Source organism: Haliotis cracherodii, unplaced genomic scaffold (assembly GCF_022045235.1).
Source record: "Haliotis cracherodii isolate W230 unplaced genomic scaffold, xgHalCrac1.p SCAF_13, whole genome shotgun sequence".
NCBI lineage: Eukaryota > Metazoa > Mollusca > Gastropoda > Lepetellida > Haliotidae > Haliotis > Haliotis cracherodii.
The window spans coordinates 7,021,831-7,166,009 of NW_027266268.1; the positions used below are offsets into that span (position 1 = coordinate 7,021,831).

A 144,179-nucleotide genomic window follows, 5' to 3' on the forward strand; every position below is an offset into this window, starting at 1 on the left:
CCGTTAGTAGCCTTTTACGACAAGCATAGTCGCCTACTACGTCAAGCTACCCCGGATCTTCACGGGTCCCATATTGGATTTAGTGATGATAACTTTGCGTAGTGGATCTTATCATAATCAAATGAAATTATTAAAAACGATTTTGTGAATTCTGGAGACGGATACAAACCATCATGAACTCTTAATGAAAAATCTGAGGTAACGTGTTTTTGATAACTCCCAATAATAAACGACGCAGTTCATGGCCGCATTTACTGTCGGGAACAAGTTTCCTCAGCATACTTCGGAGAACTGAGACGAATGTTGATAGATTAGCAAATAAAACAATAAAATTCCAAACCAATAAGCCAAATAAACCGACATGACCATCCATAAAGCCACACGGGGGTAAAGAAATAACGATGGCAAGCTTGTAGCGACAGTACATCAGTGTCAGCGACAGAATATGTCAGCAAAATGTAGTAGATTGAGTGTCTGTCCGGGAAGACGAAGGTCGGAAGATCGATCCCCGGCCGAGTCATACCAAAACACGTTAAGAAATGACATTTGTTGTTACTCTGTCTGGCGCTTGACATGAAGGGGCTAAAACAAGGACTGGTCGGCTCGGAATAAGTATTCTGTGTCTGAGTGGGGTATCGCATGGTAACGCGCTCGCACGCACACATGTGCATTTAGATATATGCGTGCAATTGTCTTTATAGTCGCCTCTTACGGCAAGCATGGGAAGCATGAGAAATGATGTATTCGAGCAGACGGTTCTCACGTTCATAAACATTACTTAACCACATAACACCTCACCACACCTTACTTCGTCCGGTGTAATGGCTTCAATGTAATAAAATATATTCAATGTTATCGAATCATGCCCAACTATGTATACTTTGACCAGATTCAAGGGGAACAACACCCACTTCCTCAGTCAAAGAATTATATTTATGGGTATAAAAAATAAATAAATATTTTTCACATAATACACAACTGCTGATGCATTAGTCCTGCGCCATGAGTGTGGAATATATATATTTTCTCAAAGCCTAAGCAAGTCTAAATCAAACTAAACGTAGTCTTGTTTCCTTGATAGGCTTCATATCTTTGAAAATACAATTTAGACAATTCCGCTCAAATTTGAAAACATTTCAAACATGTTGGGGGTCACGTGGTTGAAAATCCACTTCTTACCTGTCTTCACTGAACCAAACTATTTTTACACAGAATTACCCAGCCACAGATGTTTAAAAACTGTTGCCGGAATGGGTGATGGTTAAATAGACATGATCAACAGTTCTTTCAATTCCATTAAAACCAAAATCAGCATACTTTCTTTGGCCCCTCAATTTACTTAAATTGATATATGTGAGTTTATAGCATCTTCCGTAGTAAATCGGAACCAACTATAGTTACTGATCTGTGTTAATAAAATTGATTATAACAGAGAACAACCAACTATAGTTACTGATCTGTGTTAATAAAAGTGATTATAACAGAAAACAACCAACTATAGTTACTGATCTGTGTTAATAAAAGTGTTTATAACAGAGAACAACCAACTATAGTTACTGATCTGTGTTAATAAAAGTGATTGAAACAGAACAACCAACTATAGTTACTGATCTGTGTTAATAAAAGTGATTATAACAGAGAACAACCAACTATAGTTACTGATATGTGTTAATAAAAGTGATTGTAACAGAGAACAACTAACTATTGTTACTTATCTGTGTTAATCAAAGTGATTGTAACAGAGAACAACCAACTATAGTTATTTATCTGTGTTAATAAAAGTGATTGTAAAAGAGAACAACCAACTATAATTACTGATCTGTTTTAATAAAAGTGATTGTAACAGAGAACAACCAACTATAGTTACTGATCTGTGTTAATAAAAGTGATTATAAGAGAGAACAACCAACTATAGTTACTGATCTGTGTTAATAAAAGTGATTATAACAGAGAACAACCAACTATTGTTACTTATCTGTGTTAATCAAAGTGATTATAACAGATCAACCAACTATAGTTACTGATCTGTGTTAATAAAAGTGATTATAACAGAGAACAACCAACTATAGTTATTTATCTGTGTTAATCAAAGTGATTATAACAGAAAACAACCAACTATAGTTACTGATCTGTGTTAATAAAAGTGTTTATAACAGAGAACAACCAACTATAGTTACTGATCTGTGTTAATAAAAGTGATTGTAACAGAACAACAAACTATAGTTATTGATCTGTGTTAATAAAAGTGATTGTAACAGAGAACAATTAACTATGGTTACTGATCTGTGTTAATAAAAGTGATTGTAAAAGAGAACAACCAACTATAGTTACTGATCTGTGTTAATAAAAGTGATTGTAACAGAGAACAACCAACTATAGTTACTGATCTGTGTTAATAAAAGTGATTGTAACAGAGAACAACCAACTATAGTTACTGATCTGTGTTAATAAAAGTGATTATAACACAGAACAACCAACTATAGTTACTTATCTGTGTTCATAAAAGTGATTGTAACAGAGAACAACCAACTATAGTTACTGATCTGTGTTAATAAAAGTGATTATAACAGAGAACAACCAACTATAGTTACTGATCTGTATTAATAAAAGTGATTTTAACAGAGAACAACCAACTATAGTTACTGATCTGTGTTAATAAAATTGATTATAACAGAGAACAACCAACTATAGTTACTGATCTGTGTTAATAAAAGTGATTTTAACAGAGAACAACCAACTATAGTTACTGATCTGTGTTAATAAAAGTGATTATAACAGAGAACAACCAACTATAGTTACTGATCTGTGTTTATAAAAGTGATTATAACAGAGAACAACCAACTATAGTTACTGATCTGTGTTAATAAAATTGATTATAACAGAGAACAACCAACTATAGTTACTGATCTGTGTTAATAAAAGTGATTATAACAGAGAACAACCAACTATAGTTACTGATCTGTGTTAATAAAAGTGATTATAACAGAGAACAACCAACTATAGTTACTGATCTGTGTTAATAAAAGTGATTATAACAGAGAACAACCAACTATAGTTACTGATCTGTGTTAATAAAAGTGATTATAACAGAGAACAACCAACTATAGTTACTGATCTGTGTTAATAAAAGTGATTAAAACAGAGAACAACCAACTATAGTTACTGATCTGTGTTAATTAAAGTGATTATAACAGATCAACCAACTATAGTTACTGATCTGTGTTAATAAAAGTGATTATTACAGATCAACCAACTATAGTTACTGATCTGTGTTAATAAAAGTGATTAAAACAGATCAACCAACTATTGTTACTTATCTGTGTTAATCAAAGTGATTATAACAGATCAACCAACTATAGTTACTGATCTGTGTTAATAAAAGTGACAAAACCCTTTCCATATTTAATAAAGTATGGTACGATTCCGACTATGTTATGTGCATGTGCTTATGAATCACTATCAAATAGGTGTTCAGGTGTTCGCGAAACGGTGAACCGATGGCAACCGTCACAAACACACGCAAAGGGAAGTCAGTTGTTCACCTGAAAAACACGAGAATGTATGGTACAAGTCAAAATAAAGAATTGCATCGGACATCATTTATGTCACCGGTGAGTCAAATTTGGAAATGTCCTCCTCGTATTGAAAGCTTTAATGAGGCCTTGAATGTTGTAACCTTGATCAAACAACTTCTGTAAATGAGTCGTATGGCGCTCTTTGAAATCTTGGTAGAAAGAGCATACTCGATTGTATCAGAATGTTTAAAGAGTCGTAGAAGTAAAACCGCTTAGTGTAACGGCACCGTGTTCTATCAAATTGTCGGGTTTTCCTTAATCTATTTAGCTGACCTTGTTTTGCTGTACAAACACACTCATAACCAGGCTTCTACATCCAATTTGTTGTTTAAACAAACTCTTGGCTTCTGATTGGAATCCCCGAGGGCAGAATTTTTGTTTGGTTTGTTGTTTAACGCCGCACTCAGCAATATTCCAGCTATATGACGGCGGTCTGTAAATAATCGGGTCTGGACCAGACAATCCAGTGATTGACATCATGAGCATCGATCCACGCCATTGGAATACGATGACATGCATCAACCAAGTCAGCGAGCTTGACCATCCGATCCCGTTAGTCGCCTCTTACGACAAGAATAGTCGCCTTTTACGGCAAGCATAGGTTGGTGAAGACCTATTCTACGTATATAACATGGATTACAGAGTGCTGTCGTGGACATAGACCACAAAGCTGCGGGAACAATGTCCACTTTGAGTGCGTCAGAAAGTTGGGTTTTACGCCGCTTTTAGCACTATTCCAACAGTATCATGCTGAGGGACATTAGACATGGACTTCACACATTGTACCCACGTGGGGAATTGAACCCGGTTCTTCGACGGTACGGGCGAACACTTTAACCACTTGGCTACCCCACCGCCTTTACACTGTCTTAATATTGCAGTTATATCAGAACGTCCGCTTGATGCTGTGGTGAAACCCAATAGTATGTAGGAAGGCAGCAGTAAAGTCTTTTGTAACCAATTTTGGTAACAGTTCCACAAAGCTTTACTTGCCTGACCACCCGATCATGTTAGTCGCCTCTTACGACAAGCACAGTCGCCTTTTACGGCAAGCATGGGTTGCTGAAAACCAAACTGCCTTATCAGGCGCTATATATCCCTGGTATGTATAAGAAGACATTGTATTACAGCTGTAACGGTGCTGTCGTTTTACCCTCTATAGCATTCGATTGAAAGATATTGTGTTATTGTGTTATGACAACCAAGGACATCGTAGATGGTATTAGTGAAAATTTGATAATCAGCACATGTCTCCGAGACGCCAATACCAGTGATTTGAAAGAGCAAACATACTAGATTGATATATGTATAAGAGTGACTGCATATTGCTTGTGTCATCAACCCGCACACTGCAGGTGCGCCATGCAGGTGCGAGCAGGTGTGGCTCGTAGTTGGATGAAGGTGTGCTGGAGCATTAAACCACTTTGACATCCCCATTTCAAAGGATAGTCTTGGACGATAGGTTAAAATATATACTCAAAAAAACTTAGAGAACATCCGATTCTTTCATATTATACTCTTCCAAAAAAGCCAGGTAGGAAAATACATTTATACGAGGAACCGTACAAGGTATTGAGCCAAAATGTTGTGGAGAGAACACTTGGTGATTGCAGTCATCTCAGTTATCGGTACATAGAAAAAATCCAAGGTGAAGGTCAGCTACCATCAATAACGCGTATGTCCTCCGTTGGAATCGATAGCGGCCTGACATCTCCTGCCCATGGAAGAGAAGAGCATGCGAATCACATCCTAGGGAATGGTAGCCCACTCTGCCTGCAACGCAAAAGCCAACTGCTGCAACGTTCGGGGTTGTGGTTGACGTCGGCGTAGCCCTCTATCCAAAACATACCGCAGGTGCTCTATCGGGTTGAAATCTGGGGATTTGGACGGCCAGGGGAGAACATCAACGTTGTTGTTGTGTAGACAGGCTCTTGTGATCCGTGCTTATGCGGCTGAGCGTTGTCCTGCTGGAATACACCGTTGCCGCTGGCTTCAATTTTGAGGACGTGTGGTAGTAGAATTTCGTTGATGTATTGTTGAGCCGTAAGGTTGCCCTGGATATGGACCAAACCTGTCCTGCCATGATGAGAGATACCCGCCCACATCATAACGTTACCCCCACCAAAACTGTCCACTTCCTGTACGCAGTCTCCGGCGTAACATTCTCCCCGACGTCTGTATACCCGTGCTCTTCCATCCCCTTGACGGAGGAGAAATCTTGATTTGTCGCTGAACCAGACATCTCTCAATCGCAGTTGAGGCTATAAGCTGTCAAACAGCAATGCAGTCGTTGTTGACGATGTTGTCGACTCAATATGCGCGAGGTAGTGTACAACTGGCATTAATTAACATTCAGTATAAATGTCCAATTTTTTTGTTATGCATTCAGTCCTGTTTGAAGATATTTTTTTCTGAAAGGCTATTGCCATGCCTGAATGTAGGTTAGACTCCCATCTGACGTGATACCGCGCCTGAATGTGGGTTAAAAACCTTCTGCTGTACCTATCTTCCCGAGGCAAGTGAGTTAACTGACTTTTAAAAGTCCAGTTTCCACCCTTGCTGGTATTATGGAGTAATATTTGCTGGAGTAACGAGTCTTTGCATAGTCCAATCAAAATCGCGCAACGAATCAACTTCGTAAACTGTCATGCAGATTTCGACCGATTGCAGGATTTGCAAAACATGTGCACCTCCAACTGTTGTCAACAGATATTTTCCAAATCATTTCATGTTTTTAATCAAGATTTGATGCACTTCACGATTAACTATCTTGCCTCGGGAAGATGTGCTGTACCTAAAGCAGGGTTAAAAAACGGTCTGACGTGATGCTGTGCCTGAATGTCGGTTAAAGACAGTTCCGGTGTGCTGCGCAGCGCCGCTTCAGTGAGCTGACATTTAACCTGCTTTTTGTGTCACAGGAGTAAATGTCTTGAAGCAGTAACTGAAAATTATATGATTGATCGGTGGTAGATAATTACCACTTTAGTGATATACCCTTAAGCTTGCATTGCTTATAATCGGTGACACGTAGTGTCGATACTTATCAATCAAAGCTAACCCACCGAACATGAAGCATCAATCTTTGTGACATCACCCGAAATATGACTGGCTTAAAAACAACAACAAATTTCCCAGGCGTGTATGATCTGCCTCTGATTTTTTAATGCCAATGAAACTTTAAGAAATACATTTGTATTTACTTTCTCTTTCCTACATTGTTGAATTTGATAGACAATGATTCATCTCTTTGTGATAAAGAACGCTGGCATTCTATCGCACGTATAGTTTATCAGCTCAGGAAGATTTACTTTGAATGTTCACAAGAAAACTCTTTATATTTTACGAGTGCTTTAGACGCTATGTTGGGTATTTCACAACCCCTGTTTTCCCGTTTGAGTACAAAGAGGATGAAATGCTATTTTAACTGTGGATATGAATGATGAAAAAACATTTTTTGTACAATATGTTCGAAATATTAAGATATCCAATACCGTGGTTCATTACAGTTATATGGAAGCGACTCGTCAATTGAAAGAAAATGAAACTCGTCAATTAAAAATACCTGTAGCATACCCCTACAACCTCCATGTGTCGTACATCCATGAAGCATACCTGTAGCATGCCTCTGTAACATCCATGTACCATACCCCTGTAATAGCTATGTATCATACCTCTGTACCGTCCATGTATCATACATGTATCACTCCCCTGAAACATCGATATAACATCCATGTATCATACCTCTGTACCGTCCATGTATCATACATGTATCACTCCCCTGAAACATCGATATAACATCCATGTATCATACCTCTGTACCGTCCATGTATCATACATGTATCACTCCCCTGAAACATCGATATAACATCCATATATCATACCTCTGTAACATCCATGTATCATACCCCTGTAACATTCACGTATCATACCTGTACCATAACTCTGTGACTCCATGCCATGAAGCATACGTCTGTAACATCCATGTATCATATATGTAGCATATTCCTGTAACATCCATGACATGAAGCATACTTCTGTAACATCCATGTGCCATACATTTGGCATACTTCTGTAAAATCCATGTATCATACCCCTGTAACATTCATGTATCATACCTGTACCATAACTCTGTGACTCCATACCTGTAACATACCTGTGTAACATCTATGTAGCATACTTCTGTAACATCCATGCCTTGTAGCATACTTCTGTAACATCCATGTATCATATATGTAGCATACTTCTGTAACATCAATGTAGCATACTTCTGTAACATCCATGTATCATATATGTAGCATACTTCTGTAACATCCATGTAGCATACTTCTGTAACATCCATGTAGCATATATGTAGCATACTTCTGTAACATCCATGTAGCATATATGTAGCATACTTCCGTAACATCCATGTAGCATATATGTAGCATACTTCTGTAACATCCATGTATCATACTTCTGTAACATCCATGTAGCATACTTCTGTAACATCCATGTAGCATACTTCTGTAACATCCATGTAGCATACTTCTGTAACGTCCATGCACCATGCTTCTGTAACATCCATGTAGCATATATGTAGTATACTTCTGTGACATCCATGTAGCATACTTCTGTAACATCCATATATCATATATGCAGCATACCTCTGTAACATCCATGTAGCATACTTCCTTCTGTAACATCAATGAAGCATACTTCTGTAACATCCATGCACCATGCTTCTGTAACATCCATGTAGCATACTTCTGTAACATCCACGTATCATATATGTAGCATACTTCTGTAACATCAATGTAGCATATATGTAGCATACTTCTGTAACATCCATGTAGCATACTTCTGTAACATCCATGTAGCATATATGTAGTATACTTCTGTGACATCCATGTAGCATACTTCTGTAACATCCATATATCATATATGCAGCATACCTCTGTAACATCCATGTAGCATACTTCCTTCTGTAACATCAATGAAGCATACTTCTGTAACATCCATGCACCATGCTTCTGTAACATCCATGTAGCATACTTCTGTAACATCCACGTATCATATATGTAGCATACTTCTGTAACATCAATGTAGCATACTTCTGTAACATTCATGTATCATATATGTAGCATACTTCTGTAACATCCATGTATCATATATGTAGCATACGTCTGTAACATCCATGTAGCATACTTCTGTAACATCCATGCAGCATACTTCTGAAACATCCATGCAGCATACTTCTGTAACATCCATGTAGCATACTTCTGTAACGTCCATGCACCATGCTTCTGTAACATCCATGTATCATATATGTAGCATACTTCTGTAACATCCATGTAGCATACTTCTGTCACATCCATGTAGCATACTTCTGTAACGTTCATGCACCATGCTTCTGTAACATCCATGTATCATATATGTAGCATACTCCTGTATCATCCATGTAGCATACTTCTGTAACATCAATGTAGCATACTTCTGTAACATCCATGTATCATATATGTAGCATACTTCTGTAACATCCATGTAGCATATATGTAGTATACTTCTGTAACATCTATGTTGCATACTTCTGTAACGTCCATGCACCATGCTTCTGTAACATCCATGTATCATATATGTAGCATACTTCTGTAACGTCCATGTAGCATACTTCTGTAACGTCCATGTAGCATACTTCTGTAACATCCATGTAGCATATATGTAGCATACTTCTGTAACATCCATGTAGCATACTTCTGTAACATCCATGTAGCATACTTCTGTAACATCCATGCACCATGCTTCTGTAACATCCATGTATCATATATATAGCATACTTCTGTAACACCCATGTAGCATACTTCTGTAACATCCATGTAGTATACTTCTGTAACATCCATGCACCATGCTTCTGTAACATCCACGTATCATATATGTAGTATACCTCTGTAACATCTATGTAGCATACTTCTGTAACATCCATGTAGCATACTTCTGTAACATCTGTGTATCATACATGTATCATATTTCTGTAACATCCATGTAGCATACCCTTATAACACCAATGTATCAGATGTGTTTGATATGCCTCGAAAATCCAGGGATTGTCATGCCTTCAACAATTGTGGTGTAAGCTAGCAGAACTTTGTCGTTCTTTTAATCTTCACGTCTTTAATGGCAGGCTCTTTAATGATCAGAGAGGAGAGTTCAGTTGTGTAACACACAATGGAGCAAGTGTTGTTGATTTTATGTTAGCTTCATCATCCCTGTTTGCCCATGTAACTGACTTTGGTATTGGTACAAGAGATAATTCATGCCACTTTCCATTATATTGCAGTCTTAATCTACATTTTAACTGTTTATATGAACCTGATTGTAAATTGCCACAAAATGATCTTCCGCGAGATGTCAGTACTGAGCCATGTAAATGGTATAAGTATGTCTGGAGTAGAGACTCTGGTAACACTTCCTTTGATAATTTTAAAGCTGTTTTTTTTATATTAAATCTGCACTATGTGATATGATTCATACAAATGTAGAGAGTGCCCTAGTTCATATAGTTAATATTATTCAATGTGCTGCTAACCATACCAAAAAAGCTTTATACACAATTCCGCAAACCATTAAAATTATGTCAGCCACCATGGTGGGACCAATATCTTGAAAACTTGAAACATGATAAGTTTGCTGCTCTCAGAGCCCATAGAGACCACAATGCTGATCTAGACCGCTTTAGACCTTTCAGACGCTTGTTTAAGAAAAGTTTCAATTCCAAAAAACAGCAATATCTACAAACTCAGAGGGACAAATTAGTCGCAGCTAGATCTGACCCAAGTATTTTCTGGAAAATCATTAAAGAAAACAAATTTGGTAACACAATTTCTGAAAATATTTCCTGCCAGCAATGGTTTGACCATTTTAGATCACTTTTATCCACTGACAATAGCATCCAGTATCCACTCTATGATGATTCTGCCCCCTCTGCCTTCGATAGTTTAAACCATCCCATCTCTGAACAAGAAGTATTATCCCACATAAAAAATCTACCTAACAACAAATCCCCAGGTCCAGATGGCATACCAAATGAATTTATTAAATCCTGCAGTAACCTTCTTGCACCTATTCTCACCAAGAATTTTAATCAAATATTCTCTACTGATTCCTTCCCATCTTCATGGGATAAGAGTATAATCTGTCCATTACATAAATCTGGTGATTTACAGACAACTACAGAGGAATATCTCTTATAGATACTTTATGCAAGGTTTTTACATCTACCCTAAACAGCAGGTAGACACCAATAACATCCTCAGTGAAGCTCAGGCTGGTTTTAGAACTGACTATTCTACTATTGACCATATGTTTACATTACAAGCTATTACAACAAAATATTCTGGCAAAAAGAAGGGAAGATTTTACTGCCTCATTATTAATTTTTCGAAAGCTTCCGACACTGTAAAACATGATGTTCTGTTAGATTCAATGAAGAAAGTAGGTATATCGGGTCCCATTTATAATGTCCTAGTTTCCATGTACAGTGGTTTATCAGCCTGTGTAAGATCAACCAAAGGTTTATCTCAAGTGTTTCCATGTAATGTAGGTACTCGCCAAGGTTGTGTCTTAAGCCCACAAATGTTGTTAATTTTTTAAAATAATTTGCCCACAGTATTTGAGGAATTAGGTGGTAAAGGTATTCATATTACTCCTGATATAGATAATTTATGTGCTCTTCTTTTTGCTGATGATGTTTCTGCTCTCTCAGATAGTTGTGCCCAGCTTCAAAAGAAAATTAATGCTTTGGAAATATTTTGTAATAAAACAGGCATGCAAATTAACTTAAAACACCCCAAAGTAATTGTAATTAGGCAAGGTTATGAAAAGTGATTTTATCATGGTGAACCTATTGAAACTGTTTCAAGCTATAGATATCTTGGCTTAATGTTTACACCTCAGCTTGTATGGAGTAAGGCACAAACTGCTCTAGCATCCCAAGCCACCAAAGCAATTTTAGCCATTAACTCTTTTCAAAGGAAAATTGGCAGTATCACTTGTACTGATCTGTTTGAGGTTTTTGACTCTATGGTCACCCCCATCTTAACCTATGGCTCTGAAATTTGGGGTACCTGCTGTTGTAAAAAAATCGAATCTGTCCAAATCGCCTATTGTAAGCATTATTTAAAAGTAAACAAATCAACCTGCTCAAATATGGTTTAAGGGGAATGTGGGAGGTTTCCTTTACAACTCACTTACATGACTAAAGTAATTAAATATTGGTGCAGGCTCTTACATCTTCAACCCCACAGATTACCTTCCCAATGCTATTTAATGCTTAAATCTTTAGATGATGTTGGGCTGGTAACTTGGGCGACTAAAGATAATTTACAGCAATTCTGGAGTGCTTCTGTAAACTCTTCTCCAAAATGTGATCTTTATAAGCATTTTAAATCCCTGTTAAATGTTGAAAGGTACTTGTCATGTCCACTCCTTACCCATTTAAGAATTGTTTTTACTAAATTCAGATGTTCAAATTTTAAAATAGCTTTCGAAACTGGCAGATATAGTAAAACAGACCGTTCACTCTGATTCTGTAACTATTTTAGTAGTAAGGGAGTTAATGTCATTGAGGATGAATTCTATGTTCTCTTTAATTGTAATTTATATTCTGCCCTAAGACAAAATATCTTGTTAATCTTCCTATGCCTACTCATTACAGTAATTCTCATGTAATAAATATTCTTAGTAGTTATAATGAGCAAACATTATTTCTAGTTTGTAAATTCTTATATTATGCTCACAAAATAATTGATGATAAATTCGGTGTCCTGTAAATGTCATGCTCACATGTCTGTATTTTGGGCCATTGGCCTTTTACTGAATAAACATGTCTGTCTGTCTGTCTGTCTGTCTGTCTGTCTGTCCAATGTATCATACCTCTGTAATATCCATGCATCGTTCATGTGGCATACTCATGGGACATCAATGTTTCATAACTGTATCATACTGAATCAATTTACCATACCTGTGGCGTACTTCTGTAACATCCATGCATCATACCTGTAGGATATCTATGTAAGATCTTCGTATCATGCCTGTAGGATATCTATGTAAGATCCATGTAGCATACATGTGGCATACCCCTGCAATATCCATGTATCATACCTGTAGCATACCTCTGTAATATCCATGTATCATACCTGTAGCATACCTCTGTAATATCCATGTATCATACCTATAGCGTACCTCTGTAATATCCATGTATCATACCTGTAGCATACCTCTGTAATATCCATGTATCATACCTGTAGCCTACGTGTGTAACAAACATGTATCATACCTGTAGCATGCCCCTGCAATATCTATGTATCATACCTGTAGCATACCTCTGTAATATCCATGTATCATACCTGTAGCCTACGTGTGTAACAAACATGTATCATACATGTAGCATACCTCTGTAATATCCATGCATCGTTCATGTAGCATACCTTTGTAGGATCCATGCATCATACTTCTGTAACATACCTAGTAAGAATCATGCAACAGACCTGTAGCATACCTCTGTAGCATCCATGCATCATCCCTATAGCATACCCTTGTAATATCCATGTATCTTACCTGTAGGATATCTATGTAGGATCCATGTATCATACCTGTAGACTACATCTGTAATATACATGTAGGATACTTGTGTGACATCCATGTATCATACCTTATCATACTGCTGTAACATCCATGTGACATACTTCTGCACACATGTAGCATACCTGTAGCAAACCTCAGTAATATCCATGTATCATACCTTATCATACTGCTGTAACATCCATGTGACATACTTCTGTTACACATGTAGCATACCTGTAGCATACATCTGTAATATACATGTAGGATACTTGTGTGACATCCATGTATCATACCTTATCATACTGCTGTAACATCCATGTGACATACTTCTGTTACACATGTAGCATACCTGTAGCATACCTCAGTAACATCTATGTAGCATACTTATGTAACATATATGTAGCATCCATGTAGCATACGTCTGTAACATCTATGTAGCATACTTCTGTAACATCTATGTAGCATACATGTAGCATACTTCTGTAACATCTATGTAGCATACTTCTGTAACATCTATGTATCATATATGTAGCATACTTCTTTAAGACCTCTGTAGCATACTTCTGTAACATCTATGTAGCATACATGTAGCATTCCTCTGTAACAACTTAGTATCATACCTGTAGCATACGTGTACACACGAGCACTGAACACAATGCTGGACGGTGAGAGTGAGTGTGACATCACACTCATGTAACATCCATGTACCATACATGTATCATACCTCTGTAACACACATGTATCCTACCTCTGTAACATCCATTCATCGTACCTGTAGCGTACTTCTGTAACACACATGTATCATACCTCTGTAACATCCATGCATCGTACCTGTAGCGTACTTCTGTGACACACATGTATCCTACCTCTGTAACATCCATGCATCGTACCTGTAGCGTACTTCTGTGACACACATGTATCCTACCTCTGTAACATCCATGCATCGTACCTGTAGCGTACTTCTGTGACACACATGTATCATACCTCTGTAACACCAATGCATCGTACCTGTAGCGTACTTCTGTGACACACATGTATCATACCTCTGTAACACCAATGCATCGTACCTGTAGCATACTTCTGTAACACACATGTATCCTACCTCTGTAACACTAATGCATCGTACCTGTAGCATACTTCTGTAACACACATGTATTGTCCCTGTAGCATACGTGTACACACCAGCACTGAACATAATGCTAGACGGTGAGAGTGAGTAGACCCACTCCAAGAAGATTCAGGCACTGTCTTTTAATTAACAAAGACAGTCACGCAAGCTTTGCGTGCAATTATTTATTCAGAGAAAATTATCTGCTTGATCCGATGATTCGATTTTTTAAATATACAGTCCATCATAGCATTTTCCCCATTGCCCTGTGGGAATTCTGTGTTACAGTTGGTCCCCAGCAACCTATGTTTGTCGTAAGAACTGACTTAAGATCGTGTGGTCCACAGGAATAGTGCCACGTCAGAATGTTGCCGAAACGTCTGTGTGGGCTCGGGGCACAGGGCGAGCTTCATACTCTTCAACAGTGAATTCTTGTTTTATCCGGCAATATAGTCTGTGGTGCTTTTGTACCTCCCCTGCCAGATGAACCTTCAGGTTTGGTACTGCAAGGATGATATACTGAGGGGCAAAAGAAAGTATACGAAATTATTTTTTTATTGAATTGAAAGAACTGTTGTTAAATTTGAGTCTCTTTAACCATCACTCATTCCTGCGACAGTTTTAAAAGGCAGGGAGTCCATATCTTTGTATAGTCTCCCTGTAAAAAGTAATCTGTGACTGAGAAATTTTATGTAAAAACTCAAGAAGTGGGCAAAGTGGGTAAATTAATTCGCAACCACAGGCTCCCTACCATTTTTTAAATGTTGTAAATGTGTGCCGAAAGAAAAATAAAAGAAGTGTATTGAATTTCAAAGATAAGATGTCTAAGATACCGGGAAAAATTCTCTAAAATAAAATAAATCATAATTTTAAAAATTAAACCCGTATTCTTTGAGTGTTGACTAAGTGCCAGTACAGATATTATCAATTAAGGAAGGATTGACTGCGTAATGTTTTCGGTTCATTGAGGTATGAATCGAAAAGCCGATGTGCAAACTGTTTGAATCCGTGTAGCCGATTCTTACGAAAGTTGTAGGAGAATTTCGTTGATGTATCGTTGATCCGTAAGATAGCCATGGATATGGACCAAACCTGTCCTGTCATGATGAGAGATAGCCGCCCACATCATAACGCTACCCCGCCAAACTTGTCCGCTTCCTGTACGCAGTTTCCGGCGTAACGTTCTCCCCGGCGTATGTAGACCCGTGCTCTTCCATCCCCTCGACGGAGGAGAAATCTTGATTCGTCGCTGAACCAGACGTCTCTCCATCGTAGTTGAGGCCATACCCTGTGTTGACTACACCAATGCAGTCGTTGTTGACGATGTTGTCGACTCAGTATGACGCGTCGAACAAGACGTCTGGCTCGTAGACCTGCTGTTCTTAAACGGTTTCGTACGGTCTGGTCGGACATTCTGAGCAGTCCGGGTACTTGGGATGCGGCTCATGTGGCTGTGGTCGTCCTTTCACGTAGGTGTCGCAGTCGGACTTCGCGATCTTGGGCGGGGGTGGTTACTCTTGGTCGTCCCGACCTTGGCCGATCACGTGTTGACCCATGCTGTTGTAATCGATGCCATAGCCTTGTGATGGTGCTGGGCGCTACATTGAAAACTCTGGCTACAGCTGATCGGGATTCCCCTGCCTGCAAACGGCCTAGGACGTTGTTTCTTTTCACTTCTGTTCATCTTGGCATGTTGTTGAACTGTCACTGTTCGATTGACGCAGATGCCAGGCAATCAAAAGCCCTGCACCTTAATACCGTTCATAGTGCTGCTGCACGTACAGTGCGTCCAGCTCCGAGGCCCTTTTGTTAATGCACTGGGTGCGTTTTTCCGAATCGTACGTGTTTCCCGACTAATGATTTGCATGTCCTGGTTGTGATAATTTTGATCCGGGAAATTTGTCACTGATACTATAACACATTGAACCACTTCATTTTGCACCTCTTGGTCAGCTTATTTTGCTTTTATGGCCAAAAATATCCGTATTGCGTTTCATTTTATGAAGAGTATATGATTGAATTATCGTATTCATTTCATTTGTCTATTAAGCAAAACACTCAGAGTAGTGACATGTGATCACTTTATGATACAGAGGTTGACAGACAAATCGAGTCCACATACTGGTGGGCTGGATCACCCTGGGATCTAACCAATCAAAAGTGAAACAGACTATAGCTTTGAATTCACCGGACCGTTAGTTTTAACAAAGCATTGCGATGGCAGCCACGTGGTGCTGACGCAATGTGATTTTTACTCAGTGCCCTGAATGTCAAAGTGAAGAAATTCAGTCTAGAACGTGTAAACGGCGGGAGTAACTATATGAATCTCTTAGGTCACCGAACTGAAAGGGGAGAAGGCTATTCAACTGAAAGGGAATATAGCGCCATGAAGATGAGAATTAGGGTTTACTAGTACAGTTACTCAGACTTACTCAGACTCCGAGTTCTTTGGTATGAAATGCCTTGGCTCTTGACTAATTAGGGTACCATGCCGTTGCGTCCACGGTTTTATATGAAGGCACCTCTTCGTGGTGGTGCTATCAACTGGCTTGCAAGAGTCAGGCCAAACCCTTGCTCGATTTAAAGGACGTAAATTACAATACCAGAAAATGATGAGCGTAAACATTAAAAATGTCAATAAGAATGCATGGCGCCTTGATTCCAGGATCCCAGCAACCGTTGCCGCTTTGTCCTCCGTCGGAGGGGCAGTAGGGAAGAGTAGGGGCGCAACTGTAGGCAGGGGGAGGAAAAGGAATGAAATTTCCACTGTTTTAATCTAGTCATGGATAGCTCACCTGAACCCTCAATGGGCGACAAAGAGATCCGTACCCGTGGATCTACATGAGCGCCGAGGTACTTGCCTGATGTACCGGGGTCGATCCATGGTATTGCGCCTTCTTCAAGTATTCCATGAGTACATTTGTTTCCCGTCATTGGGTGTAACATGAAACAATATGACTTAAGCACGTTCAGCCATAGTCCATAATCACGAAAAAATGCATCCACCAGACTTAGGTCGGTTTGACGTCCTCCCATACCATCGCTTGCAAGACCCATATCATCAGCGTACCATATTGATTCGATATGACCTCCAACCCTGTCGAGTCGGTATCTAGTTCCTCTAGCATCGAGGAGACCAAATAAAGGATCTTTTGAAAGAATAAACATTAAAGGAGAAAGGCGATCTCCCAGCTTACCGCCTCTTGAATCTGAATCAGGGATGTGAGACCTCCTGGCGCAGTAAACCGTGCACTTGGACCAGGGTAGGGATCTTATACAATATTCAGAAGATGAGGATGAGCCCTATGTCTAACTAGTCTGTTCCTAAGGTGCGAATGCGACATCATGTTCAACGCTTTAGACAGAGCAAGAAGGGCTACAGCCAGGGCTCTACTTTTCCTCTTCGCATGTTCCATCAACAGTTGGATATTCCCTGCGCAGACATCTTAGTGAACCCACGCTGTCTCGGATGTAGTGTGAAACAAAATTTGAAACTTCATTTTGACTCTGTTGACTTAGAAATTGTAAATAGTTTTGTCTATCTTGGTATTTTATTCCATCGAAACCGTCGTTTTGTATGTGCATTTAAAAAGCTCGCTGATAGAGCTACAAAAGCCATGTTTTGTTTATTAAAAAGGGCACAGAATTTAAAGGACCTGTTGATTGTCTTCTCAAAGCCTTTGATGTTCTAATCTTGCATATTGTAACCTGTAGTTGTGAAACTTGAGGATACGAAAATCATTCCGAGTACATTTGAAATTCATTAAACTTGCCTTCAATCTAACACTCAACAACAGATTATATGCTGCATGGTGAATTTGGGAGATTTGCAATAAGTTTAATCATATATAAGAAAATTATTTCGTTTTGGCACAAATATATAAGTAATAATCGACCTGTTATAATATGTTCAACCCTAATATTGAAATACATAAATTCTATAAATAATACTAATAACATTAGAAAGAACTGGATGGAATCCATTAAGAGGTTATTAAACAGGTGTGGTCTTTCTGTAGTTTTTAATCAACCGGATTCTGTAAGTCACGGCTGGTTGGCCTCAAGAATTAAAAACATTTTAAAAGATCAATTTATTAAAAAATGGAATATCGATTTAACTAGAAGCTCCAAAGCTTGCAACTATAGAATTTACAAAACTCATTTCAAATTTGAAAAATATCATTATTATTCTCTTATCACCAGAAATCTTTACTCAAATTTTAAAGCCATTGTCGACGAGTTCCATTGCCTCTTTAGGTGTGAATATTTTGACCAGCGAAGAAAACATTAATTGATAACAGGTATCTCAACTGTACAAACATCATTTCCTTTAAGCATTTAATGTCAAATATGAGAACTTACAATCTTAAAAAACTATCTAAATTTGTAAAAATAATACTCTCTGTACTAAAGTAATCTACTGTTGCCATTTGATCACATTGTATTTTTGTATATATGTATGTTATCATGTTGCTCATATACCACCGGCTGGTGGTTTGAGTTAATAAAGAAATTGAAATTGAAACTGACTGCTTGAAAATGGCATTCGAGAAACCGGTTGAGTAAATTATATAGCTCATCTTTGGACTTTTGTATTTCATATATATACTCACACGCAAAAGAAACGCAAGTGGTTTTAAGCAAATAGGTAACAGACACGGAACCATGAATTGATACGAGTTTTAGCATGTAGTGAAGCCTGATGGTGCTATCACTATTTTGGGTTGCATTTTGGAAGCCCCGAGTAAAAACGCAACATAAAAAACGAATCGCCAAAACGCACCATTTCAATGAATATGTGGACATCATGCACCAATTTCTCGCGAAATCGAAAATTCACGAACTGTCACGAACTGTAGTGGGTATAAAACTGCGGCCGATTCTTGGACCTACCACTCCTTGGTCAAAAATGCGACGCCTAACTCAAATTCAGAGAAACCAGGCTATCGGACGTTTGGAAGCTGGAGAGATGTTGCCCGTCATTTCAACGTTAACATAACCACAATTTACCGTCTCCTGCATCGATACAATGCTACACAGACCACAGATGACCTTCCTCGGAGCGGTCGTCCTAGGGTCACCACAACTCGACAAGATCGGCAGATTACCCGTCAACACCAGCGACATCCGTTCCTAACTGCAAGCGAAAGTGCTCAATAGACCATAGGAACACATAATCGACACATTAGCCGGGACACTGTGATCCGACGTCTCCGTTCCAACAACATCAGATGTCGCCGACCAGCACGTCGTCCTGTTCTCCAATCACGGCATCGACAAGCACGACTTCAGTGGGCACAGGGTCATCACAATTGGCGTCATCGTGAGTGGAGGCGTGTCATCTTCTCTGATGAAAGTCGCTTTTGTGTCTCCCATGCAGCCGGAAGAGTCAGAATTTGGCGGCGTCGAGGTGATCGTTTCGCTGACAGAAACGTTGTGGAAAGGGATCCATGGGGTGGACCTACCGTCATGATATGGACAGGGATTGGACTTAATGCGAGACTTGGACCCGTGTGCTTTCTGAATGTTGGTCAAGGTCGGGGACACGGCGTCACTGCTCAGCGGTATATCGGTATATATATGTAATACTATTATAATCTTGTAACCCATGCCGGGTCGGCTCATTACAATGGCTGTCTGCCTGTGTTTTATTATATAATACCCCTAGAATGCAATTCATCATGATTCGATTGTATATAATCACTGGTTTCTTTTCTGGCAACTTTACGTAGTGGCGGTTTATAGAAGACATACTATGTAGGCTTCAATTTATCTTATAGCTTTCAATGGTGACAGGCATATTCATCACAATTTATGTATTTATTGACAATTGTACTTTTACGTTCATCACACTTAACAGTAGACGGTACCATCATCCTTTTAGAATACTTTGAAAACACGACAGGTAAGACATGCTGGTGTCGGCTCTTAATACATGTATATAGATAGACATTACATGAGGTTATCTTTTAGTCTTAATTAAATAGATAAACTAAATATAAAATGTTTGTTCCATAAATCACTTAAACAAAAACTTCGCATAAAATTATTTTTTTAATAGACCATATTAATAGTTATATATCTTATGCTATATTTTCGTGAAAGAGTCAGGTAACCAAATCACAACTTATCAATTACATACACACAATCTCATTAAAATCAGACCTTAGTTCTCGCTACCGCTAAACAAAGATCTTAGGACATCCCAGTAGAGGTCACGTCAGAACGACCTTTCATCCGACCAATCAGAGCGTCGCTTACCAGATCATGAAAGTGACAGTTGGAATGTGATTTCTAATCATACATCCTCAAAAAATTTAACACGGGGTGTTCCGAACGATAGTTACGGGTTTAACGACTGAATCCATACAATCTAGACCATTTATTAGCCATTCCAGAATGTTCTTTTTTCAGGTTTCAAATTTTTAATCGAGAATTTGTCAAAAATGTTTCGAAGCCTTGTCGCCAATTTGAAAATAATGCCGTAAAGCACGAGAAAGCTGCCTTCTGATTGGTCATTCCATTGGTCGGTCAAAGTTTGAGCAAGGTCGGTCTGAAGTGACCCGTAATGGGATGTCCTCAGATCTTTGTTTAGCGGTTGTGAGAACTAAGATCTGATTTTAATGAGATTGATACACCCAAATCGTAAGAGTATTCACTCAAAGACAACAGCGGGTTTGTCATTCACCTGTCAGAAAATCTAAAGTTAAGTAAAAAGGGTCGGCTGGCCCTGTCTACATCTTCCCGAGGCAAGTGAGTTGACTGACTACGAATGTCCAGTTTCCAGTCTGTTAACTCTCTTTCACTGCCAGACCCGTGAATATCCGTGGTAGAATAGGTCTTCAGCAACCCATGCTTGTCGTAAAAGGTGACTATGCTTGTCGTAAGAGGCGACTAACGGGATCGGGTGGTCAGGCTCGCTGACTTGGTTGATACATGTCATCGTATCCCAATTGCGTGGATCGATGCTCATGAGGTCAATTACTGGATTGTCTGGTCCAGATTCGATTATTTACAGACCGTCATCATAGAGCTGGAATAATGCTGAGCGCGGCGTTAAACAACAAACATGGAAACAAACAAATCTTGCTCTGCCGACAATGAGAGAACCTTCTTTTAAATCGAAATGACATAAAAGGTCATCAAATATGAACCAATCCGAGATATAGGACACTTTGGGGTCAACTGTTGACCCCTAACGGTGAACGGTGTGACACCTCTAATCTGATGGCGAAATGAGAATAATCGCTGAATTTCTTACAAATAGCCGTCTGGTTAGTGACGCGCATGTATGGATTAACACAATTACACACCTCTGCCTGTCGGCAAAATGAGGAAGAACCGATGAAATATTTCGCCATTCAAACCAGAAAACTTCGAATTAGCACCAGTTTACAAATTTCCTTTCATTCGACAAACACAGGTGGACGTACCTTACAAAACCCCTATTCATTTATGCTTGTAATCCCTACAAACAAGCCTAACACAATGGTATTGGTTAATCTCCTTACATAATCATTCTTCCGTGATAACAGTAGCTCACTGAGAACCAGGAAACAGAACAAACGAACTAATTAATCGCTAAATCCCCAGTGAGTAATCATTCAGTGTATCAGCTCAGCATGCCGGGTAGAGTTTCTACTGACTTAACTCTTGTTATTGCTTATCTAGAAGTTTTGGAACATAATCAGGCCTCTCCGATTTGAAGGTAAGAGGCGAGGGGTGAGCTGTGTACTGGACCATTTAGCTGTTGTAAGCTGTACACGTTTTGGGAGGATACCCTACAAAGGGCTCAGACTTTTATCCTTATTGAGAATCTCATTGGCACACTTGATATTTATTTTCATTTGAACATAATCATGTTTATGTGCAATTGAAAATAAATATCAAGAATATAAGAATGTTGCTGAGTGTGGCTATATATGAGTTTGAACAGCTGATTGTAAAATGTGTGTGATGTCATTAGCGACTTATTATCGACATACGCTGACGTAGCTTTGTAAACGCGAAGCAACATACCTCCTGGTTGAATACATAGTTCAATACAGAGTGCGTGTTTTCGTGCTTTCGCATTTACTGAAACATTCTAAGCGAACTTTTGCCAATTTTCACAAAACACACATGAAGTTATGCCACGAATGCTGACTCAGTGAAATGTCGAAATAACGATATTTACGACGTCCCAGCTTTAGAAGACACGATGTTTGCATTGCTTTGTGAATCATATCGCAGACCAGATACTTTCCCGAAAGTGGGAAGTACATGTTGATTTTCTATTTCACTTCAAAGTTAAGGTTGTACAAAGGGACATTGAGGTCCTTCCGATATTCAGGCGTAAACTCTCTTCTCACGTAATAATAATGATGATGATGATGATAATTATGACTGTTGCATATTTAGCCGGACCCCCCACCCCATACATGTAACATGTTTTCACGACCCCTCACCCCCACCCCTATAATAAATTACCAGTAAAATTTATAGAACTAGATTCGTGATGTGCGACTATTCGTATATCCGATCTCGTTATATCGAGAGAATTTTGAAATGGGGAATATGAAGGAAGAAGGAATTGTACTATGCACAATAAACGAAACTATCATAAATTATATCACAGGCGAATATGCTTGTCGTAAGAGACGACAAACGGGGTAGGGTGGTAAGACTGCCTGACTTAGTTGATGCATGTCATCGTATCCCAATTGCGTGGACCGATGCTCATGATGTCAATCAGTGGATTATCTAGTACAGACTCGATTATTTACAGACCGCCGACATATAGCTGGAATATTGCTGTAGTGCGGCGTTAAACAACAAACAAACAATCCATCAAACAATTAATCACATTTACAATTATACCTACTGATTAAATTTCGAAGTATCTAAATAAAAGAAGTTTATTCCTGCATGATGTACATGTGTACAGCTATGTTTACATTAAAATAGTACAAGCTAGTCCCAATCATTAAATCCAATCACCTCCTCCTTTAAATCATTAAGCAAGGCAGAACACGCTGAAGTCACAGCTCAACCTTCTTGATTAAAACTTAATATTCGCTCTCTTGACCCGCCACCGAAAGGTGGCGCTTCAATCACATTAGCAATTCATTGGCTACCGCCCCACTGGCGAACACAATAATCACATGACAACAAATCAAACTGTAACCATGGAGACAGGTGATGACGGATCCTATTAAGCGTTACATGACTGTACGGGCATTTTACAGCATCAAGGCCTTGTGCGCTCGTGACGGAGAAGTAAGTTACATATATTTGTAGTGATTGGTCATGTGTTCGTGTATGCCAAGAGATCTGTGTGAAAAGTTGTTACCTTGTCGGGTGGTTGGAATGTGTACTTTGCATGTATTCAACTGAGGTTACAACATCAGTGTAAACCGTTTGGCATTTGAGCAGTTTTAAGTGATGGTTGGAGTGTTTCGTGTAGCCTCGATACGGATACTAGGACAAGTACAACATTTCCTTCCGTGGCGATGACTGTTAACGCAAGTAAGTATGTGTGTTAGTGCACCCCTGAATCGATGAGATAATGTCAAGTAGTGTATAAGCATCCTTGTCGTCCGTGTTAGTGCTGAGTAAATATCTAGTAGTGAATATGTATAAGCATCCATGTCGTCCGTGTTAGTGCTGAGTAAATATCTAGTAGTGAATATGTATAAGCATCCATGTCGTCCGAGTTAGTGCTGAGTAAATATCTAGTAGTGAATATGTATAAGCATCCATGTCGTCCGTGTTAGTGCTGAGTAAATATCTAGTAGTGAATATGTATAAGCATCCATGTCGTCCGTGTTAGTGCTGATTAAATATCTAGTAGTGAATATGTATAAGCATCCATGTCGTCCGTGTTAGTGCTGAGTAAATATCTAGTAGTGAATATGTATAAGCATCCATGTTGTCCATGTTAGTGCTGAGTACATATCTAGCATTGAATATGTATGTTAGTCTTTGGTAAAAACATTCGTCGCACCCGTGTTAGTGCTGAGAAAATATCTAGTTGTGAATATCTTTGTACGTCTTTCGCATAAACAGTCATGACATCCGTGTTAGTGCTGAGTAAATATCTTGTAGTTTCGAGAACACACGTGTGATTATGTGACCAACTGATGGTTTGCAGTATGATGAGTACATTTCAGCCAGTAGTAGTGGAAATTCCTATAATTAACAACTGGGATGAAATGGTGTTCGTGTAGGAAAATGGTCATGACATCCGTAAATCTCTCTTGAAGGTTCCTGAAATTGTGGGACATTTTAGGAAACCTATTTTTCCCCAAGAATGGTTCTTAAATTTAAGGCCCTCGCCTTGTCTGCAAATTTCAAATTTAAGAACATGCGATTTTTTTCTGATTTACTGGAGTCTTGTTTCTGTTTTGGCCATAAACAGACGTCCGCGCTACTTACTTACTTACTTATACTGGAGATTTAACGTGCGCTTTCCGACTGCAAGCGTATGTCGCACACGGGCCCGGCAGGCCATTTAATGTGTTTCCAAAAAGGGGAAAAATGAGTTTGTGCAACCCAGGATGGGGGCTTTAGGGGTTGCTTATATAGTAATTTTGAAATTTTGAGATTTGGAAAGAATGCCAAGAGTGGGTGGGGGACGAACTAGGGGAGCTGTGTGTGTTGGGTGGATGTTAGATAAGGTAGTTTTGGTTTTAATATTTTATTTGGGATTTAAATGCGACTAATTAGTCCTGTCCGCGCTAGAGCTGAGTAAAGTTCTTATAGTCTGGTGAACATATAGCATGAGCTCACTGTGCCCTCACCTATTGTTTATATGGTGACATAATGAGGTATTAGCTATGGACTGTGCAGGTGGCGGCACGTCCTTGTTTCGCCTACACTGTTAGTAAGCCAATTTCACACTCTATTGCACACACGTCACACTACCTCCAACCTTCGCAAACAATGTCATTTAACTTAAGCAAATGTCCATAGGTGAATCCCCGATATCTAAGAAACTTTAATCGTTCAGGGTCGTTGAATGATGTCCCGATATGAAGTGATGACAGCGTTAGAAGTGATGATTGTCGCTGGACAATCCTTATGTTCTTAAATCTATTACCGTCGTATTCAAGTCCACCTTGGGAGTAAGCAACAAACTAAGCATTACGTTGTGCATAAGCCATTTGCTATAACGATGGCAATATGTTGTTGTTGTTGTTGTTGCTTTAATTGTGTTTGAGAGGTCGCCTTCTGCCTTAGCAACTGACCTGTCCCTCTTTGGGACTTATGTGTGTGAGCAGGGTACAAATATCTTTTGCGGGTTTTGGTATTCATAGAATTTCTGTTTTTGTATTGATATGATTTCTATTTTCGTATATTGACATTATTTCAATTTTGTCTTTGGCTGCTCTGTTTGTATACGTTCGAGTGTCCATCTGGGTTTATTAAACCGCTGATAACATAATTGTTTTAAATACTATCATCCAGAGATTTGCATCTATGTCGGGCAGACATTTGTAGCTTTTATCGATTTTTCGAAGGCATTCGACTCGGATCTCTTGAAAAAGAGTGTAAGAGAGTTGGGTTTAACACCGCTTTTAACAGTATTCCAGTTATATCACGGCGTGTCAGGTTTATGTGGGAGGAAAGCCCGAAGTGATGCAGGTCTCAGACGTTTACCACTTTGGTGAAACCCACGAGCACGGGTATGGTGCTGACAAACCTAGAAACATAATTGGGGCGAACTGGGATTCGAACCCACAATCATAGCTTTATGGCGTGGCCTAGGGACGCAACTGTGCACAGCTAATTGCGGCGCCTTAGACGATTGAAAAAGAGAGGGATCAGTAATAGGATGAGTAGCTTGCTAAAAGCTATTTATGATGGTGTCAACGCATGCGAATGTAATTTAGGCGTCAGACAGGGACGTGGCTTAAGTCCTTTTATGTTTCAGTTCTTTGTCAATGAATTTGTACAATAAGTAGAACAGGAAGGTTTGACCGGAGTACAAATACACATATTTCTTCTGCTATTTGCTGATGATTTAATCCTTGCTTTCACAACGGAATAAGGATCATTACACTAAAATAAAAGAGTTGTTATAAATAAATTATGTCTACTTTGTCATCCGTTAACTACCTACCTACCTGAACACACATCTCGTGTCTCTCAAGTCCGTCTTTCACTAACGATTCTGGTTCAACGGGTAGCCACCTACAAGTGTTGTTGTTGTTTAACTCCGCACAATATTCGAGCTACATGTAGGCGGTCTGTAAATAATGGAATCTGGACCAGACAATCCAGTGACTGACGTCATGAGCCCCGATCTACGCAATAGTCTAGAGTCTATATCTACCCTCCCTATCTCTCTCTCTTTCTCTCTCTCTCCCTCTTTCTTTCTCTCACTCTCTCTTTCTTTCTCTCTCTCCCGCTCTCTCTCTCTCTCTCTTTCTCTCTCTCTCTGTTTATAAAACATCTGGTAATATGATATGCTAATGACAGTAACCCTAGATGGTCTACGAAAAAGTTTAACTAGATTTTAGGAACACTAGTACTGCAATACATAGAAACTCACAGTAAATGTAGGCAGTATCCTCGTACTGTTCAACACGAGGGCATGTCTCTCTCCAGAGGTCGGAATCTGACACAGTATATATTTCTGTACAGTGTTGAGTTACATAAGGTAATCTAGACGATTTGTAATCCATGCGTAACAGCGGCCAATTGTGTCATTGTCCAGAACAGAAATTCATTACTTAATATTATGACATATATAGCAGTCAGTCGATTACCTCCTGGGTCGTGTCGGTAAGCACATTCATTAGTCCCATGTCAAGGGCGATGCCATTGTCTCTCCGTCTGTCCATTGTCCATTATATATATAGATATATGTAACTACAATACTGAATAGATCCCAACGCAGTATTCTCAGTAAATTACGCTGTGGCACTTTGCCTTTAGAAATAGAACTTGGTAGATTTACTAGCCCTACACCACTGCAAAATAGGACATGTAGGTTTTGTAATACTGATTGTGTGGAGGATGAAGTTCACTTTTTGATCTGTTGTAGTTTTTACTCAGATTTAAGGTACGACTTGTGGCTGGAAATAATTAGATCAGAACCATTGTTTATTACTCTATCTCCTGTTCACCAGGCCGTGTTCCTTTTACAAAGCAAGAAGTTTATAAAACCCCTAGCCGCCCCAGTAAGGCAAATGTACTTGCGACGTAGGAGTAGCCTTAGCAGGTAATATTTGCCTTATATATCCATAATATTAGTATCATATTACAGATTGTACTGCCATTATGGCTTTGTATGTATCGTCTTTATTTTTTTCATTTTATTATGTACTGTATTGTGCTGTGTGTCTCATAGGCCTGTTGGTCGGATGTTGTATATTTTATCAAAGTTTTTAATTTTGTCCTCTATTGTTGCACATCATTAATATATAATATGTGCGCAATAATAAACTATTTTTCTTCTTCTTCTTCTATATATAGACAACACAATTAATAAGATTTTTGCTGATGGTCTTATTGTACTTGTTCATGGATGTTACTGCATCATATCCATGTTGATGTCGTATCTTATTAATTTTGTTGTCCTTACATGTACATATATATGCTCTCAGCCTCATGGCATTCATTCACCCGATGAAGGTGTAAGCATATACTCCTCATAAAAGCAATTGAGATCCATATATTTTCTTCCTTGCAAAACATTCCAATACGAACATAGAAGTCTTATCTTGACAACGGTATAAGGACCTATGCAGAAACGTCGCTTTCCACAATATTAAAGAAGTTGTTATCCATGAATTGTGTCTACTTTGTCATCCATCAACTTCTAAGTAACTCATGAATACCCCACTCAGACACAGTAGACTGACTCCGAGCCGAACAGTCCATGTTTTGAAGAATGTTGAAATATTTTACCCTTCGTGGTGTTTAGTAGGCATATTGAGAAGTTGTAGCTTTGGAAAAGTTTAAATGCCCTAAGGATATGGAAGTGTTCAATCACTCTCAAAATACACGTCGCCTCATGTAACGGGTATAGCCTGTATTCATATCATCTACTGGTCACCAATCCTCTCATTCTATTTCGGTTAATCCTCACATTGCTGGCCGCTTCACATAACATGTGACCCTGTGTTGTGTACGGTTGGTGGACTCTTGGCCCCGAGTAATAGGAAGCCAGGTCAAGGGAAGGCAGGACTGTAAGCCTTATTATTGGAGTGCTTTCACTTTGCCGGCAGGTATTGTTCTCATATGTAATTCACGAGACCGAGATAATCCCGGGAGATACCACAATGCCTATGTAACAGGAGCTTAGTATAACCTACGGTAATAACCATGTCATTGTTGTTACAAGCATGGATGGCGTGTCAAGGCAACATGAAAAAGCCCCAAAGCGATTTTTCAAACAAGAGCTTACTATTTTACTGCAAATTGTGTGTATGTCGGCTACTTCCGGTAGGGCAGGACATGCTTACCCTTTTCGCGACCACCTGTTGCCACAACTGTTTTTCAGTGGCCCATTCATATAATTTCTATTGCTAATTTGCCCTTCAGGCCAAGTGCAAACTGTTTCGGCAGAAAATCTAGGCTGGTTTTTCTCTTGCATTGACAATGTATATGGTTTAAACCTATTTTTATTTCAACTGAAAATTGGTATCGGCAAACAAGACAGCCTTTATTTGAATACCTCTCTCTACATAGAAATCACATAGAAATGAGGTAATAAAGATGGTCAAGGCGTTTACAAAATATTTACATAAAATACCTTGGTGGTCAGTTATCGAGCATGATCAGCAGAGTCAGAGTTTGATAGTCAGAGTAATGCTTTTTTTGTAGTATAAAGTACTACACAATGTACATAAGGTACATATATATTATATTGAGAGTTTGGTGTATTATTTAATTTTAAATCTACCCGAATTTGTGATGAAAGTATGGACAGATAGGGACATTTCTTGATTTGTTTCAGATCATAGGCCTTTACGTCCGTATAGTACTGTATTAATATCATATCTTTTTATACAATATAACAAGTTGCTTCTAATTTGATCATAATTGCAACAAACAAAGAAGCAGTGTAGCGGGTCTGTAGTGGTGACCACAGGAACAACCAGGGCTGTCAGTTATGAATTTGTCGAATTTATGTCCGTTTAGGTTCCTACATCCGAGTCTGAGACGGCAGTGGATAATTTGACATAATTTGGTTCCAAAATCTGTGTTAAAGAAATGTTTGTTATTGTTATTGCATGATAATACATTTGGAAAAGATTTAACATCTTCAGATAGATTAATCCATAATTTTGTGGAGTTAGGTATAAAGGATTTTGCGTTGTGTTCAGTCTTACATTCTATTTATTTGGAGGTCTGAGGAGTTTCTGCGGATGTATCACTGCGAGTGTTAACTTAGTCTGAAATAAGGTTGCAAAGATAAGCTGGTGCTAAATTGTTTGACATTTTGTAGAATAAAGTTAAAGATTGACCTTTGCGCCTCAGTGGCAAAGGTTTCAGATTTGTTTCCGTATACAATTTTATATATCGTGGCGTATGCCCCGTGTCGGACCACGTATGGTTCCACGAGCATCCAGATTTAATATTTCCAGTGTCAGTTCTTGATCTTTAGTAGAGTAATTCCAAAATATACTACAATAATCGAATATTGGTAAGATGAATGATTTATACATAATTTCGAGACTCTTCATGGAGAAACTGTGTTTTGAATTTCTAAAACAGTTTATCATCGGACTGACCTTTAATACAATACTGTCTATATGAGAATGCCAGTGAGTATCACGCTGGAGAACTACGCCTAAATGTTTATGCATATCAACTTCTTTAACAATGATTCCACCCATTTGGAGATTTGGTTTTTACTAATGGTACCGTCTTGCGGGAGAATGAAATACTTTCGGTTTTGTCAGGGTTAAACTTCACTTGCCACGCTTTAGCCCAGTTGGAGATTTCGATCAGATCATTGTTTAATGTTGAGGCTACTGTGCTTGGGTTTTCAACAATGATATACAAAGCGGTATAACGGTATCAATACTGAGCTCTATGTCATTGTTAAAAGATTCGTCAATTTATTTCTAGTGTGAATGTCGTGTATCAGTCCTGAGGATAGTACCAATCAGCACATTTTGACTTTTACATGTCGTCTTTACCCACACCGCCTCAAGCCCGGGTAGTTCTAAGTCATACATTCGTCGTGCATCCAGTGTGTCCTTTACGTAGTTTTCTACACCACCTCCCCGTTGCTCTATCTTTCCTGGAAGGAGTAGACCCGTGAAGATCCGGGGTAGAATAGGTCCTCAGCAACCCATGCTTGCCATAAATGGTGGCTTTGCTTGTCGTAAGAGGCGACTAACTGTCGGTTGGTCAGGCTCGCTGACTTGGTTGATGTCGTTTCCCAATTGCGTGGATCGATGCTCATGTCGTCAATCACTGGATTGTCTGGCCCAGACTCGATTATTTACAGACCACCGACATATATAGCTGGAATATTGCTGAGTGCGGCGTTAAACAACAAACAAACAAACTAAAAGGAGTATGGAAACCCAGCAATTCATGATCATGATTCATGATCTAATATATTAGAATGCAGCCAGGTTTCTGTGATACAAATTATATCATTATCATGAAATTTAATATCGATTATATCAGTTTTGTCTTTCAAACTAAAAACATTTAAATGAACTATTTTTGGCAATTTATCTGCACCAGGCCTTGAGTTTGGTTGCACATCCCCACAGCATAGAATAATTGGTGTTATCATTAGTGAAATCTGCATGTACAGTACAGTAATATACAATTGTGAGATATTTAATCAAGCTTGTGTTTAATATTATGAAGAATATTTCCTAGGAACCCCCCACAGCTTGCCTATATTGTACTGAATTAACCGGCATCGTCAAACATTATCGGATATTATTTTATAACAGGCTTCCTGTGGGCTGGCTTACAATGGTAAATTATTGAGTATATACTTCCGGAACTGTATATGATTGATAAACTGACCCCCATGTAACCAAACTGATAACAAGAGACGGAAGATCTGCCTATTGCAGCGTAATAAAGAGAGAACAATACTGTCGGCAATATGCAACTTGGAAGAATAAAAGACATCGAAATGAAGGAACTCTATGAAGTCTAATCAAAGGAAAAATACACAACGGAGGAAGGGCAAGTTACGCAAGCTTTGATCATTGATTAAATAACTCATAAATAATACAACATGAAGGAGTGAATGAATGGGTGGGCGAATAAGTGAATGATCAGCCAATCAGTAGTACCCCATGGAGATTACATAACTGAATCATTCACGCGGAAAGCATGTGCACTGATGTGCCACTGCCCCGTAAGAACTCATTGTGGGTCAGATTTGCAAATACTCAGGTTATGGATACCAGCTGCTATCCAGATGAATTGTGGTGAGTCTATTGATAAGCTAAAAGTCTTTATGTAATTGTGAACAATATATTTAAAAATAACCAATTGCTAATTTTGATGTGTTTCTAGAAACACCTTAGACGACATATCGGACATAAGTCATACGGTGTTAGACCATATCTCTCTTGTGTGAGGGGGCACGGGTGACCCGGTCGTCTTAGGCGCCGCAATTAGCTGTGCAGAGTTGCGTCCCTTGGGCACGCCAGAAACCTATGAGTGTTGGTTCGAATCCCGGTTCGCCCCAATTATGTTTCTAGGGTTGTCAGCTCCATACCCGTGCTCGTGGGTTTCACCGAAGTGATCACTTCGGGCTTTCCTCCCACATTAAGCTGACACGCCGTGATATAACTGGAATACCGTTAAAAGTGGCGTTAAACCCAACTCATTCACTCACTCATCATATTAGAGTCACCACTTGATGGTCTATAAATTCCAGATAAACAAACATGTCACCTTAAGTGGAGTCTGTGTATGAATCATATTAGAGTCACCACTTGATGGTCTATGAATTCCAGATAAAACAAAACATGTCACTACCTATTGGTAAACTAAACATCTGACTGTTTCAATGAAATCTGTAAATGGATCATATATGAGGTCGCCACGTGTTGGTCTATGAATTCCAGATAAACAAACATGTCACTGCTTTGAATTAGATATGTACATGAATTATATTGAGGTCACCACCCGTTGGTAAATACATCCAAATAAACTAAGCTTGTCACAGTTTCAAATGAAATCTGTAAATAGATCATATTTGAAGTCACCACTAGTTGGTCTGTGAATTCCAGATAAACAAACATGTCACTGCTTTGAATACAATATGAACGTCACGTGTATTGTAATCACCTCCTATGGGTTGATAAGTTCCAAATAAACTAAGCATGTCACTGTTATAAATGAGATTTGTAAATGAATCATATTTAAGTAACCACTAGTGGATTCCAGATAAACAAAAGTGTCACTGCTTTCAGTGGAATCTGTGTTAAGAATTGAACATCTTTTTGGATGGGTTCATTGAAGTGTGAACCATTTCACTGGTTGAACTGTGTTAACGAGCTAAACTCCAAATATCAGATCACGTGACAACCCATTCATCCGATCAGCATGAAAGAAACAGTGTAAACTTTAAGGTATGAAATTATTATGAATTATATTAAGGTCATCACTTGTTGGTTCGCTCGTCAAGCCGAAGACCCGGGTTCGATTCCCGACATGGGTACAATGTGTGAAGCCCATTTCTGGTGTCCCCCGCCGTGATATTGCTGGAATATTGCTAACAGCGGCGTAAAACCATATTCACTCACTTACTCGTCACTTGTTGGTATATGAATCCAGGTAAAGATGTCACTGGCCTGAATGAAATAAGAACTGTACATTAATTATATTGGGGTCACCACCTGTTGGTAAACATAGACATGTCACTGTTTCAGATGGAATATGTAAACATTAAAGTCACCACTAGTTAGTCTACGAAATCCAGATAAAGAAGCGTGTCACTGTTATTGTGTGGAATCTGCATATGAATCATCATGTCAAAATCAACACTTGTTGGTGTGTGAATTTCAGTTACGCACACATATCACACTTTAAATATGCATATAAAGTTTATTGTGTGTTTGTTGTTTAACGCCACTCACAGCAATATTCCAGCTATATGACGGCGGTCTGCAAGCAATCGAGTATGGACCAGACAATCCAGTGATTGATATCATGAGCATCGATTCACGCAATTAGGATACAATGACACGTATCAACCAAGTCAACGAGCCTGACAAGCGACAAGCACAGTCGACTTTTACGGCAAGCACGGATGTCTGGCAATGAAAGTAAATGATTTATGTGGCAAGAACGTTTAAGAGCATGACAGAAGGAACCGATTTTGGAGGCGTACTAATTAGCGTTTTATGGACATGCTTATCGAGCCAGGCTTGTGAAACAAATCCTCCAAACAGCAAATCTTCCTTGTCATGCCATGGCCAGTGCTCAGTCCTGACCTTTTGCCCATTGAACCCGCCATTGGCGTCATTGGCAGACGTGAACGTAACCGTCAAAGTCCACGCAACACTAAATGAACTCGGTGTTGCTCTCAATGATGAGTGGAACAGCATGAGTTAAGCTGACATTGGTCGACTCACACCAGGCATACGTACATGTCTGGCCAACAGATGTGATTTTACCCGATATTAGTGACGTTGCCTGCAAACTGATATTGCGAATTTAAACCTAGACCTATTTAACGACCTCGTGCGCCACCATCACATCACACCAACCATTAGAACCCATTAGATCTGATCGCCTACTTCCCAACAGATATGATCATATAATTACTATTTGCCAATATTAATAGATCAGAAGATATGCCTTGATGATTCGACTATCCCGTACTCTTTTTTTCGGCATATTATATAAGCAACAAAAATGGAATTTCCCTGATCTGTTTTAGGGAGTAGTTTTTTTTAACCATGCACAGTGTTTGTACTTTCTGTAACAGTTACTATCTGTTCCATATCTGAAAAGCTGTCACGGCAAATAAGCTTTCCTATCTTCTCTACCAATTTCCAAACATTAATAGCATCACTTGGATTATATAGATAGCGGCAGCATTCAGACACCGATACTATCATACATTACGAATAAATTGAAAATAACCCCGATGTCATTCAAAACGATCGACATGTGTACCTATATTACAATAGGTTATTCTAACTGTATTATTTTAAATTAATGAATTTCACTCCAAACATATTATTGGGGAAAAATCGTTCATTTCTTATTTTTTATAACCTCGAAAAGAGAACTTTTCCAACGATTGCTATTAATTGTATCAATATAAACCGTCAGTGCTGTGGCTTCACAGAGTTGTGTTTGTGACAGGTACAGTAGACTACGGTTATAACGAACTCAAAGGGACCACTAATTTTAGTTCGCAATTACCGTAGTTCGTTATAAACATATATACAGCATATATACAACAAATGTCTGGGACCTAAAATAAGTTCGTTATATCAGTCAGTTTGTTATAAGCCTGTTCGTTATAAACGTAGTTTACTGTAAGTGGGTCGGGTTTAATGCCGATTTGAACAAAATTTCAAATGCTGCTTAACTGAGGGGGAAATGTTGCAAATATTAGATGCTCGGCCTTCTAGGGAATCTCACGATCTTGGGTAGAGTGCTGCCAAACACAGTTTCATAATTGGGATTCCTAACAAGCCCAACTCTGTAAGTGAGAAATCATGCAATCTCATTAAAATCAGATCTTAGTTCTCGCTACCGCTAAACAAAACTCTGAGGACATCCAACTAGGGGTCACGTCTGAACGACCTTTCATCCGACCAATCAGATCGGGGCTTACCAGATCATGAAAGTGACAGTCGGAATGTGATTTCTAATCATGCAACCTCGAACACTTTAACACGGGGTATTCCGTACGATAGTTACGGGCTTAACGACTGAATCCATACCATCTTGACCGTCAATTAGCCATTCCAGAATGTTCTTTTGTTCAGGTTTCAATTTTTTTATCGAGAACTTGTCAAAATATTTTTCGAAGCGTAGTCGCCAATTTGAAATTAATGCCGTAAAGCACGAGAAAGCTGCCTTCTGACTGGCTAATGTCGACTTCTTGTCAGTCATTCCATTGGTCGGTCAAAGTTTGAGAAAGGTCGGTCTGACGTGACCCGTAATGGTATGTCCTCAGATCTTTGTTTTGCGGTAGCGAGAACTAAGATCTGATTTTAATGAGATTGGAAATCAAGAGTGAGTGGGTGAGTGAGTTGGGTTTAACGCAGCTTTTAACAGTATTCCAGTTATATCACGGCGTGTCAGCTTAATGTGGGAGGAAAGCCCGAAGCGATGCAGGTCTCTGACGTTTACCACTTCGGTGAAACCCACGAGCACGGGTATGGTGCTGACAAACCTAGAAACATAATCGGGGCGAACCGGGATTCGAACCGGGATTCGAGCCCACAATCATAGATTTCTGGCGTGCCAAAGGGACGCAACTCTGCACAGCGAATCGCGGCGCCTTAGACGACTGAGTCACCCGTGCCCCCGGAAATCACGAGACTCGGTTTGATTCCAGAAGTAGAATCATCTCGCCACTTCGGACCTAAACCATGTTATGGTTGATAATTGCTCTATGATTTTGCATAATGACCTATAGTTGAGTCAGTTAAAATGCTCGTTCAGAATGGCCAGTGAATTTCGGGAACAACTGTGGAGACAATAGCGTGACGTCATGATAATGGTTTAAAGACAGCAAATTGCGGCACTTTAGTCTCCAGGGCTTTCCGTGCCCCTGCCTACGTTATAGCCGATTGTAACTTATTAATAACCAATACTTATCCTGGTACGTTTTTTTCCCTAGAGATGACGTTCCGGATACCAATGAGTTGGAAGTTCAGCAATCGCCATCTCCTCCCCATCACCGCCCTCAACCTTTGCGTCCTCATCACCATCTTCTTCATCTTTGACGTCATCCCCGTCTCCAGAAGAAAACACCGTGAGATCAGAAAGACCGCGCCCTACCCACAAACATCTTCCAGCCCCTTGGTCGAGGACCACGACACCTCTAAATGTAGCGATGCCTGTCCTGTTCCGTCTGTACCCCCATGTCCGAGGGACGCCGTCAACCCCTTGTATGTGTTTTACGGTCACCAGGAACTACTTTCCTCACCGGAAGTGTTTACACCGAGGCGTACTGTCATTACGCCGCTTAACTACCTTTTCTCCATAAAAAGCAACGTCTGTCCTGATAAAAGTAGTCCTCTGTTGTTGATTATGGTTCTTTCTGTGCATGACCATATAAGGGAAAGAAATAGCGTACGAAACACTTGGGGGAGCGTCGCCCGTGATAAACCATGGCCTAAGAGAAAGTTATTCGGCGAAGCAAAATTGGTGTTTCTTCTGGGGACTCATGCGAATGAGAAATTAAATGAGAAAGTTCGCGCAGAAGCGGAAGTGCACGGCGACATTGTAATGGCGAACTTCACAGAATCGTACTACAATTTGACGTTGAAGGTACTGACTGGGTACAAATGGATGAAGATGTTTTGTCCGGGTGCACAGTTCGTGATGAAGATTGATGAGGACTCGTTCCCTGATATTCCCAGAATAACGAACCTTCTAGTTTCCATTGAAATGCAGAACACGATTTTCGGACCGCTAGCCTTCTCTGAACCGGTTGATAGAAAGATCCCAAAAGCCAAAGTGTCCCAAGACGCTTATCCAGCTAAATGGTACCCTCCTCACGTTAAGGGTAACATGTACGTGATGCCAAACGCTCTGGCTTTGAATATCCTCAATGTGTCTGTGTATTTCCCATACGTTAACATTGAAGATGCTTTCATCACAGGAATACTCGCCAAGCATTTCAACGCCCATCATTTGAACATACCTGCTTCGCTGTATAATAGACATCCCAAGGGAGAGCTTAACGTGTGTAGCTTTGTGTTTGAGAAGACAATACTAGCACAGCAAATATCCCCTGAATTGGCCGAGAGATTCTGGAGACGAATTGTTAGTCCTGAACTTTGTGGAATTCTTTGAGATAACTGGACCCGAATGAAACGATATTTTTATACACACATTTATACGAATGAAATGTGGAAGTACAGGGTCCCTTCCCAACAAGTCCAACCGAGAACATCGGATGTGCGACAGGCACAACAGTCACGACTTCTCTGTGGACCTAAGAAACACGCATGACTTGAAAAAAAGAGGACAAGAATATGTTCTGTGGTGTTCTGGTTATCGTGAGCTGTAATGGAGGTATCATTCCGGCAGCACAAACATAAATCAGAGAAAGTAATCATGAACACTTTATATTTTATCTAGAAATAATGAGGAGAAATTTGTTTTGTTTAACAAGCCATATTCATTCAATGAAATGGAAATGCTTTCTTAATGTCAATGGAAATGGTTTATGATCTATTTTACCCTTCCTTGGTTGCGTGATGATCTAAGGTTGACACTGCAGAAAAGGTACACGCTCCCGGTGTCAATACGTTATGTCTCTCCGTCCTACATGTTGTTGTTTGTTTGTTTGTTTGTTATTTTGTTGTTTAAGGCCGCACTTGGCAATATTTTAGCTATATAACGACGGTCTGAAAATAATCGAGTCTGGACCGGACAATCCAGTGATTGACATCATGAGCATCGAACCACGCAATTGGGGTCGATGACAAACATCAACCAAGTCAGCGAACCTGACCACCCGATCCCGTTAGTCGCCTGTTACGACAAGCATAGTCGCCTTTTACGGCAAGCATGGGTTACTGAAGATATATTCTAACCGGATCTTCACGGGTCCGTCCTAATTGTGCATACGTAAACGTAATCCATCACTTGTACTTAACGTCTAAAAATATACATTACCTGTGTAATGATCACCCTCAAATAACCTTATATTTTGTTGTTGTTTCTGCAATGCTGGATTTTTAAGATTATTGTCCATGAGATGTTTCTGTTCGTAATAATAATGTTTCTGTTCACAATAAAAATGTGTTCAGGTATAAAACAGGTGCTCGACATATTTTGTTTTAAAGTTTTTAGGATTATTCTTTGGCCATAAGAGGGACATTATCTTTTCCGTTCTGCTTTTGCTGCAATACTGGATTTGAAGATTATTGTCCATGAGATGTTTCTATATGTATACACTGTAAAAATGTATTTGAGTAAAAACAGGTGCTCAACATATCTTGTTTCAAAGTTTTGGGGATTATGTTTTGGTCATGAGGAAACAAAGGATTTGTGAGTTTTAGCTAAACATCTTTAGGAACTATAACACATACAATGGACTAGCACCTCACTACATACCCACAACATTCATGTTCAGAACAAAAGATGTGGAAAAAAGTAAATAGGGGCATTCTTTAGTTATCGCCGCCCCTTCGAGAGTCAACACGAGGTACGTACGTTCGCATATACTGTCAAACCTAGAAACATAATCGGGGCGATCCGGGGTTCGAGCCCACAATCATAGGTTTCTGGCGTGTCCAAGGGACGCAACTCTGCACAGCTAATCGCGGTGCCTCAGACGACTGGACCACCCGTGTCCCCCAGTCGACTGTAGATGTAGAGTGTTAGCGTCTTCTGTCTTGTTATTCAGTATGAGACACAATCAAAAAACAACTTATATCAGCGAGCTTCTTGAAGAGTACGTGCCTAGGAGATCTCTCAGATCAAGCTGCCGGTCCCTACTCTCTGTGCCTAGTGTTAGAACGGCGACTTTTGGAGGTCGGAGTTTCGCCAAAGTTGCCCCTGAGCTATGGAATAGGCTGCCATTGGATATCAGGAACATTGACAGACCTACTTTGCTCCGATCAAGACTCAAAACCTATCTTGTCACCAAATCCTTGTGTAGACTCAAATGAAGCGCTTTTGAGCAGTTCTTCGAACTGGATACCAGCGCTTTATAAATCTGTAGTTGACAGCGGTCACAAACACATGCAAAGGCGAGTCAATTGTTCACCTAAAATACGGGAACATATGGCACAAGTCAAAACAGGGAAATACATAATTTTCGTCACTGATGCGCCACATTTGGGAATGTCCTCCACATGTCTATCATAAAACTGTTTAAACTCTTTACTGAGGCCTTGAATGTTGTAACCGTCAAACAACTTTTGAGCAAGTGTCGTGTGAGGCTCCTTGACATCTCCGTAGAACGAGCATGGTCGATTGTACATCAAAAGGTTTGAAATACAGACACGAACGGCTGGTGCTGCAGGAATAGTGCTCGACATGAAGGGGAGGTTGACGTTGAAGTCATCGCTCCTGTCATAGAGTCTTGTGGAGTTTTCTGGTGTCTCTATGATTCTTTGTGCATGGATCTAAATAAGAAACATAAGGCGGTTTCACTGGTCCCTTTTATTTCTAGTTCAGGTGGGTAAAAATGTAGAACTGAATTAGTTATTTGGCCGTTATTGAACGATATCAGATCATCTATACACCTAAAGCTTAAGTCAAAGAAAGTCCCTTGTTTTGAGTTTGCAAATCCGAGCAGAAATTCCGATTTAGTTTGCTTAAAGAAACAAACCGCAGATTGTGCCCATGGAAAACCCTACTTCTAAATGTCTTATCCCCACATTTCTAAATGTCTTATCCCCACATTTCTAAATGTCTTATCCCCACATTTCTAAATGTCTTGTCCCTACATTTCTAATGGTCTTATAAATCTTTGGTCTTTCTAAATGTCTTATCCCTACATTTATAAATTTCTTATCCCCACCTTTCTAACTGTCTTGTCCCCACATTTCTAATTGTCTTATCCCCACCTTTCTAATTGTCAGATCATCTATACACCTAAAGCTTAAGTCAAAGAAAGTCCCTTGTTTTGAGTTTGCAAATCCGAGCAGAAATTCCGATTTAGTTTGCTTAAAGAAACAAACCGCAGATTGTGCCCATGGAAATCCCTACTTCTAAATGTCTTATCCCCACATTTCTAAATGTCTTATCCCCACATTTCTAAATGTCTTATCCCCACATTTCTAAATGTCTTGTCCCTACATTTCTAATGGTCTTATAAATCTTTGGTCTTTCTAAATGTCTTATCCCTACATTTATAAATTTCTTATCCCCACCTTTCTAACTGTCTTGTCCCCACATTTCTAATTGTCTTATCCCCACCTTTCTAATTGTCTTATCCCAACCTTTCTAATTGTCTTATCCCCACATTTATAAATGTCTTATCCCCACATTTCTAAGTGTCTAATCCCCACCTTTCTAATTGTCTTGTCCCCACATTTCTCATGCTCTTATCCCCACCTTTCTAATTGTCTTGTCCCACATTTCTAATTGTCTTGTCCCCACATTTATAAATGTCGTATCCCCATATTTCTAATTGTCTTATCCCCACCTTTCTAATTGTCTTGTCCCCACATTTATAAAAGTCTTGTCCCCACCTTTCTAATTGTCTTATCCCCACCTTTCTAATTGTTTATCCCCACATTTCTAATTGTCTTATCCCCACATTTCTAATTGTCTTGTCCCCACCTTTCTAATTGTCTTGTCCCCACCTTTATAAATGTCTTATCCCCACATTTCTAATTGTCTTATCCCCACCTTTCTAATTGTCTTGTCCCCACCTCTCTAATTGTCTTGTCACCACATTTCTAATTGTCTTGTCCCCACCTTTCTAATCGTCTTGTCCCCAACTTTCTAATTGTCTTGTCCCCACATTTCTAATTGTCTTATCCCCACCTTTCTAATTGTCTTGTCCCCACCTTTCTAATTGTCTTATCCCCACCTTTCTAATTGTCTTGTCCATACATTTCTAATTGTCTTGTCCATACATTTCTAATTGTCTTATCCCCACCTTTCTAATTGTCTTGTCCATACATTTCTAATTGTCTTATCCCCACCTTTCTAATTGTCTTGTCCCCACCTTTCTAATTGTCTTGTCCCCACCTTTCTAATTGTCTTGTCCCCACATTTCTAATTGTCTTATCCCCACCTTTCTAATTGTCTTGTCCATACATTTCTAATTGTCTTGTCCATACATTTCTAATTGTCTTATCCCCACCTTTCTAATTGTCTTATCCCCACCTTTCTAATTGTCTTGTCCATACATTTCTAATTGTCTTATCCCCACCTTTCTAATTGTCTTGTCCCCACATTTGTAAATGTCTTGTCCCCACCTTTCACATCACATTTCATTCACATATGGAGACTAGAATACTAATAATCGTATGTGTCACACACACTAAAACATATACGCTGATAAGTATATAAACAATGTTACATGAATGTTTCTGAGCAGCAAGTGGGAGTATACTATGATCTTTCTTGAAGGTGAGGTGAGGTGAAATTGGGTTTAACGTCGCGTCCAAGATTATTGCACTTATATAGCGACGTGCATGTACGTGTATGTGTTTGTGTGGCTGCTTGTACTAGTCCGGACTGATGCCAATTTATAGTGCTAGCCCACTGAGATACCATGCCGCAGTTAAACATGAATACCCCACTCAGACACAGTAGCCCCTTAATGCCGAGCGCCAGGCAGGGTAACAACAAGTACCATCTTTTAACGTCTTTTGGTATGACGCGGTCGGGGGTCGAACCCCGGACCTTCCGCTGTCCGGGCGGACGCTCTACCACTAGACCACGGAGGCGGTCGATCTTTCTTGAAATATTATGGAACGGTTACATAGATACACAGACAATCACTGGTCAGCAATAGCCCCGATTCTACTTCTTGGTATGTCAGCACCATACTTTTTCATTTCTTCCACAAGCTCGCTGACTTGGTTGATGCATGTCATTGTATCCCAATTGCGAAGATCGATGCTCATGATGTCAGTCACTGGATTGTCTGGTCCAGACTCGATTATTTAAAGACCGTATAACTGGAATATTGCTGAGTGCGTCGTTAACAAACAAACAAAACATTTAACTACAGAATGGTATAACAAATTATGAAGAGACTGTAAAATACTTGAAGTGTGTGTGTGGGGGGGGGGGCGGCGGGGTTATGAAGTGCACGTAAAATGTTGACGGGCTGAAACACGTTGTCCAGGCGCATGTGCCGGGTTAACATATATTATATATTTTGTTTGAATATTGTTCTGGGCCGAAAGCCTACATCAATAAACTTGATTGATTGGTTGATATGGGTATCATAGTTTTGTTTTGGAATGCAACTCTCCAGTGTTTCGATCGATGACGCGGTTTTCAGCGTAGTAACGTTTTGATAACGTCTGTAAATGTTGTGTTCATATCTACACTCCCTGTGTCATCTTGAGTTAATCGCGGATTTCATTAGGAATTTTTAACAAATGAAAACTTTATAGTAACAAATAGTATGAGTTCACCACGGATGTTGAGTGATGATGACATTATACAAAACGGACACATTATTATTATTATTATTATTAGTTTGATTGATGTTTTGAGTTCATGGCGTCTAAGTATTAAACTGCAGATTTGCTCAAATTTAAATGTCCTAACATTTCGGTGATCTGAATTAAATTTCACGTTGATAGACACCATTCACCATAATGCTTTTCTACAAGGGCCCCAGGTCAACATTGGGAACTGGGGACACTCATTCATCTCCTCAACCAACAGGCTCTCTCATCACACCAACATTGGGAACTGGGGACACACACCCATCTCTTCAACCAACAGGCTCTCTCATCACACCAGCAATGGGAACTGGGGACACACACCTATCTCTCCAACCAACAGGCTCTCTCAACACACCAACATTGGGAACTGGGGACACACACCCATCTCTCCAACCAAGAGGCTCTCTAATGACTCCAAAACTGGGAACTGGGGACACACACCTATCTCTCCGACCAAGAGGCTCTCTCATCACACCAACATTGGGAACTGGGGACACACACCCATCTCCTCAACCAACAGGCTCTCTCATCACACCAACATTGGCAACTGGGGATCAATACTCTTCTGTTAAACCAGCTTCTGGTTTCATTGGTATGTTTGCTCACACAAACAAAGAAAACAATCTCAGTTTTAATAAAATATACATTTTGACTTTATTTTTCAAGCAGTAAAGAGATTATAATAGGTTCATAAAAAAGATTACTGTTAACAACATACAGTGTCAAAAGACAAATTATAATTATGTAATATGTTTCTTTGTTTTTTAATGCCACTGTGGGAATGAAGATCTAACAATTTCTAACAAATTCTGGCCTTCAGACAATATACTTGGCCAGGACATCACTCTCACTAAACAAACAAGAAACTAGAGGTATAAACAAGGACCCTTCTGATGCTGCTTAAATATTTCAAGATCTATCAGTATCACATCAGTGAGTGAGTGAGTATGGTTTTACGCCGCTTTTAGCAATATTCCAGCAATATCACAGCGGGGGACACCAGAAATGGGCTTCACACATTGTACCCATTTCGGGAATCGAACCCGTGTCTTCGGCGTGGCAAGCGAACACTTTAACCACTAGGCTACCCGATCGCCCCAGTATCACATCAGAAATGTACTATTCTACATATAATAAAGTTATAAAGGATAGCGTATTTCTGACACTCATGTGATAATAAACATCAGAACAAACATCTAGACATATTTAAGCAATGACACAAGTTTAAGGGCCTGTGTTCACTGCATCTTAAATCAGTGGCAATATTCTCAAAGAGTGAAGACTCCAGAATTAGACGTTCAGATGTAAAACATCATTAACATAGCATTGAATGCAATAATGTACATGCAAGCATTAAACCTGCTGCTTCTGCAGTCATGGTAGTAGGGCTGGGACGGGTAACTCGGATACCTAGATCGGGTGGGTAGTGGTTACTGAGTAGGACTCAGGTAACTACAGGACTACCCGGACCCCTGGTTAGTCACATGATATGTTGTTTAATGACTAAAATGATCTAGAACTCAATGGTTACACTAATGTTCGCATTTCTTTCGGACTATGCACCCTTTCCTTCTGATCTCCATATGGTGGAATAAAGATATAACTTAATTCAACTTCAGTGTATGAATGACCAGAATGTTTAATGCATGTATCTAAATACGTTTTGCCAGGCCTATGCTAAATATGTTCCCAATTTGACATTTTGAGACATCCCACCTACAGTGGGTATCCGGGTAGGGTCGGGAAATAGGGGAGTGGGTACCTGGGTAGTAAATTTGGACTCGTCCCAGTCCTACATGGTAGTTGTCCTGTGTTCTGTTTAATACCTTTTCCCAGGTTGATGGTACACATCTGTTTATTTGGTTACCGGTACATACCAATTTTGAACAAGCAAAAAAAAAAACCACACAAAAAAAACCACACCGCCCGCACTATATTTTCAAAAGTCATTGCCTGAGAACCAAATATTTTTTTTTTTAGCCTAATGTATGTACCGGTACATGTTTCTTCATCACCCATGTATATACAGGGGCGGATCCAGTATTTCACAAGAGTCATCAGAAAGATGACATATCCCTCCGGCAGCTGTCTGTAAAGTAACCACTAGTAAATGTGCAATTCTGTATGTAATGAGTCAACAGTTGAATGTTCTTTAAGAAGCATACATTGTTTACCCACTGAATGGTTTTCGTATTCTAGCCCGGAAATGAACCCATTCCCCAATGGCGTCTAGGTCCAATTACTTTCCATAAGAATTGTAAAAAATAAAAATTCATATAAAAAAAAAAAAATATCAAAAGGCACCACTTCAGTATGTGCCTGATAGCTTTGCCAAGTTTCGATCAAATACACTGAGTGTTTTTCGAATTCTGCCCCGGAAACGAACCCCATCCCCAATTGAGTCTACGTCCAACTTCATTCTATAAAAATTTAAAAAGATTAAAATCAGAAAAATCCCAAAATATCAAAAGGCACCACTTCAGTATGTGTCTGATAGATTTGCCAAGTTTCGATAAAATACACTGAATGGTTTGGGAATTCTGCTCCGGAAAAGGAAATGATTACGGACGGATAGACTGACGGATGGACAGACTGGCTGGCTGATCGCTATATCCCCCCGCATTATAGGGGGGAGGGGTTCTACTTGGGCTATTTGTAACTGGACTATATGTAAACCATTATGAATAATTACATGTTATCCTAGTGGGACATCCACATACAGAATGTCATCACACGTAAAAAGGGAGGTGGCCACACAAAGAATCCCCCCTGTGGATCCTCATCGGTATACACACAGCTGACATGTGGTGTCGTCGTAATGCAGTCTATTTTAAGCTGAGAGGGCCATGTATTTAAGGTCATGTAAAAGTTATATGGAAGGCAAATGAAAAAGTCAGATTTCCACATCTTCCCAAACTTGAAGAAAGAACTGTCTGACAAGCATTATGCAAATGATGATGACATCATTTCTGCTGTAGAGGACGTAGTACACCACCAGAAGGAAGCCTTCTACACAAGTGAGATCCAGGAACTCCAGCATCGGTGGCAGATGTGTGTTGACCTCGATTATGTTGAAAACTAATCAGCAACCAGCTCCATCAACACAGTCCGTCACAGTAAGATTCCTCGTAGATGCCACAAATCTGTGTTTTAGCATTTTGATTTGAGCCCTCATTACTCTGAGAACTCCAGGTCTCTCTCAAGATTGAACCAAGCCATGTCTGACGTATGTATACAGGGGTCATCGAGGAATGAAGTGCATACAAACACAGGACGAGTTGAGGATGAATAGTGGCATGCATGGGTTTTCTTTATGGCAAGGAGAAGCATGGGTGGCCCAGTCGTCTAAGGCGCCACGAATCGCTGTGAAGAGTTGCGTCCCTTGGGCACGCCAGAAACCTATGATTGTGGGTTCAAATCCCAGTTTGCCCCGATTATGTTTCTAGGTTTGTCAGCACCATACCCGTGCTCGTGGGTTTCACCGAAGTGGTAAACGTCTGATACCTGCATCACTTCGGGCTTTCCTCCCACATTAAGCTGACACGCCGCGATATAACTGGAATACTGTTAAAAGCGGCGTTATACCCAACTCACTCACTCACTCACTTTATGGCAAGGTATTGAGTTTTGTTTCAAGGTAGCATTAAGACATAAACTGTTACACATTTCTGCCATGTGTTTTTGATCGCTATCATTTTAGAGGCATACTCAGCTCCACTACTAATCTGATAATTCTTCACACCTGTAGAAGTCAGACATGTCTCATAGTTAGGGTTCAAATATATACATCCATGCAGCAGTTAATTATAATACATTTTCTAATATGGTCTTGCTGAATTGTTTCTTCAAACTGAAAGTTTTCTCTCCACAAAATATACTTAATAACAACAATGTAAAATAAGAGTGTCAACAAAGGACACACAATAGTACAACAAGAGAAAATAGCACCAGCATGTATGGGGAAGTAGGGAACCATGGCCACTGCTGGTCCTGTGCCATGACAATATATATAATTTTACTGAAAGTCTTGGCAAGTCTAGATCAAACTAAACCAAGTCTACTTTCCTTGATATGAAAACAGCAGAGGAGGAAAGGTTCTCATGAAAATAATGAATTACAATAAAAAAAGAATTAAGAGAAATGTTTTTACGGACTAAGTGTTGGTCTATGCCACTGCCAATGTGCAGAATTAGAGTGACCTCCCTTTCTAAGACCCAGGAACAATACATACATATAAATATGTCAGTGAACTGTATGAATTCACTACAGACAAACCTACGATCTGCATTCGCATAGAGATGATTTTGCATTTATTTACAGCTTGTGTACTATTGGTGTAGGTTTTTTCACTCAGCTAAAAAAATAATGACTACTGACAAAATGCCCCAGATCTTACTTTTTTTGTAGTAAATGCTAATATTTTTTTATACTTCATAGAGTTTTTGAAAGAAAAGCCTTATCTGCAAAGCATGAAGAAGACAGAATGAGTAATAATTGTTTTACCAAAAAGTCTTTCAAAGTGTAATAAACATGATAAATGATGATTGAAATATACATTAAAACATTGTGTCTTCTGGTGAAATACCAATTTCCAAAAAATATTTTTAATGAAATTTTAAATAATATTTTAAAATGGGAAGAAGAAGATTTTGTTTGTTTGTTTGTTTGTTGTTTAACGCCGCACTCAGCAATATTCCAGATATATCACGGCGGTCTGTAAAATAATCGAGTTTGGATCAGACAATCCAGTGATTGACATCATAAGCATCGATCCACGCAACTGGGATACGATGACATGTATCAACCAAGTCAGTGAGCCTGACCACCCGATCCCGTTAGTCTCCTTTAATGACAAGCATAGTTGCCTTTTACGGCAAGCATGGGTTGCTGAAGACCTATTCCACCCCGGATTTTCACGGGTCTAGGAGAAGAAGTAAGTGAGGTACTTCTATTACTACTTGAATTATATTTCAAAGAAAGTATGCAATAAATTCAACAGGAAGAAAGAGGACTAGTCTAAAAATGTTAATGTTAATTGTATTCCACATCAGTTAAATTCAAGTCAGGATCTTTAAACCATGTAATACATGTAATACAAGAAAACTTTGATGCGAGGCTGCAAACATTTTGTTCATAAAATTAAATTTCAAAAAATTAATTTTCCCAAAATTATTAATCAAAACAGCATGATTAAATCAATATTAACAATACTGGTTTCAACTACTATGCGATTACCTCCCTTACATACAGAAGGTGATAAACAAAGTCTGTCTGCTAAAAAAAATAATAGTCTTGTACATGCGTTGTACTCAGGCACCACTCACATCATCACAAAGTCTGCTGCATGTTTTGTATTTATTTCCATTTCAAAATAAAATATAAAAATCCTAATACTTAAACACAATGCACAAAAAAAATTGAAAATGGAAACCAAAACAAAACGTGCGATGAACTTTATGATGATGTGGGCAGTGCCTGAAAACCCAGTCTATTATTTTTTTTAGCCTTTATGAACATTTGTATAAAAAAAGAAATACATTTACTTTCTATTCAATTACCTATAAGTCCCATAGACTTCAGAATTATCTAAGCATCTCATAGACTTTTCGGAAGTATCTATAAATATTTTAGACTTTCAGAAAATCTGAATCTTATGATTATTTCAATCCTCGTACATAATCGTCTAGACAGTCATACAAGGCTGCCTCGAGGTCGAGGAACCGCGGGTCATCCCACACACCATATTGGGAGGCATAGTTTGTGAGGTAGCCCACAGACAGCTTGTTGACGGGGTCAAACTGTCCAACTTGACCTCCATAGCCTGGGTGGCCAATAACATTCTGGCCCTGAAAAAAACAGTCAAGTGATAAATCAATTTTTCCATGAATTTGGAATTTTGATTCTGATTGGTCAATCAGAGGTTTCAAATCACAATAACTACCTCTGACTGAAACATCTGATCACAGCCACATCCCCTGTAAAAGCAAATATTTATGGAAAAGAACCTCTTTCTTTGTGAGTGAGTGAGTGAGTTGGGTTAAACTCCGCTTTTAACAATATTCCAGTTACATCACGGCGTGTCAGCTTAATGTGGGAGGAAAGCCCGAAGTGATGCAGGTCTCAGATGTTTACCACTTCGGTGAAACCCACAAGCACGGATATGGTGCTGACAAACCTAGAAACATAATTGGGGCGAACCGGGATTCTAACCCACAATCAAATGTTTCTGACGTGCCCAAGGGACGCAACTCTTCACAGCGAATGGCAGTGCCTTGGACAACTGGGCCATTCGTGCCCCCGAACAGATGTTGGAAGGAAAACATGATAGAATTTGAGAGAGTTTTTTGGACAATAGTGAGCTTAAAATTTCGTGTCTCTCTATATCCAGATGTGATGTCATATCTTTTGTGTTAGAGTGGTTAGCTCTACAGGTTACCTAACTCCAAACTGAAAACACAACATGTTTATCTCCTAAGTAAATTGGGGACAAACACAATGTGTTTTCAATGTAGAGGTTACCTATGGATAAACCATGCTAAATAAGTAAATTGAACTTGAAACTTCAGCATCTGATGACCCACCTGTTGAACATGTTGAAAACAATACACGTGGGTGAGATGGGTATAAATCCACTTTTAATCTCTTTTACTGTATTCACCATGATAAACACCCCATTCCAATAAGTGCCCCGCTCCAGTAAGTGCCCCCTGTGCAACTTATAGATCAATCTGTAAGTAATCTTTATATGCGGTGGTACCGAGACCGGAAATAAGCCTGACCATTTGTATTTTCTTACTACAGATCTTTTTACAGTAAACACAGCAGAGTTGAAAGGGGGATGTACTGCCCAGTAATTTTTACTGAAAACATTTTAGCTTCATGGAGGTTTGAACAAATTATGTTCTCCACCACTCGATCCCTGATACCAAATGTAACTTGTTTATGGACTTAATAAACAGCCCTCTGTGTCAATTTTCTATGTGCTCAGTGCGCTTATTATTGCTAATATGGTAGGTACATAATGGCATGTCAGCTGTTGGGTCAAAGGTGACACAGGTCATAGGTGCACTTGGGTTTAACACTGCTTTTAACAGTATTCCAGTTATATCGCAGCGTGTCAGCCTAATGTGGGAGGAAAGCTCGAAGTGATGCAGGTCACAGACGTTTTCCACTTTGGTGAAACCCACGAACACGGGTATGGTGCTGACAAACCTAGAAACATAATTGGGGTGAACCGGGATTCGAACCCACAATCATAGGTTTCTGGCGTGCCCAAGGAATGCAACTCTTCGCAGCGAATCGCGGCGTCTTATGGTGTTGAGAGATTAAGGATCACCTACCTTGTACTTTGGGTACGGGAGTTCACGAATAGCTACTCCTCTGGCCCAGCTACCATTCATCATAGGCAATACAAGATCTGGTCCCGCGCTGAATGGGCTTGTCATCAGTTTCCAGGTTTCAGGTTTTAGGAGTTGTCTCCCTTTGATACTTCCGCCCATGGACATGTAACTGTAGAGCTTAGCAATGCTGCGAGCTGTCCCAATACCAAGGAAAGCTGATTGACCAATACTCATCACTTCAGGGTCAGTGAGCCTATTGTTCTGTCAATAAAAAGTCCCATCCACTGCATGTACTTGTTATTGTGGCTTATCTTATGATGAGAAGATCGCAACAGGATCATGACTCTCCTAATGGTTTGTTTGTTTGTTTGTTGTTTAACGCCGCAATATTGCAGCTATATGACGGTGGTCTGTAAAAAATCAGGTCTGGACCAGACAATCCAGTGACTGGTGCCATGAGCATCGATCCACGCAACTGGGATCGATGACATGCTTCAATCAAGTCAGCGAGCCTGACCACCCGATCCAGTAAGTCGCCTCTTACGACAAGCATAGTCGCCTTTTACCTCAAGCATGGGTTGCTGAAGACCTATTCTACCCCGGATCTTCACGGGACGTGCCCAACTTGGAATAGTCTATACATGAGATACTGACATTCTTATTTTCATACATGGTATAGTTCATTTTCTCACAAGTTTAAGGCTGCATTCAGCAATATTCCAGCTATGTGACAGAAGCCTGTAAATAGACAAATCTAGACCAAACAATTCAGTGATTGATATTTAGAGCAACGGTCCAAGCTGTAGAAGTACGATGACAAGCAGTCAACCAAATCATTAAGTTTGACCGCCGGATCCATGTGGTCGTCTCTTATTACCAGCCTAGAATGCGACCCTTTGTGGAGACCCATTCTAGCCCAGAGTTTAACCAGCCTGTATATCTGAACAGCTGAACCCCATTATCTCGACACCAATGAAGATCCGGGTTAGAACATGTAGAATAGGTCTTCAGCAACCCATGCTTGCCATAAAAGGTGACTACGCTTGTCATAAGAGGCAACTAATGGGATCGGCTGGTCAGGCTCGTTGACTTGGTTGGAGCATGTCATCGTATCCCAATTGCATGGATCAATGCTCATGATGTCAATCACTGGATTATCTGATCCAGACTTGATTATTTACAGACCGCCGTCACATAGCTAGAATATAGCTGAGTGAAGGGTTAAATAACAAACAAACATTATCTCGAACCTAGATGGTTGGTTGGTTGTTTGGTTGGTTTGTTGTTTAACGCCGCACTCAGCAATATTCCAGATATATGACAGCGGTCTGCAAATAATCAAGTCTGGACCAGACAATCCAGTGATTGAAATCATGAGCATCAATCCACAATTGGGATACGATGACATGCATCAACCAAGTCAGCGGGCCTGACCACCCTTACTTTGATATATCCAGACATTCTTGATAACATGGATAACTAGGCATGAACATTATATAGTAAGGTGGTCGGGAGAAAAGGTTTGAGATATCGGTACGTTCAAGATAATGAGATTCGACTGTACTACATATCTTTAGAGCAGTTATTATGATTTTTCAATAGCCAAGCCAGTTCTTATTTAGACTTATCCACACCGCCAGGATTACGATGACACACAATCAATCAAGTCACAAATCTGACCATCCCATCTCAAAGAGTTGTCTCTTACAACCAGCATATGTCACTGGAGGACTATTCCAACTTAGCAATGGAACTAGTTGAACAGTTACTAACCTTCATATCTATAACAGTCACGGCCTTGGCAGTAAAGGATTCTGGGTAGAACATGATTCTCGAAAAGAGGACAAACGTCTTCCATGATGTGATGGCGGCAAAGAAAGACTCCAAGTTAGACATGTACTGTCCGCGAGCGACTCGATATGACAAGGACTTAGGGAGGCCAATGTGGAAGTCGATATCTGAAACAGATACATGGAGATTGTTAGCCAAGCATGTTTGTTTATTGGAAATATCATAGGAACAGGAACAAGGTAAAAAGTAAGCAGGTCTCACTAATACTCCCAACCTCATCTTCCCGAGGCAAGAGAGTTAACTGACTTTGAAAGTCCAGTTTCCACCCTTGCCGAACTAGGCTGGACTTCCTGGGCTCGATCGTAGTGCCACCAGTGGCTATTACGAGTTATGTCCTTTCTATGCCTCTCCTATTGACCTATCAGATTCAACCTCTCGTATCACTTGCATTTGTTTCAAACAAAACGGTGGCGCCCAGTCAAGACGATCTGATCGATAATCAAGATCTATATTGTGATAAAAGAGTCTTACATCGCGAAGTGCATCAAATCACGTGAGCACCTTGATTAAAAACATGAAAAGATTTAGAAAATATCTGTTGACAATGAGTTAGCGGTGCACATGCTTTGCAAATCCTGCAGTCGACCGAAATCAGCATGACACTCTACGAACCGGATTTCGATTTCGGCGCGTGATTTTGATTGGACTATGCATAGACTGGTTAGTCCAGCCAAAATCTAACTCCATAATACCAGCCTAGTTCGGCAAGGGTGGAAACTGGACTTTTATAGTCAGTTAACTCACTTGCCTCGGGAAGATGCCCAACCTCGACTTCAACATATTTCAAAGTTCAAAACATGAAAAAGCATTATTTTCTCAGAAAATCCACTAATCGATATCAAAACTTTGCACTGCACCTCGCCGGTTGGTATAGGGAACTGTAGCCCCAACTTGAAAAGAATCCATGAAGTAGTTTTCAAGTAATAGGTCACAGAAATGTTTACCGGTAAGTAAAAGAAAACATTCTCAGTTAAAAACATGTAAAAATTCATATTTTCTTAGACAATCCACATATCAAAATCAAACTTTGCACTGCCCCTCCTCTATTTGTATGGGAACTGTTCCCTAAATTTGACAAGAATCTAGTTTGAAGTTTTCAAGTTATAGGTCACACAAATGTTTAAGTAAAGAATATATAAGTAAAAAATTGAAAAAAACCTATAATCTTTTTTCAGGAAATCTGAAAATTTAAATCAAACTTGGCACTGCACCCCTCCTATTGGTATAGAAAGTGTTAAGCAAGTTTGAAAAGAATCTATGCAGTGGTTTTCAAGTTATAGGCCACACCTCGAAAAATGTCCTTGGAAGGCTGGATGGATTGAATAGACATGATAGAAGAATGGATGGAATTCCTTTGTATAACTATGTCACCCTGTTGGGGATATAATCATGTTACGTGAGCCTTTGGAATCCACAAGCAGCCAATCCTGGAGAAGCTGACATGACTTGAGGATGTCCTGTAACTTGAGACTACTGGGCCTACAAGGACTTTACACTAGTGCACCCACTGCAGCTCACCTAGATATGTCATCAGTTTAAAGTGTCACCAAAGAGTGCGTGGGTGGGGTGAGTGAGTGAGTGAGTGACAGTAGGGGACACCAGTAATGGGCTTCACACATTGTACCCATGTATGGAATCAAACTTAGGCGAGGGGGGTGGGGGGGGGGGGGGGGGGGGAGAGGGAGAGAGAGGGAGGGAGGAGAGAGAGGTAAGTAACTTACTTAGTAAGAATCCATATATCCATATTGCTGTGGCAAGTTTTCCATAACCAGAATTAGGAGGAGGCTTTCGGGGTGGGTAGGGGGGGGGGGGGTGATTGGGTGTCGTCTTATACACAGGGTTGAGTATTTTATGTTTTTTATACACAGGGTTGAGTATTTTATGTTTTTTATACACAGGGTTGAGTATTTTATGTTTTTTATACAAAGGGTTGAGTATTTTATGTTTTTTTATACACAGGGTTCAGTATTTTATGTCTTTTTATACACAGGGTTCAGTATTTTATGTTTTTTATACACAGGGTTTTAGGGTTCAGTATTTTATAGTTTTTTATACACAGGTTTCAGTATTTTATGGTTTTTTATACACAGGGTTCAGTATTTTATGGTTTTTTTTCCGCAACATAAAGACATTACTATGGGCATGTAACACCAGAAATACCATATCAACAAATCCGTACTGAAATACCCAAATTAATCATGTAATTACACTGTCTGGTTGTAAAAACAGTTCATGATATATCTGGACTTATGTTGGTTATCTATTTTATTAATTTTATTCAACATTTCATTCAATATTATTTCAATTCATTTGGGCAAAATCGTATGTGAAGTGATCGGAAGATGGCACAACTCACAGTTATTTACAGCAACCACGGTCATATTACCGCTATTGACGCCTTGAAACAAACTTTAGTGGATAGAGAATGGATAGATTAATGAATATATCATTAATACCATACATTGCATCGCTGAAAGTCATATTAGTTGTAGTTTGACTATTATATGTCAACATAAAGTTTTCGCAATCGCGGGCATCTGAGCATGGACGGTGATTGGTCAAATACTTCCATTCGAAAACATTTCCGACAATGGCGATCAGTTGAACCAAAGTGCTACGCTTATGGTTATTAATTTATATCACATATATATAGTAAAGCTGCAACAAACATGAAATTGAAATAAATTATTTCTGATAAAATAATAGTTTCAGATACAATTCTTCCGCTCCTTGTATCAAAATTCTTTAAAGTTATATTATTGGGTAATGTTTTACCGAATCACCGGTAGATTCCATGAAACCCGTGTACAGGTGATTGCTACTTCCGGCTTCGTATACGAGACAAGACGCACGGTAATCTTAATCTCTGCATATAAAACAATGCCAATCAGAACAGGAAATACAATTTAATCAGCTAATCATTATGTTTAGTGATGTTTCATCTCAAATTTCAAATTTATATTGGCCAAGTTTGTTATAATCTGTTCCCTTTCCCTGAATTCGCTGAGGGGCTACGATGTAATTTGTTTTTTCTGCGGAAGACAAACACATTTTAATTGCAAATATAGGGATTTTGTATGCACTAGTGATGTGCTTCATTCCGATTGGCTTTATAGCCGGGGTATATAAATTAGCATCGATTTCCCGCTTATTTTACGAGACAAATAACCTCTGCATATTAAACATTGTCCCTCATACAGTACACAAAAACCACTGAATTTGTATTTGAATACCATCATCATGTCCAGTGATGTTGTATCACAAATTTAATGTTTTCATTGACCAAATTTGTGGTTAAAGCGTTAGCTTGTCACGCTGAAGACCCGGGTTCAAGTCCCGACATGGTTACAATATGTGAAGCCGATTTGTGGTGTCCCCCACCATGATATTGCTGGCATATTGCTAAAAGCGGCGTAAAACCATACTCACCTGCAAATGGCAAAGCAAGCACACAAACTCCTATTGCCGCCATGACCATAACACATGAGATGCGCACTAAAGCAGTGTGCATGAAAAGGGAAGTAACTGTACGTTATATTGGATCGCATTGTTTTTAAGTTTTGTAGCATTTCACAGTTGAGGTCGTGTGTTCGAGACGCGGAACATTTAAGGATTATTTTTTTGGGAAAATGGAAATACAAACGAAACGTGCAGCAGACTTTATGATGATGCGGCAGTGCCTGAGAACCAGGAATATAATTTTTTAGCCTTAGGTCTTTGGTGTGATAAGAGAATGCTTTAACCACTTGGCCATGTTGGCTACCCTACTGCCCCTACACCCAAAGATAGTCACTTAACAAAAGCTGCTGTGCAATTCCTGCTTAAATATGGAGGCTTAAATGAACACACAATGTGAACAATCGTATGATTTGCACAAATTATGTTATCACAAGAAGAAACATATAGGCCAAAGTTCAGGTACCTAAGCCTGGCTATTTCAGAGAAGTTTATCATGTTTACAGAGCTATGTGTATCATGTTTATGGCTGGACTTATTGAAATCAAATTCAAACTCTTTTACACATTCAGGTGCCATCATCTGGGGAACAAGCATGTGAAGTCTCAGTTTCCTTGGTCCAGTAGTTTTGTCGCTGATAATGTTTACAATCCGAAGAAACCCTTTTGAGAGAACTTAGGAGCAATGTCAAAGTGCAAAGGACAAATATATTTAAAAATTTAAAATGTAGCAAAAATCAGGACATATATGTTGAGGCCCAACCACACAAACCAAATTTCATTATATTATTAAAATACATGGCAGAGAAATGGCCATAAAATGTTTTATTTAATAGGGCTTCCATTGTGGCCATTTTGAAAATAAAAATCAAGCCTCTTTAATAATTGCGGTTTCACTAAAAGAGAGGACAAATATGTGAAAGTTTAGCGTCATTGGTCCAGTGCTTTCTTAGGAGAAGCAAAGATGTTTACGATGGATAACGGACAAATAAGTCATGACATAAGCTCACTTGAGTTTCACTCAGCATGGTCAGGTGAGACAAAAACAGAACTAATGATTACCAGCATCAATGTGCAACTGTAGCCTCAAGACTCATTAATCCAGCCTAGTTGGGTGGAAACTGGATTTTCATATTCAGTAAACTCCATGTGTCGTCAGCCAAACCCATAATCATGATGACATATTGCGTGACCCGGAATCAAACAGGATGTTTACAGGACGCTTGGTACTTGATTTTCCTGCTATTTGACTCTGTCTAACCAGGATAACATTTAAAAAAGGACAGGTTTCATCAACGTGACAAAAATACCGAGGGTAAACCAAAGCCTGTTACAAATATACTTACCAAAGGGCTCAGCGATCTCTTCCCGGAATATCTGTGTCATGTTCCTGTGTTTGGGGTCAGCCATCCTCACCAGTGTGTCCACATAGAAACCAAACGTTAGGGCATGGTAACCATGCGCAGTGCCTGAACAAAGAATGAATGAGTGAGTTAGTTTAATGCTGTTTGAAGAGTATATTACTGTATATGACAGCAGATAAGCCTGCCCCCGTAGACACAGGAACTCGATGATAGTGATGTTATACACATTATATATCCGTATAGAGAAAAAAATCACACCCCTCTATATACATTAGTGAGTGAGTGAGTGAGTAAGGTTTTACGCAGCTTTTAGCAATATTCCAGCAATATCACGGCGGGGGACACCATAAATGGGCTTCACACATTGTACCCATGTCGGGAATCGAACCCAGGTCTTCGGCGTAACAAGCGAACGCTTTAACCACCAGGCTACCCGACCGCCCCTATAAATACATTAAAATATATAGAGGGGTGTGATTTTTTTCTATACAAATATTTTATGTTATACACACTATCATCGAGTTCCTGTTCCCGTAGATAAACCGAGGTATTCATATGACCATTGACATATGAAAGAACATTATATGACCCGTAGATAAGCCAAGCTAGGAAGTGAAACGCAACGACACACCGCGAAGTTGACGGCAAGACTGTACCAGTACTTGCAGACATTCAATACTATTTGATGAGAAACGTTGTAATTATATTGAAAAAGTCATTATAATTTCTAATATAGGTTTAACAAACCAGTCATCCACTCCCCTAATGTGGGAAGCTGTTTCTGTTGTCTTTTTTTAACCTCATAATGATCTTTATGTTGCCATCAACAACAAGACGCCATTTTGTGAATCACTGTATATAGAATTATGAACCCATGCAGTAACTCACCAATTTGCTTCAATTCAACATCAAACATTGTTGACACTATTGTATGTTAATCCAACTGAATTAGTAGTGAATTGGTAGTTATATCACAGCATGCCAGCTTGATGGGGGAGGAAAGGCTGAACTATGCACGTCTTTGATATTTACCACAATGGTGAAACCCACAAGCACGGGAATAATGCAGAAAAAACAATCAGGTGAATCTGGGTGTCATCACACAATTATTGGATCCTGTCATGCCTGAGGGAAATAACTCCTCACAACAAACTGTAGTCATGGTAGTACCTTAGACGCTTCTGCCACCTGCTACCCCTGATCACAAAGCCAGAATCATGTCCCGGAATCAGACATAGGAATCCCCGCTGGGGTTTTCGGAACTAGGAAGTAGGGGTGTGGGGGTGGGGGTAAGGGGATGGGGAGGGTGTGTTAAGCAGGGTCCTAGTGTTCTTAAGGTTTGCCCCTATAGAATATGAATCTAGGGACTACCTAAATCTTTTTTAACTAAATATCAATATTATGATTATGGCAACAAATTTTGTGCTAAGTTTTGAGGGCACAGGTGGCCCAGTCATCTAAGGCATCACAATTCGCTGTGCAGAGTTGCGTCCCTTGGCCACGCCAGAAACCAATGATTGTGGGTTTGAATCCCCGTTCACCCCGATTACGTTTCTAGGTTTGTCAGCACCATACCCGTGCTCATGGGTTTCACCAAAGTGGTAAACATCTGAGACCCGCTTCACTTCGGGCTTTCCACCAACATTAAGCTGACACGCCGTGATATAACTGGAATACTGTTAAAAGCGTCGTTAAACCCAACTCACTCACTCAATCATGCTTAGTTTCAAACACTGAATAAAATGCTTAGATGACAAAGCAGAGACCTGGTTTCCAGAGTGGCGTCACCCTCTCCAGTCTGTGGGTGAACTCCTCCTGGTTGTCACGGTATTCAAACAGATTTGTCATGTTGCCGATGTTCACCAGACCACCCTGTCAACACCCCCCGACTGTTAAACACATTTAGATGAAGCAAAATAAATGTCACTGGATTCATAGCATTCATTCAGTCTTGCATTGCTTTATGGTAACATATGATCTACAACAACAAAAGTTTTTCATTATTTTTGTGGACATGTCTGCCCCCCTCCACACTGGTTTAGTCATCTTCCCGAGGCCAGGGAGTTAAGGGACTATAAAGTCCAGTTTCCACCTTTGCCGAACTAGGCTGGAATTATGGAGTTAAAATTTGGCTAGCTACCGTATTTTCTTGAGTTTAGTGCGCACTTTTTTTCCAAAAAACACAGCTGTGTAGAAGGGGGTGCGCATTATAAGCGAATTAATGAGTTTTGATGTTTTTTCCCCCATGGAAAGACATTACCGTGAGCGCGTAACACCGGAAATACCATGTCAACAAATCCATACTGAAGTACGCAAATAAGTCATGTAATGACACTGTCTGGCTATAAAAAGTGTTCTTTGTATATCTGGACTTATGTTTGTAACTTATTTTATTAATTTTATTCTATGTCAACACGCAATTCTCGCGATCACATGATCACGTGCACGGGAGCCTTGACGGTGACTGGTCAGACTGGTTCCATGTAAAAAATAATACCCGGCAATAGCGATCAGCTGCTTCGCTTAGGGCTATTATTATTTTAAATATGTTTAGTAAAAGCTGCATCTAAATTAACAAGATATTGGAATATATTATTCCTGATAAAAAAAATAGTTTCAGATACAACTTTTGACGATCCTTGCATTAAAAATCCTGTAAAGTTATATCACTGGGTGTGTCTTAACTGAATCACCGGTAGATTCCAAGAAAACGTGTGTACAGCTGATTGCTGTGTCCGGCTTAGTTTACGAGAAAATACACATGGTAATCTTAATCCCTGGATATAAAACAATGCCTAGCAGAACAAAAAATACAATTTAAACGGTAAATCAACATGTCTGGTGATATTTTATCTCAAATTTGACCAAGTTTCTCATCACCCGTTCGTTTGCCGGACTTCGCTAAAGGGGTACTGTGTAAAAATAATTCTGCGCTTGGTATTCGATTTTTTTTTCTCCAAAATATTGAATCATTATACATGGGTGCGCACTATACTCAAGAAAATATGGTAATGAGTCTATGCAGAGTTCAATCAAAATCGCAATCGACATCCAGTTCGTAAACTGCCCTGTAGATTTCAGTCTATTGCGGTATTTGTAAAGAAGGTGACTGTCAACTCGGCATCAACAGATATTTCCCTAATCTTTTCCTGATTTTAATCAAGAGGCTAATGCGATTTGATGCACTTCGAAGACCCTTATTACAATATAGATCTTGATTAACAGTCAGATCGTCTTGACTGGATGCTGACATTTTGCTTGAAGAAAATGCAAGTGATATGAGAGTTGTAATCTGATTGGTCAATAGGAGGAATATAGATAAGACATCACTCGTAACAGCCACTGGTGGTGCTACAATCAAGCCCAGAAATTTCAGCCTAGTTCGGCAAGGGTGGAAATTGGACTTTTATAGTCAGGAAGACCCTGGAAGATGAGGTTTACTGTGAAGATAGTCAGATTATTTACTCCTGGAGAATCATATGCATAGTCTTTTTGAGTGAGTGAGTGAGTTGGGTTTAATGCCGCTTTTAACAGTATTCCAGTTATATTGCGGCATGTCAGCTTAATGTGATAGGAAAGCCCGAAGTGATGCAGGTCTCGGACGTTTTGCCAAGGGACACAACTCTGCACAAAGAATGGCGGCGCCTTAGATGACTGGGCCACCCATGCCCCCACATAGTCTTTGTAAAACTCATTCCCTAATGTGTCTCTGCACCAATTTTAAACATTTGTGAATTCCTGTGGACTAAAGTTTTAGGAAGAAACATTGAATAGTTTATTAAAAGTAATACTCAAGAAATGAACTCTACCATCATTTGAACCTAATACCAACTTTTTTCCTTTAATATTCAAAAACAATTTAAAATGTTTCTGAATACCAAATAGCTCTTCATTCTCCTGATCTGTATACAAAGTTTCATAAACTGTTTGTGAGAGAAACGAAATGTGACTGAAGAGCAGTTGTAAGCAAGGATTATATCCAACCTAAATATTATCCCGTGGGAAGTTTTACTCTAGAGTATAGTATAGGATAGGATTAAACAGACTGGGTTCAAATTAACTAGGGAGAATCATCCTGACACTAGAGAATTTCATCCATGGGATAATAAATAGGGTAGGATAATATTCACTCTTACACAGTGCCTGAATCACTACATGAAAACCGATCAAAGGCAAAAGGTGAGTATGTTACACAGTCTTGTCAATACAGCCTGGCCACCCTATTCACTGTGGTCTGCTATTACAATAACCATGTTATATTGGGCACCTTTTCTTCCCTATTAAGAAGCAGCAATGAAGTGACCTACCTCATGACTCAGTAGCTGTTCCACAGTTATCTCCCCTTTGCCATTCTGGGCAAACCCTGGCCAATAGTGGGCCACTGGCTTCTTGTAGTCCAGCCAGCCCCTGGAGGTAACCATGGCAACAGTATGTTGAGAATCAAAAATCATGAAATGAGGTTAGTACTTTGTACGTTTGATTTTATTAAAAATGATTAACAAAAATATAGCACTGGATTAAAAATTAACTTTAAGTTGACAAAGAGAATACAACATGGGCCTGTATCAAAGTTTCTGACAAAACATTGAACCATCAGCACATTATTTTTCACAACATCTTGCATATCCAGCAAACCCTGAGAAAAACTATTATTTTCAAGCATTTTGAGGAACATTATTTTTCAAAAACAAACATCAGCCCCTCCCCACCATTGAATTCAAGTGTGTGCTGCCATCGAAACAGAAGTACATGTCTATGAACATTGATCTGTTGTAAGTTGAAAGTGATCTGTAGAAATTTGTTTTTTCACTAAACTATACTTTTTCAAATGTATCAGTCTGATTGGTTACAGATAGTATGTCAACAGCCTTAATAAATAGAGTCTGGACCAAACAAATTGACAATCCATCGTATCAGGGTACGATGACAATTGCATGTGAAGATCCTGATTTAAATTGGTGTTCAGCAACCCATGCTTGCCGTGAAAGGCGACTGTGCATGTCGTAAGAGGCGACAAATGGGATCGGGTGATCAGGCTCGCTGACTTGATTGATGCACGTCATGGTATCCCAATTGTGTAGATCAATGCTCATAATGTCAATCACTGGATTGTCTGGTACAAATGTGATTACTTAGAGACTGCTGTCATGTAGCGGGAGTATAGCTGAGTGTGGCGTTAAACAAGTGTGAGTGAGTGAGTTGGTTTATGGGTTTAATGCCGCTTTCAACAGTATTCCAGTTATATCACGGCGTGTCAGCTTAATTTGGGAGGAAAGCCCGAAGTAATGCGGGTCTCAGACGTTTACCATTTCGGTGAAACCCATGAGCACGGGTATGGTGCTAACAAACCTAGAAACATAATCGGGGTGAACCGGGATTCGAACCTACAATCATAGGTTTCTGGCATTCCCAAAGAACAGACGTTAAGCAACAAACAAACAAACAAATGATGACAACTGAAACTTGGAACTACAGATTAGTGTCTTGCCAGGCTAAAAGAATCATAATATTCCTTCAATCTGTCAGATAATCTCTTATTCCATGTAGACTGGTTGTCGTATATTCTCTTATCCTCTGGGCAAATGCCACAGGTGAAGGACTCACTTGTCTACCATCCTTGCTACTGTGATAGCAGCAACGCCCTTCGTAGTCGAGAAGGCAATAAACATGGTGTCACTGGCCCATCGCCTCCCAGCTTCCTCATCAGCATAGCCAGCCCACATGTCAAACACAACCTCACCACGGTGATATACAACAAAAGCTCCGCCCCTTTCCTTGCCACTTTCGACATTTTCTCTGAAAAACAAGGATGACTTTTGACAAACACCATACAGAGGAAACGAAAGCTGATGAAGATATATGGGAAGAAAATCCATCAAAAACCTTATTATTGAGCAGGTCAAGCTGATATCATGAATATCAAAGTTTTTGTATTCTTTTAAACTTCTGTTGAGCCAAATGTTTGAAATATGACCATTATGACAAGGACCCTGTTTAACATGTTTAACCATGTGACATGGTGGTGATGGGTGGAAGGACTGATGGAAAAATTGGTAATCTGATCACTATGGACAACAAAATGGTTATTGATTGCAAAAATGCCTAGTCGTTTGAACAATCCTGTATACCGGTCAAGTTACCAAGTGCAGCCCATGCCACAGTTTGGTAAAGTAGCTGGGGACATAGTAGACCAACCAAGGATGGATCTTGTAGGGATAACGTTTCTGCACTCATCGGCAAACATCTTTGTAATTGTAATGTTGGGAGATTTAATGGTTGATTTATATTTTAGTGTTACGATATAGCAATGCATATTTTATTATTAACGTTACGCGAGGATGAGATATGTCCCTTTGAACGGAAGTGGGGAGGAGCACATGTTATGATTTGAAGAATGCGATGTGGGTAAATGTGTGGGATTTGCAAAAGCGATTGCGTTACACATTGAACTTGTCAAGTGAAAGTGTATGTTTGCGACGATGTGTTATGCTTGTCTGAATCCTAACAATGTTTTTTACGTGGCCAATGATGACGGGTCTCAGTAATAAATCCATCAAAAATCATGAAGTGTTGCGTCTCATGGTTACATCACGAAGAGCATGGAACATCAACCAGATACGTGGAATAAGCTAAAACCACCAAATCAAGAACCGTTAAAGTAATCATCAGGTGGTATTCAGGTGATTCTGAGTGTAATCAACTTGCCTGCCAAATCAGACAGGTGACAGATCAACTTCATCAACATGATCAAGACTATACACAGCAGAGAACATACAGAAACAATGCCAACCATGAAACCATGGACACTTAATCACGTTAAGAAAACACTATAGTCTGGGTCCATGGTGAAACTAAACAAAGATATCAGCTTGTTAGCTTGTTTGTTTGTTGTTTTTAACACAGCACTCAGCAATAATCCAGCTATTAACAGTGGTCTGTAAATAATCGAGTCTGGACCGGACAATCCAGTGATTTACATCATGAGCATCGATTCACGCAATTGAGATACGATGACATGCATCAACCAAGTCAGCAAACCTGACCACCCAATCCCGTTAGTTGCCTCTTGATTTCTAGACTGGCTCAGAGACCAAAAGTCAACAAAGTCTGCAGCAAATGTCAATCCAAATTCCCAATTTGAAACCAAGAAATTCCCAATTCATGACGTAAGAAGATGTTTTCAAGCTTCCTTTTATATTATTGCATTAAATCCAATCACAAAATACAAGGTTAAAATACTTCTTAACATGCAGAAATGATGAAAATAAGAACTTTTGAAAAATAAATAATTATTTGACCAGCAACAAAGGCATGTTTACACTTATATCGGTCTACACAGACTATAGCAGCTTTTCTACTTAATTTAATTGTCAAGCTTGAAGTACTGTATTTCCTCAATTAGATGTTGGTTGTCTTTAATTTTATGCAAGCTGCAGACTCAGTGTCCATTGAAGGCCAGCATCCTTAAGAGGTGAGGTGAGGTGAAATGGGGTTTAACGTCGCGTCCAAGATTATTGCACTTATATAGCGACGTGCATGCACGTGTATGTGTATGTGTGTGTGGCTGCTTGTACTAGTCTGGACTGATGCCGATTTATAGTGCTAGCTCACTGAGATACCATGCCGCAGTTTAACATGAATACCCCACTCAGACACAGTATACTGACTCCGAACCGACCAGTCCTTGTTTTAGCCCCTTATTGCCGAGCGCCAGACAGGGTAACAACAAGTACCATCTTTTAACATCTTTTGGTATGACGCGGCTGGGGGTCGAAACCCCGGACCTTCCTATCTCCGGGCGGACGCTCTACCATTAGACCACGGAGGCGGTTGCATCCTTTAGAGGCCTGGCGTGTATTCTGTTTAACATGTCAAGTAATACTGACACATTGGCAACTCACAAGGATACAAATAAGAAGATTGCAGCTACAACGCAACATTCATTTAAGTAACAATTGTCGTTTCATTTCACATCATTCCTCATATTTCTTAAGTTAGAATTGTAATGTGTATTATAAGGATTCTGTTCAAATGCAAAACAGAGCTACAGATAAGCTGTGTATTTGCGTTAAATACCCCCCAAAATATTCAATGACAAAACCCAATTACTTTCAATAAACTTGCGTACAGAAATGCATGCATTACATGAAAAACTCAAATGTATAGAAACAGCAGGCGTAAATATCCAATGAAGCTTTTTCAGCATGCATACAACGGAACTAATTTCCGAAACACAATAACGAGTTACTTTCCGAGGCAAGCCTACATTTAGAACCTTTGTATACATTTAAAACATATTTTTGTTGTTGAAATCTCAAAATGTGTAGATCTACTTATTTTGGGAAAAACCAAATAGAGTGATGAATAGCAGAGTGAAAAATACAGGTTAGCCAATGAAAAATGTTATAACCCAATTAAAATAGAAACTTCAAGTAAAAACTCAATTGCTCAAACAGTTATCTGAAGCTCTGGCAACATTTATCTCTACCAGGACACAGAGACTTTCCATAGAATAGCCCCTATGGGACAGAAGGATATAAATGATACATAAACTTCGAATGACAATGGGATGACATCACAAGATGTCCTGTACAAAGTCCATATATCAAAAGAAATTCTACAATTTAAAGAGTGGCTACATAAATTTCTGCCATAGATCTACTGGGATATAAAATATAAAGATTGAAAATATTGTCTTTTTAATAAATATATTTTACAACACACATCCAAATTTATGTGCTTGGAGCCACTGTCATGAAAATGGAAATTCACAGACTCACTGGAAGCGATGACTAGAGACGGTAGATCGATCGCGGTCAGCTGGTGATCAGCTGATGATCGGCACTGGTCATTTGTCGACACAGGGTACTAGATCTATCATATGTTCAGTGCGTACGCCTCACGGGTCAAACCACAGACTATCTCAATTCATATCTTACACAGACCACTGTATTTGGACTATGGACACGGTAAACACACAAACAGCAGCAGACATACCTGAGAGTCTCGGCAACCTTGCGAAATTTCGGGTGGAAATACCCTTCAACGATAGGAAGAAGCTTTGGTGCGAACAGTCTTGGTAGATACGTGAACGCTAGAGTGAAGAGGATGAGGGTAAAGCCCCATCGTATTAGTCCCATTGTCACCTGTCAAACCTCTCATGTATTTCGCAAAACAACTACGGTAAGCTACAACTAAGCCTAAGAGCATGAGCCGTGCTGCTCGAGTGAACGAAAACTTGGCACCTCTCTCCCGTCTACCGTAAGCTGGGCCCCGCCTCCAATATCACAATATAGGCGCAAGTTGACGACGCGCATAGGGAGCCGGGAACCAGCTTACGTCTACCGCTGAGTTCTCTGGAGAATGCGCGTTGAATCAAAAACCAGTTTAGAACGGATCTACGATCGGCTAACTTCGGCTTTTTCCGTGTAGTCTACCGCAAGAGTTTTCACCGTTAAAAGAAACAAAATGAGACGAGGGCCCTTTTCGGTGCTCTCGAAATCGCTAAAATTTAAAATTCATGAAAATTGAAATTTTAGTATAACAATTACCAGACACCTTCAAATTGCTGGAAAATAGTTTGTTTTGTTTGTTGTTTTTTGGGGGTTTTTTTAATTATAATTTCTCGCAATTAAATTTATTTTTTTTGGACTTCACTCTGACATGATGAAATCCTGCCGTAGGTATGGCTAAAATAAGTGAGATATTAAGGACGTTTTTTCAATCGACTAGTGTAAATCGAACCATGAGTGCGTCCGTGACCCCAAATAATTTTTGTACCACATATTTGTACTGTTTTTCTGTTGTTTTTTAATTGGTGTTTTACATGTCGGAATACAATCATCTGGGGTCAAAGCCTTGGTCTTGTTCACAATATTCATGAAAACCTCAGCCTTTGGACACACTTTAATAGCCGTACGTATTCATTGAGTGTTCTTATCAATGAAAAGTACCAAGTTTTCAGAATGATTCTTAAACGTATTCCTCATTTCCAGATTAAAGCAGATACATCGTGCTTCGAGAAATCAACACAGCCCGGCAACAACGCGTTTTCTAGATAACCTATCTTAATAGCTGTTACACACCTTAATGCTTTGTGTAATAGGTCACTCATATTGAATGAAGCGTCTGTATAATATATAGAGATAACCATATATGTTCTCGCAGGCCCATTTACAATTTGTTTTTAACGGGTAAGTGTATTTTCTTTTCACCAAAGCATTGTGAAGATACAAAACAATACGTTAGTGTACTTTGTCATTTTTTGTAGTCATTATAGTAGTGTATCAAACAGATGCGAGGCCGATAATCTGTAAATTTCCGGGAAATGTACGTTTTGTTGTATTCACAATAGTATTACTTATAGGCATAAAGTGAAATTACTCCTCTACACTCTTCAGAGTACAACACGTACAGATATTACTCATTCCAAGACATTTACTTCACTTGACAATAGTTCAGAGTATCCTGGTGGGAATGGAGCGTGGGACACACGGACGGAAAAGGCAGTGTCGAAACATCCGTTGTCGACACGAATATGGTTGCTGTAGTTAGGTCAGGTGTGGGAAACACAAACTTCAAAACATTCCCCATCCCCTGCAAATATTATTGTTGGCTAAATCAAATCGACATAATTAGTAACAACGTCACACTTGTAAGCGCAGAGTAGACACAGTTTATGGATAACGGCTACTATAATATACTATTGTCCATAAATTGTTTCTGCTTTGTCATCCGTCAACTTTCAAGAAATGCTGAAGTAAACACGCAAATATGACGCATGATACTTTAGGTCATATTATGTATAGTACACACAAAAATTAAATGGGGGGGGGGGGGGGGGGGGGGGTCAGTATACATGTAATACAAATAGTGATATAACTGGCAAAGTGGCAAAGTGGCAAATTAGTAATGCTAAAAAATAACATCTATTTGTGTAAAAATAAGTATATTCTTATGTTGTGGTTTATTGTACCAATTGTTGTTTCAATAAAATGTGTGTGTGTGTGTGTGTGTTTGTGTGTGTGTGTCTGTTTGTGTGTGTGTGTGTGTGTGTGTGTTTAATGAAGTAACATTGGAATAGTTATCTTTAGCATTTTAGTTCAAATCCTTATTACATAACAGAAGCCATATATTGAGCCAAGTAATGATGATACAGATTACCAGTGCATAAAATCTCCTTTCTAAAAATATAACTGCGAGTTATGTACAAAACAACAAGGTAATCAGTTCGTTGCCAAGGATTTAACCAGATACGTTTGAAAGATACTGCATCTAAAATGGTGTCTTTGTGGTTCGGTTGTATATGGCTTAATTCATGGTATCCATAGGGCTCTTATTGGGTGAGTGGGTGAGTATGGTTTTACGCCGCTTTTAGCAATATTCCAGGAATATCATGGCGGGGAACACCAGAAATGGGCTTCACACATAGTACCCATGTCGGGAATCGAACCCGTGTCTTCGGCGCGACGAGCGAACGCTTCAACCACTAGGCTACCCGACCGCCCCGGCTCATATTGGAGCCAAGGCTTGATATGGTGTAATAAAATAAAAACTGTCATAAATTATTTTTTTTATCGTATACAAACATACAATCTCCGACAAATGTGACACTTTCGTCGGTTGTTATCTTAAAAAATGACACAGGGTCCCCATGTGATAGAGGTGAATTGGGTTTAACGTCGCGTAGAAGGTTATTGCACTCGTGTAGCATGTATGTGTGTGTGTGCGTGCGCGTGTGCGCGTGTGTGCGGCTGCTCTGTCGCATGAGAAATGTATCAGTGTTCCAACTGGCACAACGTCAAACTATAATGGTGAGATGAAACTCTTCCACTTATATTGCGACGTGAATTCAAGTGTGAGTGCGTCCTCAGATGTATCACTGTCAGTCCGATCAAACGACAGTATGACCTCCAACTAACTGCAACATAAACAATATCTGATGACATTCAAACAGAATATATGTACTTTAAAATACTAAAAGTCTAGTATCTAGTGAACCGGAACCGGAACAGGAACCGGAACCGGAAACTAGTGAATTTTGTGATAAAAATGTGCAATTTAATCTTGAAAACGTATGACTGGGCCGCCGTAAGGTAAAGGGCGATAAATCCTTACGCTGTGAAGCCGACGAAGATTTGTTTACTTTGTGATTCGGAACCAATTAATTGTAAATAATGCAGTTTTCAATATGATGACAGATTCAAATATGATATAAATTTCAAAGCATTTCAGACTCACTAACCACGGAGCCTTAGTCAACAGAACACTTTCTACTTTATATGTTTGATATATTAAATATTGAATTATTCCTTTGATACTTTTCTTTTTTATTAATCTTCGGGGAAAAGGTTCGTAAGCATATACTATGTTTTAAGTATTAAGATTATGCAGCATGGGAAGCATTGTCTGTAACTGTACAGTACAACCAACTCGTCTCGCATCAAAACAAGGGCTGTGTACTTCCGGGCAGATGACCATACGCTGATCACTGTGTCAGATTAACGAGACTGGTTAATTAATGAGTGATTAGGGTTATTCGTTGCAAATTAGGTGTGTCGGAATCGGAGTGCGAGACTGTTGGATTAACGGGTCTAAATAGCACTGATTTAATCGGTTCCCATCATTAGTGTCGGATAAGGCCGATTGTCGGACTAACGAGTGTCGGATTAACGAGATTGTATGTGTGGATTTTTTTAATTTTTTTTTATTTTTAAAAATAATATCATTTTGCGTTTCTTTATTTTGTCTTTAATTAAGTTTTGTTTTGTGTATACAGTGTCCATTACAATTACGAACACCTAAATTACAATGGAACTCCGCTAATGCAGACCATATATAACCGGAAACCTCGCATACCGGACAATATTTATGTGAAATAAAATAAATAAAACGTAAAATGCTTATTTATCACGAGTACCGGTTGCCAAGATTGTTTTGCAATATCTTAAGGGGTGGGTGCCATGCGGTCACTGTGTTAATTAGTTACGTGAATAATAATAATATAATAATAATAATAATAATAATAATAATAATAATAATAATAATAATAATAATAACATTTTATTTATCTCTCACGTATGGTACACGTGATATATTGGATGTAGGCTATAGTGATGTTATTTCAGACCCCTCTCAAACAGTAGTATCTACAAGCCAACACAGACCAATCCGAACGTAATGTTGTTTGAAGATAAATGTATGCGAATGGTATATTTACCCTCGTGAACAAAATACTTTAGTTACTTACGCTGGAATACATATTCGGATGTATTTATTAACCATCTTCCCGAGGCAAGGGAGTTAACTGACTATGAAAGTCCAGTTTCCACACTTGCCGAACTGGGCTGGAATTATGGAGTTATGTTTTGGCTGGACTAACGAGTCAGGGGCCTGTGAAGGGAACATACAATCGCTAAGCATAGTCCAATCAAAATCGCGTAACGATCTAGACATCCGGTTCGTAAGCTGTCGTGCAGATTTCGGTCGATTGCAGTATTTACAAAGCTTGTGTACCGCCAACTCGACGTCAACAGATATTTTCCATACCTTTCCATGTTTTTAATCAAGGTGATCATATGATCCCATTTTATTACAATATAGATCTTTATTTTCGATCTGATCGTTTTGACTGGGCGCCGCCATTTTGTTTGAAGCAAATGCAAGTGATCTGAGGGGTAGAATCTGATCTGTTAATTGCAATTGGAGGGACACGTGGCTCGTAGTAGCCACTGGTGGCGCTACGGTCGAGCACAGATATTTTTGCCTATATTTTCCCCTTGCCTCGGGAAGATGCTGTTTTTTTAAAACATAACTATATTTGGTCTTTGAAAGACATCTAGAGGTGATACACATAAGGAAGAAAATATATGGATGTCAACTTCTTTCTTTCTTTTTATGAGGAACACAACGTTTCGGAGTATATGCTTACTCCTTCATCAGGTAAATGAATGCCATGAGACAGAGAACACACACATATATATATATATATGTACATGTACATGTGAGGACAACAACATGTATATGATAACAAAAGGTGGAAAATAACAAAGGGTAGAAGCTAACAAAGGAAGCCAACAGTGGATACAGGAAAAACAACTTTTCGGACTGGTGTACTTGAGAAGCCCACAAGACCGTGCCGAAGTGTACTGTCACCTGAAGCCTGTTTGTCACCGATACATATTCCAAAAGTGAACGAGGTCAAAATCTGAGAACAGTCTCAAGGTTGGGTAACTGCCTACATATGGTACACTCTGCCGAGGTGTGCTATTCACGTAGATTCAAGTGGAAATTAGCCTGAGATTCTGTACCTGGATCTGTTGTATGACTCAATCAGCGTGATGCTCTTAACGTCACTCAAACACGCAACCACTAACCCACCCAACCTCTCAGTCACTTAAAGGGGCACTGATCTAACGCAATTCCCCGGACTGGTTGTTGCCTTTGTTATTGTTTTTTCCCCCGTGAGTACCCGGATGATACGCAACGCAACTGAGCGGGACCACTGAGTACCCGGATGATACGCAACGCAACTGAGCGGGACCAGAGACTGGACTACCGTCTGAAATGACAGCTAAATACACATGGAGACCGGAGGCAATATTTGTTTTACGAATTTTTGCATAAACACTGATTGGTTAACTGTGATCTATAAAGATTTCGACAAAGGGCGCATGTGAATTAATTTCTTCAGCCTAAACAAACAGACAAAAAGAAAAGCGGAGCTCATCGGATTTGGAAATACCCCAGATGGTTATAGTTTAATACTAAAAAAAAGTATCTATGCAGTGAAAGCATTTTCGGATTTCGGATTGCGTCGATAATACGACTACTGCTCCCTTGTTGTCATCCACGTTTTCTGGTATAACCCTACACTTGTGTATTTGTCGTCATTCACTTGATGCTCAGTTAATGAATTTATTACAGGTACAATTAGTGGTAGCACCACTTAGATTACCTGACAAAGGTTTCCATTTGGCATTTATTGTGTCTGGGGTAATTATTCAATCTAAATCCAGGTTTGAAGTGAGGTGAAATGTGTGTTATGTAATATGCACGTGGCAGACCAGCAAGAGGTGAATGATCAATTGATTTACTTTTTTTTGTAAATCAACGGATCTTTCCAAGTCATCAAAGGATTAACAGAAAATACGTTGATTGATTAATTACTGCTATCTTGCACAGTGGATATGTCAAAAGTGAGTGTTTACATGTCTAGGTTTACTAAAATAAAGGGAATACACTCATATCGTGGCGTGAAGTGCCGATGTAAAAACAACATACTTTGTTCAAAGGGTTAACTGATAATACATTGATTGATTGATCATTGTTATCTATCACTCAATGGATTTTTTAGGAACCGTGGACGTTATGAAAATAGTTGTCACATGGGCTTTCTCAGCCGACCCTTGAGACTTGACACCTATGTGAACGCCAAGTGATCAGTTGAGAAACGAACACGGGTTATAATATCCCGAAACGATATATATCTTTTAAAATATTTGATTGTTACAGAGACACGTGACATCGAATAAGTTTCTTTGTGCAGCTGCAGACGAGCGGGATATTGTTCCTTTGTGTGGATATTCACGGATACATTCCTCGAACAAGGAAGCTCCTAAAATTTATACACATAAATTTGGTAGGTTGCAATTATGGTATTTGCATTTTGTTTTCCTTCATTTGAACCGATTCGTTCTTGTTTCTCAACGTCTTGGTTGGGAAATTCTTCAATGCACGATAGACGTTGTTTTCACAGGTCTTTTCCTTTGTAAGCGTGAATATATTATCGCCAATTTGTAAAATGTGATTCTCTCAGGCAATTTATAAAATGTGTAAATATTTCAGTCATTTTGACTAAAACATCTGTCCAGATTGATAAAGATGATCAACAGGGCCTACAAACATCACAACAGATTATTATGTAGGATTAGAAGCCAAACAACATAGAAATGTACTTTCCAACGTTACATTTTCAGTCTCTTGGTGGTGACATTAAACATCAAAATGTTTGGAATTTGTTAACATAATAATACAAAAGGAAATGTTTTTTAGTCACTTTTAATAAATTTGAAAATGTTACACATTTTGACAGTAAAAAAATATACACTAAAAAAACAATGCTCAGGTGAAATATTTACTTTGTCTTGCAAGTCAAAATAGTGTAAACGAAAATCGCAAAATTACCAAGCAAGTGACTTATCAAAACTTCGTCACCATTACCGATGTTACCCACAAATATACCTACATTTCCTTATTATCTCGAAAACTGTATTTCATTTTGTTGATCAATGTGACCATACGCCCTTATTACTACCCATAAAAGTGACTGATGCGCTTACGAATTGCGCAGCAGAGGTCGCGAACTAGTCTAGATTTCTGCTATACATCCGGGTACTCACTGGGAAAAAACAATAACAAAGGCAACAACCAGTCCAGGGGAATTGCGTTGGATCAGTGCCCCTTTAATTAAACACACAACCAATTACCCACCCCACCCAACACCCACTCACTCAAATACACAACCCCTAACCCACCCACCAGCTCACTCAAATACACAACCACTAACCCACCCACTCACTCAAACACAAAACCCCTTACCCACCACACCCACCACACACTCACTCAAATACACAACCCCTAACCCACCCCACCCAACACACACTCACACAAATACACAACCACTAACCCACCCACTCACTCAAACACAAAACCCCTTACCCACCTCACCCAACATCCACTCACTCAAATACACAACCTCTAACCCACCACTCACTCAAATACACAACCACTAACCCACCACTCACTCAAATACACAACCACTAACCCACCACTCACTCAAACACAAAACCCCTTACCCACCTCACTCAACACCCACTCACTCAAATACACAACCACCAACCCACCCACTCACTTAAACACTCAACCACGAACCCACCCCACCCAACACTCCATCACTCAAATACACAACCTTTAACCCACAACTCACCAAACACACACTCACCCAAATACATAACCTCTAACCAACCACTCACCAAACACACACTCACTCAAATACACAACCTCTAACGGGGACGGTGGGGTAGCCTAGTGGTTAAAGTGTTCGCTCGTCACGCCGAAGACCCGGGTTCGATTCCCGACATGGGTACAATGTGTGAACCCCTTTTCTGGTGCCCCCCGCCGTGATATTGCTGGAATATTGCTAAAAGCGGCGTAAAACCATACTCACCCACAGACTCACAAACATATCAACCACTTATCCAGTCAGTCACTCAAACACAAAACATCTAACCCACCCCATCCAACACCCACTCACTCAAATACACAACCTCTAACCCACCCATTCACTCAAATACACAACCTCTAACCCACCCACTCACTCAAATACACAACCTCTAACCCACCCACTCACGCAGTCAGTCACTCAAACACTCAAACACTAACACGCCCCATCATCAAACACCAACTCACTCAAATACACAACCTCTAACCCAATACCCATCCAGTCAGTCACTCAAACACTCAAACACTAACCCACCCCATCCAAAACTCACTCACTCAAATACACAACCAGTAACCCACCACTCATCCGGTCAGTCACTCAAACACTCAACCACTAACCTACCCAAACACTAACGGGATCAGGTGGTCAGGCTCTGTGACTTTGTTGATGCATGCAATAGTTTCCCAATTTCGTAGATGGATGCTCATGATGTCAGTCACTGGATTATCTGGTTCAGATTCTATTATTCACAGACCGCCGTCATAAAGCTGGAATATTGCCGAGTATGGCGTTAAAAACAAACAAGCAAACAAACAAATAAAACTCACTCAAACACTCAACCTCTAACCCAACCACCCACTCATTCAAACACACAACCACTAACACAATCCATCCATACACTCAATCACTTACTCAAATACGCAACCACTAAAAACTTCCCATCACTCGTTCACTCAAACATCCCCTCACTCACCCTCACTCACGTGAGAAGGGACAGTACAACTGTGTGAGTGAGTGAGTTGGGTTTAACGCCGCTTTTAACTGTATTCCAGTTATATCACGGTGTGTCAGCTTAATGTGGAAGGAAAGCCCGATGTGATGCAGGCCTCAGACGTTTACCACTTTGGTGAAACACACGAGCACGGGTATGGTGCTGACAAACCTAGAAACATAATCTGGGCTAACCGGGATTCGAACCCACAATCATACGTTTTTGGCGTGCCCATGGGAGCAACTCTGCACAGCGAATCGCGGCGCCTTAGACGACTTGGCCACCCGTGCCCCCCAGTACAACTGTGACTGTGTGGTTGAAAGGTCCAAACATCGATTGATTGTTTTGTGCTTGTTCAACGTCGCACGATTCCTGGAAATTACGATGGCGTGTTCATTATTACGAGTATTTGGTATTGTGAACAACTATGCGAGCCGTCAGGGTACGATTACACGCTATCAATGTGCATGGACACCCGATCCATTAAGTCCCCTCTTACGAAAATCATCATCTTCCCGAGGCAAGGGAGTTAACTGACTTTAAAAGTCCAGTTTCCACCCTTGCCGAACTAGGCTGGAATTCCTGGGCTCGATCGTATGGCCACCAGTGGCTATTACGAGTTGTGTCCCTTCTATGTCTCTCCTATTGACCAATCAGATGCCACCCCGCATATCACTTGCATTTGCTTCAAACAAAATGGCGGCGCCAAGTCAAGACGATCTGGTCGATAATCAGTATCTATATTGTGATATAACGGCTCTTACATCGCGAAGTGCATCAAATCACGTGATCACCTTGATTAGAAACATGAAAAGATTTGGAAAATATCTGTTGACAACGAGTTGGCGGTGCACATGCTTTATAAGTCCTGCAATCGACCGAAATCTGCATGACAGTTCACGAACCGGATTTCGATTCCGTTGCGCGATTTTGATTGGACTATGTAAAAACTCCATAATATCAGCCTAGTTCGACAGGGTGAAAAGTGGAATTTTAGAGTCAGTTAACTCTCTTGCCTCGGCAAGATGGAAAATCATAGGTTGCTGGGGGATCAGTTCTACCCAGAAAGCCCTATGGGAGAATGAGTGAATCACACTACACATACTCAGTACTAGACCTCAAGAAACATGATATTTTGTTTCAGTTACACAATCCCAACGTCAGGGTGGCCAGGAGCTGGCTTTGGGGTGGTGAAGTTCTTAAGGACGATTCATATATTTGCTGGCTGTAGTTAGGTTTTCCCCTTTTTCAATGAGGTTGTGTTTATTTCTAAGGTGCTGTAATTCGCTTTCAGAGTTGCGTCTCTTAGCCAGGCAGGATCAGCTGATCGTCACCATCGAACATCCATCCCACATCGAACTGACACTGACATAAATGAAATACCATTCTAAATTTATTTTGTATATATTTGGCAAATCACTGGTTGCGTTACACCACAAACGTACTGTGATCATGTACGATGTACTTTCATGGGAGGCGACTGCCAATTAACGTGCACTTAGGTAAAGAATGGCACAGGCCGCCGAGGTAAAAAACTAACCACGATAACATGCATTAACCAAGTCAGCGATCCTGACCACCCGAACCCGTTAGTCGCTTCTTACGACAAGCATAGTAGCCTTTACGGTTGGGCAAGATTTAGCCTAAACCGGATCTTCACGGGTATGGTCTTCAGCAACCCATGCTTGCTGGAAAGGCGACTAACGGGATCGGGTGGTCAGGATCGCTGAGTTGGTCGATGCATGTCATCATAACCCAATTACGTAGAGCGATGCTCATGATGTCAATCACTGGAATGTCTGGTCCAGATTATTTACAGACCGTCATAACCGTCATATAGCTGGAATGCGGTGTTAAACAACAAACAAAGAAAACCCCACAAAATAAATCCTGCCCTTGGCCAAATTGTCTAAAGCCTAACAAATCTCTATGCAGCGTTATATCCGTGTGTTCGAATCCAAGATTAAACACAGTTATTTCTGAAAGTATTGTTTATTAGTTTCATTAAGTCCTGGTCTCATCTGGATGGACTGAATCAGAAGCAGTTAGATCCCAAGACATTGACATATCCACTCTTACCGGGAACATACACCCGTGCTCTACGGAATATCCCTATTAAAACACCACTGCACATCCCATTCGTGTACGCAGTTAAACAAAGAGAACAAAAGCATAACAAAATCACAATCGAAATGCTTTGTCACTAATAACTGTCCCAGTTTTTGACCTCTGCACAAAATAGTTCTGGTTTTGTAGCCTTTCATTCTTATCTGGGAATATCAGAACTCTTCGTGTGACAAACGATATGCATCGCTATTGATCCTGTTTCAAAAGCTAATAACACTATGATGACGCAAAACAAGGTTGTGCAGTGCCATGTTACGCCCCCCCCCCCCCTGGCGACCCAGCTACAATAACTACCCACGGCTGTCAGCTGCAGCATTCACACCCGGGCGACTCACGACGAAGACACGGGCATGGCGAGGTAAGAAACAGCAACAGCAAACAGATCTGTGAAAATGTATACAACTCAAAATAAGTTAAAGAACACCCGATTCTTTCATATTACTATACTACTTAATCTGTCATTTCATAGTAATGCGAATTAATCGGGTTTTCTTTTACTTATTTTAAGAAGTTCCTCTCAATAACACCCGTCAGTGTTCCTCGAAACTCTAATGGTGTTCCCCTCGATAACACCCGCCTATGTTCCCCCATGCTTTATAATGTTCCCCTCGATAACACCCGCCAATCTTCCCCCATGTTTTATGATCTTCCCTTCGATAACACCCGTCAATGTTCCCCCATGCTTTACTGTGTTCCCTTGATAACACCCGCCAATGTTTCCCCATGCTTTACTTTGTTCCCCTCGATAACACCCGTCAATGTTCCCCCATGCTTTACTGTGTTCCCTTGATAACACCCGCCAATGTTTCCCCATGCTTTACTTTGTTCCCCTCGACAACACCCGCCAATCTTCCCCCATGCTTTACTGTGTTCCCCTCGATAAACTCGCCAATGTTTTCCCATGCTCTACTTTGTTCTCCTCGATAACACCCGCCAATGTTTCCCAATGCTGTATGATCTTCCCCTCGGTAACACCCGCCAATGTTCCCCCATGCTTTACTTTGTTCCCCTTGATAACACCCGCCAATGTTCCCCCATACTTTACTGTGTTCCCCTCGATAACACCCGCCAATGTTCCCCCATCCTCTACTGTGTCCCCCTCGATAACACCCGCCAATGTTACCCCATGCTTTACTGTGTCCCCCTCGATAACACCCACCAATGTCCCCCCATACTTTACTGTGTTCCCTCGATAACACCCGCCAATGTCCCCCCATGCTTTACTGTGTTCCCTCGATAACACCCGCCAATGTTACCCCATGCTTTACTGTGTCCCCCTCGATAACACCCGCCAATGTCCCCCCATGCTTTACTGTGTTCCCTCGATAACACCCGCCAATGTCCCCCCATGCTTTACTGTGTTCCCCTCGATAACACCCGCCAATCTTCCCCCATGCTTTACTGTGTTCCCCTCGGTAATATCCGCCAATGTTCCCCCATGCTCTACTGTGTTTCCCTCGATAACACCCGCCAATGTCCCCCCATACTTTACTGTGTTCCCTCGATAACACCCGCCAATGTCCCCCCATGCTTTACTGTGTTCCCCTCGATAACACCCGCCAATCTTCCCCCATGCTTTACTGTGTTCCCCTCGGTAATATCCGCCAATGTTCCCCCATGCTCTACTGTGTTTCCCTCGATAACACCCACCAATGTTTCCCCATGCTCTACTGTGTTTCCCTCGATAACACCCGCCAATGTCCCCCCATGCTTTACTGTGTTCCCCTCGATAACACCCGCCAATCTTCCCCCATGCTTTACTGTGTTCCCCTCGGTAATATCCGCCAATGTTCCCCCATGCTCTACTGTGTTTCCCTCGATAACATCCGCCAATGTTCCCCCATGCTTTACTGTGTTCCCCTCGATAACACCCACCAATGTTTCCCCATGCTGTATTGTATTCCCCTCGATAACACCCGCCAATGTTCCCCCATGCTTTACTGTGTTTCCCTCGATAACAACCCGCCAATGTTCCCCCATGCTCTACTGTGTTTCCCTCGATAACACCCGCCAATGTCCCCCCATGCTTTACTGTGTTCGCCTCGATAACACCCGCCAATGTTTCCCCATGCTCTACTGTGTTCCCCTCGGTAATATCCGCCAATGTTCCCCCATGCTCTACTGTGTTTCCCTCGATAACACCCGCCAATGTTCCCCCATGCTCTACTGTGTTTCCCTCGATAACACCCGCCAATGTTTCCCCATGCTCTACTGTGTTTCCCTCGATAACACCCGCCAATGTTCCCCCATGCTTTACTGTGTTTCCCTCGATAACACCCGCCAATGTTCCCCCATGCTCTACTGTGTTTCCCTCGATAACACCCGCCAATGTTCCCCCATGCTCTACTGTGTTCGCCTCGGTAACATCCGCCAATGTTCCCCCATGCTTTACTTTGTTCCCCTCGATAACATCCGCCAATGTTCCCCCATGCTTTACTTTGTTCCCCTCGATAACACCCGCCAATGTTCCCCCATGCTTTACTGTGTTCGCCTCGATAACACCCGCCAATGTTCCCCCATGCTCTACTGTGTTTCCCTCGATAACACCCGCCAATGTTCCCCCATGCTCTACTGTGTTCCCCTCGATAGCACCCGCCAATCTTCCCCCATGCTCTACTGTGTTCCCCTCGATAGCAGCGGTCAATGTTTCCCCATGCTCTACTGTGTTCCCCTCGGTAACATCCGCCAATGTTCCCCCATGCTCTACTGTGTTTCCCTCGATAACACCCGCCAATGTTCCCCCATGCTTTACTGTGTTCCCCTCGATAACACCCACCAATGTTCCCCCATGCTCTATTGTATTCCCCTCGATAGCAGCGGTCAATGTTTTCCCCATGTTCTTAGGTGTTAAGGCGTCGATAAGTATTTATCAACATTGTAAAAGCAAGATAAACAAGGAGGACGTGATTCTCATCTTCCACTTCGACTTTAAACTACAAGTCTTCTGTTCTTTTTTTGTTTTGATATTTCTTCTTTTTTCAATTATTCAATCCTGCGACGAGCATTGGAAACGTGCTAAGTTTATTCTTAATCAATATATATTCACCTCTGGAAAATATAATTTTGTACATATATAACTTTTAAACACTTAATAGTTATTACATTTACTTGTTTTTACCTTGTAGATGTTTTTAAAGATCAATTTTGGAGATATATATCTTGCAATCTTTGAGTAAATACTTTTATAAATTCAGCATGGAATTCAAATTTCTATTTTTGCCAAATATAAACGTATCCAACCTTCAACAATGATTCGGGGCGGTCGGGTAGCCTAGTGGTTAAAGCGTTCGTTTGTCACGCCGAAGACCCGGTTTCGATTCCCGTCATGGTAACAATGTGTGAAGCCCATTGATTGTGTGCCCCGCCGTGATATTGCTGGAATATTGCTAAAAGCGTTGAAAACCATACTAACTCACTCACTCAACAATGATTCTTTTACACTTGTTGCCCAGTGTCTTTGTCAGTTTTGATCTTGTAGTAACATGTTATTATAATATTTCATAGGTAACCCATAGAATGGCATATTTATTAACCTTAACTAAAATTTAATAGCTTAATATATGGAGAAATATGTGAAGGATATAGGCCGCCATATACCTGAATGTTTGGTGTTTTTGTTTTTTTCAACCAAGGAATTTCACTCGTTGGAAAGCGGTTTTATAAATTCATTTCAAAAGATATTTAAATATTTTTTTATTTAAATGTTTTAGACCGCCAAACTTACAATTTTGGCAAAATATATCAAGTGTTGTTGGAAGTGAAATCTCTTTATCTGTTTTAGACTGATCCTGGCTGTAATCCTGGTGCAAGCCGTTGCTGCCTACCGCATGTACCAGGATCGAATCCCTAATGGTGACACTGTACCACACCCATGTAAACCCAACTATCTATGGAGAGGGGTTGGACACAAAACTCCACTCGGCGGAGGATTACGGAATACTTTTGGAGAAGATTATGGAAAATTAAACAGGTTGGAACGATTGTATTTTCTATAGGAATCAATGTAAGTCACTTCGATGGGCTGAAATCATGATAAATTAAATACAACATTAAACTCATAATTTGTCTTTCATGTAAAATCATCATCGACAACGTTTTAAACAAAAGCAAATAGTTATGTATGTTACTGGCACAATGTTACTCTCTGAACACAGTCAAACCTCATTAATCTGGACCGTGTTTATCCAGACCTCCATATCCGAACATTCATGTCACTGACGGAACTTTTCATACGTAAAGTGATCTTGTGGATAGAGCGTCTGTCCAGAGAGTCGAAGGTCCGGGGTTCGATACCCGGCCGCGTCATACCAAAAGACTTTAAAAGATGGCATTTCTTGTAAACCAGTCTATCGCTCGGCATTAGTGGATAAAACAAGGACTGGTCGGCTCGGAGTCATAATATGTCTGAGTGGGGTGTCCTTGTTAAAATGTAGCATGATATCTCAGCGAGCTGGCACCACGCACATAACGTCGCTATATAAACGCAATAATCTAGAACGCGACATTAAACCCGGTACCATCCTCATTACCAGGGTTACAAGGTGAGTGAGTGAGTGAGTTGGATTTTACGCCGCTTTCGACATTATTCCAGTTATATCAACGTGTCCTCTTGATGTGTGAGGAAAGCCCGAAGTGATGCAGGTTTCAGACGTTGGTGAAACCCACGAACATGGGTTTGATTATGACACATCTAGAAACATAATCGGTGCGAACCGGGATTCGAACCCACAATCATAGGTTTCTGGCGTGCCCAAGAGACGCATCTTTACAAAGCGAATCGCGGCGCCTTTGACGACTGGGTCGCCGTCATCCACACATAATGAGGTGGCCTTAATATCATCATTTGTATGCAAAAATACGCACGTACTGTTATCTGCAGTGGACGCCCGAACTTTGCCGAATGGACTCGGACAAGGACGGACTCACCAATGGCCAGGAGTTGGGAGATCCGGATTGTGTATGGGTTCCAGGGACCTTTCCGTCCCGGAGTAAGAACATCACACACCCAGGTGAGAGAGAAAACCCCAGACATGTTAGAGATCAGTGCCGACTCAAACCATTCAGGTCTTATTTGTTCTTGGTTAAATATTGGTCTGGGCCCTGTCTACCTAAACGTGTAGACAGGTGGTGACCAATTCTCGGAAGGTCCGATCTGACTATACTAAACATAGCATAGCAACGCTATTTGTTTTCATTCGATACCGAGGACCCATAAATGTGAAGTTTAGTGTCGTCCAACCGCAGCCAACGTGAAATTGGCAACTGCTCATTTTGTTATAAAGCAATCTCATTAAAATCAGATCTTAGTTCTCGCTACCGCCGAAAAAAGATCTGAGGACATCCCTTTCATCCGACCAATCAGAGCGTCACTTACCAGATCATGAAAGTGAAAGTCGGAATGTGATTTCTAATCACGCAGCCTCGAAAACGGGGTATTCCGAAAGATAGTTACAGGCTTAACGACTGAATCTATACAATCTTGACCATATATTAGCCATTCGAGGATGTTCTTTTGTTCAGGTTTCAATTTTTTAAGCGAGAATGTTTCGAAGCGTAGTCGCCAATTTGAAATTAGTGATGTAATGCACGAGAAAGCGGCCTTCAGATAGGCTAATGTCGACTTCTTGTCAGTAATTCCATTGGTCGGTCAGAGTTCGCGAAAGGTCGGTCTGACGTGACCCGTAATGGGATGTCCTCAGATCTTTGTTTAGCGGCAGCGAGAACTAAGATCTGATTTTAATGAGATTGGTTATAGAGGAGCTAAATTCGCTTAGCTTGCCGCCCAAACCACCAGAGCTGAATAAAACATAGAAAATTTTGACCGACCAATGAAATGAATGACAAGAAATCGACATTAGCCAATACGGTCTTGTTTCAAACTGGCGACTTACATTCCACACTTTGAAAATAGTTTGACAAAGTTCTCGATTCAAAATTTGAATAGTGAACAAAAGAACATTCTGGAAAGTCTACCAGATGGCCGTGATATTATGGCAGTACTTCGAACGGGCTATGGAAAGTCTCTTCCATTCAAATGTTTATCCCATTTAAGTGACAGACAGACGATGATTTTGACAGATTCAGTCGTACAGCTCGTAACTGTCGTTCGGAATAGCCTTTTCGAGGTTGCATGATTAGAAAACACATTCCGACTGTCACTTTGCTGACCTGGTAAGCGACGCCCTGATTGGTCGGATGAAAGTCGTTCTGACGTCACCCGTAATGGTATATTCTCAGATATGTTTAGCGGTAGCGAGAACTAAGATCTGATTTAATGAGACTGAGCTACGTGGGAACTGTTAGTCTTGTCTTATACGCAAACCAGTCAATACAAACCACTAATTGTGATCAAAAATCCTCATTTTCCAATATGGACGAGAGTGGTCAAAACAGATCACATCTACACAGATCAGATGAAGTCACACACACAAAATATTTATTTATTGGATTTTAACAAAATCTCTCGCTGATCTTATGAATGGCAACATTTACATCTTTAGCGTGAGATAAGATGAAACATCATGTGAACGACTGAAATTGTGGTACATCGAATTAAGTAATCTTCCCGAGGCAAGGCGTTATTTGACAATAAAAATCAAGTTTTTACCCTTGCCGAACTTGGCTGGAACTTCATCAGTGGCTATTTCGAGTGATGTCCCTTCTATGTCTCTCCCATTGACCAATCAGATTCCACCTCTCATATCACTTGCATTTGCTTCAAACAAAATGACGGGGGCCAGTCAAAACGATCAGCTCGATAATAAAGATCTATATTGAAATAAAACGGGCATTACATCGCGAAGTGTATCAAATCACGTGAACACCTTAATTGAAAACATGAAAATATTTGCAAAATATCTGTCGACGCCCAGTTGGCGGTACACATGCTTTGAAAATCCCTCAGTCGACCCATCTTGTTTACGAACCGGGATGTCTATAGTTTGTTACGCGATTTTGATTGGACAATCCATAGACTCGTTAGTCCAGCCAAAATGTAACTCCGGAAAGGGAGTAGTTCGGCAAGGGTGGAAACTGGACTTTAATAGTCAGTTAACTCCCTCGTCTCGGGAAGGTGCATTAAGTCGATTTTGGAATACCCTTTTCATCGCTCTGTTGCAACTGATGATGCTTATTATGCTTATCCAGGCGTGTGTGACCCATGGGGCAGCTCCAAGTGCGAGGATGCTAACAGTCATATCAGCTGTGACACCGGGGAGTTTGTATGTGATGCCATCAACAGCCCAGGTATTGTTTGTTTGTTGTTTAGCGCCACGGTCTGTAAATAATCGAGTCTGAACAAGATAATCCAGGGATTGACGTTATGAGCATCGATCTACGCAACTGGAATGCATGCATCAACCAAGTCAGCGAGCCTGACCACCCGATCCCATGAGTCGCCTCTTACAACAAGCTTGGGTTGCTGAAGACCAGTTCTAACATGGATCTTCGCGGGTCCAGAAGGTGTAGTGCACAGAATCCGGGTTAGAATTGATCCCCGGCAACCCTTCCTGAGGCGACTTAGTTAGATTTTACCCCATGGCGCATCGTTGCTCAAAATTTCAATCACTGGTTTGTCTGGTCCATAGGTGATTATTTTAAGGCAACTATTATATAGCTGGAAATATATGGTTTAGATGGATTTGTATTTACATACTCGATGTAATTAATGTGTTCAAGTCCCATTACAAAGACTCTATAAATTTGTGTGACATTTAGTGTTTTAATTGAAAATTGGATAACCTGCTACATGTATATACTTTTAAGTTTGAAATGCCATTCCCGAGTTTGCTGAGGTTAACATTTGACTTGCCTTTGCATGTGTTTGTGACAGGTGTGGGGCAGGATACGGTCAACTTATCGCGTAGACCTGGTATCATTGCTATTTGATTGTGATCATAAACATATGATATTGTCGGAATCGCACAAAGGGCTCTGCTTTCAGCAGACATTATTTTTAGTATGCAAGTGAAAAACCTCCTTAATGTGTTATATTTATAGATGTGATCAACATAACGCTGAGGTTCCCCCCGACTCAGGTCCCCCCGGAGGTCACCACGTACATGTGCTACACCTTTGACCTAGACATGCTTCCAGCTGACGTGGAATACCATCTGATAGCTACCAAGCCGTACATTGACAACGCTGATATCATGCATCACACCGTGTTGAGCGGCTGTGATTTTACGAGTGAGTTATCATCAACGTGTGATTTTACTTGCACTTGATCTAATGTTGTCAACTGATACACAAACCTTACTGGACAGACACAGACAGACTGGTTTAATTCATTGCATGTCTGGTGGAGCGGGTCTCGTGGTATATCTGCAGGGAGAACTAGGTTTTAGTAGGTTATCATAATTTGTGCTTCAGAAAATCAAGGACATGCACACGTGTGCAACATTTGATCAGCAGTTTGCAACATTTGATCAGCAGTATGCAACATTTGATCAGCCGTATGCAACATTTGATCAGCAGTATGCAACATTTGATCAGCAGTATGCAACATTTGATCAGCAGATGCAACATTTGATCAAAGTGAGGTGTGGAAAAGACGGACTTTTCACCGCGTATGAATATCTTTCTTGCTAACAATTGGTAAATGGGTTTGACAAAATGGATATCACATCCATTCAATTTTAGATGAGATCAATATTAAAAATTCGGGGCAACGAATATTCATTATCAACTTCCAATCTGAAAAGCTTATGAATGGATTCAAATATTTCCCACAGGGGACGCTCATTTAAAATTCCTGAGGAGAGGAAGGTGGGGAGATTACGTAGTCTTGTCTGACAGAGCTTTAAAACAACACATCATCTTTCAGACCATTCAGCATGTCCTGTAAGCGATGTTCTGTCTAAAAACCGGGGAAATATAATCGTTTCCCGCCATTTTCGGGAGCAAATTTGTTTCTAAAAGACATCTTTAGGAAGATGACCAGTGCCATATCTGGTATGCTTGGAAGGGATGACCAATATAACGTCTAGTACTCGGATAGTTAATCAATATCATACCTATTACTTGGGTAGATATGCGCACCGTATCTATTACTTGAGTAGATAGCAATACCGCATCCAGTATTGGGTAGATAGCAATACCACATCTAGTACTTGGGTAGATAGCAATACGACATCTAGTACTTGGGTAGATAGCAATACGACATCTAGTACTTGGGTAGATAGCAATACCACATCCAATACTTGGGTAGATAGCAAGAGCACATCTAATACTTGGGTAGATAGCAATACCACATCTAGTACTTGGGTAGATAGCAATACCACATCTACTACTTGGGTAGATAGCAAGAGCACATCTATTACTTGGGTAGATGGCAATACCACATCTAGTACTTGGATAGATAGCAATACCACATCTAGTACTTGGGTAGATAGCAATACCACATCTAGTATTTGGGTAGATAGCAATACCACATCTAGTACTTGGGTAGATAGCAATACCACATCTAGTACTTGGGTAGATAGCAATACCACATCTAGTATTTGGGTAGATAGCAATACCACATCTAGTACTTGGGTAGATAGCAATACCACATCTAGTATTTGGGTAGATAGCAATACCACATCTAGTAGTTCGGTAGATAGCAATACCACATCTAGTACTTGGGTAGATAGCAATACCACATCTAGTACTTGGGTAGATAGCAATACCACATCTACTACTTGGGTAGGTAGCAATACCACATCCAATACTTGGGTAGATAGCAATACCACATCTAGTACTTGGGTAGATAGCAATACGAAATATTAAATTAGATCACTATATTTACAAGAACAACTTTGTATTTTATTTTTAACAAAGAGAGTTCAGTTACCGCGGAAGCGCATTGTATCATGACGTCATATTATTCGAAAGCGACGTCACGTGAGCACCTCACCTACGAGAGTTCACGTACGGAGAGTGCAAACATCGCCATATCCAAATTAAAATTCAGGGCATCGTATATCCGATGTCAACCACCAATCTGAAAATATTATGTATGGTTTCAAATACCTATCTCAGGCTCCCACCTCGACAAACCACAGAGATGCAACATGGGGTCTTCAGGCTGCCGGAGCCCGCTGTCTATTTGGACGTTGGGGTTACCAGGGTCGTGTGTCTACAAAGATGCCGGCTTCAAGATCGGACGCGGTGGATACAAACGACTGAATATGCTGGTAGGCCTCGAGTGAATCAGTGGGGCGGCTTTTGAGTAGTCGTCGATACGTTAATCACGAACTCTCGAATAGCTTGGAGGAGATAAACCAATAGTTTGTTTCAACGGCACCGATAATTCTAATACAGTAAACTCCGGTTATAACGAACACAAAGGGACTTCTTATTGTAGTTCGTTATAACCGTAGTTCGTTATAAGCATATATACAGCATAACTACAGCAAATAGTCGGGACCAAAAAGTAAGTTCGTTATATCCGTCAGTTCGTTATAAGCGTGTTCGTTATAACCGTAGTTGACTGTAGAGTGTTTGAGAGAGTAAGTGGTGAAATACCGGACTGCGTCGTTGATATCATCTGTGTGAAGTTTAAGGTCAGACATTTTGGCAAGAAGGAGGCATCCCCATGCGTGGACCTTAATCGTGCTCCATTCCATGCTGAACTGTTTCGTTATGTATATGAATCAGAATTTCTGCTCGGATTAGCAAAATGGAAACAAGGAAATTTGACCAAGAAGTTTAACTTAAGGTGACCTGATATCGTTCAATAACGCTGATTTACATACCTGGACTAGAAAAGAAATACCAGTGAAACCCCTTATTTATTTCAAATTTATATATATGATAGAAATCAGAGCGACAAAAGTACTCATGTTGTAAATCGAACCTTGGCCTTTGACGTGACGAGCGAACGCTTTAACCACGCCGCCGTTTTTGTATGGCCCAACCAGATACATTTTCATTGACGTTACAGTGTCGATGTATTGAGGTCATGTAATATGTTCTGCATTACAGCATCACTGGAACAACCCGGAGAAGAAGACAACCTACACTGATTCCTCGGGGATCACTCTCTACCTGACACCCAAACTGAGGAAATACAACGCTGCATACATGACCGTGGGGGAAACACTTTTAAACATCCCCCCTGGCCGGGAGCGCGTGGTGCACACGAGTCAGTGTTCCTCTGAGTGCACTAGGGACGTCATGAAGGGGTCTATCCATCTGTTGGCCGGATACAATCACATGCACTATTTGGGTGAGACAAGAAAGTCAGTTTGTGTAATCCGCGTTGAACATATATTTCACTTAGGGGATGATCGTTTATAACTTTTTATGATTGTAAGGAATAACCAATTCCATAGCTAGTTCTTTGATAGATAGCCATACCGTATCTAGTACTTTGGTAGATAGCCATACCGTATCTAGTACTTGGCTAGATAGCCATACCGTATCTAGTACTTTGGTAGATAGCCATACCACATCTAGTTCTTGGGTAGGTAACCATGCAGTATCTAGTACTTGGCTAGATAGCAATATTATGTATCTATTACTCGGGTAGGTAACCATACCGTATCTAGTACTTGGGTAGATAACCATACCGTATCTAGTACTTGGGTAGGTAACCATGCAGTATCTAGTACTTGGCTAGATAACAATATTATGTATCTAATACTCGGCTAGATAACCATACAGTATCTAGTACTTGGGTAGATAACCATACCGTATCTAGTACTTGGGTAGGTAACCATGCCGTATCTAGTAATTGTGTAGATAACAATACCGTATCTAGTACTTGGGTAGGTAACCATACCACATCTATTAATTGTGTAGATAACAATACGCATTTAGTACTTGGGTAGGTAACCATGCCGTATCTAGTACTTGGCTAGATAACAATATTATGTATCTAGTACATGGCTAGATAACCATACCGTATCTAGTACTTGGCTAGATAACCATACCGTAACTAGTACTTATAGTATGGCTTTTATCCCAGTGATGACATCATTGTAACGTCGAGACACACTGTATATTTATCATTGTCCAGGGTACCAGCAGACTGTTGAACACTACCGGAATGGTGAGAAGTTGCGCGACCTGACGCCGGACGACCATTACTCATATGACAACCCTATCATTCACAAGTAAGACGTATGGTGATGGTGCGAACATGATAGGTCTTCAGCAATCCATGCTTGCCGTAAAAGGCGACTATGCTTGTCGTAAGAGGCGACTAACAGGATCGGTCGGCCAGGCTCGCTAACTTGGTTAATGCATGTCATCGATTCCAATTGCGTGGATCGATGCTCATGATATCAATTACTGGATTGTCCGGTCCAGACTCGATTATTTACAGACCGCCGTCATATAGCTGGAATATTGCTGAGTGCGATATTAAACAAACCAACAAACAAACCGTGTCAGAGTGACTATTTTCAGCCTAGTAACGTCTTGATTTTGATTTTTTTTTATCAAATCCAATTTTCAAGTGTACGCTTTCTTCTTCGGCAGTCACATGTACTGCACTGACGACGACGTAAAACATTCTTCACTCCTTCATCCGCTCACTCACTCACCATCAGGTACGACCCTCAGATTGAGATGCTCCCGGGGGACAGTCTGAAGACCACCTGTGTGCATAGGTCCACCTCCAGGGCCACGACGACAGTGTGGGGTGATGGCACAAACGACGAGATGTGCTTCGGCTTCTTCACATTCTACCCTGCGGAGAACATGCCCTTCCTCTGTGTCACCTACGGGGATCTGGATCTCTGCAGCCTCAACAAGGGACAACTACATGGCTGCAACATCCCAATGATGCTGAACTCATCTCATCCTGTGCGCAAGGGTTTGATGTCAAAGGTAAACGTTTCACCTTAATTGGATTTCGGTGTCGAACCCACCGAGGGTTAAAAGCAGTCAATGCTGGGCAAGAGGGGACTTAATTGATACGGTGCTCATTATATCAATCACTGCATTGTCTCGTCCCGACTCAATTATTTACATATCGTGTTATATAGTGCGGTGTTAAAAATACATTAACAAACCCTGATGGCGGCAGAAGAGGGATAGGTATGACGCTTGTTCATCAACGGCATTGAAAGATTACTTGATAATGCAACTCAGATGTTTTCTCTTATTTTTATTATTTTTTATGGATAGCAGTTATAGATTGGTTATTACCAGTTCAGATGTATTTACTATAACAAGTTAATTCTTCATTTATTTTATATGTATGCAAAAGACATATCGTTGCCCCGGCAACGTTGCTCATGCTTTCAATCACAGGTTTCACTGATCCAGACGCCATTATTTACAGATCGACGTGATATTGCTAGAATGTTGCTGAAAAGGGCGTTCAACAAAATTCACTCACTCATCCCAATCATGGGTTTTTATTCAAGCGTGACTACCTTTTGTTGTAGGTGTTGGACAACTGTAGCCCCTTGGGAGACTGCCGGGTTGAATGTCCCGCTGCTTTGGCCGAGGTACAACAACATCCATGCTTGAACGATAGATTGGGCAGCTTCGTACTGTCGAGGATGGTTAGCATCCCGTCTCTGGAGAACGCGAAGTTCTTGGCAGCAATGCGGTCCTGCCAGTGTTCAGCCGTGGATCCCACATCCAAGCCAGTGTCTCCAGTCAATGATGGGGAGACTATTTCATCAAGTGGACTTTTGTTTCTCATCGCTTCTCTTGTCGTCTTGGGCATATGAACATACTTTCCATTGATTCACTGTCTGTCACAGCACCATTGTTGAAATGCCACTCTGATCCCAATTATAAATCCCACATCTGTATCGGCGCTCTGATCTCCATTATAAATCCTACATCTGTACCGACACTCTTATCTCCATTATAAATCCTACATCTGTTCTGCCTCTCTTATCTCCATTATAAATCCTACATCTCTACCGCCACTCTTATCTCCAGTATTAATTCTACATCTGTACCGCCACTCTTATCTCCAGTATAAATCCTACATCTGTACCGCCACTCTTATCTCCAGTATAAATCCTACATCTGTACCAGCACTCTTATCTCCAGTATAAATCCTACATCTGTACCGGCATTCTTATCTCCAGTATAAATCCTACATCTGTACCGCCACTCTTATCTCCAGTATAAATCCTATATCTGTACCGCCACTCTTATCTCCAGTATAAATCCTACATCTGTACCGCCACTCTTATCTCCAGTATAAATCCTACATCTGTACCAGCACTCTTATCTCCAGTATAAATCCTACATCTGTACCGACACTCTTATCTACATTATAAATCCTACATCTGTACCGCCACTCTTAGCTCCAGTATAAATCCTACATCTGTACCAGCACTCTTATCTCCAGTATAAATCCTACATCTGTACTGGCGCTCTTATCTCCAGTATAAATCCTACATCTGTACTGGCGCTCTTATCTCCAATATAAATCCTACATCTCTACCAGCACTCTTATCTCCATTATAAATCCTACATCTGTACCAGCACTCTTATCTCCAGTATAAATCCTATATCTGTACTGGCGCTCTTATCTCCAATATTTCCTACATCCGTACCGGCACTCTTATCTACATTATAAATCCTACATCTGTACCGGCACTCTTATCTCCAATATAAATCCTACATCTGTACCAGCACTCTTATCTCCAGTATAAATCCTACATCTGTACCGGCGCTCTTGTTTCCAGTATAAATCCTTCATCTGTACCGGCACTCTTATCTCCAATATAAATCCTACATCTGTACCGGCGCTCTTTTTTCCAGTATAAATCCTACATCTGTACTGAAAGCTACTTTACTGTTAAAAGTAGGCCTGTATTTTGTGTCACATTAAGCCTTCAAAAAGAACAAGCAGGAATGGCTATAAAAGACAGGATATGCAAACTGTGTAATTTTAAAGAAAGATGTATCGGAGATGAGTCATATTGCCTTCTCATTTGCTAAAAATAAATAAATAAATAAATGAATAAATAAATAAAATGAGCAGTACTTCTTTGTAAATCCCAGCATTTCATACTAATATCTTAAAACAGGCCCTTACTGAAGGCCCTTACGACTTGTTATTCTGTTTACACTGACAGGCCCTTACTGAAGTGTTCTCCTGTTTACACTGACAGGCCCTTACTGAAGCGTTCTCCTGTTTACACTGACAGACCCTTACTGAGGTTTTCTCCTGTTTACACTGACAGGCCCTTACTGAAGTGTTCTCCGATTTACACTGACAGGCCCTTACTGAAGTGTTCTCCGATTTACACTGACAGGCCCTTACTGAGGTTTTCTCCTGTTCACACTTACAGGCCCTTACTGAAGTATTCTCCTGTTTACACTGACAGGCCCTTACTGAAGTGTTCTCCTGTTTACACTGACAGGCCCTTACTGAAGTGTTCTCCTGTTTACACTGACAGGCCCTTACTGAGGTGTTCTCCTGTTTACACTGACAGACCCTTACTGAAGTGTTCTCCTGTTTTCACTGACAGGCCCTTACTGAAGTGTTCTCCTGTTTACACTGACAGACCCTTACTGAAGTGTTCTCCTGTTTACACTGACAGGCCCTTACTGAAGTGTTCTCCTGTTTACACTGACAGGTCCTTACTGAAGTGTTCTCCTGTTTACACTGACAGGCCCTTACTGAAGTGTTCTCCTGTTTACACTGACAGGCCCTTACTGAAGCGTTCTCCTGTTTACACTGACAGGCCCTTACTGAGGTGTTCTCCTGTTTACACTTACAGACCCTTACTGAGGTGTTCTCCTGTTTACACTGACAGACCCTTACTGAGGTGTTCTCCTGTTTACACTGACAGACCCTTACTGAGGTGTTCTCCTGTTTACACTGACAGACCCTTACTGAGGTGTTCTCCTGTTTACACTGACATGATTTAACTGTTCTGACCCCTACCTCCCTCATCAATATTAATGAAGACAACACGAATAATAGTTTGGTATGGGTCACTTTATTGTAAATAAAAGTAAAAAGACAATTCCATGGAAGCAAAATTAATTCATTATTACTGTTCCACAAGCATGTATTTATGAATCACTATAACATAGCGTTCGCGAAAATGTGGACGTAACCTGCCCTACTGGTTGCAAACAATTAATAACCAAACACAAAAAAACGGAACTGAAGACGACAATTGTCAGAATCAATCACTAGATTGTCTGTTCCTGGCTCCATTAATTACAGATCGCCGTCATAAAGCTGGAATATTGTTGAGTACGGCGTTAAACAACAAACAAACAAACAAAACGGATGGACGCCGGTATGAATATCACATTAAGCAAGGACTAGATAAAATAGTTTACAGAGAATTCGTCCACACCGAACATGGAAGACACCCACCCATCCAGCTGATGCTGAACCTTTCATCTACATTTAAACCAGGATCAGGATTGCGGGAAGGTAGTGTTTTGTCACATGATATTGTGAGCTTGTAATACTGCCCAGTGCTGGCCGAGGTGACCACAACCGGTTAGATTACGTCAAACCACACGTGTGACTGAAATCCTGTCTGCTTAAACTCATCATCCCGAGGCAAGTGAGTTAACTGACTATAAAAGTCCAGTTTCCACCCTTGCCGAACTAGGCTGGTATTATGGAGTTACATTTTGGCTGGACTAACGAGTCTATGCATAGTCCAATCAAAATCGCGCACCGAAATCGAAATCCGGTTCGTAAAGTGTCATGCAGATTTCGGTCGACTGCAGGATTTGCAAAGCATGTGCACCTCTAACTCGTTGTCAACAGATATTTTCTATATCTTTTCATGTTTTTAATCAAGATGCTCACGTGATTTGATGCACTTCGCGATGTAAGACTCGTTTGATCACAATATAGATCTTGATTATCGATCAGATCGTCTTGACTGGGCGCCACCGTTTTGTTTGAAGCAAATGCATGTGATACGAGAGGCTGAATCTGATTGGTTAATAGGAGAGGCATAGAAAGGACATTACTCGTAATAGCCACTTCGAGCCCAGGAATTCCAGCCTAGTTCGGCAAGGGTGGAAACTGGACTTTTAAAGTCCGTTAACTCTCTTGCCTCGGGAAGATGGCTTAAACCAGACAACATGGGATGTCCCATTTCTTGGAGTCGATTGCACGACACGAAGCATAACATTCGTTGATTCTCAATGAAATGAAAACATACAGCGTAATACCTGAACTAAACTTGCACTTTGTGAATACATGTCTCATCTAGGAACGCTACGCGTGCGCACCTATAACCAGATTTGGTACAAATTTGTGCTAAGCAAAAGGTATGGTATAGATATACATCACAGTTTCATTACTGACGCCTGTTGTGCGCGGAAACCAACAAGGGAATTAGTTTTCCAGACACATGGGCCTCATCGGGGTTAGTGCAATTCAGCATTAGCTGCAGAAACACACGTATAATCATTAACACGCATTATTTGGGAGAGGAAGCACACGTACAATCGCCAACAAGCATTAAGTGGGAGAGAAAGCTTGGTTGGTTGGTTGGCTTGTTGTTTCACGCCGCACTCAGCAATATTCCAGCTATATGACGGCGGTCTGTAAATAATCGAGCCTGGACCAGACAATCCAGTGATTGACATATATCCCACGCAATTGGGATCGATGACATTCTTCAAATCAAGTCAGCGAACCTGCATGACCACCCGATCCCGTTAGTCGCCTCATATGACAAGCATAGTTGAACCCCCCATCCCCAACCCCACCAACCACCAAACCCCCCAACCCCCAAGGAATTGGAGCAAATCTGTGCAGCAACAATCAATAATACTGATGATGCACATGCGATATTGACATTTTCCTAATATCATTTCATACAAGTGATAACTGTAGGTTCATACATTGAGTTGATGCATGTTGAAAATGTTCCGAGTCGGTTTGAGCTTCAATCATTCCAGGGCGGCACTTCCCAAACACAATGCGCCGCAGTAACAGAATAACACAAGCAGGGTCACTCCTACAATGCACCATTCTGTGATTATTATACCGTAAGCAAAAGACAGTAGGGTTTGATCACAGATGGGACAAGGATTTGCTGGCGTTGACGTGGATGTGACGTTGAAAGCTGTTGGCGTCGTCGTTTGAAGTGTCGATTGGCAGGATTGTATCTCATTTGAAGTGCGAAGGACAAACACGGTTCCTGCATAAGAAATTAAAACATTACATGGTGCAACGTGTGGATAGAATCTTGTTATTCAGCACATATCAACACGATAAATTAGCAAGGGAAGGTTTTGTGTTTCATACTTCGTGTGTCACTGGCATTGATAACATTACTGTCTCGACATCAGTGCTGCAAAATACCATTGCATTAGTAAGTGAGTTAGTTGCGTTAAACGCCGCTTTGAACAGTATTCCAGTTATATCATGGCATGTCAGCTTCATGTGGGAGGAAAGCCCGGAGTAATGCAGGTCTAGACGTTTACCACTTTGGAGATTGAATCAGTTAAACGTAAGTAGAACATTAGAAATCTCGTACACTTTCCTTAAGATAACTTGTAGACATGTAAATGTGCATATCTCGTATAAATAGTTTACCCTTTGCAAATTGCACGTGGATTTCTGAGAGGCAGAATAAATCCCTTAAACCCCGCTTCCAAACAAAAACCGAGACAATGAAATCACGTGACATGGCACATGTTAACCTCAGCTCAATCAGCTGTTTTCTATCAATTTTGAATTTGTTTTATTTCTTTTACAATGTCTTATTAAAACATGTCGGTTAGATAAATTTGTTGTAGCAGTATTAATCGGGGTACATGTGTTTTTTAACGTCCCTCCGGCTCGACGTATAAAACCTAACGCGGGACACACAAAACCACATGTACCCCTCGTGATAATGCTACAAGTTATAAATATTTTGCGGTCTCAACTGTACAAGTGTACTGTGATTATAGCATATGATCAGATATCACACACAGAATACACCAACAAATACCTACCCACGATTAACCAGCACAGGGTGAACACCCCGACGATCAGACCCACCACGGCGCCACAACCAGCACAAGCCAGTTTCATCTCGCCCGACTCATCCTTCGAGGGCCGGCACGAACAGTTAAATACCAGAGTGGTGACTCCCCCAACAATCAGGAAGATGGGAACCAAGGACTGGGCTGGACAGTCGTGGAAGTAAACCGCACCTGCAGAGGGGGAAAACATAAACAGCGAAAACGTAAAAAATATTAAACTATAATGTCAACACTTCTTTCCTCTTTTACATAACTCCCTCCAATTAATTAACGTGTGTTAGTGCTGTGAAGAATTAGAAGATAGATCTTGGCTTTTTTTCAATTGGGATTTAACGTCGCGTGTGTGCGTGCGTGCGTGCGTGCGTATGTGACTGCTTGTACTGGTCCGGACTGAAGCCAGCTTTACAGTACTAGCCCACTGAGATACAACAAGTACTATCTTTTAACGTCTTTTGGTATGAGTGAGTTGATGGATGTAACGCCGCTTTTAACATTATTCCAGTTATATCACGGCGTGTCAGCTTAATGTGGGAGGAAAGCCTGAAGCGATGCAAGTCTCAGACGTTTACCACTTCGGTGAAACCCACGAGCACGGGTATGATGCTGACAAACCTAGAAACATAATCGGGGCGAACCGAGATTCGAACCTACAATCATAGGTTTCTGGTGTGCCCAAGGGACGCAACTCTGCACAGTGAATCGCGGCGCCTTAGACGTCTGGGCCACCCGTGCCCCTTCTTTTGGTATGACGCGACCAGGCATCGAACCCCGACCTTCTGGTCTACCACTAGGCCACGGAAGCGTCCGTTTCTACAAGATCGTAATCGTAAATGTAGCTATGTAGAGACTTACCCATAGAAATCTTGGCTATGTTGAGGGCAGCTCCAGCAACGACCATCAGCAGAATCAGGCAAAATATGGCTGTAATTTAAAAAAAAGAAATGAAATTTTTTTCAGTGACCACAGTCAATAGTCAATAGACTGTTTCCCCTCATCTCGAGCAGTATTCCTCCTGACCCAACTTTTGGTGTCTACATTTCACAACTTTTGAGGTACAATCGAGCATGTGCTTTGTACGAAGATTTCATAGAGCGACTCTTGCTAAAACGTTGTTTGATCAGGGTCACTTTCAAGGCCCAGTCGAGGTTTCAGAACGTTTTTAAGTCTATATGGTACCTTATGTTCCCGTGTTTTTTTTCAGGTGAACAATTGACTTTTCTTTGCATGTGTTTGTGATGTCAGTGGGGCAGGATCCGCTCACCTTGACGTGAACACCTTGTGTCATCACTATTAGATAGTGATTCATAAACACATGCTTGCTTATAATAGGAAGCGTACAATAGACTCTTCTTTCAGCAGGGATTCCTTATGATTACGAAATGGTTTTGTCCTTTTTATTTGTGTGAGAAACGCATAAACATCATGACTAGGTACTGTCGAGTAATTAACATACTATGTCAACCGATTGCCCAAATATGTAAATCATCTGCAGAATATATCATTTTGATCGTACACTTAAATACAAGCGACGAAAACCATATATCTCGCTTTGCACCGATCTTTATGGAGATTTGAAATCCAGCCCAAAAGAGGAACGGGTATATCTTCAGGTTGAAAACACATCTGTTAGTAATCACCGCATACATTTGTTGGTTGTTCAAGTTTGTATTGGTGCTTTGGTTATTGATGGTTTTGATTGAATGCTTCAAAACACAAATTTCTTTTCTTCCCAACATTTTCGACCGTGCAGCCATCATGCCCAGCTTACAAATTTAATAAAACTTGATGCATTATTAATGTTCTGTAAATAAAAACGACAAAGCTATGTCCATGATCTAAAGAAATCTATGCTAAAAGTAGAATCAACTTTCCGATGGTTCTGACTATAAGGTAAGCATGAATTTACGAATCAATATCAATAATAATGATACCACGTGTTCGTGAAAATTTAAGGTGAGCGTGTCCTGCCTTATCGGAACCCGTCACAAACACATGCAAAGGAAAGTCAGCTATTCACCTGAAAAAAAACAACAAGAACACATAGTGCAAGTCAAAAGAGGAACAAATGTTGTTGTTTTGAAAGTGCCAAATAGTCGGCCCCTGACTGAAATGCATTTAGATTGCGACATAAGACTTGACTTGATACTGCGTCACGCGGAGTACTTACTTAAGAGTGATTACTTCCTGTGATGACATTCAAGGCGGCCATTCCCAAGTTTCAACTTCCGGTATACACACTGCTTCTGATTATCACGTCGTCAGAGAGATTGGGTGACCGAATGATGTTTTAGCCACAGTCAGCCATTTCACAGCTAAATGACAGCGGAATGCACATAACCTGATCATAGTCCAGTGTTTTACAGCATCGAGAATACAAACAGCCAGGTAGCACACATTTGACCAAATATCAGTCGTCTTCTTCACCTCATGGAGGGGGCACGGGTGGCCAAGTCGTCTAAGGCGCCGCGATTCGCTGTGCAGAGTTGCGTCCATTGAGCACGCCAGAAACCTATGATTGTGGGTTCGAATCCCGGTTCGCCCCGATTATGTTTCAAGGTTTGTCAGCATCATACCCGTGCTCGTGGGTTTCACCGAAGTGGTAAACGTCTGATACCTGCATCGCTTCGGGCTTTCCTCCCACATTACACTGACACGCCGTGATATAACTGGAATACTGTTAAAAGCGGCGTTAAACCAAACTCACTCACTCACCTCCCATGGTGTGATGTAGATTTACCCCAGCCCAGAATCCCTATAGGGTAGGTCACAACAGAAGCATTGTTACATACCACACGTGCAACTTCCGACCAGACAGGTTAACAGTTTTTGCGAGAAACTGAGTGCTCCAGTGGACTCTCTGCGCATCTCCTGCAACTTCCGGACACTCTCTAGACGCTTCAGGCTCGACATGGCGACGGACAATGGGATATCCTGGTCACAACACAAATATACTGTTTCAGTCTATTTTCTTTTTCAAAGTACTCGATATCAATGTCACTTTGTATTCATTCAAATATAGTCATGCTCAAACTAAACATGGATATTTGTTTGAACGGAGTGAAAAGTGGAACGTGATTTATCCGAAACAGGATCGACGAGTCATGATACCTAAACTGGCATATCACAATTACATACACAACAGCCTCTTTATTGACACGATAGTATCTTAGCAGAGATGCCCCACTAGGTAGTCAATAATAATAATAATAATAATAATAATACATTACTGAGGGACAAGTTAATTGCATAACAAAACAACACGACACATATTTACAACAGAAAGGGGTAATATAATAAAATTGCATACTTGTAATTTATGTTATATTATGCCATATTCATTAATAGTCAGCATTCAAAATTTTGAGGAATATTGTAAAGTTGTCAAGAACGTTACGTCCCGACAGTGCTAGGAAATCTCAGCCAATCTCTTCTAAACCAAATTCTTTGTCTAAAGCTCAATATGTTTTAGGTTTATCAGAGTAAAAGTTGATGATTACCCAATTTTGAATAGCGGCAATGTTCCAATTTCCCAGCTGAAAACCATTCACATCTAGATCCAGACTTACAATAGACCACACATAGTGGAACATTCCTTGAGTGAGTGAGTGTGTGAGTTTGAGTGAGTGAGTGAGTATGGTTTTATGCTGCTTTCTGCAATATTCCAGCAATATCACGTCGAGAGACCAGAATGGGTATCCGACATTGTACCCATGTGAGTGAGTGAGTATGGTTTTACGCCGCTTTTAGCAATATTCCAGCAATATCACGGCGGGGGACACCAGAAATGGGTTTCACGCATTGTACCCATGTCGGGAATCGAACCCGGGTCTTCGGCGTGACGAGCGAACGCTTTAACTACTAGGCTTTCCGACCGCCCCTGTGCCCATGTGAAAATCGAACCTGGGCGAACCCTCTATGAGAAGTGTAAAATCATAAAAATTAGCTGAGATAGTGGTGAATAAAACCAACTAACGCCTATAACACGATTTCTCCTACTACTCTAAAAGAGCACAGGGTTTAATAGATGATATTCAGCCATATTTAACCAATGAGACACAATGAGACACATTAAGTTTAAATCATATGGAATGAAGTACAATAACAATAAAATACATTCTATTTAAACACATATTTACATGCACAACCACACTAGTTGACATCCATAAAACTGATCTTATGAAAACGACTTTTAAACGTCTTCAAAGTTAATGTCATCATGTATTACACTAAAACGCTGTGTACCAAACCAAAACTACACCAAAATTACACTTACTGTGTAGAAGACGATTCAGCAAAGATGTTTTAGTATGAGACAACCACTTGAAGACGAGCTGTTATAAACAGTAAGCCCTTGACCCACGCTGACGTTCAGGAAGAGGCTTGTACAGACTGGCAATAATACAGCCAATCACATGCGTCCTCGTAATCGTTTCGCTGTTTTCATTGGTCACCTGTACGTGACTGCCTCTACGCACTGTTAGTAAACAAGGTGTTATTTGCACTAAATGTTGATACGTACATATTCCAAGAATTGCCATTTTTTCGCTGTATTTATAAATAAAACTGTATTTGAAACATGACATTATGTATGGAAGACGGGGGTGGGGATTGGAAAGGTAACATATTTTTAAAACATATTTTTAAAAATTCTGTTATGACACCCCTCCTTTTTTCCGTGGTATTACCACAATATACTCTCAGTACCCGTAATCGCGGGTTGCACACACACACACGCACGTACACACGCACGCACGCACGCACGCACGCACGCACGCATACACACACACCGGACCACCTCCGTGGTCAAGTGGTAGAGCGTCCGCCCGGAGAGCCGAAGATCCGGGGTCATGCCAAAAGACGTTTAAATATGGTACTTGTTGTAACCCTGTCTGGTGTTCGGCATTAAGGGGCTTAAACAATGACTGTTCGGCTCGGAGTCAATATTCTGTGTCTGAGTGGGGTATTCATGTTAAACTGCGGCATGGTATCTCAGTGAGCTAGCACTTTAAATCGGCATCAGTCCGGACTAGTACAAGCAGCCACACAAACACACACATGCACATGCACGTCGCTATATAAGTGCAATAATCTTGGACGCCACGTTAAACCCGATTTCACCTCACCTCACACACATCGACAAACCCATTTCCATAATCATAACAATTCTCAAATTGCAATATAAATATGATATTACAACATCAAATCTCTGCTAAGAGTCGAGTCCATCGTACGATTCCGACTATATTATAAGCAGTGTTTATGCATCACTGTCAGGTGGTGATGATACCAGGAAGTTTAATAAAATATTTGACTTTTTCGTATTAATGATTTCTATTTATTTTTTTAAGAATTCAAAGAAAGGGTTTTTGTGACGTTATCCTAATCACCTATTTTCTATGTCAGTTACATTGTTTAATCTCAGGAAGTGAGACAAATAAAAGTTTAATTCACAGGTGCACCAATGGGCTTCGGGTGATGTAGTTTTCAAGACCAATAGCAAGCAGCACATTTACAAAACGTCTTGTTATTCTTCGTGTATAGTGGCCAGTCCTTGAGGAGTAAAACAACACAATATATGTCAGCATTAGTAAAGCAACTATATCGATGCATTCATAATGAATCATAAAACCGTTTCCATCATTTCAACAAATCTCTAATTGAAGAGTCCATTGTATGATTCCATCTATATCATAAGTACGTGTTCATGAAAACAATCCCGAACAAACACAAACAGCCTTATAATAATAATGATCTACATCAAACAAAGACGTTAGACATGTGTGTTGCATTTATCCCTTTGGTAAATCGACTGTACCGTTCATCTTACAAAGAATTTACCAGCTAAGATAGCATATGATATGGTCACTGATAGAGCTGAAAATACCTTTTGATGGATCTGTGATTAGATCTCTACGATAGGTATCGGAAAATTCCTGTTGTCCTGGTATCCAATTTCTATCTCATTAAACTCATCTTTTTCTTTTGTTATTGATACATATAATACAATCTTAGTGTTACTCGAGATTAAAGTAAGATTGTGGTTTCAAAAAACCCTTTCTAAATGGGAGAAGTGGTATTTTGGAACAATTCATATGGACTGTTTTATCTCTCATAAATATTTTGGCATAACCTTCTCAAGGAATTTGCCTTGGAAAAGGCACTTTGATAGTGCTATTTTGCAATCCAAAAGGGCATTATTTGGTATTTTAAGAAGTTTATCAAACTTAAACATTTGCCATGTGGTGTTTTCTTCAAGGGTTTTTCATAGCATTTTATCTTATGGTGCCGAGATATGGGGCCTGGCTATTGATTGTAATTCACATCTAGAGATTGTTAATAAGGCAGCCTTGCAAGTCTTCTCTCAGCGTTCAGGTGTCCACTTCAAATCCTGTTGTTCGTGGGAAAGCCAAAAATATCCAGTTTACATTTATTCCTATAACGTTGTATAACACTGGTATAAAAAAATTTTATAAGATAGATTTTACAAAAAGTGTTATAATATGATGCTGTTACAAATATTTCATATTAAAATTTGAATGGGCTTCAAAACTAAAAAAGGTTTTAATGATTTTTTTAAAACCAGCGAATACAGCATATTGATATTTTTGTAATAGAGTTTATGATACGACAAAAATGTATACATGAAGACAACCGGCACGCCTCACTAACAGGTGGCTCTAAAACATTGTTAAATTCACTGTTAAAAAGTCTTTCTGTTTAAAGCCTTACATGAGGTATTTTACAGGTAAAAGGTTTCGTAGAGCGTTCGATGTAGTTCCCATAAATTAACAAAGAAACAGGTCCATATGAAAGACAAGAGAAGAAAGAATTTGCAAAGTATGTTATTATGGATAATAATAATTAATTTTCTTTTTTTAAATTTTGTTTATTCCATTTTCCATCATTTTTTACATTTCAATATTATACATAGAGTGTGCATGGATTTACTGTGACATTATTGGCAAGTTTGTAGCATGGACAGATCATATATCATAGTTATACAGAGTTTCTAAATAATACCTGTAGAGAAGACCAGAAGGCATGGAAATTTGCATAATTACAATTTGAATATGCAATACATTTTGTAATTTCATAATATCGAAGTATTTCTTTTTGAATTAGTAAAAAGATTGGTTTGACTTTTTTTCTCCATTAAATGTGTACAGCAGTGATGGGTTTAGCAGAACAACCTTTAGATGTGAGGTGAAATTGGGTTTAACGTCGCGTCCAAGATTATTGCACTTATATAGCGATGTGCATGCACGTGTGTGTGTGTGGCTGCTTGTACTAGTCCGGACTGATGCCGATTTAAAGTGCTAGCTCACTGAGATACCATGCCGCAGTTAATATGAATACCCCACTCAGACACAGTATACTGACTCCGAGCCGACCAGTCCTTGTTTTAGCCCCTTAATGTCGAGCGCCAGACAGGGTAACAACAAGTACCATCTTTTAACGTCTTTTGGTATGACGCGACCGGGGATCGAACCCCGGACCTTCCGCTCTCCGGGCGGACGCCCTACCACTTGACCACGGGGGCGGCATCAACCTTTAGAATGTACCTTCAATAACAACAGTAAACACTCCTTGTGGTAAACACAACAGTTTTCTGTGTAAGACCTTCATGGTGAATTAAATACACTGTAACTTTTACGTCACATGTTGAAAACTTTTCTTTTTGTTTTAGCCTGTACCTGTCTACAAAAGGGATGTATAAGAAATGGCCCATGAAATTATTGAAGCAGCTATGATGGAGGGTGTCTTGGTTTCCCTTTATTCCATTTTCTAGAAGGATATTCAACAGAATGTACATCATCATATAGTGTAACATACCATGGATAATACAAGTCTAAACACGTATAACTGTTAAACATGTTTAGACACTAAACAAATTAAGCTGTGAAACACGTACAGATTGTAGACAAGAATAAACACATAAACGCGTCAACATTTTGGGACAAAGAAGGCGCTTAGGTGTGAGTTTAGGTTTGTACTGAAATGAGGGGAAGTGGAATGGGCTTTAGCGTCGCGTCCAAGATTATTGCATTTATGCACGTGTGTGTGTGTGTGTTTGTGCGTGCGTGCGTGCGTGCGCGTGCGTGCTGCGTGCGTGCGTGCGTGCGTGTGTGTGTGTGTGTGTGTGCTGGTCCGGAGTGATGCCGATTTATAGAAGTAGCCCACTGAGATACCGTGCCGCATGTTAACATGAATACCCACTCAGACACAGCATACTGACTCCGAGCCGACCAGTCCTTGTGAAAAGGATCTGACAAATTTTCACAGTGTAGATCTATGCCGAAATCGCATTCCGTGAGGCATTTTGATTGGTCGTTTAATTCATGTTTAGTTATTCTATAAATTATGTTCACCTTTTCGCGAACACCCACTGTTATCCCTATTTGATAGTGATATGAAAGCATGCTTATAATATAGTCGGAACCATACAATGGACTCTTTCCTCTCATGACGGAAAGGGGTTTGTCGCTTTTATCCTCACTGAATTATTTTCACATTCAGGACATCCAACATGTCAACCGAACAGTTTGTTGTAAAACATGTAGCAAAATGTATTTTCAGGAACAAATTATTGGGTTTTTTTAAAATATACCTTAACTTAATTTTTTTTGGATTCCCAAGTTGACATACAATATAAAACCGATTATTCTATTTCATTATTTTTATTTAATAATCAAAGTTTGGTAAGGATCACCCCTTTAAAAGATAACACAGTATTGCGTGAAGACATATAACTCTTATGATTGTGGAAAGTGTTTTGTCTTTTATGTTTTGGAGGACTAGGCAGGCCTGAGAAAATATGAGTCAAAATATCAGCAGTAGTTGAGCCATATAGTTACTCACATATGAATGATACATTAATGTATATAATACCTGTCGAGGACTTTTATCGACCCGTCGACTAGTTATCACATGCAGGTTTATATTTATAACAAACAGGAGAGCATTAAAGAGCATGCCTTGAAGATCCGGCTAGAGATTGCCAGCAACCAAGCTGGATGACCTTATCAGAACATGGCGACTGTATGATAAATCTAAGAAATAATTGCCCTTTGTTATTATTGCAGAAGTTTGTTTCAAGCATTTATTAATAATGTATTCGTTAAAAATGTATTTTTTGCCTTTCAAAACGAACAGACATTGATTTGTATCTTAATGTACATATACTGACCACCAAAAGAAAACGCGAACCATAGACACATACAAAAAAGTAGGTACGTAAAGAAGACATGTTTCCAATGTGCACCACTTAATGACAAAACTAACAATCAGTCAAGTGTTACCACAGAGTGTCTTTGTTCTCATCACGATATGCTGCACGTAATTTCCAAAGTTTCCACGCAAATCATGCGCGAGACAAGTGGTGCATCTCGAGTCATGTATCTATGACGTCACATGTGATGCGTCCATGAGCGTCGGTTCACACAACATAACAGTATGTTCGTTTGTGCATCAAAAGAATCATGTTATATCACTTGAATGTGAGTAAGTCTTCATATATTAACCAACATGTATGGCTACGCGTTTCTTTTGTCGGTGAGTATATATGCTTTTTAATCTCTCATACACCCAGGTCACCTACTCCTGTTTCTTCTGGATACTTAACATTTGAATTTCCTTTTAGCTTTGTTTAAGACTTGCTAGACATCATTAAAACTCTAGTTTTCTCTGTCTTCGTTGCTTGTAATCTATATCTTTGGGAGTATCAATACTGCTTCCGTGGTCTAGTGGTAGAGCGTCCGCCCGGAGAGCCGAAGGTCCGGGGTTCGATCCCCGACCCCGTCATACCAAAAGACGTTAAAAGATGGTACTTGTTGTTACCCTGTCTGGCGCTCGGCATTAAGGGGCTAAAACAAGGACTGGTCGGCTCGGAGTCAGTATACCGTGTCTGAGTGGAGTATTCATGTTAAACTGCGGCATGGTATCTCAGTGGGCTAGCACTATAAATCGGCATCAGTCCGGACTAATACAAGCAGCCATACAAACACACACATGAACATGCACGTCGCTATATACGTGCAATAATCTTGGACGCGACGTTAAACCCCATTTCACCTCACCTCACCTCACCTCACTATTGACGATAGAGAGTTATTTAAACATATCATTTAAAGGGGCGGTGGTGTCTCCTTAAAATCTTTGAAAAGGTTATAAGAGAAAACAGAGTGGCATGTAGAAATTACATTGTGTTGCTACCCATGTCATGTTTTTAGAAACAATTTGTGTTTGATTGAGCGAGCTGTGAAGATTAACCGCCGCATATATAATTGTCAACGTGTACCCCGCCTGTGGTATGTTCTACTGAGTAGAAGATCAAAGAACCTGGCCACTAAGACTATCTGGGGTTTTTCTAAGGAGTCAGTGACACTGAACTGTGCTGCCAGCTGACTAGTACCTCTATCCATCTCAGTAGGGTGGAGTTACAATGAGTAGATCGTTGGGAGCAGCGGTTATCATGGGATACACTAAGATTTTCAACTTATTTCGATGGAATTAGAAATAAATATAAATGATAAATTGTGGTTTAGTTTAGTCATACACTCACGAAAGTATTACGTTCGTGATAACTCAAAACATGTTCGCTGTAATAGGATGCAATTTTGTCCATATCATCATTATGGCGGAGGATTATTAATTGGTAAGCTTAGGATCTTCATGGAAGGGTCACTTGAATGGTTATTCGTAAGGAAGTTCTTCCTCTTTGTATACTGAATTAACTCTCTGATTTTTGTACGAGGAGGGGGTACGGGTGGCCCAGTCGTCTAAGGCACCGTGATTCGCTGTGCAGAGTTGCGTCCCTTGGGCACGCCAGAAACTAAGTATGATTGTGGGTTCGAATCCCGGTTCGCCACGATTATGTAAACGTCTGCGACCTGCATCACTTCGGTCTTTCCTGCCACATTAAGCTGACACGACGTGATATAACTGGAATATTGTTAAAAGCGGCGTTAAACCCAACTCACTCACTCACTTTTGTACGAGGTGGTTGACAAAGCAGCAACCAATCTTTTCAACTAGAAAATAATCAAGGTTATTTAACCGGAAGTGCATATATCTTATGTAGCTCGGGGCGTGAACTGCAGTGCTAACGGCATGTATTTTATGTGACGTGTCATTAACCCAGAACTGGTTATAGCTGTTATTCAGGTAGATACAGACACATTATTGGGGAATTCAAGAAACGTTGTGGATTGGACAGTTTCTGGATTGAGCTTTCTAGTTTATTGATAAAACTACATAACTGTTATAATATACTGCATATAAAGTTCAATACAACTTTAACCCGCAAAGACCGGTTAGAACTGGTTTTCAGCAACCCGTGCTTGTCGTTAGAGGCATTCAGGTTCGAGACTTGGTTAATGCATGTCATCGGATTCCAATTGCGTGGATCGATGCTCATGATGTCAATTACTGGATTGTCTGGTCCAGACTCGATTGTTTATTAACCGCCGTCATATAGGTGGAACATTGCTGTCCCTAAATAATCGAGTCATGGCCAGACAATCTAGTGATCGAAGTGGGCAATGGTCCAATCTGTCAGGGTACGAAGACATGCAATCAACCAAGCTTGACCACCTGATCCAGTTGGTCGCCTGTTACAACCGGCATAGCTTTCTGGGGGCCTAATCTAACCCGCAAGGGGCGGTCGGGTAGCCTATTGGTTAAAACGTTCGCTAGTCACGCCGAAGACCCGTGTTCAATTCCCGACGTAGGTACAATGTGTGAAGCCCATTTCTGGTGTCCCCCGCCGTGATATTACTGGAATATTGCTAAAAGCGGCGTAAAACCATACTCACTCACTCACTAACCCGCAATCCCCAAGGGGTCGTGTGATGAAATCAGTTTAAACAAAACCAACCCGGACATATAGTATACCCGTGCTCGTTGGTTTCACCGAAGTGGTAAATGTCTGAGACTTGCATCACTTCGGGCTTTCCTCCCACATTAAACTGACACGCCGTGATATAACTGTAGCGGCCATAAAATTTCCGAGTCCCGTGATGGGATTCGAACCACGGACCTTCTGAACCGAGGTCCGACGCCTTGTCCTCATGACCAAAGAGGTTAACCCCGTCAGCAAGCTGACAAGGTAAGGATGTCATCTGTGGGATGACTCAACGCCCTGCTACATAACTGGAATAATGTTAAAAGCGGCGTTAAACCCAACTCACTCACGGACATATACAGTAGTAGTACCTGTTTTCTACAGCCCCACGAACCAAAACAATCAGCATAGAGGTACAATGTCCCTGGACTTCTGATCCCAAGAAATCATATGGTTGCTCCAAACAAAACTATCAATTCGAGGCGTGTTATTGATTTGTTTTATGTTCTTCAACATGAGTTGACGACACACATACGACATGGTCTTCATGGTGTGATACTGGGCTGACTTGGATTAGATCAATGAAAATGTTTCTCCTGAACTTTGATGAACTGGTGCTTTTTCATATTAATGAATATTTTTTGTTGTTTTGCAATTCAGTACATGTTGGACTTGGGTTGATACGGGGCGGTCAGGTAGCCTAGTGGTTAAAGCGTTCGCTCGTCACGCCGAAGACCCGGGTTCGATTCCCGACATGGGTACAATGTGTGAAGCCCATTTCTGGTGTACCTCGCCGTGATATTGCTGGAATATTGCTAAAAGCGGCGTAAAACCATACTCACTCACTGGGTTGATACGAGGGTAGGGTTACAACTACAAACAAAAGAGTCAGTACGACTCTCTGCGTTATAGTTCATCTGTTCACATTTTGCACTCATTATAAAAAAATAATAGTAAAACGTGTTTACCTCGAACTCCTTTATTTAGATCGATGGAGACAGTGTAGCTTTCACAGCCATTTCCTTACAAATCGGTTGAAACAATCAAACTTCTCCCCTTATTTATTTATTTATTTATTTTATAGGCACTGTCGACCCGTGAAGATTCCGGGGTAGAATGGGTCTTCAGCACCCCATGCTTGCCGTAAAAGGTGACTATGCTTGTCGTAAAAGGCGACTAACGGGATTTGGTGGTCAGGCTCGCTGACTTGGTTGATGCATGTCATAGATCCGAATTGCGCTGATCGATGCCCATGATATCAATCATTGGATTGTCTGGTCCAGACTCGATTATTTACAGACCGCCGTCATAGAGCTGGAGTATTGCTGAGTGCGGCGTTAAACAACAAACCAACCAATCAAAATTATAGGCACTGCCGTCTACTATCGTCAATCCATTAATGAGAATTCGATATTTCCTCCTTAGTCACTATGGCTGAGTAGGTGAATTTAAATTTAACCTTGAATCGGCATCCCTTTGCGTTAAAGAGATTTCTGTTTGTTTATATCATATTTCATAGTTCTTTACATTGGAATTTCACAAATGTACCCCCATGAGTCAGTGCAATTGACGTCATTCCATCCATACGAATGTACACTCAATATCTGAGCGCAGTATCCATCCCCACTAGGTTCGTTAGGTCCCCATTTGGGACTCGACACAGGAGTGTTGTCGTACCAGGTCCAGTGGCCGTTTTCGTCCACATCCTTTGCTCCAATGTTAAATCCCACGAGTTTGCCAACTAAAAGTACATATAAGCTTGTGGTCAAAATTACTCCGAAGGATGTGTGTATGTGGGTGGGTGTGCGTGTGTATTTATGACGCACTCAGCAAGAATCAAGTTCTACGACTGCGTCTTGTAATCGTGTCTGGACCAGAAAATCCATTGATTGTTATCACGGCAACGATACACGCCGACCGTGCCTGGCCATTCTGAGTTAGAAAATATCCCCAGCAACCGACGCTGGTCGCAAGAGGCGACTTTGTTGATCGGGTGGCCAGATTCGTTTGACTTCATGCCAACGCAACCCGACGGCATGGATTGCTTCTTACAGTGCGGCGTCAAACAACTAACAGCCAATAACTGTGACCTTGTTTTTTAGGCGCCAGACATACCTTTGTCAAAAGTCAGATAATAAACGAAGATCTGTAGGCCTGTCGCACATTTTGTTCTCTTGCCTGCCTCAATAGCTTTCATCATAACAGCTTAGTATCTTAGCAGATGCTTCGATACCTTACAACATACAATAAGCTATGCAGGGCAGCCCCTTCTACTAAACCATTGTCATACTGGTTGGGTTTTCTTCAACGTCGCACTCGGAAAAATTCCAGATATGTGACTGCGGTCAGTAAATAATCGAGTCTGTACCAGACAATCCAGTGATTGAGATAATGAACACCGATCTACGCCATTGGGATATGATGTAATGCATTAACCAGGTCAGCGAACCTGACTACCCGCCTCTTACGACAAGCATGGGTTGCTGAAGACTTATTCAAGCCCGGAATCTTCACTGGACTGATGTAGTTAAGTGTCAAATCTGTGGGGATTCCGGGTTAGAATATGGGACCCAAGCAACTTATGGTTGTCTTCAAAGGTGACTAAATGAATCGGTGGTCAGGCTCGGTGATTTGATTGCATGTCATCTTATCCCGATTTGGTGGACCGATGTTCATGATATCAACCACTTGATTGTATTGTCCAGACTCAAGTAATTAGACCGTCACCAAATACTAAATATTGCTGAGTGCCGCGTTAAAGAACAAAGTTAACTATTAAGGTGAAATGTTGAGTTTCAAGATGGAAAACTGACCTTCATAAAGAGTAATGCATCAATAACTTATTTACGACAGTAGCATGGCCAACTAACCAGAAAAATACAACATTAATACAGTATTCAGACTTTACACCATCTTTATGCACTCAACAAATTTCCTATATGACGTACCAGTAAAGATCCGGGGTAGAATAGGTCTTCAGCAACCCATGCTTGCCGTAAAAGGCGACTATGCTTGTCGTAAGTGGCGACTAACGGGATCGGGTGGTCAGGCTCGCTGACTTGGTTGATGCATGTCATCGTATCCCAAATGCGTTGATCGATGCGCATGATGTCAATCACTGGATTGTCTGGTCCAGACTCGATTATTTACACCGTCATATAGCTGGAATATTGCGGCGTTTAAACCACAAACCAACCAAATCCTTTATGACGACAGCGTGTAAAAGAATCGATTCTGGACCAGACAACCCAGTGACTGGTGTATATGAGCAAGGATCCATACCGTCGGGGTACGACAACAAGTTATCACCGAGCCTGACCACCTCGCTCAATGAAGTGACCCCTTACGAACAGAATAGGTTGCTCAGGGCCAATTCAAAACGATGACAAGGATCGTTGCTGGTGCTTTCAGTCACTGATTTTTGGCCTTAAACAACATTCACACACTTTAACACAATTGGGGTTGTTATTTGTTTGGGGTTCCACGTATTAGTCAGAATCACCTGATTAATCCTATCCATGTATATCATTGACGACATACTTAGTAATAGTAGATACACGCCTTATGATCTAAGCCCAACGCAACTTTTTATACTAACTTCAATGTTTGTCCTTCACCAAGGGGGAACGCCTCCGTGGTCTAGTGGTAGAGCGTCCGCCCGGAGAGCGGAAGGCCCGGGGTTCGATCCGCGGCCGCGTCATACCAAAAGACGTTAAAAGATGGTATTTTATGTTACCCTGTCTGGCGCTCGGCATTAACGGGCAAAAACAGGGACTGGTCGGCTGGGAGTTGGATATTCATGTCAAACTGCGGCATGGTATCTCAGTGGGCTAGCACTATAAATCGGCATCACTACGGAAAAGTACAAGCAGCCACACACACATGTGCATGCACGTCGCTGTATAAGTGCAATAATCGTGGACGCTACGTTAAATACCATTTCACCTCACCTTTAGCACGGGGAACAGGGCAACGTAATAGTGCCAGAGTATGATTACCTTCTAGTCTGAGCTCCTGTGCAAACTTAACAATGAGTTCATGCTTGGCTGAAGAGTCGAGCTTCACCAAATGACCATGATCTGATTGACAGTCGATTTCAGCATCCCTCCAGCTCCTCAGTGTGTCTGCTTCAAATTTGAAACATAGCTGAGGATAGTCTCTCCAAACGTAGTTCTTTTCTACCGGACACGGAACTGGTAACATATAAATAACATACTGCAGCAGCAATCTTACATAGTCATGTTTCCAAACCCTAATTCTGCATCTGTAAAGAAGAAAATATCACGAAAGGTCCATCCGTCCACAACTACTTCTCATCTCTTACCAAACCCGTGAAGATCCGGGATAGAACAATTCTTCAGCAACCCATGCTTGCCGTAAAAGGCGACTATGCTTGTCGTAAGAGGCGACTAACGGGATCGGGTGGTCAGGCTTGCTGACTGGATTGTCTGGTCCAGACTCGATTATTTACAGACCGCTGTCATATAGCTGGAATATTGCTGAGTGCGGCGTTAACCAAACAACCAACCAACCAACCAACCAACCAACAAAACTATAATGAATCTCAGCATTGATGGCGTCAGCAGTGGCATGTGGCATCTCTATCAATTGCCTACAAGTCCAAACCGCCATAATTTGAATTCACTGAGCTACATATGCTTGTTGTAAGAAGCGACTATGTGTTTTGGATGTTTCGGCGGGCGACTTGGTTGAGTCCTTGTCATCGTAATCCATTTGCGTGGATCGATGCTCACCACTTACGCCAAGCATAGGTTGCAAGGGACTAATTCTAACATGGAATCTCAGAGGGGGATAAAACATTAGTTTAGTACCATGTCATGGACCAACTTCGTTTGCTCAATGTTTCACGCATCTTCCCGAGGCAAGAGAGTTAACTGACTATACAAGTCCAGTTTCCACCCTTGCCAAACTAGGTTGGTATTATGGAGTTACATTTTGGCATCGTCCAATCAAAATCGCAAACCGAAATCGAAATCAGGTTTGTAAACTGTCATGCAGAGTTCAGTCGATTGCAGGATTGGCAAAACATGTGCACCGCCAACTCGTTGTCAACAGATATTTTCTTAATCTTTTCAAGTTTTTAATTAAGGTGCTTACATGAGTTAATGCACTTCGCTATATAAGACCCGTTATATCACAATATAGACCTTAACTGTCGATCAGATCGTCTTGTGTGGGCGCCGCCTTTTTGTTTGAAACAAATGCAAGTGATACGAGAGGTGGAATCTGATTGGTCCATAGGAGAGGCATAGAAGGGACATAACTCGCAACAGCCACTGGTGGTGCTACAGTCGATCCCAAGAATTCCAGCCAAGTTTGGCAAGGGTGGAAACTGGACTTTTATAGTCAGTTAACTCCCTTGCCTCGGGAAGATGTGTTTCACGCCGAGTTTTATCACGACAGGCTGTCAATAATCGAGTATTGATTGAAGAAAGCAACCCAATCAAACACGTCACCGAGCCTGATCACCACATCGATTCTGTTCCCAACCCACTGTGATTCATGAGCTGTAGTCTCACAATTTGACAATACGGCTATAACGAACACGCTTGTAACGAACTGACGGATATAACGAACTAACCTTTTGGCCCCGGTCATTTGCTGTATATATGATGTACACGTGCCTATAAGGAACTACGGTTATAACGAACTAAAATTAGTGATCCCTTTGAGTTCGTTATAACCGTAGTTTACTGTAATTTGAAACTGTCATTTTGGAGTACACGTGCGTATATAATTCCAACCGCCTTCGTGTAGTGGATAGATCAGTTACCTGGAGATTGGAAGGTCGGTATTACGATCCCCTGGTTTTGTGAGTGCAATAAGAAATCTGCTACTAAAAGTTAGTTGAAATATTTACATGAAACGTTTGCTTACCTGTTCTTATGTAGACGCTCCCGGAATGTCTTCTGGCACTCTTAACGTCATGGAAGAGTTTACACTCACTCGATCTAGGGTCATATATGAACGAACGACAGGCGATAGATTGTGTACATTTTCCACCACAGCGTATAACTTCAAATGGTTTGGCATGCTTCTTCCCGTTAAGGCGATGGAATCCCGCTTTAAAAATACCTTGAGGCTGAAGTGACTTCGACATCCTACAAGAAAAATAGCACCGTGGCAGTGTATTGGTCGTTTGTTGCTTAATGCCATACTCAGCAATATTCCAACAACATGGCGTCAGTCTGTAAAATAATCGAGTCTGGACCAGATAACCCAGTGATTGATATCATGAGCATCGATCCACGCAATTGGGATCGTTGACATGCATCAACCAAGTCAGCGAGCCTGACCACCCGATCCCGTTAATCGCCTTTTACGACAACCGTAGTCACCTTTTACGGCAAGCATGGGTTGCTGAAGACCTATTTTATCCCGGAATCTTCACGGGTCCCTTCTAAAAGGTAGTTCGCCTGGCTATGTAGTGAACAGCTTAGAACGTGAACAGAGACGGCATCTTAACATGTTTTATCAGCATATTCAAAAATTAATGCTTTCCGCATGAATACTGAGGACTGAAAAGTAACACTGAAGTCGTAATGCTTTGAACAAAATCTATCACCATAAGAACAAACATACTAAAGTTCACCTTCACCAGTCTCGCAACTTCAAAAGAAGTCTACAGAGACAAATATGCATTTTCAGAGAATATAAGTGTTTCAGCTTCATTAATCCAGTGATAAATAAATACTTTTAAAGCTCGGCGGACAAACAGGCCTGCCTGCTACCATGTATCATTGCGATATCACCACCAAATGCGTATGCTAACAGGGAAGTAATCAAGTAAAACCTCCAAAACACTCAAGTAATCAAGTCTTTGTCAGCATAATTAAGTGGGGTCTACACACTCTCGTTCCTTGACCGACCTTTCTACCTTATATGAACATATAACCTACATCACATTTTGAGGTATTTCACAAGAGCGAAAAGGAACACACACAAAAACGTGACCTTGAAGTATAAGGGTTTTCTATGGACTTCCAAAAGGTTTGACAATACAGTACACTACGGTTATTACGAACTCAAAGGGACTACTATTGTTAGGTCGTTATAACCGTGGTTCGTTATAAGCATATATACAGCATAACTACAGCAAATAGTCGGGACTAAAAAGTTAGTTCGTTATATCCGTCAGTTCCTTATAAGCGTGTTCGTTATAACCATAGTTTACTGTATATGAATCAAATCCATACGGTGTTTATTGAGATATCATGCCAATAACCAGGTAGATTTTGCAAATTTTACCCATGACATTGAACATAAACCCAAGGTCACTAATATCAAAACCTGTGAAGATCCTGGGTAGAATAGGGCCACGCAATTGGGATACGATGGCATGCATCAACCAAGTCAGCGAGCCTGACCACCTGATCCCGTTAGTCGCCTCTTACGACAAGCATAGTCGCCTGTTATGGCAAGCATTGGTTGTTGAAGACCTATTCTACCCCGAATCTTCACGGGTCGAACTGTGGTCGTGTGGCGAGTGGGTAGTTATCGAAATGGGAGATTCCAGGATATCTTGGATGTACTGATTACCTGTGAGATTGCCTTGTATGGTAACCATGTCTAGGTTACATTAGATACCCCTTAATCATTACCGAGTCTATCCTATAAGGGAAGTTGGCTTGGTGTTCCTTGGTGTATGGACACGTTTCTTCGAATAATAATTCAGAATGTTACAAGATCAATAATGATCAACGCCGCTGGAACCAGACTAGCTTTTAGCTACATGACACTTTCGATTCGTTTGTTTCTTCTTCAACTGATAATAATTGATAAATATATGTATACCGTCATAGTACGAAGACACAGAAGCGCAACCAAGTCACCGAGCCTGACCGTCCGATCTATTTACGACCAGTGAGTGAGCGAGTATGGTTTTATGCCGCTTTTAGCAATATTCCAGCAATATCACGGCGGGGGACACCAGAAATGGTCTTCACCAAAGTCTGGAATCGAACCCGGGTCTTCGGCGTAACGAGCGAAGGCTTTAACCACTAGGCTACCCGACCGCCCCCATGTACGATCAGCATAGGATGCTACTTAATAGTAAATGAAAGTGACAACCCCTTTCCGTAATCATAAGAAATCGATGCAATAAACGATTTTACGACTATTTAATAAGCATATGTTTTCTAATTCACTGCCAAATAGTGATGATATCAGAGTTGGTGAAATGTACTTACCCAATAATGTCTGCGAAAACGACAAACATAGCGATGCCGCATAGCAAAGTACTACTGTTAGCTCCGCACATCTTTATCGTGGGTATATTGCGACCGTTAGTCTTCCTCTCCTGACACCAAGTGGCGTTTGCATTTGTGAAATGATGTCGTGAACGATTCTCAAAATCGATTCCCTTTAATAATTGAGTAGTATGGGTAGGTGGCAAACCTCTGAACGCCCTAGGTTTAAATCGAGAAATATAATGCCATGTCGTACCAGGGTTAGTCAAACTTGTGCGACTTAGTATTGTATCATATTGACTTTCTGTGTACATATCATTTGAGTGTCACCCTGTGTCGAAGTTTATAGACAGACTATTTCAATAGTCTGAGTGGGCTTGGCTTGTTCTTTGATGCCTTTAGGAAGCTGCTTTAACCGAACGTGCATCTTTTCTCCTCTCAAAGGATGAAACCCGTAAAGAACCGGGGTAGAATAGGTCTTCAGCAACCCATGCTTGCCGTAAAAGGCGACTATGCTTGTAAAAGGCGACTAACGGGATCGGGTGGTCAGGCTGGCTGACTTGATTGATGCAGGTCATAGATCGCAATTACGTGGATCGATGCTCATGATATCAATCATTGGATTGTCTGGTCCAGACTCGATTATTTTACAGACCGCCCAAGACACAGTTAAATGTGTTCAATCATACTGTATAATTTCGCATGTCCTGATGTGCTTTTAATTGCATCTGAAATATAAATGATATATGGGGAAATATATGTGAACCATTGCGCAACGAGTTGACAATTGTTTTATGTATGCCCCTTTGCGCTAAGACGGAACCCAGTTGCAAAACTGGCCACGAGAGGGGCACGAGTCGCTATTCGGCTTCTCCCGGAATAACACCATTGATCACGAATGACCTCGACTGTGTGGATCGTTGCTTACAATATCAATTACTGGTTTGCCTGGTGGGGTCTCGATTAAGTACGAGCAGCCGTCACATACGTGGGATATTGCTGTCTGGCGCTTTAATATTCAATCTCGTTCAGGGGAAAAAAGGTTGAATTACAATATTATCAACTATTGTAAAGACATGTAGCAGAGAGATAAATGTGCTGGATATAACGTAATTAAATTGCGTGGGGGTAACATAACTAGTCTCTTACATGTTCAATGAACAAGAATATATGTCGCCATTAGGGTAATTTAAAACCCATGATATTTATTACATTACAATTTCTGATCTTATTACGATAGCTTCATTTCATATTGAGTTTTCTTTTACAAATCTCTAAATTCAATGTAATTCGTTCGAATCTTTTAAATATATATCTTTGCGTTTATGATTTGTGGTATACCAACCATCTCATAGTTGTGAATATTTTTTGAGGAATCGATTTTTTTCAAACATCCTGTTTTTCTTGATCAGTTATCTCTTGTAATAAAGGTATGTAACGCGGAACTGACATGACACAGGGGTGTGTTTAGGGGTAATTTGAGAACGAAATAATTACCCAAATTTTTATCAATAGCAATAAATGCACTGGTATGTCTATTGAATTATTGATTCTTGTCATTGTATACAAGTAATTTAACCGTACTATATAAATTCTATTAACCCCCATTAACAAATCCCTTGAATCCCCTACATATATTCGGCGTTCATTCAACCTAGACGTAATACCCCCGTTACAAACAGATATGGCCCATGAAGGCTTTGAAAAGTATGAATGGCCTGAGCCAATTGACCAATCGCTTTGTCCCAATGACCTTTATAAATGTATGCACGTCTTTGCATGTGAACTTCACAAATTCCAGTATTTCACAACATATATTTTATTAATCGATATAAAAGTTTTTGTTGTTGTTTCTTGTATGTCTTTACATGGGTATTGGCTGTCTGGGTCTGTTAATTACAATCAAATTTGTAAAAATGGCCAAATTTGTCTGCAAAATGTATCAGATAATGACGGGGAAATAGGTACGTGATGTTTTGAAATCGGTGATTTAATACTTTTCCACTTCTTGATATAATATACAAAGGGATTTTACACGAAATGTCGGTTTTGAAAGCCAGGTCTAGTCATAAAGCTCAAATGAACGGATTCTGCAGTCAAGTGAGCTATTTCCTGAATGTAAACAAACGCACATGTACATATTTTTTAAACAAACGCATATTGCCAAATTTAATTTAAATACTTGGGATTACATCGATCAAAGTACTCATATCCTGACGCGCATTCTGATTGACTTCAGACGGGGACGAGCCTTGTTGTAGGTTACGGAAACACGCGAGTGGTGACGAATGCTGCAGGATCAGATTCCAACCGAGGAGGAAGCACCACACTCAGCTGGAGGGAAGACTCGTATCGATGCCAGCAAGACCTCACACCCGATGCATGTCATCGTCTCCCAATTGCGTGGATCGATGCTCATGGTGTCAATCACTGGACTGTCTGGTCCAGACTCGATTATTTACAGACCGCCGTCATATAGTTGGAATAGTGTTGAGTGCGGCGTTAAACAGCAAACAAACTCAACGTCCATTGACCGCTTGCAGACGTATTTGAAGATGTTCTTTTGTTGGATCCGAGCTCGCCATACAGGAGGTCTTTAGGTCTTTTACCGTCCGTGCGACGGACGTTGCCGAGCTCGGTACAGGGTGAAGAAATTCGGGATCGTGGCATGGGAAAGAACGTCAGTGTTTGTGACCTAGTCACGCCAGCTAATGCCGAGGATATACTCTTGTCAAGGGGAGAGGGTCCAAGTCACGCTGTAATACTTGTTTGTTAAACAACAAACAAACAAACATACACATAGGTGGAGACAATGCAGCTTCGAAACTCTATTTATAGGTACTGCATGTTGTCTACCTCCGTCACTACACCACGGAGAATTTTATATACGTTTTGTGTACATAATGACTGAGTGGGTGAATTAAATGTTAATGTTGTGTCCGCATCACTTTGTGTTGACGTGATTGTCTTCGTTACAACCAAAGTTGTTCCATAGCTCTTGACATCAGAATCTTATAACTGTACGGCCGTGAGGCGTTGACATCATTCCATCCATACGAATGTACATTTAGAATTTGAGCGGCGTACCCATTGCCATGTATCGCCGGGTCCCCATGTTGGATTTCGACACAGGTTGTCATACCAGGTCCAGTTTTCCTCCATATAATTGGCTCAAACATTAATCCCACGTGTGTTTAAACTGAAAACATATATATAATGCATTTCAAAGTCACACCGAAGGTTATAAGTGTGTGTGTGTGTGTGTGTGTGTGTGTGTGTGTGCGTGCGCGCGCGTGCGTGCGTAAAACATAATGGACCAGACACCAGTGACTGATATCGAGTGACTGTGGCAACAACTGACTGAAACACTCGTAAAATATCGAGCGCTTCAGTGGTCAGATTGTAACAGGACGTGTGATTTAAGGGAGAGAGTGAGTATGGTTTTACGCCGCTTTTACCAATATTCCAGCAATATCACGGCGGGGGACACCAGAAATGGGCTTCACGCATTGTACCCATGTCGGGAATCGAACCCGGGTCTTCGGCGTCACGAGCGAACGCTTTAACCACCCCTGTGTGATTTAGAGTTAACCCCTTTGGTTGTTGACAAAAACATAACAGTCTTGATCGTTCAAGAAGTTTCGGGACAGTTTCTTGAAGGCTAACTGTCCCCACATGAGAGCGTTTCGAGACCTTTAGCCACCTAACAGTGGCGGAACTAGCATTGTAGCAGAAACGCAATATACACCTAGGACAAAGCATAGTTCTTTTTAAGATAAGTAAACCTCAATTTACCATTTATGCAGTAACTTATCAATTCAAACTCTACACGGTCGAACATGATATTTATTGTCTATTTTGAAAGTCGGAATCTTTACGTACTTTTGATGGTACTTTCATCCCTAGGCTGACACGATGCACGACGTTTATATAGACCGCCGACGAAGATTGAAAGGCTATTTAGATCAACCTGACATCCCCATACAGATTTATGACAAGCTAATAGCCTATACGTAGTCTACTAGTAACTCTTGTTTGTCATATATGATATTCTGAACTGTAATATATTAAAATGAGCAAGAAGTTGAAATTGAGGGGTGCATTACAGAACAATCGATTCCCATTTCAAAGGAAAAGTGTTCAAAACGACTGAGCCTAGTTTGCCAAACATAATAGGCAAACCAATAGAAGCTGCTCAAGAGTCTCCAATGATAGATTACATTATACATTCAGAAGGAAAGCAATCTTTTATAGGAACTGATCTTGGTTGTTGTGGTCAAGATCCAAAGGTGTGTCCTGCGTTTCATTTTGTCATCATAGTTGTTTCTTGATTGAAAGTTGAAAATGTGTTGGTGAAACAAGTATTTATATATTACTAGTAAAAAAAATATTTGTTGGTTGGTTGGTTGGTTAACCCCGCACTCAGCAATATTCCAGCTATATGACGGCGGTCTGTAAATAATCGAGTCTGGGTCAGACAACCCAATGATTAATATCATGAGCATCGGCCCATGCAATTGGGATCAATGACATGCATCAGCCAAGTCAGCGAGCCTGACTACCTGTTAGTCGCCTCTAGCCACAAGAATAGTCGCCTGTTAAGGCAAGCATGGGATGTTGAAGACCTATTCTACCCCAGATCTTCAAGGGTAGTACAAGATATAATAAATCAATGAACAATGTTTGTCACAAATGAAATCTAACATAAACGGTCCAAAAATTAAGGAAACAGCATTGAATGTTTCAGAGCATCCAGTTTCTACACATTTCGAAACTTGAATCTTCTCTGCTTGCCAAGTATACCAGATTTTCGTATACACATTTGCTACCATGGTTACTGCATCTCATACTCTCATGCTCGCAAACAAAACAATACTGACATACATGTTTAATATCAGTATGTAACTGTAAGACAATTCAAATGTGTTCACAACATAAACTATCGACTCAAAACCTTCCTTGAAATGAGGAGTGGTTAAAGTGTTTGCTTGTCACACTGAAGTCACTGGTCTGATTTCCTACACAGTTTCAATGTGTGAAGCCCATTTCTGGTGTCCCCCATGGTGATATTGCTAGAATATTCTGGAAGAGGGATAAATCCATACTCACTCACTCCTTGAAATGGTCAACACAGTGAGCATGAAGGGCAAAGTGGAACAGTTCCAACATACACTTACAGCAGTCCTTGGGAATGTTCATGTTTGTCTGTATTGATAATGCTGAACCTCACATGCAGGAGTGAGTGAGTGAGTTGGGTTTAATGCTGCTTTTAACAGTATTCCAGTTATATCACAGCGTCTCAACTTAATGTGGGAGGAAAGCCCGAAGTGATGCAGGTCTTAGACATTTTGCCACTTCGGTGAAACCCACGAGCATGGGTATGGTGCTGACAACCTAGAAACATAATCGGGGTGAACCAGGATTCGAACCCACAATCATAGGTTTCTGGCATGTCAAGGGGACACAACTCTGCACAGCGAATCACGGTGCCTTAGACGACTGGGCCACCCGTGTCCCCTGTCGGCATACATCCTGGTGGGAAATCATGCAGGAAGCAGAGGTACATTAAGTCCCCGATCCCCAGTAAGGTGGTCTGGCTTTGCTTACCATGCTTACTGGTGGTCTCAACTCTGGTTAAAATTGATAAGACTCAATCTATTGTATATTGATGTGTTTTTAATTTTGATCAAGTTTGTTTTATTCTAAAACTGTGATACACTTTACCATGCTTACTGTTTAACTGTCCCTAGTTGACAAATATTTTGAAATGAGTGAGTGAGTGAGTGAGTGAGTTGGGTTTAACGCCGCTTTTAACAGTATTCCAGTTATATCACGGCGTGTCAGCTTAATGTGGGAGGAAAGCCAGAAGTGATGCAGGTCTCAGACGTTTACCACTTCGGTGAAACCCACGAGCACAGGTATGGTGCTGACAAACCTTGAAACATAATTGGGGCGAACAGGGATTCGAACTTCAAACTATAGGTTTCTGGCATGCCCAAGGGACGCAACTATGGACAGCGAATCACGGCTCCTCAGACGACTGGGCCACCCATGCCCCCTATTTTGAAATGAATACCTTGTTCTCATGCATCACTCTGGGCTTTCCTCCCACATTAAGCTGACATGCCGATATAACTGGAATACTGTTAAATGCGGCGTTAAACCCATCTATATGGCTCCAACTCACTCACACTCACTCTAATAGCTATATGGCTCCAACTAAATCACACTCATAATATGTCTTCTATATATCAAACTGCTTTCAAAACATTTGTAATATGCACATATGTCCCAGTTTTAAGATGACAATCACCTTATAATATACATGGTGAATGTATTAGACCAAACTGGATATTCAAATGTTCATAACACTGGAATTATACAAAATTAAAAACCTTACTGTAGGGGCATGTGAACATTACACATAAGCCCATTTCTAAAGTCCATCAGGAATCTTGTAGAACAAACCATTATGATTTGTGAAGATTCCGCGGTAGAATAGGTCTTCAGCATCCCATTCTTGCGGTAAAAGGTGACTATGCTTGTCGTAAAAGGCGACTAACGGGATTAGGTGGTCAGGCTCGCTGACTTGGTTGAAGCATGTCATTGATCCCAATTGTGTGGATCTATGCTCATGATATCAATCACTGGATTGTCTGGTCCAGACTCGATTATTTACAGACCGCCGTCATATAGCTAAACAACAGACAAACAAACAAACAAAAACATTATGATTTGTAAGCACATGTACTTGTCACGTGGATTCAAAAGAGACAAAAATTCAGGTACTTTTAACAGCCTATGGGAAAAGGTTTTTTTTCTATCCCACAACTTCAATTGAATATGTATTAGCCCTAATATAAACAGAAAAAATATAGCCATAGGGCACTGTAGGTCAGCTGACTTATGGAGAAATAATGTTACGAGAGTTTAACCACTTTTTGGTACAAATATCTATACTGAGAGCAAGTTTAACATGTTTAAGCCCCTCTGCCTAAAGTTCTTAAGAATAAGATTGTTAAACTTTTTGTTAAATTGCACTTTCCTATATATTAAAATTTAGGGGAGTAGTGCACTTTACCAGGCGCACTTTTTCAGATCAGCTTTTGGGGCTGGAACGTGCATTGCCAGCTCACCAGCTTGGCAAATTAATGGGCTAACTGGCCACTGGACCACGAGTGCTATCACATGTAATCAGTGCTCGTTTAACGGGTCATTAGCACCCCATTAACATGCATGCATTATTTAGTAAACAATGAATTGCGGATGCGTGTCATGTCACGCACCGATCTCCCATTCATCTTTTATTGAAGCCATACCCCACATTGTTTAATTCGAACATGACCGACCAATCAGATTAACTGGATTAACGCTTGAAAAGGTAAAAATTTATGGCAAACACTTGCCCTAAGCAAGATAACCCTAAGGACCGAAAAGAGGTGTTTGATCGTAAAGACGTGTAAGTTTCCCTAAGACCGAAAAGGAGTGTTGGATCATGAAGCGAGAGTCACTTGATGGTGAGGCACGGTAACAGTACAGCGAGACAGCGGTCGCACTATACCGCGGTAATTGAGCGGATGGTAGAGCTCGGGGTGCGCCCGGTAAACTACATTATTGCCACTAAAAGATATAACTAAATGTACCCCAAGTTGAAATCTATGGTACCCAGGTCGAGAACGACCGAATGAGTTCAAATGGCCTGTGCATCAACACCCCCCCCCCCTTCCCTCCCACCCCCACACAAACTCTCGAATATATTCAAGCCAATATCTGAATATATATATTACAGTACTCCGAGCAGACTAAGAATCTTGCGCCCGGTAAACAGAAACCGTTCCAACGTTTTTACCTAAATGATTGATGAGCACCATTAAACTCTTGAACTATGGTCATAAATGTAAGTAATCAAGCAGTTTTTTGACGAGACGTCCCGGAAGTGGATATCAGTGCCACCTATCGCTCATCCAGGCGAGGTAACTCTAATTCATGCCCATTGCGCAACACGCCCACCAAAAAAAACCCACAGGCAACATAAGACATCATCTCAAAGCAAGGTTTGTAGATCATCAAAGGTATGAAATCTGATTGATTGTGAAGGTTTGTGTTTAACACTGATGTTTATATTAGTTGACTATCATTAAAGGGAATCGACACTCCAACTTTGAAAGCATAGAAATATAGATCGGCTTTTCTTCGCGGATTCCGGACTATAACCCCGATTGGTTTGACATGTGTTCGGCGCTATTCTCGCTGCGCTGCGCGAAGCGACACCTATCGGAGGATCGAAGAATGAGAAGCCGTATAACATAACAGGGTCATAGGGTGAAGCTATCGGTCAACATCATATTGTGTACAATAAAATAACTGCATATTATCCCTTCAAAGAATTCAGGTAAACGATCAGGTGATAACACACTGGATTAATAAAAGAAAATGTGAAATTCAGATAAATTATCAATAAACCGGATGATTTACCATTTAAATTGTATTTTCTGTTCTGCTAGGCATTGTATTATATGCAGAAATAAAGATTACCGTGTTTCTCCTATGCCCAACAATTACGCTACATCACAACAACACACTTGATAGTGGGACACGCTGTGCGTTGCACGGCCGAGATTCATTCCCGCAATTGTGGAAACATACATTGATGTTCCATGCCTTAGATCTTTCATACAATGAAACGTACCTTATTTGAGGTGGTGAAATTGGGTTTAACGTCGCGTCCAAGATTATTGCACTTAAATAGCGACGTGCATGCACGTGTGTGTGTGTGTGGTTGCTTGTACTAGTCCGGACTAATGCCGATTTATAGTGCTAGCTCACTGAGATACCATGCCGCAGTTTAACATGAATGCCCCACTCAGACACAGTATACTGACTCCGAGCCGACCAGTCCTTGTTTTAGCACCTTAATGCCGAGCGCCAGACAGGGTAACAACAAGTACCATCTTTTAACGTCTTTTGGTATGACGCGGCCGGGGATCGAACCCCGAACCTTCCGCTCTCCGGGCGGACGCTCTACCACTAGAACACGGAGGCGGTCCGTTTGTTGGATCACAAATTAACTTGCTGTTTCCCGACACGTAAAACCAGAGGTAAACAACTCCTTCAGAGAAAATACTCTGGAACCGTGTTCCCTCAACGACTGCAAACAGCAACTACCGGAGTGTTTACAGTATACATGTGATCTATTGCAGATGTACATGAACACTTGAACCTGATATATTCATTAAGCTACATATGTACATTGAAATATGGCTCGGTAGCCCACACGTACATAGAAAACACATTGACACGGACACATATATACTTTAACAAGTACATAATACTTCTGTATCGCTTAATCAAATTATAATGTATTATAATGTCTGCTAGCCTATGAACCCACAGTAAGCACATCCGTACTGACAATAATATACACTAACACTGCATATACTGTATTAGGGCATATTTATCCTTAACCCCAGAGCATCATCGTATGAAAGCACAGCAGCAGCTTACATTTGTATTATAATGGCTCTTCAGCCCCGAGCAACATCACATCATCGTATAACTGCACATATAACAGCTTACATTTGTATTATAATGTCTCTTCTGCCCAGAGCAACATCACATCGTCTTTTCACTGCGCATACGCAGCTCACATTGTATAAAATGTCTCTGCAGCCTGGCGACAACAAATAACCAAAAACTATAACAAATCTGAATCTGTCCCCACTGTCACAAATCTGAAACATACGGTCAACAGATTATAACATTGACAATGCAATACTTTTCACATAAAGAAATAGAAATAATCTAATGGCCGTGCTTGCACCCAAAGCGAGACTGAACAATTCATGTTGTTGTTGCTTTAAGTGTTTAAGAGGTCGCCTTAGGCCTTTGCAATTTCGCCTCCCCTATCCCTCTTTGGGACTTATGTGTGTGAGTCGGGTATACATATCTATTGTGAAGTTGGTATTCACATAATTTCTGTTTTTGTATTGATATGATTTCTATTTTCGTATATTGATATAATTTCATTTTTATCTTTGGCAGCTCTGTTTATATACGTTCGAGTAGCTGTCCATCTCTCAGAAATAGTGTTAGTTTGGCCTTCGCTATTGCATCTCTTGACAGATAGCGGATCTAACTGCAATTCTTGTTTTAACCTAGACTGGGCTGGGGCATGGTCTTTACATTCTAGTAACACGTGAGCAATGGTTTCAGCCTGATTGCAAGGTGAACAAACCTTGTCATAGTGCTTTTTGTGACCGAGTCTGAGGCATGAGATGGCAATTTCAATTTTCCTTGCATTTGAGTATGAGTTTGGCTTTTGTCGGATCTTTGGTTGAATTCTGTGTAGCCATCCGCCGATCTTACTTGCGTCCCACTGGGCTTGCCGTCTTTGGGCTATAGAGGCTTTGATTTTGATTTTTATCTCTAGTTTACTAAAGGGAATAGGCTGTATACTCGCTTTGACTAGAGCTAGCTTCGCCAGTGAGTCTGCTTTTTCCTTTCCATGAATATCTATGTGAGAGGGGATCCAACACAGCTCCACCTGTTGCCATTAGTCCGATAGTTTTGTATATTCGTATAGAATATTGTTGACAGTGTTTGGCCTGGAGTTAAATAAATATATAAACTATTATTTTCTCATTTGCCGGAACAGGAAGTAGTCACTGGGTGCCAAGTTTCGGATGTAGAGTGGGTGATTTAACTGTACAGCCCAGACTTAGCCCCCAGTGACTATTTCCTGTTCCGGCAAATGAAATCTGCCTTATGTGGAAGACGTTTCCAGGATGACGAGGACATAAAGGCTGCCACAGAGGCGTGGTTAGAGGGCCAATCTGCGGATTTCTATAAAAGTGGTATTAAAAGCTTGAAGGACAAATGGAAAAAGTGTATTGAGGTGAATGGGGATTATATTGAAAAATAAAAGACTTAGTGCAAAAGATATTCTGCGACTTGGTCTTATATCGAAGTTGCACAACGTATTGAACGCCCCTCATTGCCGGATATGTTTACGTATGGAACAATTTGATCAGTCTTCGTTGAGGCATCCCGCGTTCTTGCTACAGCAAATGAATGAAAACAAATGCAAATGTCGTAATTACAACCGACAAAAGGTATATGTATTATATCAGGCAGTTCGAGGAATGTATCCGTGAACAGCCACATAAAGGAACAATATCCCATACATCTGCAGCTGTACAAAGAAACTTGTCCGATGTCACGTGTCTTTGTAACAATCTAATATTTAAGATATATATAGCGTTACGAGATATTATGACCCTTGTTCGCTTCTCAACTGATCACATAAGTTTGTGTCAGGCGTTACACATAGGTGTCAAGTCTCATTGATCAGCTGAGACAGACACGTGACAACTATGTCGAGATACAGTGAACATATTATCGGCTAATCCTTTGAACAAAGTATGTTGATTTTACATCGGCACTTCACGTCCAGAATTGGGGCGGTGGGGTACCCTAGTGATTAAAGCGTTCGCTCTTCAAGCCGAAGACCCGGATTCTATTCCCCACATGGGTACAATGTATAAAGCCTATTTCTGGTGTCCCCCGCCATGATATTGCTGGAACACTGCAAAAGTAGCGTAAAACCATACTCACTCACTCATGTCCAGATATAACCCTACATTTATAAACACTTAATTTTGACGAATCCACTGTGCAAGATAACAGTGTTTAATCCTTTGATCAATGTTTTTTGCAACTCTCTGATTATTCCTCAGTTGCTACATCGCTGTGGATGAAATAATGCCGATACGACGTTAACTTAAAACTCAATCTCTTGCTGGGCTGGTTCTACCTCTAATTATACCCGTAATTAAGTCATTAACTGAGCAGAAAGTGAATGACGACAAATACACAGGTGGAGGGTTATATCATTAAACGTGGATGACAAGAAGCCAATATGATATTTGCCAGTCGTTGCTGTTGAGTATATGAACTGAATTTCATTTACAAAAATAATACGTACACGTATTTTCCGTATACCAAACAACATAATTGTACGTACACATTTGCACACGCAAATGAACTTGCAAGTGAAAGATTACAGTAAGCATCATCCTCTCAATTGCGAGGATTCAAGGGGATTACCCCTCGCTGTCAACGAGGTTTTCCAGTTGGATCCTCGCTGGTCAGAAGCCCAGTTTGTTGGGTCGCTGGCGCTAATTGGCTTTTGGATCCACTGGCTCCACTGGTGGAGATACGTTCGCGGCACGAAATTCCAGCTTAGTTGGGAAAGGTGGGAACAGGACTTTTATAGTCCTTCAGCTACCTTGCCTCGGAAGATGCCGATACCCGATACACCGAGGGATCAGATGGTCCAGATCGGTGACCTGGTTGATGTATGCATGTCCTATACCTGACGGCGTTGGTCGTTGCTCATACTATTAATCACTGGATTGCTTTGTCCCGATCCGATTATTTACTGACCGCCTTCATATGGCTGGAATATTTTTGAGTGCAACACACCATAAAAGCAAAATGAGGCACGGGTGACCGAGTCGTCTTAGGCGCCGCAATTCGCTGTGCAGAGTTGCGTCCCTTGGGCACGCCAGAAACCTATGACTGTGGGTTCGAATCCCGGTTCGCCCCAATTATGTTTCTAGGTTTGTCAGCACAATACCCGTGCTCGTGGGTTTCACCGAAGTGGTAAACGTCTGAGACCTGCATCACTTTGGGCTTTCCTACCACATTAAGCTGACACGCCGTGATATAACTGGAATAATGTTAAAAGCGGCGTTAAACACAACTCACTCACTCACCCATAAAAGCAAAACAACAACATTCTATGGCTATGGGTTTGTTAAATTTAGTAGTTTGCAGCATTTCCCCCACCTTTGGCTGTGGGTGTATGCTGACATTATCAGTGCGGTGCTTAACAGCATACACACATAAACCTCGTCTATTTGTTGCCTTTCAGGAGTAAAAGACGAAAATGGCATCCGACAAACACACTGCCAAGAGTATGACGCTTGACCCGGCCAACAAACTTCTGAGTGAGCTCCTCACACGGTCACAGAAGCCAGACATGCCACAGGATGTAAAAGAAACGTTAGAGAAGGTGGTTGACTTGACTGATAAGCGAGTTGAGTACTGTCGGAAACTGACATCACCCGACTCTCCGAGTGCCCGGATGATCAGCGAGAAGACCCGCAACACACCATGGTCTAAACTTTATGACGATGGCAAAGTTGGATCAAGGTTTAGTCCGCAATGGATGAGCGGATCCGGTCAGGGTAAGAAACATCGCCGAATCAACACCAGTGTATTTACAACCACATGATGTTTAGAGTTTGAGGGAAAATGCAAACGATAACAAAAACGAAATACAAAAACCGATGCCTTCAATAAAACAACTTCTAAAACATGTGCCATCTTACAGAGGCAAGGGAGTTAACTGACTTTGAAAGTGGAAACTGGACTTTTATAGTGAGTTAGCTCCCTTGCCTCGAGAAGATACACATGTGCTTGTTTATAAGAACACACATTGATATATTAATTGCAACTGCGAAATTGCAGCGATGTTATGATCCACGTTTACTATCTGACAGTGACCGACCGCTATATAGCTACGATTCATGCCATTTGAACTTTCTACTGAATATCATTTTATATTCCACACTTTAATTTATGTTTAACAGTTATGGCCCTTATTTAGTCTTTTTGCATACTTCGTTAAGGGATATTTATGTTGATCACTTTGGAGGGCACTTTCCTTATGTTTTCGTGTATGGCCCTTTGTGTATTTCATTGCTGATGCGGCGGCGGTCGGGTATCCTAGTGGTTAAAGCGTTCGCTCGTCACGCCAAAGACCCGGGCTCGATTCCCGACATGGGTACACTGTGTGAAGCCCATTCTGGTGACCCCCGCCGTGATATTGCTGGAATATTGCTAAAAGCGGCGTAAAACCATACTCACTCACTCATTGCTGATGCTGATTGCTGTACACATATTTCAACTTTATTCTTTAATGTGCTCTCATAATTGGACGTATTACTTTTAAAAATGCTTCCATTAAAGAGGCAAATTGTTGAACCTTATCAGCAAACATCGTTTAGCAAAATTAATGTATACATCATTTAAACATGTTACATTGAAGTAAGTCGCTGTACTCTGTTGTTTGACAGGACAGTTGCTTCAGTTTCTGATACGGATGCAGAAAGCCAAAAGAGCCCTGGAAATCGGGATGTTTACAGGATACGTGGCCATGGCAATGGCAGAGGCTCTCCCAGAAGATGGCGCCGTGGTGACATGCGAGTTCGAGCCCTATTTGGTAGAGATGGCAAGGGAAACGTTTGATGGAACGCCGCATGGAAAGCAAATAGACATCAGACAAGGTTTGTCTTATTTATGCTGCCGCTGCTATACTCCAGATAATCGAATTCGAACCAGACAAATCCGACCTTGTGTAAACATATCAATCTATACAGACAAACTCTATGGGCATATTCAGTATTCAGCCGGAAGGATATAGGTCTTTTCGTAAGAAGCGACTATACTCGTCGCTATGCTCACTGACTTGGTTTATGTATATCATCGTAGCCCAATTGCGTGGATCGATGTTCATGACGTCAGTCACTGGATTGTCTGCTCCAGACTCGATTATTTACAAACCGCCGTCACATAGCTTGAATATTGCTGAGTAGGGCGTAAATAACAAACAAACAAATGTCAGTATTCTTCTAATGAAGGGGCAAGAATTAGCTCTGAGCGTCACAAAGAATGAAATAAGTTGTTATCCTTAAGAGGGGCGGTCGGGTAGCCTAGTGGTTAAAGCGTTCCCTCGTCACGCCGAAGACCCGGGTTCGATTCCCGACGTGGGTACAATGTGTGAAGCCCATTTCTGGTGTCCCCCGCCGTGATATTGCTGGAATATTGCTAAAAGCGGCGTAAAACCATACTCACTCACTCACTGTTATCCATAAGAAACTGTCATGTATTCAGACAAACCTGTGAATGATAATTTGAGCAAGGTTCGAAGCTGTCTGGGTACGACATCCTCAATATTTCAGCTTGTATAGGCTCTGTTCCGCCAACTCCTTGAATACATGGCTGCGACACGCGATATCTGTGGTGAGGTGAGGTAAAATTGGGTTTAACGTCGCGCCCAAGAATATTGCACTTATATAGCTACGTGCATATACGTGTGTGTTTTGTGTGGCTGCTTGTACTGGTCCAGACTTACGCAGTATACTGACTCCGAGTCGACCAGTCCTTGTTTTAGCCCCTTGATGCCGAGCGCCAGGCAGAGTAACAACAAGTACCATCTATTAACGTGTTTTGGTATGACGCAGTCAGAGATCTAACCCCGGACCGTCCGCTCTACGGGTAGACGCTCTGCCACCGGACTGCGGAGGCGGTCGAATGTGACATGAACTCTACGCCCTGCGTGGACGTCATGCGAGCCCTACCACTACTTACCTTTAAAGCAAGGTGCAGATAGACATACAAGGCTATAGTCAACGCCACTTTAAATAGATTATAAGGCGGAAGGGTAGCCTTATGGTTAAAGTGTTCGCTCGTCACGCCGAAGGACCGGGTTCGATTCCCCAAATGGTCACGTTATGTTTAGCCATTTCTGTGTCCCTTGCCATGATGGAATATTGCTAAAAGCGACATAAAACTATATTCGTTCTCTCCAGTGAATGCACACGTCCCATTGCAGGTCCGGCACTAAAGACACTGGACAGTCTTGCAGACGAGGGTCAGAAGTTTGACATAGTTTACCTTGATGCCGACAAGACGGGTTACCTCGCTTACTTCAAGGTCAGTGACTAAAGCTGTGATATACATTTTATCCACATGGAAAAAATCCAAATCGTTCAAAATATACATCAAGTATACGTCAGGTATTGAAGTGACAACCAAATGTGTTAGGAATGTAAAAAGAGACGCGTAGACGTTCATTTCGTTTGTGAACACCATGAGCACTGGTGCGTTGGGTAGGCACGCCTGAAGCCATGATCAGCGAATCCTAGTAACAGCTAAGGGAGGCAATTCTGCATATCTAGTTGCAGCACCTTATACCACACTTTCTCCAATTAAAGAAAATAGGGTATTCCTGAATGGGGATATTTGTTTGGAGGTGAGGTGAAATTGGGTTTGACGTCGCGTTCAAGATTATTGCACTTATATAGCGACTTGCATGCACATGAGACACAGTGCACTGACCCCGAGCCGCCCAGTTCTTGTTTTAACCTTATAATGCCGAGCGCCAGACAGGGTAACAACAAGTACCATCTTTAAACGTCTTTTGGTCCTTCCGCTCTCCGGACAGACGATCATTCAACTAGACCACAGAAGAAGACTATAATATTTGTTTTGAAGCTTTGCTAGATTCATATGATGACTATTTCAGAAACTTCTTGATCGAGAGCTCCTAGCTCCGGGAGCCACTCTAGTTGTAGACAACACGTTTGAGTTTGGGTTCGCCTACACCGAGCCTGGCTCCACGGTGGACCAATTCAATCAAGCAGTGAAAGACGACACAAGGGTAGAACAGGTAATGCCATTGTCACATAAAATACAATCAGAGAAAGGTTTTGTTTTATTGTTTAACGCCGTCGCACCCCAGCTCCAATATGCCAGTAAATAATTGTGTCTCGACCACACAATCCAGTGACTGATATTCAATTTCTTTATTTCCGTACTGAGGAGGCCACAGGCCTATAGTACATTTATGATTTGTACATTCAGAGCAGTAGAGTCTATAACATAATATTTTTCCTGTGTCTCATTGCATGATAAATATACATAGATACATTTTACAAAAGTAAGTACTTAGAGTTGTTTAACAGAGAAGTGAATTAAAGAAATTGGGGTTGACATGGTAAAATGGGCATAAAATGGGAATATAAAAAGGAAGTGGTATTCATCTTCAGTGTCATTCAGGGCGCACAGTTGACATGTATATTACGTCCAGTTTCAATAAATAAATCAACATCGAAATCTTGCTAAGGAAACCCGGATTTGTTTTACATTTCAACAAGATAAATACTGTTCGGGATATAAATACATTTGTTTGATTCAGATACAGACTGAGACAAATTTTCTAAATATATATCTGTTAGTCTTTGTGTTGATGATCTAATGAAGTAAGATTGACATTGTTTATTGTGTTCACACCATACATAGCCATAACTAACGGAAAACAGCAAGTCTAGATCTTTTACGTCTGTTACCCAATTTTCGTTTTCTATTTTTATCAAAGAGTACCATCATATCATGACATTTTTTTCGAGAACCTATGAGATGGCATATTCAATAATCTTAACCAATATTTAATAACCTTTAGATATGAATATATATAGATTGGATCACCATATACCATAACACTTGGTGTATTAACCTTAACACCAAGGAATTTCTTGCAGGCATATAAATGTACTTTTTCTATTTGTTCAAGCTTACTGAGTCCCCATATCTCTGCTCCATATAGTAATATCGGACTTATCTTTCAATCAAATATCTTGAAGAACGACTTGTAAGTAATATTTCCAAGAGTAAAGATTTAGTTTAACACACCAATTAATACCTTTTGAGCTTGCATCGATGCTTGCTTTGCATGCATAGACCAACTAAGATGATTTGTAAAATATACACCTAAATACTTGTAGAAAGAGTTTCTAGGCATTCCCCTTTGTAAAACCATTTTTCCTTTTGAGTAAGCTCCCCACCATTTTTAAAAACAACGATCTTCGCTTTATCTTTGTTTACAGTTAATTTCCATTCATCACAGTATTTTTCTAATTGTTAATTTGTGTCTGTAAACCGCCAATATTACTTGAGAATAATATAATATCATCCGCAAATAACAGTGAAAATAGTTGCGTCATGTCAGGATGTAGTTGAATTCTATTTGTACCCTTATTTTGAATATGTGTTGCTAATTCATTGATAAAAAATGAGAACAAAAAAGGACACAGTATGCAGCCTTGTCTCACTCTAAGTTCACTATCAAACATTTCCGTCAATTCCAGGTTATTTCTGACACATACTTTTACATTTTCATAAATATTACATAGAAGTTTGCTCATTTTACAACTAAGACCATGGGAATACAGAAGTGACCAAAACTTATGCCGTTGTAAAGAGTCAAATACATTTGCAAAGTCAACGAATAGAGCATAGAACTTTCCACCTTTTGTATACGTACTTAGATACTTTTGTACGATTGTTTGTAGTATAAACATATTATCAATAGTATTACCTCAGAACACGGATCCCACGTTAATGATAGATGTAAATATCTTATTGAATATGCTTAAAAGGGTAATACCTCTGTAATTATTCATATTCATCACCTTGTTTATAGATGGGACGATAATACCAATCGACCATAATTTGGAAAATGTCTATTTTCTGATATCAATTCTAAGTATGGAAGTAGTAAATCTGAAGAATGTTTAAGTAATTCAGGAATAGTATCATCTTGATACTTACAATAGTATCTTGTTACTTTTAAGAATATATATGCTGTCTAAAATCTCATCCCCCATTACTGGAGAATCAAGAATATCCTCGGTAACATTTTTGTTTGTATCATATCGAGCGGATGTATCTGGTACCGTAGGCTCTGGTTCAGACTGGTCTTCATTGGTGGGGGTGACAAATGATTTGTAAAGTGTTGGTACCGATCATTAGTGGTAATATTATTTCTAGATGCATGCTTTTTATATACACTTTTAATATTATGATTGGTTGGTTGATTGGTTGGTTGGTTGTTTAACGCCGCACTCACCAATATTCCAGCTATATTACGGCGGTCTGTAAATAATCGAGTCTGGACCAGAAAATCCAGTGATTGATATCATGAGCATCGATCCACGCAATTGGGATCGATGACATGCATCAACCAAGTCAGCGAGCCTGACCACCCGATCCCGTTAGTCGCCTTTTACAACAAGCGTAGTCACCTTTTACGGCAAGCATGGGTTGCTGAAGATCTATTTTAACCCGGTTCTTCACGGGTGTATATTGTGAGCGACATTTGTTTGTTTAACTTTGCACTCCGCAATATTCCAGCCACATGGCCGTGATATGTAAATAATCGAATCTGGACCAGACAAACTTGTGATTGACCTCATTATCATCGATTTACGCAATTTGGATACAATGACATGCACCAACCATGTCAGCGTGCCTGACCACCCGATCCCGTTAGTCGCTCTTAAGACAAGCATGGGTTGCTGAAGACAAATTCTAACCCAGGAGCAACAACCCACTGTGATAGGTACCAGGACAATCACTGTACCCAGAGACCAAATGTCACCACCGCCTTTACAAGTATAGGTTGCTGGGTACCAGTTATAACCTTGAATCCCAACAGAATTAAAATCATTAATAAAATGCCACTTGATTTTAGTATATGACATATTTTTAATGTATATATAAAACATCAAAACACCGTTACACTTATGATGCTCTTTCCCATGATTTTAAGATGATGCTGCCCATCTACGACGGTGTCACGTTGATCAGGAGGAAGGGGGAGTAACATGGAACAGGGACGCGCCCATCATAAGATGAAGACAACTATCCTATCCAAGAAATCTACATTTTGTAAACGATGACTTTACTTCTACATAGAAAATGTTAACGTAAAGTTATTTAATCATAGGATTTGTTTGTTTGTTTGATGTTTAACGCCGCACTCAGCAATATTCCAGCTATATAACGGCGCTCTGTAAATAATCGAGACCAGACAATCTGGACCAGACAATCCAGTGATTGACATGAGCATCGATCCACGCAATTAGGATCGATGACATGCATCAACCAAGTCAGCGAGCCTGACCACCCGATGCCGTTAGTCGCCTCTTACGGCAAGCATAGTCACCTTTTACGGCAAGCATGGGTTGCTGAAGACCTATTCTAACCTGGATCTTCACGGGTCCTATGACCTATGTCACTTCAGATACACGCAAGTAAGAGAATTAATCTGTGCTTCCAGATTGTCATAGAAACGTCTACACAAAGTTTTAAAAATATTTTTTGTTTTTCCATGTCAGCAGGTTGAAACATATTATTATATATTTTTGTGCGATAAGTATATTTTATAAATGCCATGTTTTAACAGAAATAAACTTTAATCAACCCGTATATAGAAATGGTTATACTTTACAAACATTAGCGATAATGTGTTTTACCAGTTTTATTCAATTTGTTTTCTTGTTTGTTTAAAGAAATATTTCAGCTTTATGACGTCGGCGTTATGACGTCAGACCAGACAATAACCATTGACGCATCGACACACTATGAACCAAGTCTGACGCACCTTCCATTTGGTCGACACTTCCGAATCATTCACTTTACAGTTTTAATCTGATTTACTGTATAGAGAAATTGCAATTTTTATGTTTTTGCGACTTATGATGTTTTGTCTCTAAACTGATAAACAAGACATCAGTAGCATTGTCCAACGTAATAATGCAGCACAAACCCCGCCCATTCTATTATAAACCAATCAGAAAACAGTAGACCGGTGGTTGGCGTGGCCTAATATCTCTCTCAGTTTATGGAAAAATCAACGCAAAAAGAATTGCTATGCTAACCAATCAATAGCCACGGGCTTATCTATAATTTATTTATATACTAAAATACTATTTTACTAAAATTAAGTCATTAATTACAATAAATAAAAGCGACAAAACCCTTTCCATAGTCGAAAGAAATCTCTGTCAAAAGCAGAGTCTGTTATATGATCCCAGATTTCATCACATTGTGTTTAGGAGCACTGTCAAGTAGTCATAGTATCAGGTGATGGTGAACTCATGAATATCATATACGTGGCAGAAAACTCCCTGTCACACAAACCTGATGTCTGTAGGTCTCACCAGGAAGGTCTAGCAATATTTGTCAGTAAACTAACCCCCCAATATTTGTATTTCATGCGTAGTACCTTTTTCAGAACATATCAATGGTTTGAGGAACCAGATGATTATTTAAAATCAGTCCTGTGTTCATCCACCCTCCTTACAGTTCATGTACACACTTCAGCCTTTCATTGGTTAAACAGTCAGGTATTCAACATATCCTTATGTTTGCAGCTTCACGTGTACCTCGAGCAGTGCAAACAAACAACTCTATTTATGTGAACATAGTGCGTGAGTGAGTTGGGTTTAACGCCGCTTTTAACATTATTCCAGTTATATCACGGCGTGTCAGCTTAATGTGGGAGGAAAGCCCGAAGTGATGCAGGTCTCAGACGTTTACCACTTCGGTGAAACCCACGAGCACGGGTATGGTGCTGACAAACCTAGAAACATAATCGGGGTGAACCGGGATTCGAACCCTCAATCATAGGTTTCTGGCGTGCCCAAGGGACGCAACTCTGCACAGCGAATCGCGGCGCCTTAGACGACTGGGCCACCCGTGCACCCCTATGTGAACATAAGTGCTAGTGTTTGTGTTATACCATACGTCGACATCAATTGGAGTTTTGTGACACTGCTAATCATGAGGAAACCCATGTCTTCTGTCAACAAGTTGATTTGGTGCATGAGGAAATGACATTACCTTATAATATTCAAAATGCAAACCAGGAAAACAGTAGTTGAAGGTTGAATTGCGTGTGGCTTACTATGGGTTCTTGCACCTCGATCTATGTACGGGAATGGCCCTATAGCATGGAGAAAATTAAACAACCCTTTTTCAAAATCCGACTTTTTGTCCTGATACAGCCCGCATGTCCCCTTCGAGTTGTTTATAGAATCACGGAAAGGCAAACTTGAGAGTTCAGAGTTCTATGCGCAAAATCAGCCAAAAAACATTGTCACCTTATTTTGGCCAGCTCTTACAAGTGTTGAGTCCTGACAACCGCAGGGGAGTTACAATATGACGACGACTTTGATGTACTAGTATTTCAGCAGTTGGTGAAGACGTTTATTGAAAGATGCAAGATAGGTATTCCGACTAAGAAAATGACAACACATGCAGACAGTTTTATCTTGAACCTTTTATAAGTACTTTGCTGAAATATGATAGATCTACATGTTAAGAAAGAAAATCCTTAACCAAATCACCTTTGGAAGAATCTAATGTTAGAAAGACATTTCTTAGAAGTTGATAAAGTAGATAAGGATAATGATGTATACAAAATAAAATAACTAAAATGTAAGCTAAACATTAACCATGTCAGTAACCAAGAAAAGCAATCTGACGAATACAATAACATGTTGCTAACACAGTGTTGAATCTCTTCTTCTATCTGTCTGGCTTATCCTCACACATTATGGCATGTGACATAGTTACGTCACTGTCGAAGTCAACTCCCTGACCAACTCTGGTAACAAAATGAAGAAAAGTGAAAATAAGCTTGAGGGTGCAGTGGCGAAGTTGTTAGGATTACGGCGTATGTAACTTAGCAAAAAAAGTGACCATACAATGTCCATAATCATAATATATATTTATAAGAAGAATCATAAGAAATCACCTGTTCCACGAAGACTGTCAACTCATGACGTATTCAAATCAACATGGTAATGAAGTATAAACAAAAACAAAATGCGCCTGGGGCCTGTTCCACGAAGACTGTCAACTCATGACGTATTCAAATCAACATGGTAATGAAGTATAAACAAAAACAAAATGCGCCTGGGACCTGTTCCACGAAGACTGTCAACTCATGACGTATCCCAATCAACATGGTAATGAAGTATAAACAAACAAAAAATGCGCCTGGGGCCTGTTCCACGAAGACTGTCAACTCATGCTGCCCTATGCATATCCTTATTAAAGCACAAAGACGCGGCACATCACTAGCTCCACTTGGCAATCAATCAACCTCGACCAATCAGAAAGGCCGAATTGTCACAGAATGTGCTATATTGTCCCACAATTGAAACCTTGAAAATGGCTGCCGTAGCAGCCATATTGAAAATCAGATTAAAACCTCTCGAACAAATTAGTGTGCCTTAGTCGGTGGGAATATACATCTGAAATTTCATCTTCACTAGCCAGTGGTTTGTGGGGAGATGTGCAGACGTCGGACAAAGAGGCCACGAAAAACGAGTTAGTAGAAGAAAATCGCTTGATGGTTGGGGGCGTGGTCAAATCTGCCTCGGCGATAGGTTAATGTACAGAGCATTGTTCTGAACTACATGTATATCGATTTGTTTGCGTCGGTTCCAATCCTAATACAATTCAATCTTTTTTTCTGCATTCCGAAAGGTTTTACATATTAATATTTTCACATAAACCCTTAATGTTCATGTGCTTGAAAATAAGACATATGTCCACGGACCACGGAGAGTAACAAACGTGAATGTTTGTCAGTGCGTTGCAAAGAAAACACGTGTTTACAATAAAACACGGTTTCTTCTCCGCCTTCAGAATTGAAATTTGAAGCACTGCCGACATGTCTTTCTGTGCAAGCAGACATTATCAGATATGCAGTCGTATTATGCTAGCTCCGAGTATGTGTCGTCACTTTGTCCACCGTCAGCGACACTGTAGTCAGGCACATTGTAGATGATGTTCGAGGGTGAAGGAATATTATCACCTTGTTTTGCATCTTCCTTCACTGGCATAGCCTTATTGGGCCTAGAGGAATAAAAACATATTAAAGAAGGTATATATATATGTTGGTTGGTTGGTTGGTTTGTTGTTTAACGCCGCACTCAGCAATACTCCAGCTATATGACGGCGGTCTGTAAATAATCGAATCTGGACCAGACAATCCAGTGATTGGTATCATGAGCATCGATCCACGCAATTGGGATCGATGACATGCATCAACCAAGTCAGCGAGCCTGACCACCCGATCCCGATAGTCGCCTCTTACGACAAGCATAGTCACCTTTTACGGCAAGCATGCCTTGGGTTGCTGAAGACCTATTCTAGCCCGAATCTTCACGGGTGTATATATATGTACAGAAATATATCGACAGTTATCATATTTTAAAACCTTCAAGTGCAGAGACCTACTTCAAAAAGTTTATTCAAGTTCTTATAGGCAGTAAATGTCCAAGACCTTTATCACTTCGGACTTTCCTTCCATTTTTAGCTGTCATGTTTTGATGTTACTGAAAAATGTTGAAAGTTACGTTACACCCAACTCACTCACTCCGTGGCTAGATCCCCGGGCGCGTCATACCAAAAGACATCAAAAGATGGCGCTTGTTGTTTCCCTGCCTGGCGCTCGGCATTATGGGGATAAAACAAGGACTGGTCGGCTCGGAGTCGGTAAACTGTGTCTGAGTGGGTTAGTACTATAAAACCGGCATCAGGACAGCAATTACAAGCAGCGACGCACACACACGCGCGTGCATGCACCTCGCTTTACAAGTGCAATAATTTTGAACGCGTTTAAACCAAGTTCACCTCATCCCACTCGCTCATGTTTATTCATCACATACATTTACGTATTGGTGACAAGTATATATGAGTTCTTCCAACAAAGACAATGTGTGAAGCTCATTTCTGGTTTCCCCCGCCGTGATATTGCTGGAATATGGCTAAAAGCGGCGTAAAACCATACTCACTCACTCACTCACTCCAACAAAGAGGCTACGACTGGTACCGCTGCATAACTACAGTATTCTTATCGCGAGCTGCTTCAGTGACCTTGAATTTTTGGTTCATCCTCGTGGTAATACAAGGTAAGAATGCATCCCATGGACACTACATCCATCCTAACACCCGACAACAATGAGGATCGGGTTGTCACCATGTCAGTATGCCCGGCGACTGGGCTCTGCAGTATGCATGTAAGACAATATTGATAAATTTAGCAGCATTTGTAAACACACACATACTTACAAAGCAGTATCAATATCTTTTCTATGTTCCGATATGTACACTAGTCTGTGTGATGTGTAGGTGTAATGTGGATTATTTTCGAAAAACATCTTTGGCTTTTCGATTGTTCCTCTCCATCTAATCCTACTCCTGGATTATTCCACTACATAATTTGCCATTGTTGTTTTAACTTAGTGTCGTGATTTTGGCATCTAGTTGTTTGGGGAGACAACCCTTGATTCAGGGAGACTATACAAAGATTACCTGTATAAAGAGATGTTCGAAACGTATAACCTCCACTGTAGATGTCGTAATCGTCATATGCAAGGACAGCAAGGACGAATTAGAACGGATGGTTGTTATGTATTGACCACTTAGTAATGTTCCCACTTTGTACCTTGAACCTGACACTTTCGTCCACCTTACTGGAGGGCTGAAAACTGTAGAGTGAGTGTCATTGGTTTCTTTAACGTGTACATTGTTTCCTTCGTCTGTTAGTATCTTAGTATACCTCGTGCTGGTAGGGTTGTTTGCTTAGAGTAGAGGCTCACTGGTGGTACTACAACTAACACACCAATCACAGAACGATACAACGCCCCAACAGTACACAATGTGGCCAGGACTGGCCTAGTGGTGTTGAAGTACAAAGTTTCAATTCTTCTATACTCTTTACGATACAGGGGCGGTCGGGTAGCCTAGTGGTTAAAGCGTTCGCTCGTCACGCCGAAGACCCGGGTTCGATTCCCGACATGGGTACAATGTGTGAAGCCCATTTCTGGTGTCCCCCGCCGTGATATCGCTTGAACATTGCTAAAAGCGGCGTAAAACATACTCACTCACTCACTTTACGATACAGTGCATCTTTACCCATAGAGACCACAAAGCCGTTATTAAACGTGATGCTCGTGTCATTGTGGTCAGTAACAACTTGAAGTTGGTATGGAAGGGTACTCCGGGCCATTCGATAGGAAAGCGTATCTTGGATAGCGATAATATACTCACTTCCATAATGTTTCACAGGCAGTAACTTCTCGAGGGCATTGTACATGTAGTTTATTTCGTATGTTCCACTATAGACGGCTATTGTTTCCGTGGCATTAACAATGGTTCTGGTCATATCAGATGAACTGTTTATGGAGAAAGTCTGATACTTATCTAATCTGACACTGAGAGTGTCCCCGTCGCTGTACGTCCTTCCGTCGTAGGTCACGTTGCCCTTCATTCTGAAGATGATGTCAACATCCGCCTTCCTGCTGTGTGTGGCTATCACTAAAACTGATAGGTACAGCGTTGTATTGCTGTATATGTTGCCAGAAGGAGGAAGACAGGAAGACATGATGTACTTGGTGCCTAGTGCGGACAAAGGAAGGGCAGAGAATGATGTGTAAGGGGTCAGCTTCACATTGATATGAACAGCAGCATCTCTCACATGCACAAGCACTACCTTGGTTGTTGTGGTATTAGGAAAAAAGTAGTCAGTGTTGTAAGGATTGAAGCGTCGAGACCAGAACCGCCCGGAGAGTGGATCCTGTGCCTGCCACTGGTCTCCTGTCTCCCCAGCAGTGGCGCGTATGAAGCTGAAGACGTAGGGATTGAAAGCCACCAAGTAACTTTGACCTGTAAAGCATAGAACTGTTTTTGATAACCCGAAGATTAGTGAACAGAACACAAAGCAATATCAATATCTTTTCTATATTCCGATATGTACACTAGTCTGTGTGATTGTTATGAGTATTAAGCACATCAGTAGGTAGTAGCCAACGAGAACTTGTTCATTGAAGTTAACTATATTCCTATGCATATGACTTTAACGCAAGCAGTACATACCACAGAAATAATGTTATATTTGGGATTGCTCAGCTGTAGCCAAGAGTGATGTGATTTGTCAGAAGTATCACTCAGTGCTTGGCTTGTGAACATTGGTAACGAATGTTCATTGAAAGTACGTTGCACACAGTAAGTCTGTGACTGAGACTGGCTTGACTCCGATTTGACTAATAGTATTTTAATAATTTCATGTGGGTTTAATGTTTGAGAAAACTCAAATTGATGCATGTCTTATATTAGACGTTCACAATTTCGATGAAGCCAACATAGATGAACTGAGAAACCCAATTTCATAATAAGTCTGTATCTTGGATTCGAACATCAAAAGATCTTCGAGTGTCTCTTTTTTATCAACACATTCGCTGTCCTCTCAGTTAATATCTTGAATGTTGTATTGTCACCTCGAAGCCAGACACCCCTCTGTGTGACGTAAGAGTGGACAGGTGGTACAGTTGTGAAGACACTGCTGTAACCATCTGCTCTACTGAGTGTCACCAGTACCGGGCGTGTGGTGGTGAAGTGAAGACTCTCTCCCTGTTCAAGTGAGCGGTTGTAGAGACGACGCTCACCACTGGCGACTGTGGCCCCAGTACTGAACGTGATGTGAACGTGGCTGTGTTCACTGATGATCTGCATCTCCAGCTTGGTGTCATCTACAGCAACAACATACTCCTGTCCGTGGTGCTTGACAGGCAGTAGTTGGTCATACACAGTGTACTTCGAGGCATAGGCTATACCACTGTAGACGGCCACACTGTGTTCACTGTTAATGACAGTTCCATTCAGATCATGCGGGGTGGACATCATGAACGTTTGATATGGATCAAGTTTAAGGGATAGAATATCGCCGCCTTCGTGTCTGTAATTGGCAAAGTTAATACTTCCTGTTTTCATTCGAAAGGATATATCAACATTAGTGCTCATGTTGTGTGCAGCTATCAGCAGCAAGGATTGATAACTACTGTTAGGTACAAGACTGGAAGGTACAATGTACTTGGTCCCAAGGTCAGATATAGGAAGAGGAGAGAATACACCGTCAGCGTCTACCAGAATATTTACATCTTCGTCACTTGCGCTTACAACGACAGCTGTATTTTCCACTTCTCTCCTAATTTTCATCTTATCGCTTACACTGTGTGAACTACCATAGAAAGGACCCAGTGGAATGGCTTTGCTGTAGGCGAAGTGTGGATACTGTATCTCCACCAGGCCCCCGGTCTCTCCAGCTGTGCACCTGATGTACGAGTCTTTGCCGGTATACGCCACAGCCACCAAGTAGTCTTCACCTGTAAAGTCAAATCAAAATGGAATAACGTTAATGTATCAGGCTAAAATAGATAGAAAATAACATTGAGATGCGTGTTAACTACATATATAAACTTTGTGAAACCACATATCGCAAGTTGCTGGCAAATATTAGTGGGTGAAAATCAAGACTAAGTCTTGGCCATGGCTTGTGTTGGTTTTACAAAAAGGCGACTGACCAGTCATATATTAAGAGCCATTAACGAGTAATGATAAATTATTACCCTCATGTATTTCCGGACATGTGTATGGTAAATACTATATATACTCAACAACAAAAGTTCCTATGACACCAATATTTAAGTGTACTTTTCAAACAAGTTAAGTTTGGTTTTCAATATTGTAGTACATGTATGGAATCAAGTCACAAAACGCAACTGCTACAGAAAAGCATGCATCTCATGCAAAAATTGACTTTTATGCAAGCCCCATGTATTTCACTACCCAAGAATGGATATAAAAACATGTGCGTTAACGGGAATCCATATGCATTGTTTTGCATCGTGCTGACAACAACCGCTCAGAAAAACAACAAAATTACGCAATTATTCAACATTACGGAAGGCCACGCGTCTGCGAGCCATTGGTATGCTTGAAGCAGGATCGAGTCAACGTGATGTTGCAAGACAATTTAAGG

The 144,179-nt window shown here is 40.6% G+C and overlaps 4 protein-coding genes and 2 pseudogenes across 7 annotated transcripts; 3 read left to right on the plus strand and 3 right to left on the minus strand.

Annotated features, from left to right (window-relative positions):
• The first annotated feature begins 23,448 nt into the window (after nucleotides 1-23,448).
• Nucleotides 23,449-38,272, plus strand: LOC139458822 (beta-1,3-galactosyltransferase 5-like). 2 transcript variants are annotated; one of them, XM_071240248.1, is made up of 2 exons: nucleotides 23,449-23,538; nucleotides 36,071-38,272. In XM_071240248.1, the coding sequence occupies exon 2, from the start codon at nucleotides 36,073-36,075 to the stop codon at nucleotides 37,249-37,251; it is 1,179 nt and encodes a 392-aa protein (XP_071096349.1). In that variant the 5' UTR covers nucleotides 23,449-23,538; nucleotides 36,071-36,072; the 3' UTR covers nucleotides 37,252-38,272. The 2 variants fall into 2 exon arrangements, with proteins under 2 accessions (XP_071096349.1, XP_071096348.1); XM_071240247.1 differs by lacking the exon at nucleotides 23,449-23,538 and adding an exon at nucleotides 23,762-23,787.
• A 4,932-nt stretch (nucleotides 38,273-43,204) lies between these two features.
• Nucleotides 43,205-65,794, minus strand: LOC139459559 (beta-lactamase domain-containing protein 2-like). The gene is made up of 8 exons (XM_071241109.1): nucleotides 65,559-65,794; nucleotides 62,166-62,357; nucleotides 60,869-60,968; nucleotides 58,328-58,433; nucleotides 56,544-56,666; nucleotides 51,665-51,849; nucleotides 49,892-50,152; nucleotides 43,205-48,397 (listed from the first exon to the last, which is right to left on the minus strand). Exons 1-8 carry the CDS (start codon nucleotides 65,699-65,701, stop codon nucleotides 48,209-48,211), a joined length of 1,299 nt encoding a protein of 432 aa, XP_071097210.1. The 5' UTR covers nucleotides 65,702-65,794; the 3' UTR covers nucleotides 43,205-48,208.
• A 9,144-nt stretch (nucleotides 65,795-74,938) lies between these two features.
• LOC139459429 (tyramine beta-hydroxylase-like) lies at nucleotides 74,939-90,351 on the plus strand (annotated as a pseudogene).
• Nucleotides 90,352-92,570: 2,219 nt separating this feature from the next.
• LOC139459560 (uncharacterized) lies at nucleotides 92,571-99,959 on the minus strand. The gene is made up of 5 exons (XM_071241110.1): nucleotides 99,879-99,959; nucleotides 98,395-98,536; nucleotides 96,458-96,526; nucleotides 95,576-95,776; nucleotides 92,571-94,773 (listed from the first exon to the last, which is right to left on the minus strand). The coding sequence occupies exons 2-5, from the start codon at nucleotides 98,513-98,515 to the stop codon at nucleotides 94,523-94,525; spliced, it is 642 nt and encodes a 213-aa protein (XP_071097211.1). The 5' UTR covers nucleotides 98,516-98,536; nucleotides 99,879-99,959; the 3' UTR covers nucleotides 92,571-94,522.
• Nucleotides 99,960-123,634: 23,675 nt separating this feature from the next.
• On the plus strand, nucleotides 123,635-135,731 carry LOC139458823 (O-methyltransferase MdmC-like). 3 transcript variants are annotated; one of them, XM_071240250.1, is made up of 6 exons: nucleotides 123,635-123,711; nucleotides 128,592-128,907; nucleotides 129,799-130,008; nucleotides 131,337-131,437; nucleotides 132,030-132,173; nucleotides 135,114-135,731. In XM_071240250.1, the coding sequence occupies exons 2-6, from the start codon at nucleotides 128,607-128,609 to the stop codon at nucleotides 135,165-135,167; spliced, it is 810 nt and encodes a 269-aa protein (XP_071096351.1). In that variant the 5' UTR covers nucleotides 123,635-123,711; nucleotides 128,592-128,606; the 3' UTR covers nucleotides 135,168-135,731. The 3 variants fall into 3 exon arrangements, with proteins under 3 accessions (XP_071096351.1, XP_071096350.1, XP_071096352.1); XM_071240249.1 differs by having other exon boundaries at nucleotides 123,657-123,729; XM_071240251.1 differs by having other exon boundaries at nucleotides 123,673-123,754.
• Nucleotides 135,732-139,071: 3,340 nt separating this feature from the next.
• The window catches only part of LOC139459430 (uncharacterized), an 8,587-nt pseudogene continuing 3,479 nt past the window's right edge, over nucleotides 139,072-144,179 (minus strand).

Excerpts from the sequence above, each read along its gene's own strand:
- LOC139458823 (XM_071240250.1), top strand. The coding sequence starts at position 128,607 with ATGGCATCCGACAAACACACTGCCAAGAGTATGACGCTTGACCCGGCC. Across the intron at positions 128,908-129,798 it reads GATGAGCGGATCCGGTCAGG|GACAGTTGCTTCAGTTTCTG; the intron begins GTAAGAAACATC and ends GTTGTTTGACAG. Across the intron at positions 132,174-135,113 it reads ACGACACAAGGGTAGAACAG|ATGATGCTGCCCATCTACGA; the intron begins GTAATGCCATTG and ends CATGATTTTAAG.
- LOC139459559 (XM_071241109.1), bottom strand. The coding sequence starts at position 65,701 with ATGGGACTAATACGATGGGGCTTTACCCTCATCCTCTTCACTCTAGCG. Across the intron at positions 58,434-60,868 it reads AACAGCTACTGAGTCATGAG|GGTGGTCTGGTGAACATCGG; the intron begins GTAGGTCACTTC and ends GGGTGTTGACAG. Across the intron at positions 50,153-51,664 it reads TGACTGTTATAGATATGAAG|AACAATAGGCTCACTGACCC; the intron begins GTTAGTAACTGT and ends TTTTATTGACAG.
- LOC139459560 (XM_071241110.1), bottom strand. The coding sequence starts at position 98,515 with ATGTCGAGCCTGAAGCGTCTAGAGAGTGTCCGGAAGTTGCAGGAGATG. Across the intron at positions 96,527-98,394 it reads GGTCGGAAGTTGCACGTGTG|CCATATTTTGCCTGATTCTG; the intron begins GTATGTAACAAT and ends TTTAAATTACAG. Across the intron at positions 94,774-95,575 it reads CCTGTGCTGGTTAATCGTGG|GAACCGTGTTTGTCCTTCGC; the intron begins GTAGGTATTTGT and ends TTTCTTATGCAG.